The sequence below is a fragment of the Sceloporus occidentalis genome, unplaced genomic scaffold (assembly GCF_023333645.1).
Source record: "Sceloporus occidentalis isolate IW3139 unplaced genomic scaffold, rSceOcc1.0.p SCAF_4, whole genome shotgun sequence".
NCBI classification, from domain to species: domain Eukaryota; kingdom Metazoa; phylum Chordata; class Lepidosauria; order Squamata; family Phrynosomatidae; genus Sceloporus; species Sceloporus occidentalis.
In genome coordinates this window covers 62,698,634-62,842,812 of record NW_028316984.1, presented here as the reverse complement: position 1 = coordinate 62,842,812, position 144,179 = coordinate 62,698,634, and the positions used below count along the sequence as shown (strand labels likewise).

At 39.2% G+C, this 144,179-nt stretch overlaps 1 protein-coding gene across 3 annotated transcripts; it reads right to left on the bottom strand.

The window, feature by feature from the left end:
• Positions 1-44,393: 44,393 nt before the first annotated feature.
• LOC149313919 (actin-related protein 3) lies at positions 44,394-110,486 on the bottom strand. 3 transcript variants are annotated; one of them, XM_089520158.1, is made up of 13 exons: positions 110,300-110,486; positions 75,381-75,436; positions 71,961-72,006; positions 68,196-68,320; positions 66,491-66,601; positions 63,516-63,611; positions 57,760-57,867; positions 55,241-55,384; positions 52,085-52,258; positions 50,152-50,244; positions 49,184-49,309; positions 45,931-46,014; positions 44,394-45,209 (listed from the first exon to the last, which is right to left on the bottom strand). In XM_089520158.1, the coding sequence occupies exons 2-13, from the start codon at positions 75,417-75,419 to the stop codon at positions 45,114-45,116; spliced, it is 1,242 nt and encodes a 413-aa protein (XP_089376284.1). In that variant the 5' UTR covers positions 75,420-75,436; positions 110,300-110,486; the 3' UTR covers positions 44,394-45,113. The 3 variants fall into 3 exon arrangements, with proteins under 3 accessions (XP_089376284.1, XP_089376283.1, XP_089376285.1); XM_089520157.1 differs by lacking the exon at positions 71,961-72,006; XM_089520159.1 differs by lacking the exons at positions 71,961-72,006; positions 75,381-75,436; positions 110,300-110,486 and adding an exon at positions 70,564-70,784.
• Positions 110,487-144,179: the final 33,693 nt, after the last annotated feature.

The window sequence follows — 144,179 nt, the reverse complement described above, 5'->3', positions numbered from 1 at the left end:
GGAGGAACTTCCTGACAGTAAAAGCTGTTTGACAGTGGAACACACTCCCTCAGAGAGTGGTGGAGTGTCCTTCTTTGGAGGTCTTTAAACAGAGTGGATGGCCATCTGTTGGGCATGCTTTGATTGAGAGTGGATGGCCATCTGTTGGGCATGCTTTGATTGAGAGTTCCTGCATGGCATGGGTTTGGACTGCATGGCTTCTTCCAACTCTACGATTCTATGATTACTGTATCAATAAAGTGGACTGGAACTCCCGGTATCCCCCACCATAGGCTATTCTGGCTAGAGGTCTAACAACATGTGGAAGAAGTGACTTCCATTCTGCTCTAAAATATACAAATAATCCCAAAAGCCTCAATTATTGAGAATGCCATTCTTTTCCTTTCCTGCAAGATGGTACACTTTTCTATTTAAGATGTGACAAAGTTACAATCCAGAAGTAATGCAAATAAGTGGGAGCAATTAATGACCATCCTTTTCTAGTTAACTTTAAAGAATATTTTCATACATTTTAAGAGGTATTTCTACATTAAACCTAAGGGAGATTTCTTTCCCCTTTAAAAAACAACCAAAAAATAGAAAACCAGTAAGCAGTGCAATAAAGAGTGCAACCAGTTAGTCTTTTTAACAGCATGATGTGTAAAAACTATGAATTACTTTTTATAAACACAACTGGAAATTAATTACTTTTGACAAGTAACCTCTCCAGCTATCTCCTAAAATTACATTTGACAACAACAACCATCATGACTAAGGTTGAATCTACATGAAAGCTGAATCCCTGCTCCACTGTGTAGTATCCCTGCCCTGATCTGACCCCTTTAATGTCACCTGTTTTAATCCAAACTGAAATCAGTTAGGAAAGCCATACAGGACCTCCATTGGGTAGGGTTTCTACTGTGTGAACATCTTTTCTGTATCGGTTTATGTCTAGTCACACAACTACCGCACCTGTGGGTTGGTTTTGTTTGCTTTTCTTTTTAACCTCAGTGCATGTATTTATTCACATATTTGCTTAAACAGCTTTGATTTCCCTTCTTTCTCATTGCCAACCTATGTTTCTATAAAGTGAAACTCGTAGCAAAGGGGGAGATGACATACCAACCTGTGAATGAGTGCATGTAAACACCAACTTCCAAAAGAGAGAGAGAGAGAGAGAGAGAGAGAGAATCAACACTGCCTTTTCCAGATGCCAATCCAAAGAAAGTGAGGTTGGAGAAAATCAGGTGACCACCCACCAACCTGACCCCACCCCCTCATCCCCCTACCCCTGATACCACTGCGAACCCAAATTAGGGGTCAAACCACACATTTTAAAAACCTCTTTCATCTCAAAAACAGCAGTGTAAACTAGATGTTTTTTTAATTGCCTTAAAGCAGCAGTTCCAAACCTGGGGGTTGCGACCCCTTCAAGGGTTGAACAACCCTATCTCGGGGGTCGCCAGGTTGGGACTTCCCCCCTCCTCCTCCTCCTCCTCCACATGGCTGCTGCCGCCACCACTACCATTGTGTGGGGCTGGGGCTGGGGCTGCCACCTCCTCCTCCTCCCCTGCCTGCTCCTTGCAGCTGCTGCTACCGCTGCCGCCAACGCACAGGGCTGCCGCTACCTCCTCCTTCTCCTCCTCCACACAGCCTCCGCTCCCACCACCACCATCACGCCGGGCTGCCCCTGTGCCACCACCACAATTGCATACTGATTTAAAATAAATAAAGTTTTCTTACATACATTATCTTTAAAAGCACAACTCCACATAAATATATATTTTCATTACTTCCATGCATTCATCCCTATTCACATCTGACAGACAGTCTAACCTCCACCTAGCAATATTTGCATTAAAAAAAATTAAAGGTATCATATCTCATATCTGAATTGCTCCCACTGTCTGCACTGCCCTCCCATGGCAGGTTAGGCTGGCCTCCTCCCTGCTTTCTTTTCAACGGCAAACTAAGACATTTTTATTCAAGTAGGCTTTTAATATATAATTGTGCCAGGGCTGGCTTTTATATGGAGGGTGTTTTAGTTAGACTTTTTAACTTCTGTATATTTTTATGTAATTTTATACTGTTTTTAGTTTGATGATTTTAACTGTTTTACATTTTTATTGTAAAGTTTGAATATGTTTTTATCTATGAGCTGCCTTACATCCCTTTCTGGAAGAAAGGCAGTATACAAATGAAATGAAATAAAATATCTTCTGCATAATCATTAATTCTATTCCCATTATTAAAACAGAATTCCACCCTTTGTATTTTAATAAACCTCTTAATTTATCTGTTTAATCTAACACAGCTAAGTCACCCCACATATTACTTATGAACTTGATAACAATATCCTAATCTATCTTAAAGTTATTTACATTTCCATGTCTTAATAATCAGGTCAACTTATCCATTTCTGCCATGTCTAAAGACTCAATTCTATTGAGAAGAGGGAATCTTTACTTCATATCAGCACAATTAATAATCTAGTGGCAGCTATCATATAAAATATAATCCTGCCATTTTCCTTATCTAATTCATCCCTTATGACATTGAATAAGTACATTGCTGGATCCATATTTAATCTTTTAACAAGAATTTACTCTATCATTCTATGTATAAATTTCCAAAATTTCTTCACTTTCTCATAAGACCACCATAAGTGGAGGAAAGTGCCTCTCTCCCTCCCACATTTCCAGCATTTATTATCACTGGCCTTGGACATTTTGGAGACCCTATCAAGAGACAAGTACCAATGATAACACATCTTATATATATATATTATCTTATATCTTGACAAGCCATGTACTTCATCCTTTTAGACCATAGATTCTTCCGTAATGAGTGTCTCAAATTTTGTGCCCATTTTATGATAGGTTCTCATGATAATATGGGCATAGTGATATTTTAAAGCTCTCCTTTACACCTAGCCCAATACTCTCTTTTTAAAATGACTGGCTCCTTTAGGAAATTCCTCAGGAAGACGGGACTGGACAGAATATATCTATAGGTACATGTGACACCATTTCTGATCTATGGAAAGGGATGTAAGTATCTCATGCTCACATATACATGCAAAGCTGGTCAAAGCATGTTTTTAGAGTGATTTATTGGATCAGGGGATCCAACTGGTGGTTCCCTAACAGCTGCATCAAAAAGATGTTTTTCTTCAGTTTCATTTAGCTTGAGGCAGGCACAGTTGGATAGCAATGCAAATACTCAAACAAGTGGTCTGAGAATGTGTCGACTGTAATAGCCAGAAGGCTCTTGGAAAAAGTAAGGAAATATCAAGATTTTTTAAAAAAAAAAAGATGCACAAACATGAAGATTTTTTTTTCTCCCAGATTGGGTTGAATAGAAAATGCCATGCAGGGCTTCCTATATGCCACATTTCATGGTGCATAGAGGAAAAAAAAATCCAGTATTGAGTTTAGTAGGCTCAAAGCCACTGATTTCAATTGGTTTAAATGTGAATAGCTTATATTGAACTATGACCAAACTCTCCAACAACTTTAATTTCTATAATAACCCTCTAAAAGGAATTCATTGGATTGACTCGGTGGGGTTATTATTTTTTTAAAGGGTATTATCAATTATGATCAGTTCAAGAGGGTTGCAAAAGGGCATAATTTAAATATTAGCAGCCTCTGCATAAAACCTAAACCTGGCGTAGGTGGTGGAGGTCTGGACCCTTCTTTCCAATTTCTGTGTATCCATGCTAATAATAGTAGCAGCATAGCCCTTCTTACGGTAAATGGAGAGAAAAGCAGCTACAAAATAAAAGCAGGAGAGAACAAGCATCATATAATGAAATTAATTACTGAGTCTTTCAAAAGCATGGTCAAGAGGTGAGCACTTGACTTCTTAGCTCTTGCTGTAAAATTGCACAGACATCATTTAATTGGGAAGTTAAGTGATTATCAGAATTATTTTTGACTCTGGCTTGTTAATTATACACTGGCCATGATGTCCCACAGCCCAGTTACAAAGGAACTTGCCTGTCATTTCATTTTGAGATTTTCTATGTTTATAAATAGAAAAACTTCTTATTTACAGACTGTGGGGGGCAATTTTATGTACTTCTTTAATTCCAGATGCTGCTGTTTCTTGGCAAATTCCAAGCTTCTATTAAAATAAAAAGCCACTATATAAAACTTAATTTGGTTTGCTTTTACATCTGCTTCTAAGGTTGCCTCTTTATCCACAGCTTGAACTATCAAGGACTGCTCCATTGATTTAAAAAAATACACTGTGGTTTATAATCTTACTGTAGTTGAAATGACAAGTGGTCTACAGTGCAATGTTCAAGGACAGCTATTAAGCAGCTATCCATTAAAGCTGTCAAGTACTCAAAAACAGATTGAAAACTGATAGCTGCCAAACAACTTTCTAAATGAAAAGTCTAAGGTTTTTAGCAGTTAAAAGATTTCAGTCCTGTTGATTCACATGGCATTCAAATATATCAAAACTGTATTAGATGGTGAAACCATAAGGCTGGGTTATGTCATGCAGAATGTAGCAAAGGCATAACAGAACTATCCTTGAGTCAGTATTTTTTTTAAAAAAAATGGAAAGTAGATTATTATTTTCTGTTTTGTCAATGATGTTTTTAAGTTTTTAGGGTTGCCAACCCTGGAAATATGAACTGACCTTTTGATGCTATCGAGAAAGTGAAAGCCAACATCAACCAATATTTCTCCTAATCATTCCATCTTCAGTTTTTCCCCCAACTTTAACAATACAACTGTAGTTATGCTCACTACAGCAGAGAGGATAGGCTTGTGGAGTAAAGCACCTGCAAAAGAATAGACGGGTTATATTCCCTACTTCCTCTGTAGTTTTAGAGAGATTGGAAGAATCTGCAAAGCAAATTCTTTCAAATAGTGCTAGGAAACTAACGGTGAAACTCCCAGTCTCCTCTCAGATTTTTTTTTCCATCTCTGGAGTCTAGCTCCTATTCAGCACATTTCATTATGGTTGCTGCTTCTGATTTCTTGCTCATTTGCGCTTCTGATACCTCCCCCGCCTGCTTGCCAACTCCACGCCTGCACGGTTTTAAATACAATTCCCAAATACATAGCTAATAAGAATGACAGAGTTTCTGACTCCCTGTATTAGCAGACTTCTTTTCTCTCCTTAAGATTTTGTTTCCTGGGGTGACCTTTTGAGCTTCCTGGCATAAACAGTGTCCCTCCTCTCACCCCCAAATCCCCACACCTTTTAGAATACAAAATGGCTGGACAGTTTTATTTCTTCACAATGGCCTTTCCAACTTGACAACCAAAGGTCGAAGTACATATTACAGAGGAAATCCGTGACTGACTCTTCCAATAGAATTTCTTTCTTACTTACTTACTGAATAGTCCTTCTGACTGTGTGTCACTTTGTACATGGGGGTAAAAGTGTGTTAAGACTTCTTTGCACAATTTTCCTTACTTTAGTCATATCTTGGCAAGTTACCAACTCTTTTCAGGGTCTGGGATGAGCTAAGAAAGGGAATTGTGAAAATGTAACAGAAAGGAAGTGCTAAATATATTATCCAATAGTGCTGCTCTTCCAATCAGTTGGAAGACTTCTCAAAGAAAGAAAGAAAGAAAGAAAGAAAGAAAGAAAGAAAGAATCCTGTTATAATTCTAACAAGTAATATGTAGTGTAATCCTGAAAGTTTTATAGTCAGAAGATGTGAAAACATGTTACTTTTGGCCAAACTACTGTGTTGTAGGAATACATGTTGTTTTCATTATCAAAGTATCCACAGGCCAACATGCTGGTAAAAGAAAATAAAGCAAAAATGTTCAGACAATGAGAATGTCATCAAGTAATAATTTGTATCCAACAGTCTCATTTCCACCAGTTGAAATGACTGCTACATCAAAATCACCTCCTCCTCATAGCCTTCCTCAAACATACCAAATCTTCTCTGGAAGGCTTGGAGACCTTCTGAACTTGTGGAGCATGAGGGGGGGGGGGGGGAGGAAGGGAAATCTCCTGTTGTGTAAGCAGAACTCCCCTTCTCTGCGTTTAGATCAGATGTCAAATAGAGCTTCCTGTGGATGACATTTGAGTGCATAGGTATAGCAACATAGATAAATGTAGGGATGTTCCCATAAATTAGGGCTACATCTACACTGCAGAATTAATGCAGTTTGACACCATTTTAACTGCCATAGCTCCGTGCTATGGAATTATGGGACTTGTAGTTTTGTGACATATTTAGCTTTCTCTGTCAGAGGGCTCTGTTGCCACAACAAACTACCAATCTCAGGACTCCTTAACATGGAGCCATGATAGTTAAAGCACTATCAAACTGCATTAATTCTGCAGTGTGGCAGCAGCTAGAGTGTCAGGCATCCATTGTTTAAGGTTAGTTAAATATTTGAAGGGATGTCATATTGAGGAGGGAACAAGCTTGTTTTCTTCTGCTCCAGAGAACAGAACCCGGAACAATGGATGCAAGCTACAGGAAAAGAGATTCCACCTCAACATTAGGAGGAACTTCCTGACAGTAAGGGCTGTTCGACAGTGGAATGCACTTCCTCGGAAGGTGATAGAGTCTCCTTCCTTGGAGGTCTTTAAACGGAGGCTGGATGGCCATCTGTCAGGGATGCTTTGATTTGGATTTCCTGCATGGCAGGGGGTTGGACTGGATGGCCCTAGTGGTCTCTTCCAACTCTACGATTCTATGATTCTATGATTCTATATTTAATATAATTCCTAGTACGGTTGCCCCTCCTAACTTCTTCAGAGAGCCAACCTCCACTATTTTTAATGAGGCTCTGGCTACCATGCATGGGAGCACACCCCATTCAAGCCTATGGGGCTTGAATATGTGCAAGCCTCCATTTTCATGGCGGATGTCCAGAATGGATCCCCCGCAAAAACAGAGGGCCAACTGTAGTCTTCTAAGACAAAGGTTTTCTAAGGGTGCTTAAAACAATAGAATCCAGTACCAAATTATAACAATATCTATATCAAAATAAATGAGTTAAAATGAAATATGATTCCAGGGGGCAATAAGTACAATTTATTTTTCCTTTAAATGGTAGGTTCCTATGGCTGTCTTTTTGTACATTCTGTCCATAGTCATTGTTGGAACTGATGAAGCTGATAGACACAAATCTCACTTTCAGAAAGCTTTAAATCAATAGTTCCCAAACTCAGGCCCTAAGATGTCATTGAACTACAATTTTCAGAATCATTGACCATGGTGGCTGTAGGCACGGGCTATTGGAGTCCAACAACATCTGGGGCCCCGAGATTGGAAACCACTGCTCTAGTTGATCTAATGATGCCTATTCCAACAAGAAAGTGATCTGTAAATGAAACCTTTGTCATTTATAGAAAGAGATGAGGGAGAAAGGGAAGGAGAAAGGATGATTATATCATTGGAAGTACCTTAGTAAATGTCAAAAATGACTGACTTCTTCTTGTACATATTCAAAACAGTCATTCATATTCTCATCCATTTTGTTCTCCCCCCCCCCCCCCGCCCAACACACACACATAATTCCTAGCTCTATTTCTGAAAGAGACATCAGTAGTCTATAAAATTATGCTCTGTCTTTTAAATTGCTTTTCATAGCACCTGGCCATAATCCAGCACCTTGGTAATGGTACCTAAGCCAAATGAAATCAGTGAGTTTAAGCAGGCAGGACTCTGTGCTGCACAGTAGATTAGAGTTCCAGTGCAGACATGCAGTTTCAGAAGCACTAGCATTATTCATTGAAGCAATATGTCAATGGATACTTTGATATTTCTACAATTTTCTGTGACATAAATGTTTTTTTCTGTTGTTGCTTTCTCTTCATGGGAATTTTCATTTGTTAGCTATAAGCTGACAAAGCCTGTCATTTGGGCTGAGTTTTAAAAGGCATTTAGTTTTATTTAAGAAAGCAAGAAAGGAAAACATCACTGGCCAAACATTTGCAGGAACAGTTGTGCAAGGCTTTCATTCATGTGTAGAAACAAAATGCCTTGTAGGAAAGTGCCATCTGGTGGATATTTTTGAAAACTGCTAATGCTTCTCTTTGGAAAGTACACCATTTCTGTTGGTGAATTAGCATGGAAAACGCAAGGATTAGCTTTGCACCAGTTTCCTCAATTCCAGTGTTAATATTAATTCCCTTGATTACTTAGGGCCCGAACAGACAGACCAAAATAAAGCTGCTTCAGGTCACTTTGGAGGTATGCTGTTTAAATGAGACACACATCTTAAGAGGCCAGAAGCTGAGCCAAAGCCACGCTCCAGTCCTTAGCTTTGGCATGGCTTCTGGCCTCTTTGGACACATGCATCATTTAAACAGCATACCTCCAAAGTGACCTAAAGCAGCTTTATTTTGGCCAGTCTGTACAGGCTCTTACATAATGTATACAGTCCGTCCTTGCCTTACGCGGGGGATCCGTTCCGGATCCCGCCGCGTAAGGCGAATTCTGCCTATGCTCGAGCCCCATTGGAAACAATGGGGCTCGTGCGCGGCAGCGCAGCGGTGCAGTAGCGCGCGGGGCACAACAGGCGCACGCGCCCGTTCAATTGAATGGGACGCACCGCCCCTTCCGCCTTGCGCGCGCCCCGCAGCTTGAACGCGTATGCTCAAGGCCGCGTATGGCACGCCCACGTATGGCGCAGGCGCGCTGTATTTGTATTTGGATATACTGTATTGCTTCTTCCTCCCCACACAACAACAGCATTTAACTTTACAATTATAGAAAGATAAAGGAAAATCTTCAGAGTAGAAGATATGTTATATAAAGATATTTATCAATATTTTTCTCCTTTCCCTTCATCAGTGGCCAACATGTCACAGAAAGTCTCCTTTATTCTTTTTTCCTTCTAATACAGATATAGGCCCGTTACAGATGGGCCTAAAAGTGCGCGCTCCGCACGTGCTAGGGTTACAAGGGGGCATCCTTTCCGGATGCCCCCAACCCTAGGACGCGCAGAGCGCGCACAAAATGGCGGCGGCCATTCCATACGGCCGCCGCCATTACTACGTCACGACCGCGCTGCCTCTAAATGGGGCGGCACGGTTGTGATGTAGTGGGGCCACACAAGGGCGCCTAGTGCGCCCTTTCCGCGGCCCCGGAAGGACCTCCTTTTCGGAGCTCCTTCCAGCTTTGCGACGGTGGGTGCAGCCTTTAGATGGCTGCACCCAGCGACGCAGAGGAGAAAGGGGCCAAGTGGCCCCTTTCTCCTCCTCCCTTGGGGCTTGATGCCCCAAGGACACCCCTTTCTGGGCCTCGGGGAAGCGGCCTTTTGCCACTTCCCCGCGGCCTGGAAAGCGGCGGATCGGGGCCTCAGCCACTCTGGCCGCTGAGGCCCCAATCCGGTGGGGAAAGGGGCGGGTGCAGACCGCCGCTTTTCGGCGGTCTGTAACACGCCATAGTTGGACTGAAACTCCCAGAGGCTCTAGCTAATGGTGAAGACCACTAGGAGCCAACAACATCTGGAGGGCTGTATGATAGCTCCTCTCCCAGTACTTTAATATAATTAGATTTGAATTCCAAATTGCTCTTCCATAAGTGTAAGGAGGTCTTCCATTGGCAGAAGAGATTTAATCCAGTGGTGGTTCTTACTGACTAAACTAAGGAGGACATGATCTTTCTTTTATTCTCTGCACCAACACCACTAACACCCTGCAACACTACCACACACCATCCATCTATGCACAATATCTTTATATTGTGCCAACCTGTCAACCCAGCAGGACCACTGAAATGATCCACAATGGATAACAACATTTAAAAACAATATGCAACACTTTTAAAAACAAATGAACACTATGCCTTAAAAATAAACATCAATATTTCAGCAAGACTCTGAACCAAGGGAGTAGATTTTTGTGGAAAACAAGCTATTGGAGGGGAAGGAACTAACTAAAATACTCTTTCCACTTCTACAATTGGGAGCTTCCCTCCTGGGATGGCAGACCTCTTCTCACAGGATTTCAGGATCCAAACCGTTGTTCAGTTACAATTCCATCCCATCTCTGGCTAATAGTATACTGTTATTGGTTAGACATTTCATGCTGGTAAACACTGTTTTATGGTCTGTTTTATTGCCACTGACATGGCTATGTAAATATATTCCTGAGTTTTTAAAACGATCATTCTTGCTGTTGCAGCTTGTTGTTATAATAAATAATAAACGTTTTATTTGTATACCGCCCTTCCATAAGATCAGGGCGGTTTACAGCATTTAAAAATACACAAAATTCAATTAAAAACCATATCAAAAATTACATAAATCACACTACAACATAAAACGAAAAACAAAACAAAAACAACAACAAAAGCCCCCGGGTTAGCCAAACCATTGCCTGTGCGGCGGGGGGGCCTATAGGGACTTGTTCTGTGCCTTTAAGTCATTTCTGATTTATGGCAACCCAAGGGCGAACATATGGGGTTTTCTTGGCAAGATTTATTCAAAAAGAGGTTGCCTTCATCTGAAGCTGAGAGTGTGACTTACTTAAAGTCACTCAATAAATTCCTTATCCACAGATTCAACTGTGGCTGAGTGGGGATTCAAACTCTGGTCTCCAGGGTCACAATCCATGCTTAAATTACTGCACCACTCTGGCTCTCTACTACTGTAATTACTTGCTCATATTACAGTCAGCCCTCTGCATCAATAAATTCCTTATCCACAGATTCAACCCTTCATGGATTGAAAATATTTAAATATATATATAATTCCAAAAAGGAAACCCTGATTCTGCCACTTTATATACCAAACGCAATGGACCCACTGTATTTCTAAATGGTCAATAACTTGTCTGTTGTTCTGCATGATTTGGCTTTTGCTATTGGTTAAAAAAAAACTTAGCGAGCCAGCGTGATATAGTGGTTTGATAAGCTGATTTTGCAGCAAAAGCAATTTCTTTCCTTAAAAAGACAGAAAAAATGGAGCAGTAGAAACTAACAGAACCATCTATATTCAATGCAAGCTGTTTCCGAGAGTAAAAGAGGAAAAACAACACAGGTGCTAAAACTCTACCCCTGATCAATCTAAGGGGGATAGAGGGATGTAGTTAAACTTAAGGGACTATAGACAAAAACACACAGAGACAGGGATTTTCCCCCCACCAGTCTATGTGAAGAAGAGTAGATTGGATGGCTGTTGATCTCTGTAGATCTCTGTTGCAGCAGCAACATAAAGGTGAAAGTGGATGTATGGAGAGTTCAAAATGAAGGAAACCTTTTGGAGACTCTCTCTTTCCCTGTATATGTGTCTCTCTTGTGGGTTTTGCCCCTTTGCCTATATCCTGAGGGCTTTCACCTGGAGTGAAGAGGACACCTCTAGCTAGGACAAAGCATGACCTCAATGTTGTTCTATGGAGGGTTCAAAAACAAAACCATTTGCTTAAAATGATGAGTGCAAAGATTGTGCCTTGTATACAAATTACCTTTGGTCTATGCACAAAGTGGAGATGTAAAAGTGTCCGCTGGGTACTGATGATGACTCTTAGATGGTCTGGGGAGTTGAAAACAATAGAGCTGCACACATTAGACAAAGTCAATTAAGTACTGACATTTACCCTCTCTCAAATCCAGAGAAGGTTGCTCTGCTTCTCTGGAAATGGCACAATACCTTACAAAGGCTGTTGTACCAGTCTGAGCCAGTTTGCCATCCATTCAGTGGATGTAAGCAAGACAGTTAAGCATTGATTGCTTTCCTGAACACATCAATGAGACCATTTCTTCATCAGCAGGAGGGAGGGACTTTAAAATGAGACTTGATTTCTCCAAGATGGGTGGGGAGCCAAGGTCTTTTGCCCCACTCTTCCAGTATGCCTTCTTCATATTTATTGAGCATAACTTGTAACAATAGTCTTGAAGCACCCTCCTGAAATTCTACAGATAAAATAAGTCAATTGTCTCATTTATAACATTTCACAAGTGACAGAATACTTGCTGAGAACTACCAAAGCATTTGTGAAACAATGCAATTTAAAACTAAGTGGGTTTCAAAAATCCATGGTTCAAGTAACCCTAGAAGCCAAACATATGCTAAAATGCATAATATGAAATCTGTTCTATAACACTTGTAGATTTTATTTAATAGAAACAAACAAGGAAATAATTTAGCAAACAACATCACAGTTATTCATAAATAACAGTGTGTGTCCATACATTCATGAAATAATAAACACAAGGAATCCAAATACTGCATGCTGAGTAATAGGCTTTTACCTGCTGTGATTTTCAAGTATTGCAGGATGCTACAATTCACGACATGTTAATGATCAAAATGTACTAATTGTTCTGCTGATAGGCAGAAAAATATGCTACCTACTACACATCCAAGGTGTATCATCCTTCTCCTGTGCTGATTTGCAGAACTTTGCTTCAGTGGTATACACAAAAAAGGCCAGAATTTCATGCAATTACTTGCTTCACTCTAGGGCTGGTGGCTATAGTGGCTGGGGGTGGCAGGAGTTGTGGTGGGAGTTGTAGCAGATATAATAAACTTTTAAATAATAATAAACGTTTATTTATATCCTGCCTTCTTCGACTAGGACCAAGACACTATGGTGGGGCATGCTTCAGGAAGACTGCAGCTCTCTCAAAAGGGTCTAGTTACTAATGAGTATGGACATCTACCAACCTTTGTAGTGATTGCAGAGTCCTGTCTGACCTGATGATGATGATTTAGGTGACACAACAATCCTATCCACGCTTGTAAATCACATTGAACCCAAAAGTCTTTGCCTCTGAATATACAGCACTATGATGTTAGTTGTAATGCAGATCTTGTTGGTGGAAGATTAATTTTATGGCTGGTTTTATATCATTTCTCCATTCAATTTGTAATGGTATACATTTACATTGTACTTTCATTTCGTGATTTTCTTGGGGGTGGGCTATAATATAGGCCATGTTAATTTTTTAGTTAACTTATATACAGACAGAACCACTGATGGAGCTCCTTTTATACAAAAATCTTTTTATACTGTCTCCGCTCCCCCTTTTTTCCTTGTCCTTTCTCTAGCTGGAAATTTTTTAGTACAATTAGCATAGGGAGGGTGGTGAAAGATGTCTGGAGAAACACAAAATTTTAGTGTGATGTTGCAGCAGTGTGTCTTCAGTAAACAATGCAATAGAAGCTGGAGCTGGGAAAGAATGGCATTCTGATCTAACTGATCCTACTGTAGCTGTGTGTGCAAGCCTACAACATGCAGAGTAAACAGTAGAAGTATGTTGAACATCAAAACAGAAGGGGAAAGGAATAGCAAATAAATCTGTCCCACCAGCTACCATCATCATTAAAGAAGCACAGATCTGTAAATTTGGCCACAAAAATTAATATCAAGAAATGGAGGCTAATGAAAGAAAGAAAAATCATTATTGAATGCATTTGGGGGAAAGTTTTCAGGTGCTCTCTTGAGGTTTCAATGTTTTTCTTTACTTATGCAAGGCTTACCTGACTTGGGCTGCTGCCACACAGCAGTATTAATGCAGTTTGACATTGCTTTAACGTTCACGACTCTATCCTATGGGATCCTGGGATTTGTAATTGTAGCATCAGAGCTCTCTGACAGGTTAGCTATCTTGCAAAAGTACAAATCCCAGAATTACATAGCATGGAGCCATGGCAATTAAAGCAGTGTCAAACTGCATCAATTCCACAGTGTTGATGCAGCCCTAGTTGTTTTATTGCACATGTGCATATTAGTTTTGGGTATGAAATATGCTGAAACTTATTGAAGCACTCATCTTTTTTATGGTGTAGGAACCTATCCTTATTCATTCCATGTTATTTCTGCCTCTGTTGCCAAATCTTCTGTTGAACAAGTAATACCACAGAGCATGTCTACTCCATTAACTGAGGTATACCTGTCTTTATATATAAAAAAGTATATAATAAATGTACAAGACACACACTAAAACATTCATATAATTATATTAACAAGCCAAAATGAATTTAAAGTTCTGTTTCATGAAACAGACCTACAGTAAGTGCAGACGTTTTATTCCAAGCCACATTGAAGGGTAATTTCTTTAACAAAATTCTAGGCCACCACTTAAGGCCATCCAAAACTTGCAGTGCTAAAGAGAAAACTGCTTTTTCAAAAGTTCTGGCAGAGTGGCATTCCAACTATTTTGATGCCTTCATTTCAAATATTGAATTATGACTTTCTTCTTCCTACTTGTCCATAATCCCTGTGACATCATTCTGACCAGTCTTATCTATTTTAGTTCATATCTGTTCTGGTATATTTTAAATTGGGTCCGCTTATCTTTTGCAGTTACCAATTTGCCCAGGAGGGAGCAAGTTTGCAGTTCACTATAAACAGAATCTAGACTATTCTAGTGCATATAATTCAGGTGGAATCAATGGCCTGTTACAGACAGCCAAAATAAAGCTGCTTCGAGTCACAGTGGAGGTATGGTGTTTGAATGATGCATGCGTCGTAAGAGTCCAGAAGCCACACCAAAGCCACGCTCCAGTCCTTAGGGCTGGAGCATGGCTTTGGTGCGACTTCTGGACTCTTAGGATGCATGCATCATTGAAACACCATACCTCCACTGTGACTCGAAGCAGCTTTATTTTGGCTGTCTGTAACAGGCCAAAGAGACTTTACATTATAGCTATCTAAATCTGGCTCTTTTTAAGATGAGTCTTTACTTTTTGAATCAAAATGACTTAGAAAATACCTCTAAATCTAACCTGTCTTAATTTGCACTTGCTATTACAAAGGGAACCTAGAACCTATACTTTTGAAAGTTGGGTTAGGGACCTCTACCAAAAAAATATGCAACCCCTCCCTCATACTACAATTTCCATGATTCTTGAAGAAATGTTAATAATTAATCACTCTAAAACCAAAATTGTGGGTTTTGGTCTAAAGAAAAAACTTCATCGCTGGAGCCCTGAGGCAAAATCTATAGATCAGCAATCCTATTACAATTACCTGGGTTTAAGATTTCAATCTAATTTGTCATGGAAGACTCATTTTGTTGCTACTGTTAAAATCATCCCTCTCTATAAATTCTCTGTTAAAATTCTATAGACTTCAAGGAGGTCATTTAGTAGCACCTACTATTGAGGTTTATCAAAAAAAATTGTTCCTCAGTTACTATAAGGAGCAGAAATTTGGGGATACAACAGTATCTTAAATTTAGAAACTGTTCAGAACCTATTTTTAAGATCCCTGTTGGCTGTCCCTAAGCATACCCCTGTCTCTTCTGAGAGCAGAAACAGACTAAACTACTCTTCAAGCTGGTACTCAGACTGCTCTTGCCTTCTACTGGCTAAAGTTGTTATCCATGAGTGATTCCAGGCTCCCCAAAAATGTTTTTTAAAACAAATATCTGTTAAATCCCCAAGCTCCTGGGTATTTATAGTTAGATTGATATTGCAGAGCTATGAGATTAATGTGGACTCACTTCCAAATGATGCCACCCGTAGAGTAAAGCAACTGATTAAAGAGAAAATTCATCTTTGTTCCAAATGGGCCGATCTTCATTCACTCTCAAACTCTTCTTTTTCTTTTTGGTAACCACTATGCAAGACATCATTTGGGTTAGAGCATTACTTTATTAATCTTACTCTGGCCCCTACTAGAAAAGCATTTATTGCTCCAAGGTACCAATGTATGCCTTCTGCCTATTTGATGGTCAGATATAATAACCCTCCTGTCCATCTAAGATTATGTATCTGCAAAACTGGGGAAGTGGAGAATATAGAACATTACCTTCTACATTGCCCTCTGTATATATCTCCTAGACAAAGGTTTCTTGAATGTATTTTACATTCCCTTGCCGACAGATCTTGTTTTCAGCAGATTTGTGTTCTTCTGGCCAGCAATGATGTATTTATCACTTCTATGGTAAAAAAAAATTGGTTTAGCTGCTAGCAAGATTAGAATCAGTTTTCTCGATGGGAATGACTACTAGAATGTTCCTAGTTTTATGTTTCTACTATTTTATCCATTAATGACGTATTATTGTTTCTCATTGGTGGGCTTCTCTTATTAATTTTTACTATGTTGTTTTATCTGCAGTTTTTGTGCCTTGATATTTTTTGTATTTACTGATTGGATCTTTTTTATTATTTATTATTATTATTTTGTATTGTGATGGCTTTTAGCTTTTAACAATAAACTTTACTTTACCTGTTCTTGAAGAAAAAGAAGAAATTAGAGAAAGATGGAACAGAAAGGAAAATAACTACATCTATATAAATAAAAAATGTAAATGTTTGTTCAAAATCTTCAATCTCCTAAAGTTCTTCACTGATTGCTTTGAAATTTTGACATGATGTTCCATTCGAATACATGCATGTTTTTATATACATATACTTACTATTATATAGATGTCACACTTGTGACAGGTAAAAATGTGTTTTTTTAAAAACACAGCACCATCTGTTGGACATAACAGCAACACATGCAATATATTAAATATTCAATTGGCGTTTGCAATCACCATCAACAAAGCTCAGGGTCAGTCTTTAAAATTGTGAGGTTTACATCTAAACACAGATTGCTTCTCACATGAACAATTATTTGTTGCGTGTTCTAAAGTTGGCAAACTACAAACCATACAATCTTTATATCTACAAAGACAATGGAACAACAAAAATATTGTATATCCACAAGCATTGTGAAATTAAATATTTCAGAAATGTGTGTTTTCTCTTTTCTTTCTTTTCCATTTAACCAGACTGAGTCACAGCAATGCATGGCCAGGTACAGCTAGTTGTACAATGAAAGTTTAGATCATCTTACTGAGAGAGAATATTCTCACACATGTACTTATGGAAGCGAAAGAAAAGAAGAGGAAGGGGCTGTGAAGGCGGTCCCTAAGGGGCAGCCTGCAGCTACCTTCAGCTGCACCGGATCGGGGCCGTGGCAACCACATGCCGCAGCCCTGATCTAGCCTTTCTAGGGCACGATAGCCATGGTGCCAGGGCTTTAAGGCATTCTTTTGTTTCCGCGTTATATGGAGCAGCACCAGAGGAGTGCAGTGATGCCACACACCATGTGGAATGGCGTGCCACATCACACCACCTTGGGACAGAGTTGGGACATGTCTCATGTGGATGCCATGCCCCACCTCTGTGTGCACAGCCCCTAAGATAACAAATGAGAAACCAGGGAACAAAGGATGATTACATGGTGCAGGAAGAGAGTGGGTATGGAAAAACAAATGAACAGGAATTTACCATAGGTATGTGCTATACTTGAATTGCTATTGAGTAATATGCAATATTAGCACTTACTAAGTCCAGGCATACATCTCCAACACTTATTCTCCAGGGCTGGTAGGGAAGATCTGCTCCTTTCAGGTCATCCTCATCCTTCCCTGCCCAATGTGGAGATGAGCGTGGGGATATTTTGCTTCTTGTCCCAAACTGTGGGAGAGCTCGGCTTGTCCCTCCTTCTGCTTTACTCAGTCTGGCAAAACTTTGCAAGGAGGATTCAGCAACACTCACAATGTAGCAAGATTATATATACACACACACACACACACACAGAGAGAGAGAGAGACACACACACACATTTTATTGAGATTTTCTTATATACATACAGATGCCGTGTACAAATAAAGAAAAGAAAAAAATAATAATGTACAAATAGAAAAAAGAATTTACATTATTCTTATCTTCCATAGGTAGCTTTACGCTTACCACTGTATTATTAATCAAATTAAACAATTACTTATATATTTCTGTACTTCGGCGCCAGCATTTTGCTGATAGTTCCTTATTTAGGACCATCTAGCTTAATTGCCATAATTTTATTACATTTTTCCATTTGTTTTCATGTTCTTGCATAGTTCTTTCGGCTAATAACATAGTCAATCTGTCCATTACATAGTAGTCAGATACCCTTGTAATCCATTCATCTAAAGATGGTAGTGTCTTGGATCTCCAATTTCTTGCTAGGGAGATGCAAGCAGCTGTTATCATATATAAGATTATACTTATACTTGGCGTCATTTTTATTTGTATTGGATCTAATATATTAAGCAGAAATGTTTCAGGAAGGAGGGGAAATTTTATATTTAGTACCTCTTGCATCTTCTTATGTATTACAATCCAATATTTCTTTACTAGGTCACACTGCCACCATAAGTGGAAATAGGTTCCAACTTTCTCCTTACATTTCCAGCATTTATTATCATAGTGTGGTTTCATTCGAGATAATCTAGCTGGAGTTATGTACCACCTATGAAGTACTTTTAAATAATTTTCTTTTAACGTGTTTCCTTTGGTAAATTTCTGATTAGTTTTCCAAGACTGCTCCCACGTTGTTAATGAGATTGAGTGACCTATATTCCTCATCCACTTAACCATGCTTTCCTTAACAATTTCTTCTTCCATTTCAGTATCTAGAAGATATTTATACAGTTTTTTATAAATCCTTTTCACCCTCCTAATAGAATCTTATCAAAAGGTTGCCATTCCAATTCTATTCCGACCTCTTTCATATCACTATTGAATTCTTTTTTTATTTGAACGTATTGAAGCCAGCCTATTGCTTGCCCTTCTTGTGTTAATTGTTCTCTAGTTTTGATTTGAAGATCTCCTTTCACTGTAATTAGTATATCTGCATATTTGATCCAATGGGCATTATGTGGATACTCACTTTTATGGAAGGCTTCCTGTGTGGAGGCCCATTTAGATATTTTAGAATAAAAGAATTTTTTATATTGATTCCAGGTCTAACACAAAGTTTTCCTAATAAAATGCAGATTAAATTCTTTATCCACATTTGGTGGTTTATAACATAAATAGGAATGCCATCCCTGTTTCATTCCAACACCTTCCAGTGTGGTTATCTCTCTGTTTTCAAGCAGGATCCAATCTTTTATCCATGACAATGCACAGGCTTTGTAATATATTTCAAGGTTGGGAAGTCCTAGCCCTCCCTTCTGTTTTCTATCTTGCATCACTGTGTTTTTGATTCTGGGTTTTTGGCCCTGCCAGAAAAACTTTGATAGATCTTGCTTCCAACTTTTAAACTGAGATTTATTAGTTAAGATGGGTAGTGAATGAAATAAAAATAACATTTTTGGTAGGACCGACATTTGAATAGTGGCAATTCTACCTAGGAGAGAGAATTGTTTTTCATTCCATTCTACTAAATCGGATTTAATACTTTTCCATGTGGTCTCCTAATTATTTTTATACCAATCTGTATTCTTTTCTGAAATCTCTACCCCTAAATATTTAATTCTTTTCACTATCCGGATTTCTGTTTTGTTTTGTAATGCCGTTAATTCTTTTGTTGTTAGATTTTTCGTTATCATTCCACTTTTTTTATTTATTTTAACACCTGCAATATTTCCAAATTCCTCTATAATTTTTTCTAATTTTGTTATATTATTTATCGGATCCTCTAGGAACACAACAATATCGTCTGCATAAGCCCTTAAATGATAGCTTTGCTTATTGATTTTTGGTACTCTAGAGTATTTTATCTTTTAGAATTCTCTTAATTAACAGTTCTATTGACATTATAAAAAGGAGGGAAGATAGGGGGCATCCTTGTCTAGTACCTTTATTAATTTTGCACCCCTGTGTTTTTTGCCCATCTGTGTAGTTTGAGTTTTGTAAATGTTTCGGATCCTATTAAAGAATTTGCCATTAATTCCTCTTTCTTCCAAAATAGTTAACATATAGTCCCATAACATATAGTCCTTGCATCAACCCAAGTTAGGGAAAGAATTCATCTCAGCATGTAATAAGAGGAAAAAAGGCGTGGCGATCTATGTTAAAGAAGGGATTAAATCCAAAGAACTTTTTAATGACACACAAGGAAGATATATTGGTTTAGAGATTGAACATCAAACAGGTAAAACTTTAATCGTAGGAATATATGCACCAAATGAAAAGAAAGAAATCTTCTTTCATAATTTGACAAAGATCTTAACTAAATATGATTATGAACACATGATCGTGATGGGAGACTTTAATGGGGTAATCGATCCACAGATGGACAGGAAGTCGACAAAGACAATAAAGAAAACACAAGGCAAGCTGCCAAACTCCTTTTTCGAATTCAAAAACATAATGTCGTTAATGGACGCATGGAGAATGAAAAACGGGACGGCAAAAGAATACACGTTTTATTCAGCAGTGCAAAAATCATGGTCAAGAATTGATCTCTTCATGATCTCTACGTCACTAGCACCAAAAATTCAGAAAATAGAAATATTACCAAAGATCACCTCAGACCACCATCCGATTGTTGTAGAAATCCATAACACCTTTAAAGAAGGTAATTGGAGATTGGAAGAATCACTCCTAAGAGATGAAAACATATTAAAAGAAGCAAAGGAGCAATTAAAATATTATTTTGAAGAGAATATGGACAATGAAGTTAGAACACATACGGTATGGGATGCCTCTAAGGCAGTAATGCGAGGATTTTTTACCCAAAAAAGTATTCAAAAGAAGAAAAAACAAGGAAACAAATTAAATTCAATTTTGAATGAAATTAAGAAGAAAGAGAGTCAATTGAAGAAGAATCCCGATAAAAAAGATCTATTAGAAGAAATTAAAGTGATGCAGAAACAGATTTCTATAATCTTGATAGAAGAAACAGAAAAGAAACTCAGATACACAAAACAAAAGTTTTTTGAATCGGCTAATAAGCCAGGAAAATGGTTGGCTTGGAAGCTTCGGAAGAATGCTGAGAAGAAGATGATTCTGAAAATAAAGGAGGGAAATGAAATCTTAACTGATCATCAAAAAATCAAAAAAGCCTTTTTGAAATACTTTCAAAAACTATTTACACAATCTAAGGTAAACAAGACAGATATCAAAGATTTTTTAAATGATCAGAAGATAGTTCCAATCAATGAAACACAAAGAACCGAACTGAATAAAGATATTACCATTAAAGAGATAACAGAAGCAATCAAAAAAATGAAATTAGGCAAATCTCCGGGCCCGGATGGTCTTCCAGCTCTATATTATAAAAAATTGCAATCAGAAATTATCAAACCACTGTATTGCGTGATGAACTTAATCTTAAAAGAAGGAATACCAGAAACCTGGCAATCATCTTACATTACGTTAATTCCTAAAAGCGAAGAAGAAATTCAAGAAGTTAAAAATTTTAGACCAATATCGCTCTTGAACAACGATTATAAAATTTTCACAATGATACTGGCCAACAGATTAAAAAAGATCTTAATTCAATGGATAGATGAGGATCAAGTAGGTTTTTTACCAGGTAGACACTTGAAGAAAAATGTAAGAAACATTATAGATCTGGTAGAATATCTGGATAAAAAACCAAATTGTCAAGCTTCTTTTATCTTTCTGGACTATGAAAAGGCCTTTGATTGTATTAATTGGGACTTCTTGATTGAAACTCTGGAAAGACTTAATTTAGGTAAAAATTTCATAGGATGGATATCAGAAATCTATAAAAAACAAAATGCAAAAATACTGGTGAACGGAAGTAAAACAGATAATTGTCTAATACAAAAAGGAACCAGACAAGGATGTCCACTTTCCCCTCTTTTGTACATAACAGTAGCTGAAATATTAAACAACATGATTAGGTCTGAAAAAGAAATTACGGGTATAAAAGTCAAGAAGTTCGAACATAAAATCAAATCATATGCTGACGATATGGTGATAACTTTGTCTAACCCCCTAGAGTGTGTAACAAAGCTTTTGTCAACAATAAAACAATTTGGAAACTATGCAGGTCTAAAAATAAACGAAAAGAAAACCAATGTTTTAGTAATGAATATGAACAAAAAACAACAAGAAGAATTTACAAAGAAATCGGGCCTAAACATTAAAAAAATTGTGAAATACCTAGGAATAAATTTAACCACCAAAAACTCAGAACTTTTCAAAAACAATTATGAAAAACTCTGGCAAGAAATTAAGAAAGAGCTAAAGAATTGGTCAAAATTGCATCTATCATGGTTGGGTAAGATTTCTACCATAAAAATGAACATTTTACCTAAAATGATGTACTTATTTCAATCGTTACCAATAATCCAAAATGATATACCTTTTAAAACGTGGGAGAAAGATCTAACACAATTTGTATGGAACCAGAAGAAACCCAGAATCAAAATGAAAACATTGCAAGAATCAAGAGATAAAGGGGGGCTTGATATGCCAAGTTTAAAAATCTATTATTACGCATGCTGTCTGGATTGGGTGAAACAATGGGTAAGATTGGAAGAGGAAAAAAATTTGCAATTGGAAGGATTTGACTTAGTATTTGGATGGCATGCTTACATGATATATGACAAAGTTAAAGCAAATAAACAATTTAATGATCATTGTATCCGTAAAAATTTACTAAGGATTTGGTTAAAATATAAAAACAAACTAATTAGGGGAATTCCTAAATGGACATCAACGAATGAAGTGTTCTTCTCAAGGGAAAGATTAAAGCAAGAAAAATGGCTTACATATAAAGATATATTAAAGAAAGGGAAAGGAGAAGAGAAAATTAAATCATTGGAAGAAATGGTACAGGAAGGCTACGAAAATAATTGGTTCCTCTACAGACAAATAAAGGAGAGATTTAAAACAGACAGTAAATTATACGGAATTGAAAAAGAAGAATCAGAGCTTGAAAAAGTGTTAATCTCAGAAAACCAACATACCATCTCCAAACTCTATAAAATATTGTTAAATATTGAAATGGAATCGGAACCTATCAAATTATATATGATAAATTGGGCAAGAGATTTTGGAAATCCTATATTATTGGAAGAATGGGAAAAAATTGGAAAAAAAGAATTAAACACACTCTAAGTTATGGAATAAGAGAACAATACTACAAGATACAATTTAGATGGTATTTATCGCCAGAGAAGATATCAAAAATTTACAAAAATAATAAAGGGACATGTTGGAACTGTAATAAAGCTGTAGGTACCATATTTCATATGTGGTGGGAGTGTCCCCGGGTTAAGAAATTTTGGAAAAGAATACATAAAGAGTTAGAAAGAATGTTAAATATTACATTGAAAATGGAACCAAAAATATTTCTGTTAGGTATGCTGGAAGATGACCTTGAAGCAAAACATGGGAAAATCATATTTTATCTAATAATCGCCGCAAGATTTATCATTGCAAAGAAATGGAAAGGAAATGAGGAATTGACAGTTCAAGAATGGCTTTTGAAACTGTATGAGATTATGGAACTAGATAAGTTGACATGTTTATTAAAAGACAAAGATTTGGGAAAATATAGATCAGAATGGCAACCAGTAATTAATTATTTAAAAGTTGAGAAAGGAACTAATGGAGTAATTGCTTTTGAAGAATGAAATCTGTTTGTTAGTCAATAATTAATGATTTACAAATGTAAAATCAAGATAAAAGGGTGAAAGAAGATTCCAGGGTTATAGTCATGGTATGAGAATGTATAAGAAAGACAAAAGAAAGAAGATGTAACTATGGCCTGTTACAGACTGCCAAAATAAAGCTGCTTCGGGTCTCTTTGGAGGTATGCTGTTTAAATGATGCATGGGTCCCAAGAGTCCGGAGGTTGCGCCAAAGCCACACTCCAGTGCTTAGAAATGGAGTGTGGCTTTGGCACGACCTCCGGACTCTTAGGACCAATGCATCATTTAAATAGCATACCTCCAAAGAGACCCGAAGCAGCTTTATTTTGGCAGTCTGTAACAGGCCTATAATATGCAAAGATATGACATAAAGTTTAATTACGGGGAAAAGGGAAGACATAAAGGTCACTTAAGCCAGTTTATCTGGAACCGATTAATAATCGCTGTTAAGGAAAGGAAGTTTTTTCTTTTATGTATTTGTTTTTGTTGGCGATGTCATGTTCTGTCATGTTCTGGGTTGGGTTGTTGTGGTTTATACTGTATTATGTTTGTTTGTGGTGTATGTATATGTGGAATTTTAATTAAAAAAAATAGTTAACATATAGTCCCAATTGATATTATCGAATGTAGCAAGATTATTATAACGACCAGAAACATTTTCTTGTCTACTGGGGAGTAAAGTGGAATGCTCAAATATACCATTTCAAGCTGATGTACTACTTAGTGAACTCATAAGTGTTGCTCAGACATACAGAAAGGGATGGGTTACATACAGTGGACCCTTGTTATACACTGGGGTTTGGTTCCAAGATCCCCCATGGATAACAAAATCCGTGGATGCTCAGGTCCTATTAAATATAATGACATAGCAAAATGGTGTCCTTTATAAAAAATGGAAAATCAAGGTTTGATATTTGAAATTTATACTTTTTTTGAACATTTTCAAACCTTGGGTGCTTGAATCCATGTATAAAAAATCTGTGTATAAGAAGGGCCGACTGTAATTACAGCTCATCCACTCTTGACCTCCTCATCAGAAAGTTCTGCAAAGGCATTTGTAAACACCACATTCATCTGAACAAGGTTAAGGGGTCTCCAGTGAGGTGGAGCTCAACAACCTCCTTCATTTGAAAAGCTTATTATAAGCCTTCCTTGTCAACATGGGGAAGTCAGGAATGGAGGGGATCAGACTGGAGACCACATTTCTAGATTTGTGTGTATGCTTAGAAAACAATGTCTGGAAAAAAACTTACGTGCTACCCTTGATTTTTAGGCACAAGAAGCACTTGAATTATCTTTCATCATACTATAGTTTTTTGTGGGGTTTTCAGGCTATGTGGCCATGTTCTAGAAGAGTTTATTCGTGATGTTTTGCCAGCAGCTGTGGCTGGCATCTTCAGAGAATGATAATGATTTCATCATACTGTTTGACAATGGAAAACACTCCCTCAGAGTGTGGTGGAGTCTCCCTCCTTTGAGGTCTTCAAGTAGAGGATGGATGGCCATCTGTTGGGGATGCTTCGATTGAGAGTTCCTGCATGGCAAGGGGTTGGACTGGATGGCCCTTGTGGTCCCTTCCAACTCTATGGTTTTATGATTCTATATTAAATTTATTTTCTACTGACTAGCTTAAAAACCTGCTTAGGAAATTAGAGTTTGTCTAATCTACAAAGAGACTTAGGGGTGAAACAGATGGGCTAAATAAAGCAGTTTCCAGGTGCTTTGAAGGCATTTAGAAGACACATGCCTTGAAAGCAGCTGGAAACTGGATTAAAGCTGAGCTCTGGGGCTAAAAAAATTGAGCAAAAGAAGCCAGGATGTTCCAACTTAGCTCAGAAAATGCACATTTTCACTGCTGCCTATGAACGCCCCAATGTGAATCTGGGGCTGCAGCAAACCAAACAAATGAAAGTGTAACTCAAATGGATGTAATTATAATATACACAAACCAGATAGGATAATAGGGGGCAGGGCATGAAGGAGACATGCATGGGGGCCTTCAAGATTGTGGTTTGCCATTGTATCACTTGCACACCGATGCACCAATTCCCTCAACTGACAGAAGATTGCACGTGCTGATCAAAGGGACATCCATGCAATGGGATGGCATCTGGGTAGACGTGGGAGGTACTTTGAGGTTGCAGGCAATGTGTTTGTGTGACAGTGTGCATGTATGGTGAGGAGGCAATCACCCCAGTGGCACGGCTTGATACCGCGCTGTGCAGTCAGTGTGCTTTTTTTGGCCTTCTTTGAGAGCAGGCTGTGTGGGCAGTGGGGTTTTGACCCACTTTGGGGGGAAACAGGATCAAGCCACTTTTTCCTGTCTGTCTCTTGTGGGCCTCAGGCCAACAAAGGAAATTCCAGTTATTTGTCTATCCTGTGTGTCAGCCACATACTGACATTGTATTTTGTGCTTGCATCACAATCTTAATGCCTTGGCACCTGTGAAAGTTGTAGGCGTTCTTTTTGCTCACCCTAGCGCCAGCTTTGATATCTTTAATTTTCCAAACATATTTATTGGCCATAAATATATTCAGAATGTGTGTGTATGTGTGTATGACAATATCTATATATTATATTTTCAAGGTGGTAGGAAGGCATAAGCAGCTTTGTCATGCATGACTTGCCACATATTTGTCTACTTAGAAGTGTATTTTCTAATATCGCCATCTATAATTCCTTTGCACACATTTGTAAAGCCATTAACAGGATTGGAGCTGGCTACATCTACATTTGGATTTCTAGTGTGATAAGGAGTAGATGATCAAACTGTATTATGGGTAGATTTCAACTCTATATTGCATTTCTAAATTAGCTTCATAACTGGATATCTTTTTTAAAAAAATAATTGTAATCATTTATTTATATAGCACCATTGATGTATATGGCACCTTACAACAGGATAAAACATTTATAACTACTACATCAGTATAAAATACTAAAATACAATATCATTAAACAATCATATTGATTAGTGAAACAGCACTACTATAAAGTGCCATGTTATAATATTAAATTCACAGTACGGGGAAAAAACCCTGAGTCTATTAGCTCTTCATAATAACTGTGCAGTACTAATTATTATTCCGGAACATGCTGTTTTTGCCATACTGTCCCAATGCTATTTTTAAATAGCTCTTTTTTACCAATTCCTCTGACAGGTTACTCACAAGTGGAATTTTCCCTCATGTTCCTTGAATTTCTGAGAAATGAATTTCTCATTTTAGCCCTTAGAAATGTCGGTCCCCCCAGGACCAACTGAAACAAAAGCAAGGGTTCAGGCAAAGATTAACAGTAGCATCCAAAGTTCTGCTCAGTATTATGTCACAGAAGATGGCGCTTATTCCTCTCCATTTTCCAAAAGACAGCCTTTCATTTGAGAATTTAAAAAATGATCTGTGCTAACTCAAGGGTTGCCTACACAGGTGGAAAAAATTAGCAACCATGTTGTTACCTGTCCTCTAGGAACACACAATGTATACCCGGTCTCACAGTAAAAGAGCTTCTTCTGGGCATCAATATAGATTTTAAAAACTCAGTTTTTATTCTGCAGTATTAGGGGGGAAAATCAGGGTTTTTAAACATGTGTATCAGGATCAGGGTGGGCTCAGTGAGGGTGGAGTAATTGAAAGGCAGGACTAGTCAGGCAAGCCTGGTGTGTGTCACCCTTTTAAAAAATTATTATTATAATCACCACCACCACTTCCACCATCTTCAAGGCATAGCAACCAAAGGCTAGCAGAGCTCCTGAAATGAAAGTGTATTTAATATTTTATAAACTTTTTTTACATGCAGTCATTACTCCATATTTGTAGAGGTGGGAGTGCCTGGCCTCATGCACACTGCCTCCTTCATTTGGATGGGGAAGAGGAAGAGGGTAGACCAATCTACCATCAGCTCTGATACACCATGAGGAATAAACCTGTCCATCTCCTTTGCTGTGATTGCTGACAACAGAGCACTTTACCCTGGTTGCTATCCCCTCCCAACCAAGTCAAGCCATGAGATCAATAGTGAGATTGGGCTACTGCCTCACTGTTGCTTGGTTTTGGAGCAACTTCGTCCATGAGGCTCTGTCAGGGAAGGGGAGGTGGCAGTGGCAACCGAGGGGAAGTGCTCCATTGCTGGCAATTTCAGCAAACCAAACGGACAGTTTTCATCGTGTGTGTGTGTGTGAGTGAAGATTTAAACAACACAGTTTTAAAATATATCAACAGATAATCTGACAGTGGGGCAAGAGACATTTAGACTTACCTCATTTACTCATGGTCACTCATTGGGACACAAAGGGATTGGATGGAGGAAGCAACCATTATATTGCAAGCTGACAAGATTGACAGGCATCAATAAGGCTATTGGTTGATAGGTTCTGGCAAGCTGGGGGGGTGGAAAACAAGTGCATCCTTTCTGCACCTATTTGAATCTGAGCATAGTAAATGTGAGGCAGTCAGTACAACCTGAATCCATTTTATTTCGACTGATGTGACACTAATGTCATCACTGTAGACCAGGAAAATGTGAGGTGACTCATTTGTTTCACCCTTGTAGACAACCCCCACAAATCAAAAGGCAGCCTTGTGTTTTAGAACATTAGTAACTGATATGAACTGACTCGGACAACAATCCCACCAGCCCAGTGTTTCTGTTCCCATAGTGGCCATCAGATATCTATGGGAAGCCCAGAAATAGAGCATGAGTGAGATATCAGCCTTCTGCTTATGCTCTCTGGCAACCAGGCCAGGTCAGGACTGTCCCGGGTGCTGAGATTTCAAGGCCAAAAATTTCAAGGCTAGCCCAGGGGAGAGAAGGGCAGCTAGCTTAAGGAAAACAGTAGCATCTCACTTGGGCTGGCTGCTGCATTCTGCCTTGTAGTTGCTATTGCTGACTTTTTCCAATACATCTCCCTCTATGTATTGCTGCACTGTTTAATCAAGTCTACAAGGCACTTAAGTTTGGTTTAAGGACATAAGTGGATAATATGTTATTACAGCATTAAAAGATATTACATATTTTAAAAGTTTATTGACACCAATAATGGTGCTCTTTCAAAATGTGATAAAATAGTTCACTGGGTTTCCACTGTGTTCTTAAGAAATATGTCTGGCTTTTAAAATAATATCTTTTTGGTTTTCATCCTCTACTAGAGTGCATGAACTAGAGCCAGTGAGGTCTAGAATCTTGAAACAGAATTCTGGGGGACCAGCATTTGAATCTGTGCTCCGTCATGAAAACCCACCGAGTGATTTTGAGCAATTCACACACTCTCAGCCTCAGATGAAGGCAATGGCAAACCTTCTCTAAAAAATGTTTCCAGGAAAACCCTTTCTTTGATAGGCTTGCCATAAGTTGGGGTTAACTTGAAGGACGATAGTAACAACAGAGTTCATAAATTCACATCTTCAAGTAAACAATTTATAATGATCTCTTCAGTTTACATAACCCTAGATGAAGGATAATTTTAAAAATATCCCATTTTCTGATCATTATGAGCTAAATTTACAAAGAATGACTGTCCACTAGAGCAAGAGTCTGTTCTTAGACTTTTTTTCCCAGCTCCCTGTATTTTCTGCAGAGTATATCTGAGCAACAAGCATCCGGTTTTCTTAGTCTGAAAATATCAGTAGGGATTTTATTTTTGTATTAAAATGTTTTCTTACACACCCCAACACTAGTGAATGTGTTTAAAAACCTTGAAAATATTTATCTTTCAAAAGATTAACACGTGTAAAAAGAATTTTGCATCTATCTCACTGAAAATCATGATGAAATAAATAGGTCTCCAGGAAGGAAAATATATCCATTAGACTCTATAGCACCTTACCCCAACCTGGTACTCTCAAGATGCTTTTAATTATCAGCTGACACTATCTCTGGCCACTGGCTGTGATGTCTCGGACTAAGAGGGATTCTGCTATAATATCTTCCCTGCATAGTGTCGTCTGCTATAGACTACTAACCAAGATAATCAATTTAGGTCAACATTCCTTCCTTGAATATAAATTGCACTGGGAGGAAGGCCTTCATTGGTCATGGGAGGAATTCTTCTCAATACAAATAGCATTAAAGGAGCCATTTTTATTAAGATAGGGGAAGAGTGCCAGTGTGGTGTGATGTTTTGAGTGTTTGACTGCATCTCTGAAGAACAGAATTCAAATTCTTGCTCAAGCATGAGCACCTGGTGGGTTAACTTGGGTATGTCACACTCTCTCAGCCTCAAAGAGGCACTGGCAAACCACCCTAAGTTGGAAATGACTTGTAAACACAAAACAACAAAAGGGTATGAAAGTGTTAAACTCTAATAGTAAGTTGCCTGTGATTTTCTTTTAGGCCAAAACTAACAGCTATTTACATTTTTTAATAAAACAACAATGTAAAATAGCAAGCACAAAAATACCTTAATGCCATGCCTACATTTTCTTCTCTCTTTTGCTACACTCTGCACACACAGGTAGGGAAAGGCAAGGAAGGAAGGAAGGAAGGAAGGAAGGAAGGAAGGGAGGGAGTGGAGACAGAAAAAAAGAGATGGCGAAGAGAGAGGCCACATTTTAGCCATTACTTTCTGAGCAAAGATTGGGAATGAAAAGGTTGTTGTTGTGTGTCTTCAAGTCATTTCCAACTTATGGCAACCCCAAAGCAAACCTAATTTGAGTTTTGGGTTTGTTTGTTTGTTTGTTTTTTGCAAGATCTGTTCACAGGGGATTTGCTATTGCCGTCCTCTGAAACTGAGAGAGTGTGACTTGCCCAAGTGGATTCCCATAGCCAAGTGATTTGAACCTTGGTTTCAAGAGTCGTAGTCCATTGCTCAAATCACTACACCTTGTTTGCTCAGTGCTAACCTATATCCTCTACTAGTCATAACATGAGAATATTCCCTGTTCTGAACTTGCTCCTGGTACCTAATTAACCTCAGCCACCAGGCATCTACTGCCAAAGTAGAGCTTCCCTCCACCTTGGTACAGTTGTGATTTGCATTGTTTCCATCCCTCCCACTGCTAAACCCAACTCAGATTGACAGGGCAAGGCACAAATATTAAATATTATCTCCTTTTCCATTACGCTAGTGCTGCCTCCAGGCATGGAAAAAATATTATAGCAGCTTCTCATGGGGCCTTTCTTTTGGTGTCAGATATCAAAATCCCATATCCATAGGATGAAGAGGAATTCATCCCAAGGCTCTGATGTCTGTAAACAGGTATTCCTCTGCAATACTTGTATTAAGAAGCTGAGAACCATTTAATTTAAGTAGTTATAAAGTCACCTTTCCACCACAAGGGCAATGTGAAATGTAATTAAGTTCTACAACAAGATAATGCAGCTAGATAATTGCTTAAATAAATAAACAAATATTAGAAAAGCCAAAAATAAACCAAAACCAGCAAATGCTGTTAACACACAAACAGTGCCGCCTTAAGCATGTTTGCTTAGAAGCAAGTCTTTGTTGAATGTGGTTTATTCTTGGGTGTGTTTAAAATTAAAGCAGTATTTGGGAGTCCCATGGGCCTTTGCTTGTTTGCATGGTAAACACGCATAGGTTAGCGCTGCAAAATAGCTCAAAACATTAAGAGAAACAGAGGTTTGAAAGACTGTGGGTGCACCTACAACGGTAGAAATAATGTGACTTGACACCACTTTAACTGCCATGGCTCTATTTTACAGAATCCTGGAATTTGTAGTTTGGCAAGGCACCAGCACTCTTTGGCAGAGAAAGATAAAGACCTTGTAAAATTACAAATCCCAGGATACCATAGGATAGAGCTATAGCACTTAAAAGTGGTGTTAAACTGCATTATTTCTACAGTGTAGACCCCAAAGGATCATATACAGGTACAGGTATTACAGGTTTTCTATAATTCAAACTGCTAAAGTGTGGTTGTCCTCAGTAATGAAAATATTTGGTATGCAGCAGCACAACCTATAAAGCCCCATTCCCAACAACAAGGGAACAAATGGTGACACATGACACTGGGAGCGTTCCCTGTCAGTGTGCAGTGAATCTACTCTGATTTAATAATCTGAACATTAAAGAGATATAATTCAAGATGTTAAACCCAATCCCTGAAATAGATCCAGCGCCCTGGAGAGCTCTAACAGTGTTATAGCTGTGGGGGAGAGGCAAAATGGAGGAAGCATTGACCCCCAAATAAAAAATATGCCCCCAATGGAATTTTCCATGAATGTTCCAATTTCAAGCATTGCAGTGAGAGACACAGTCTCCTGCTGATATAGCTTACAGCACCTGGTATCCTTTGGCAGTCTCCCATCCAAGTACTATTCAGAGCTGACTCTGCTTAACTTCCAAGATCAGATGGGATTTGGTGCCTTTAGGGTGTTTAGGCCCCAGCAGCCGCAAAAATATTTTAACTGAAAAGGTCATTACTTAGCAAACAAACAAACAAAAACAAAAAAGCCTCTTTAATGTGGAAAAAAATTGCAGGGCTGTTCCACATATTTCTAGGTCTCTTCATCCTGAAAGAGCAATAAAACAAAACCCAAAAGAATAACCTGAAAAGCATTTGGAAGTGATGCATTGTTGCTTCTGTTAACCCAAAATGGCTCCTGGAAAAATGTACTGTTGCCTTCCAGAGCTCTGAAGGAACACAAAATGGGTATATATGGCTCTCCAGGGTCTAGAGCACACTTAGCCCTGTTTTAAGGATCTGCATTTCTAGATTATACACTATACTTTCATACATCACACAGAAACCATTGTTGGGAAGTTTAATTTTAAAAAATTACACAAGAGTTTCACACAGCAATTTAGGAATGAAACAGCCATCTTGATAGAACTGTAAAAGAAATCAGAAATGTAATTGAGAAACAAATAAAAACTGGATGCCCGGATAGTCTGTAAATGTTTCAGCCTTGCAAGTATTGAAATTTTGATTTAATTACTTTCTCAAACATCATTGGCCAAGGAATACTTAGACATTTCCTTTTGACAAGTGATTAAAAGTTTGCCCCAAAATGGTAACATGCTATCAGATGGTAATGCACCTGGCATAAAGAGTGGTATTTAACAGACTTGAGGAAATGGAGGCTGTGCAGCTTCATGACTAACAAACCTCGCCTACAAGCAGGCAACTTCAGTGAGATTGCTGGAATCTTTGCATCTCCAAGACCCCAAGCTGGAAGCATGCTTTATTTATTTTTTAAAATAATCTTGTTACTAAAATAAGAAATGCAGGCGAGATTCTCTAGGTTCTGTTTGGGAAATAAAGCCACAGCAGATATTGGAGAATATGTACAGTTAAGACACAAGCACAGAATGTGCAAAGTATTATGAACATTCTGGAGAGCACTACACTGATCAGCTGTGCTGAAGTAGAAAGGTCATTATTCTTAAATTAGAGAGAAGACAACAAAGATCACTGCTGAATCAAGACCTTTTCTAATACAGCAGTAGAAGTAAAGCATGCTGTTAATGACTAAGAGTTTAGAATTTCTTTCTTGGAAGAATTAGAAAAGCTGTATCCTTGGAAACACTGGAGGTGGCTTAAAACATCCAGAAAAGCCTGTATAGCTCCACATAAAGATTTTGCTGTACTATTTATTAAAGTGCTGTTTTACACCAAACTAGCAATTTGCCTACATGTGGGCAAATATTTAAACCCTACTCAAAAAAGCAATTAATACTTACTTCTGCTGTACAATTCAAGGTAACTTGTACTAGAGAATTTCAAAATGGAGTACCTACGTATAACTGTTACCACATAGCAATATATCAGTGTAATGCAACTGCGGTTTATACCTACAAATTAGGGCATTACTGCAATTAGGAGAACAAAGAATACTTTTTGATTACCTATTTGGGGCTTATAGGTTTCATGTCAGCATCCAGGAAAAAAAGAGCACTGCAGACTTTTATATCCACACGTGGATGTTACATACACACACACACACACCCTCAGTGTAGTATATGAATCAAAGTATTTTGTTGGTTTAGTGTGTATATTTTAATTCACACATACATGTACAGTATATTCATATTTTAACCTGAAACTGTGATGGGACAGGTGGGGAAAGAAGAAACGGTGCCTTGGGGTGGACCCTGTCAGAGGGCATGGTACAATGAACTTGTACTCCCTTCCTCCTCATCCTCCCTGAGGCAGAGGCAGCTGCTCCAGGCGCCCTCCTTGCCTTTCTCTTCTCCTCCAAGATAGAAAAAGTTTGGGAAGTAAAGGAGAAGGAGAAGGGACCAGGGCCTTCAAGTCTTGTTTCTTACGCCCTTGAGCAACTCTCATGTCACCCATGGGGGGGTCCCACCTCACAGTTTGAGAATCTTTGCTTTGTTATAATTGTAGTGTATTGTTATAGTTATTGTTATTAATTTTGGGTTTGCAGTGGATGGGTAGATGGGTTTATGGGAGATTTTATTGTATTTATATTTTAATGTTGTAAGTTGCCTTGATCCCATTGGAGAGATGGGGTATAAATATTATTATTATTATTATCATCATCATCATCATCATCTCCAGAAACATGGCTTGTATAATAGCACCTTACCTCATAGATTAGAGTCGTAATGTTATTTTAAAATATAATGGAAAATGCAGTGCTGAATTGTGGATGTTAAGTGTGACACATCTCAGGAAACTCTCTAGAACAATGGTTCTCAAATGCTGGCTTGCCAAAATCTTTTGACTTCAATTCCCAAAAGCCCTCACAAATGGCCATGCCAGCTGTGGCTTCTGGGAGGTTTTTTTTTTTTTAATTATTGTAATTTGGAAATTCATTAACCACAAACATAATAAAATTAAGCAAACAGAATAACAAATGGGAGGTAATCTCATGTAACGGTTCATCAATAAGAGGGTGAGCAATTATTAACGTTTGTCATATTTCATAGTTCAGTACTAAAGAAAGAGCAAGTCCTAAGGCCAGTTGATGAGGAGATGGGTGTGCAAAAGCGGCTCCACTGAAGTTCACACAGAATATGAAGGGAAACCATTACCGAATAAATTATTCACTGGGGATAAATTCTTTAGCTGCTTTTATATCATGCAATAATTTCTCCATGAGGAGTGAGTCCCAGATTTTCCCACACCAATCAACTACAGATGAATTACCTCCCATCCTATTTTTAACTATTATCTTAGAGACATTCACCAAGTAAAAAATGGTAACATCTTTGTGCTTTAAAGACTTACCTATTGCCAATAAACAGAGTTGTAAAAGATCCCTACAATAGTTCACTTTTTGCTTCATGATAGTTGCAATTTGAGACTGTAAGTTATGAATGGCAGGACATTCTGGCACATACAGATAGGAACTGCAACTTCACCAATATGCTGGCCCAACGTTTTTATCTATTCTAACCACAGAGGAGTGAGATACCAGTTATAGTTAAGGACATTTTCCCAAGTAAGAGCAAATCTAGATCTAAAAAGGGGGAAGACCAGATGCAAAACTAGTCACTATCTGAGATGTTAATCCTGAGATCATCCCCATATAATGTACTTGCCAATCAACTATAAATTTTCATGTCATGTCCTTTAAATGAGTTTCTGCACTTAGTGTTTCACAGTGTCAGAGAAGTGTCAGAGAATGAGGTGAATCATTCTTATATAAAAGATTTTTAGAGACATTAGAAACTTTCTCTATTACATGTCATTTTATACTTATCCCTTCAAGTTGCTTGGCCAAATCATCTTTATTTTTAGGTCTCCTTCTTGAGAATAAATCTATTATTCTGAATATAGCTTTTCCTCCCCATCCTTAATATTGATCTGCTTTAGCATGAAAATAGAAATTAGTAGGAGATAGATAGAGGACAATACGTGGTGGCCAAGAAGCCAATAGAGTTGTTTCTAAACAAGGAGAGAATGCCTCAAGAAAATTAAAATTCTGTCTAGTGTTTTATTCCCCATATGAGCCTGCCAGAGTTCCAAGATCTACAGAGGATGGCTTTCTTTTAGTCCTGCCACCATCACAGGTTTACCTGATAAGTGCACAAGAAAGAGCCTTCTCAGACTGCTCCCACACATAGCAATGAAATAAATAATACTAATATTTCTAGAAATACCACAGTACAGAAATATTATAGTAAAAACCAAGGGGAATTTCTGTACTAGAAATACAAGGGAAATCCAAAACACCAAGAAGGAGTTTTACTGAACTTCCAGAGAAATCCATTTATCTGTAGAATGCATCCAATGATTTGAACAAGCTGATTCAACTGAAAGGCAGAATAATAGAATTCAGTATCAGGAACTGCCAGACCACCTTTGACTGAAAATATGTATCAAACTATTTTAACAAAACTAGGCTTGTTACCTTAAAAATACAAAAATGTATAATATTTTGCTTTTCTGAAACTTTTGTTTGCGATCAGAGACAAACCGCCAAGATTATAGTAAATGGGGATAGAACAAAGACATTAAGAGTAAACATCAGTAAGATGTTTATATTAACATCAGAAATATTATTTATATTATTTATTATTTATATTAACCTCAGAAATATTATTCAACAATATCATAAAAGATTTAAATATTGGTGGGGTTAAAATCAAAGGGGACCAATATGTAGTAACAGCCTTTGCAGATGACATAGCGGTAACAATAGAAAAAACTCTTAAGCAATATAAATAATTTAACAGAACAGTTATGAAAATTTGAGAAAATATCTGGATTAAAGATAAACAAAGAAAAGATAAATATAATAACAAAAAATATGAGAGATGAGGAGGGAAAAGAATTTTAAAAGAGGAGTGGATTCAACATAAGCAAAAAGCAAGATATCCTGGAATAACATTAACAAATAAAAATTCGGACCTCTTCAATAATTACAAAATGAAATGGAACGAGATAAAAAGAGATTTAAACAACTGGAAAGACTTAAACTTGACATTGTTAGGAAGAATATCAATAGTTAAAATGAATGTCCTGCCCAAGTGAATCTTCTTATTTCAAATTATACCTGTAATTAGAAAAGACAGTATATTCAGAAGTTAGTAAAAGGAGTTATCTGATTATATTTGAGCAGGGGGGGGGAACAGAATAAAACAAAAGTATATGCAAGATGCTACAGACACAGAGGGTTTAGCCATGCCGAATCTAAAATTGTATTATGAATCTTGTTGCTTGGTATGGCTAAAAGACTGGGTAAATCTAAAAAAATAATAAATTGTTAAATTTAGAAGGTTCTGAACTGAGGTTTGGGTTCCATGCTTACTTATTCTGTGAGAAATAACAAATCAACAAGAACTTTAACAACCATTGTATAAAGTATTCTTTATATCAGGTCTGGAAGAAATATAGAAAAAGAATATGTTCTAAAATCCCAACTTGGGATCAACACATGAAGCCCTTTTTAGATCAGACCCAGAAAGAAAAGAAAAATAGATAACTTATAAGGATATATTAGAATTGATAAATGGCGAATTTTTAATGAAAATGCTTGAACAATTAAGACAGCAAGGATGGCAATGCAGTTGGTTTTTATAACATCAACTGAAATCTAGATTGAAAGTATATAACAAAAAACTGGGACAACACGGAAAAACAAAATTAGAAGAAAACATATGGTCGGGAAAACCAGCTTTACCATCAAGACTGTACAAGAATTTACTGGAAATATATACTGAAGAGTATTTAATAAAAGAACACATGATTAATTGGGCCCAAAATTATGGACACACATTTGAATTAAACCAGTGGGAAAAATCATGGTAAACAAGAATTAAATATTCGGCTAGTCAGGAGGTTAGAAAAAACTATTATAAAATCATTTTTAGATAGCATCTCTCACCGGACAGACTTAGCAGAATCTATAGGGCCAGGAATGGCAAATGTTGGAAATGCGAGCAGGAGAAAGACACTTTTTTTTTCATTTATGGCCAGAGGTTATTGGAAGCAAATTCAAAAAACTATAAATGAAATGCTAGTAATCAAAATAGCATTTAGGCCAGAAATATTGTTATTATGCATAATAGACAATGATACAGAAAAAATATACGATTTTTTTATATGATGACAACAGCCAGATTGGTATATGCTCGATACTAGAAACTGAATAAGGAGGTGCAAATACATGAATGGATAATAAAATTTTATGAGATGATAGAACTAGATTTATTTTCTAAAAAACTAAAGAAGGAAACAAGGGAAGACATGATTAAAGAGGGACAATGGGGTAAAATAGCAATGATAACAATCTTAAATGAAGGCTAAAGAAAAGGAAATTAATCAAGGGGAAGGCAAAAGGTTAGTTAGATAAGCATTAAACAAGAAATAAGAGAAAATAAGAGAAAATGTTAAGGAAAATGTAAGATCAGACAGACAAGATAAAGGTATTCTTCACAAGAAAGGGAAAGAAGGAAGAAAGGGGACAAGGAAAAAAATAATTAACAGTGTTAAAACTATTATAAGAAAGAAAGAAGGAAGCAGAAGGGTAGAAGAGACAGACAAAGAAGAAAGAAGCATACTTAAAGGTTGAAGAAAGAAATGCAAATAAAGGAATAAAGGGGTGAGAAGTGGTGTAGGGAGATCTTCGGAAAGAAGGCGCTTGATTAAATAATATCATGTAATAAAGATATGATTTTTTTAATTTGGTAATTTTAGTTATGAACAGAATGAGGAAATTCATGTATGCACAATGTATGTATGTTGTTGTATCTTTATTAAATAATTAAATAAAAAAGAAACCTTTGTTTGGAAGGACATAGTGGGACTGTTTGGAACACACACAATAGTCAGGGCAGTATCAATGCAATTCACCCCAAGGTGGGAAAGTAGACTAGATCAGGACTGAGTTTTTAAACACATCCGTTTTGTGACAGTGCTATAATTATGATGGACAACTTGATTTAAATCCCAAGAAATTGTGATACCAAGGTATTTAAAGTCTGTGCAGTCTAAATATAGCCCAGTTATTGTCTGCCAAAGAAAATGTTGTTTTAAGGTTGTATTGCAACATAACATACTTAACTTATTAAATATATCTGAAGGTCAACATATAAATCAAACAAATTAAGAATGGTGAAGTTGAAGGGTTTCATGGTCGGCATCCATTCTCTGAAGATGCCAGCCACAGATGCTGGTGAAATGTCAGGAATAAACTCTTTTAGAACATGGCCAGATAGCCTGAAAAACCCACCAAAAATTAAGAATTTATTTGACTTCTTATATGACTTGCAAACATGTTCAAAAGAGGAGAACATTATCTGCATGAAGTGAGGCTTTGTGCTGATGTCCATTAATTATTGGGCCCAGTATCTGAAGATTATCTCTAATTTGATTTACAGCTTCAATGGCTAGTGCAAAAAGTAATGGGGAAAGGGAATATCCTTGCTTAGTACCCCACTTCAGACCAATAGGCACAGAATCTATTTCACTGATGTGGGTAAAAGCTTTGGAGTTCTTATAAGATTACTTAAGAGTTTGAAGAAAACTATTCCCAAAATTTGTTAACATATAGAACCTTGATACCCCTATTCCACCCAGTCAAACACTTTCAACACAATGAGTTAAATTTAAGTGGCTTCTGGAAGTTAAGTATAAAACACCTGGAGGGCCAGTTTGTGAACCATTACTCTAGAAGCATAGATTGATCAGTATATGTGAAAATATTAACTCCCCCCAGCCACCAGTAGGCAAACTTTAATGCTTCTACCTCGGCTTAGAGAGGGATCAAAATATTCTCTGCATCCTTTTAGATAGTTCCACTGTGACTGAGCAGAGCTTCCTGAGCATGTCATTTTGGCAGAACTGTTGGCTGACATTTGCGCTTGCATGGTCTGAACCTATCTGATCTACCCAATACACCTATGGTAATTGTTCACAGTCTTAGGCAGGGAAGTCTTCAGTTTCACTTTGTTGCCATTGACAGCAACACATTACTGGGGCTTATCTATAAGAATTAAAAATATGTCTCTAATTATGCAACCATCCCAGGTTTAATTATGTCATGTATGTTCAAGAAAAGAGAACCAGTGTGGTGTGGTGGTTTGGATATTGGACAAGGATCCTGGAAACAGGTTTCAAATCCCCAATCAGTCATGGAAACCCACTGGGTGACCTGTGGTAAGTTTCAGCCTCGGAGAGAGGCAAATCTGTCTGAACAAATCTTGCCAAGAAAACCCCACAATATTTCACCTTACAGTCCCCATAAGGTGGAAATACCTTGAAGGCACACAACAAAAATGTTCAAGAATCATGCATGCACACATGTACACAGACAATTTTATATATATCAGTCAATGCAGCAGCAGAGTGGCTTAGATAACTGCATTAGGAAATTGGTCTGCTACATTAATCTGTCTGATGTTATACCTGACACTACACAGACCGAGGCCAAAGGAACCTCTTGTTCAAACTCTGCAGCCACATTTGCCTGTACAAGTCCAATTCGCTAATCCTCTTAGGCTAAAGATTAGAAGAAACTTAAAAACCTTTCATTGTAAAAACAGATGAATCAGACATCCATGTCATTAAAAATCTTCATTTAAGAACATAATGTGAACACATTAAGTAGAGTAAATCTGCAAATGTCCTTTGTTAAAGAAACATCCGCCATGTATCTTCATCAGTAAGTAACAACCTAACAAATGCATCTCAGACTGATAGAACAAATCAAAGTGTGGGTATTGACTTTTGAAGTGTCAAATGGCTCAATACTAGTCTACCTGAAGAAATGTCTTCTCCCATGCATTCCTGCTCTACCCAATTATATTTAGAAAATGTTTATCCAGGAGCAACACAGCTGGTGTGATGTGTAACTAGTGGAGAAAGAGACTATACAGTAGTCTGTGGAATGTTCTCCCAAGCGATACAGTGCGCCCTTGCTTTACGCGGGGATCCATTCCAGTCTCCCTGTGTAAAGCAAATACCGCCTATGCTCGAGCCCCATTTAAACGAATGGGGCTCACACACGCGGCAGCACGGCAATGCACACGCGCCACAGGCACACGCCCCATTAGTCCCTATGAGATGTGCCACCCCTTCTCCCCGCACAGCTTTCTGCATATGCTGAAAGCCGCATAACGCAGGCGCACTGTATATGCTTAGTATCCTCATCAATAACATTTAGTGGTAGGTTACCAGTTTATTTGATTTATATCCTGTTTTTTTCCCAAAGCAACATTCAGCCTCCAGGAGACATTTAGTTCTCACTTTTTATTTTTACTATTTAATTTTATTGATAGCTCTTAAAATTCTAATGCTTGGACGTTGTAGTATTTGTTTATGTTTTGGTTATGGTTTGATAGTTTTGCATTTTGTATATTTGTAAACTCACCCACAGATATCTTCCACCAATGTACAAAGCTTTAAATAAACAAAGTCAGTGCTGAGAAAGAGAAGGGCTTAGAAGAAGAGCCCAGACTTCTTACTTTTTATGATAGCCTTCCAAACTGATAGTGATTGATATCCAGTAGAAGGGGCATATTTCTGGAAGATGTAGTAGAGTCTGAATTTTTGGATTTCATTGGCTCTTCCTAAGTAGTCTGACTGCTGAACAAAGTCATCTAGTAGAAAGACTAAGATTTTTAGGGTATCATGAATGGAAATTTTGGGCATGTAATTCCAGTTGTCAGCTGCTCATATATAAAAACATGGCAAAATTATCTCTCGAAAAGTATAGTGTCAATTTTACTTGAGCTCACTCAAATCATCTGGATACTACTGAGTGCCAATATTGGAGAAATGGTAAGATATAAATAAAGAGTAGTATTAGTAGCAGAAGTTACTATCTTGTAAGAAATGTGAAATGCCCACCCTACACTGGTGTTTGTTCACAAGTCAGATGTAGTACTAATTTCTTTTAGGATTCTTTGTAGACCCATTTCACACAGAAAATGCCAATGACAGGTTTTGTCCAGTAAGGCACTGGCAAAAATCTCATATGGGTACAACAGTTGCTTCTTGTTTCATTTATGTTAATGTTAACTGTTCTCTACACTAAAAGTGACAGAACAGGATCAAAACACTGGACATCTCCAGGTATCAAGACCATGAGTTTCTCTTTAGAGCCTGACATTTAGAAACTCTGAGTTAATGTTTGCACTTAATTTTCTCTCAGCTGACAGCTTTGTGGAGGAAAGCAAAAAAAAAAAAAAAGGCTTTTATTAAAGGCTGGATTAATTTTACATTTTGATGCTTTAAACATTTTGTATTATGTGAGTAGTCTGACATTTAGCAGCTGCATGTAACATTTTATTACTTGCAGAATCACCATTCATTTTTCTCCTGCAAAGCTGATTCCACTTTTCATACTTTATGATTGATATGTAGCACACAGGACTTTTACATCATTCTTTACTAAATCTCCATTTTACACAGAAGAATCACCCAATGTCCTTTGGAAACAGGGAAATATATTCATTACACTGAGAGAAAAAGCATTCTAACAGATATACTTTTGAATGTTTAACTGCGGCTATATTCTTTTTTAAAAAATCCTCTAAAAAGAACCCTACTGGCTCCAGAATAATCCAAACTCTTTCCAGGCATTATGTTTTCATAGCATGCAAAAGAGTGGTGTGGTAGTGAATACAGTTACAGAACTCCATCAAAGCTGCCAAGATTATCCATCACATGGAACTCTGTAACCATGTCCCCTTTTATCTGGTCTTCTGTAACACACAGGCATCCCAACTTCCTCTATGTACTTTAAAATACAATGCTTGAATAAGCTCCAGTCTCTCTACAGATTATTTGAAAGTCAATGAAAACCTTGGCCTTAATTGTTGTACACTGAAGCCATGCAGGGTGAATAAGGTTAAATTATAAAGAATTGATTTTAGAGTTTCCACGTTAAATTTCTTATTTCCTGTGTATTTATTTAATTTGCATCCTGCTTTTCTTCAGTACCAGGATGCAAAGCATGCAACTGAACTTGTATTAATTCATATACCAGCCCATAATAATAATGGGTTCCTATAATAAAAGAGAGTAGCCAATGAGATGTAGTGATTTAAGCATTGGACTAGGACTCTGGAGACCAGGGTTCAATTCCCAGCCCTGTCATAAAAACCCACTGGGTGATCTTGGGCAAGTTTCACTCGCTAAGTCTCAGAGGAAGGCAATGGTTAACATCCTCTGAAAAAATCTTGCCAAGAAAACCCCAATAGGTTCACCTTAGGGTCATTATAACAACTTGAAGGCAGAAACAACCTGAAGGCACACAACAACAATAATAACAGTTAAACACACTGACTGGAATTCTGCTGGTGATATAATCCAAGAAGAGGGTGATGGCAGGGAGACCATGGCTGGTGGAGCTTTATATTCCACTAGTACAATGCAGGATTTGATCTACTTGGATTATAACTAAAATTTTACTAGTTTTGCCTTTGTACGATGTAACAGATAATCACAAACCTATTTCTTAGATACAACAGATAGATTTCTGCATGGTTCTCTCTGTATACAGCAAAAAAAAAAAAAAAAAAAAGCTTGAAGCCTGATCCTACCCAGATATATCTGAAGAAGCTCCATAGAACAATGTGAGACCTATTTGTGAGAAAATAGTCATAGGCAGTGGTTTTAATTGTATTAAATCTTTTGAATCAGGCACTCTTCATTAGTGGACAAAGGACTGTCAATCCATGAAATATAACATAGATGCCCATGCTGTTTGGCTGTACAGTTATAGAGAACTGAACCCAAGGTAAAACTCAAGTGGTTGAATTTTGCAAAAATAGAACTACAAAATCATCCTGACCATTTTAGTGGATTATCACTGTAAATTACAGGATGACATCTCCTGGAACAATACTATGACAGGCCTAATAATTGGACCTAGAAGGAAACTCACAGCAGTAAACATTACATGGCAGCAGAGTAAAATCTATGGTAGTTAACTTTATGTCAGATAATTGGTCGTTATTTATGTTTAGAATCACTCTTGACTAATTTTAAAGCAAAAACACTACGCATGTGCTTGCTATAAATTCATATTTTACACTACGTAGTTTTCTTTAAGAATCATTTAACTAAAGCACTAACTCATAGTAAGGCAGAAATCCTAGCTTAATGAACCCCATTCACACCAGCTATGCTGTTTCCTTTTCACAACTATGAAGACTAACCAGTAAGACAGATTTATGCAATGTTTGAATCTGAAATTGTTGTTCCATGTACCATAGCTAGCCAACATATATAAGCAAACACGTCTTGTTTCAAAACTTGTTTGCACTTCTGGCTTGTGTTTGGGTGCCCTTACCCATAATCATGAATTAAAATGTCACACAAAGCTATCATATGGGTGCTTTAACAGTTTTATAAGGTTTTTTAAATTTTAAAGTTGAACATGTAATATCTAACTTTTTGAAGTTGTTTGTTTTTAAAGCTTGTATTTTTAATATTTTATATTGTTTTAACTTGGACTGTTTTAAATTTTGTTAGCTGACTTGAGTCCAAGTACCGGGAGGAAGATGGGATATTAATAAATCATCATCATCATCACTCTCTTGGCTTGTTTAGCTGCGATTCACATCATGGTTTTAGGCTACAATTTCTGCTCATCATTATGCATGGCTACTATAAAATTTCAACCATGTTAAAAATTTAAGTTAAGTTAAAAGCAGTCAACTTCTTCAAAAAAATCTGCCTTGGATACACAGAGTTCTACCTTGGTTACAGGATAAACTTTTCTTCTCCTAAAGCATTAAGGTGGCAATTAGGCCGTGCAGCTATCTTTATTCTACAAGAAGCTAGTGTAAACATTTTAATCATAATATTTATGTATTTAGTCTTACCACACCACATACATACTAGATAAATAATGAACACAGATTTCACCCACTGAACCTGCAGGGTCTTGTCTGTAATATGAGATCCTCAAAATGTGATAAGTTTTTCTTAACAAAATATATAATGGAAAAGTGCACTGATTGGAAATTATGTTTCTAAAACTGTACTTGAATGGGTAACCAAAATCACACAGCCACACAGGCACCACTTACAAATTTATGTTAAAACATGTACATCCTTCTTATGTCTCAAATGTTATCAAGTACTGCCATTGCAGATTGGAAAAATCTTCACAAATGATCAAGGATCAACAAGACTGAAAGGCCCCACACAAACATGAAAAAGAATTTTTGTGCCTTTATTGGAATGGTGGAATACACCCGTTTTGATAATTGGAGTATTTGTTTTTAATTAGAAATGACACTACAGAACTGCAATACTGGTCCAACAGTCTTGTCTTTACTTTTTTTTTTCCAAAGCAAGAAATAGAATGAAAATGCACCGAGTAATCAGAAAGCACTAGCAGGCATCAGTTAATCCAAGATACTAGCTCCTTAGTTCCAAAGCACTTGCCAAGTTGCACTGTGTGTGGAACCCAAGTTTAAGATTGGTCATAATTGAAATTACTAGAGTGTCACATGATTAATCTTCATGTGGGCATAATTTTTTTTAATTTACCTCAGATTGGTCACTGGTATTTTTCTTGTCAAATATTACATTCCTTTAATTCACTGATATTTTTCTCAATGTATAAAAAAGTATGAAATATAAACAAGCTCTCGCATTGTACACATCAGAGTACAACTGAAGAATTATAGAGCTGACTATCTACACACCATCAAATCCCATCAAATCTTGGATATTCCATTAATGTACAAAATATCAGGGCACATAAAGAACAAAAACCCACTTCTTTTGTTTTGTTTACGCACAGGTTCAAATATTCAATCAAAAGAAAAAAAACACTTTGAATCATTTTGGCTTCCCACTACATCTGCATGTTGAGACACTTATTAAAATATTCCTGTTTAATTGTGTTTGGTCTTTTTTCTTCTTATTTTCAAGTCACATTTTGTTATCTTAATACCAGTCATCCAGACAAACAAGTATTGAGAAAGACCATCTCCCTGCCTCTCCAGATCTGATTCTTCCATGATTTAAGACATAACTCCAAAAACTGGGTTGTGACGACAGATGCTAGGACCAATTTCTTCATAATCTTTTTTGGTGTGGCATACTTGGTAGAACTCAGGCTGGAAAAGAAAAGAAAAAAGAAAAGGGAGGAAATGAGACACTGGAATATTTTTGTTTCTTTAGTTTGATAAACCTGTAACATAGTGGAGAAATAGGCAATTAGCTGATTTAAGTAATTCAGTCTTGGCTTTGTGCTTGTGCTATTATTACATAAGAGACGACAGTTTTGCTCATAAAAATGATAAATATTTGAAATATTTTATACAACAGATGAGCAGTAGGTGAAAAAGTTATTTTTCTATGTGTTTAGACTCCTAGATTATGTTCAGAGGTTGCACTCCCCACCTATGGAAAGTCTCACAACAAGCAGGAAAATATGAAGGGCACTTTCTAACCTAGCATTAAGGATGGCTTCAAGTTGTGTCTTACTCATGATAGAAATGTGATTTCAGCACTCTGCATACCTCCAACTGACTGATGGAACCTACAGTGCATATGGAGAGGGAGGGCAGGAAGATAAATGTGGCTGCACATTCTCAACACAATATTGCATTTTTCTCTCTAATTAGGACTGCCTAAGTCCTAATTCTGGCTCCTATAAAAGGCTGGGCTGCAATCTTATGGCCTTGTTGCAGGGAGTAATCCCTAATGATCTCAAAAAAAAAAAAAAAACTTGTGAGAAGATGCATTATGAGTGAAAGGTGAAAAAATAATAATAATAGTTTGTGTTTGTTTTTAAAAGCGCTCTATTCATATTTCCTCTTTTTTTCATCAACTTACTGTGGAAGCCAACATGGATCCTCCAAACCAGACAGCATATCTTTGCATATGGTGTGTTATAACTTGTACATCAATAGGCTTAGGCTACAATGGAAAACAAAATCAGTGAAAAGTTATTAGTTCTGCCCATTACAGAAATATTATTTAAGATAGTATGTGTGGACATCATATTACTATTAATATATTACACCTTATTACAGATTACTAATATATAATATGTATGCATTAATTATGTAAATCCATGATTTAAGCCCTACAATGTCTCAAGAATTAAGCAAAAAAAAACTGCTTAAAAATACAAAATATGCCAAAAATGTCTTAATACAGACACTCGTAAATTGTTTCCAATAAAGATCAGGTTTAGTCACTTTAAACTATCACACCAAAATGTGTGCCTTTAAAAAAGAAAGATAGAACAACAGGAAGATGTGCTTAGTCACAATGAAAAAAAGTACTATTACCATGAATAAAGAGGAACAAGATTTGTTACTGAAATCAAAAACTAAGTATCAATTTTTATTCCTACTTTCATAAATGCTAAATGTTGAGTAAATTCACTGGAGAAAATCATTTATATATGCACTTTCAGCACAGCAAAACACATGTTTTGTACAGAAAAGGTCCCATATTTCTACCAGGATCTTCATCTGTGTCTAAACAGTATCAAGTAGCAAGTAATGAGAGTGACCTTTACCTGAAACCTGAAACATTGTGGCCAGGGAAAGTAGGTGATACTGAGGTGGATACATGAAATAGTCTGACTTGATAAAAAGCAACTTCCTATATTCATACTTTTAAATACTTCTGTTTGTTAATACAAGAGTTAATAGTCCCTTCTCACAAAAAAACACAGTAAGTCCAAAGTAAAAGATACAGAAGTAACCTAACAATAATTAATCTCTACATTACTGACTCCATCTTTTTAATGCTGTAATAAAATTCCTCAGACTCCCTAGATTTTTCATAGCACTCTCTATTTTTAACATTCGCTGTGACTCAGAGCACAGCACAGCACAGCATACAGTAGTTGAAGTAACAGCAAAAGGCTGTGCCCAACTAATGCCAGTAGTCACTCACAGAAAAATGAAATCTGTGATAATAAAAATAACATTTCAAACAAGAAAAGTTTCCAGGATTTTACAAGCAGGCCAGAAATAAATCCTTACTGCCTCACAAAACATCTTAGTTAGCAAATTATCCTTGTTATCCATTTATTGTAACAAATCTAAAAAATCATCTGTGATCAGTTTTAATAATGTTGCTTAAAAATAAGAATTGCAAACACATTTGAGAGAATAAGTCACTCCTCATACATTTATCAAATAACTTCTGCACAATACTTAATTCTAAATGAAAATAAAAGGTATGAAGCTATTTGCTTTGAGTGTCAATGTTGCCAGAATTGGCCGTCAATGAAACTGGATGACTTTACCTCAGAAAGTAGAAGAGCAGCAGTAAGCAGAAAGATCCCCCACTCTTTACACAACTCAGTGGGCTGCCTGTTACCACAAATGACTATGGCGCAAAAACAGAGCGCCAAAAAGAGGTGCCGGGGAGGTGCCTCTCCTAGCTCCGCAGTAGCGCTGCAGCAACCAAATTGTGCAATGCTGCTGCGCAGCAAGAAAGGAGCGTGCAGAAGCAGCTCCCTTTTGTGGCGTACTTGCACCACACCAAAGCACCAGTGACGGCGCAATGATGTGCCAGCAGCGCAGCCCCGTTTGGATGCTGTGCTGCTCACATGTCCTCACTGCAAGCACCATCTAAATGGTTCCGCACAGCTGCGGCGTGCCCATGACGTGCTAGGGTTGCGGGGCGTGTGCACGACCCGCCCCCAAGCAACCCTAGCACGTCATGGGCGCACCGCAAAGGGCCTGTCTGTACAGGGCCTATGTTTGCTCTGTGGTGTCAATATCTGCCCATCATGAAATGGCTGATCAGCCCCTTGTCTTGTTCTCAGTAATGCACATCTTGATGGTGACCACATTAAGTATATTCCTGCTGTGGCAAATGGGCAGTGTCACTCTCTTGGGGGAGGGGTGTAGCTGGCCCCCAATCTCATTCTATGGAAGGGCCCCTGAACAGCAAGACAATGGAGTACTCTTGAATGTTTTCCTGTTGCTATGTTATGTACCATGGCCAGATAGTATCTTGTACACTCTTAAGCCTTATTCTGAGATGCCTTCACTATGGGCAAAGTACTATGGAAGAAGTGCTCATGGAGAGCAGTGACAGTGGAAGTCTTCATCGGACTTCACCTGAAGTACAGTGCACCCGCGTCATGTGCGGACGCACCATACGCGGCTTTTAGCATATGCTGAAAGCCATGAGAGAGCCCACGGAAGCATGCAGGGTGGCGCGTCCCATTAAGAGTAATGGGGCGCATACCCATGCACCATCGCCACGTCGCCACCCCATGCACGAGCTCCATTATTTTAAATGGGGCTCGAGCATACAGTTTTTTTTTTTACGTGGGGGGGGGGTCTGGAATGGATCCCCCACATAAAAAAAGGGCACACTGTACTTCATTCACTATCAGGACCTTTCAGAATGAGAACTAGTCATGGATGAGATAGTCTATTTGCGGTTACTGTTTGCATAAACAGAAAAAACAAAAAGAGAAGGAAGAAGACAGGGCCATTGTCCTTGCATTGTTCCTGTTATGTTCCTTTGTTGAAGGAAAAAGAAGAGTGAATGAGGAAGCCGTTCAAGTTACTTAGAAAAGGTAGTTATTATATAATTTAAGCCTCTTCTCACTCGGGTCTACATAGCTTTCTCAACAGGTGAAAAGTAGCACTGTTCTAAACTACAGAAGTTAAGGACAGCTTGTCAGTTCACATAGCTTGTTGAGACTAAGAAAACATAAGACCAAAGTGTCTGTTAAAAATGAAATGGAAAGAACAGCTGAAAGATAAAAAGGAGTACAGAGTACTGTGGACCAGATGGACAATTACCAGCACCAATGGTTTCTAAGCAGCAAGTCCCTATTACTCAAATATATCTTGCCTCTACATTACCAGGAAAGGATACTTCTGCCTCAACCCTGCTGTTGATTTCAAGAATCCAAAGAGGAGAAGGAATACTCTCTATACTATATAAAAGAAACTTTCACCAGAATGGAAAAGAAAAGTAGATTCATGCTTTCTATGAGTCAATAAATACTAAACTTCATCAATGGATTCCACTGCAAACAGCTCTATAAACCAAGGCACATGGCCCATTCACACAAGTAAAACGTATTTTAAGAGAAACAAACCTTCAGTCTTCCACCACTCAGTTCCTCACTGAGCTTCAGTCTAGCATCAACAGTCCTTTTGAGGTCTCGTTGCAAACGACGACCAAAGTCCCTGAACATTGTCGAGCCTCCAGAAAGAACAATATTCTGAAATGAGTTGCACAATGTTAAATGATTTAAACATGGAAGATCAGATTACCAGTTTCTGAAGGAGAACTGAAGACAACTGAAATAAAGTGACAAAGAGGTCGGGGAAAAGCAATTTCATTGTTTGTGTCCACTTCAAAGGGTCTAAATAGTGTATTTCAAAAATTAGGGATGCTTGGGCATGCTAGCAGCTACAATTTTTGATTCATAGCTACTAGCATGCCCAAGCATCCCTAATTTTTAAAATATACTCTTTGGACCGTTTGAAGTGGACATGAACGATCAAAACGCTTTTTAAGAATTTAAGAAGCTCAAGAAAGAAAATCTAGCCCACAAATTAATAACATTTAGTATTTCCACCAACACGTAAAATTATTTAATGAGTTTATTCTGAGCGAAAGCAATGTACAAAAAACCCCAAAGTTTAAAACTGTGCTACAGAATAAGATGGAGCAGAGGTGCCTTTGCACCAACAGGGAGGAAAGAGTTCCACATCAAGGTGACATATCCACTTCCACAGCCTCCAGTAGACCTGCAGAAAGGCCTAGAGATATAAATTTATGTCCACTTATCTTCCTTCCCTCAGAATAGGCTCATATAGAACATTTCAGAAATAGGCTTGGTCTGTTTCCCTCTCTCCTGTGAAAACTCCAGATCAGGACCAGTATTTATAGCAGGCTTGCACTGTATTTTTTCCTTCTCAAGAAGGATTTTTAAAAGGAAATTTTTAAAACTTTATTTCTCCATTCTATGAAATATATCAGTGTCTGTACAGACAAGCAAACCTACCTTAAAACTACTCTATAGAGCAGTTTATACACAACTTCTCTAAGAGTACTAACCTTATATAGTGGACGTCTAACATCAATGGGACAGTTCTGAATAACTTCGTCTACTACTTCTGAGATAGGCTGTGTGAAATCTGGATTAGCAAACTAAAAACAAAAGTGATTGTCAGTACAAAACAGATGGAATTCATCTAATTTTCCTATAAGATGTTTAAACATGCAGAGACCCTCATCTAATTGTAGCATCCACATTTATTTTAATCTATAGGGGCAAGTGTAAATTATTCCCAAATTCTAAAAAACAACAAACAAACAAACAAACAAAATTCAAAATCTATGAGGTTTAACTGGTACAAGAAATGTATCTAAGAACTGCATGAGAAATACCACACAAAAAGGAATGCTAATTCAACTTAATACAAATGTGAACTCTAAAATCATTTTAACTGAAAATTAGTATTTATTCTGAAGATTCATCTTTTCACCCTTATCTCTTCCTCATAACCCCCTGTGGTCTTTCACACAGAGAAATTTGGTTTACAATCTTAAATTGTGTTGAGGTGTCAACTGTCTGTTTATGATCTTCTGTAAAGCATAATTACTATCAGAACTGTAAAACTTTTCATCACATATTTTGGGAGAGTATACACATATACTACCTTCCCCTTTATTGTATTCCCATCCTTTTTCCATTGAACTTGTTTTTTACCTTTCGCTACAAATGGTAGGTGAATAGTAATCTTGGAATACTGCCAGCTCCCTGCACCCCACAGCCCAGGTTATCAGCTTGATAATGGTAAATGGGGTACCACTGGCTGGATTTAACAAAGAACAGCCAACGATTAAAAGCAGCCCAAGAGCCACAGATTGTGCTCTTCTGATATGTAGCATGGATAGTATGCTAGAATAAAATATAAAACAATAAAAATATCCTTAATAAAAAAATTGAAAGGGTAAAAATCAAGCTAGAGCCAGCATGGTGTAGTGGTTTTATCACTAAAGTATAAGTCTGGTGACCAGAATTCAAGTCCCTGCTCAGCCATGGAAACTCACTGGGTAACCTGGGACAAACTGCAGTCTCTCTGCCTCAAAGGAAGAAAAAGGAAAAGACAAAGCAGTTCTGAACAAATCTTGCCAAGAATAGCCCATGATAGGGTCACTGTAAATTGGAAATGACCTGAAGGCACACAACAGCAACAACAAAAACCAAGCACATCCATTCAAATGGCATCTGCCAGTGGAGCACATTCCCACTCCCTTCTGAATGGGTTATACTTCCAAACTGACTTCAGAGGCTTGGGGAATAGATGACAGGGCATGTGGCCGGAATACAAGAAGTATTTTGTACAAGCAGACGCCTCCTCACAGAACACTCAGTATAGCCGTAGAAAACAGGGATTGAGGAGGATCCAAACCATCTAAATTACTTCCCTTTCCCACTCTGCCTGCTGCTAGCATTATTGTCCTGAACAATTCAGAAACCACCCACACATTTCAGATGCTGAGAACTGAATCAAGCAGTTCAGTTCAGTATGGGAAAAAATGGGAGAGAGAAACATTTCCTTCCCATAGCTCACAACAAAAACCAAGTAGGTAATACCTAATTTGAAACGTTAAACTAGAAACCTTTACAGAAAGCATGCTATGCAGATTTTCTCACTGTTCTCCTTTCAGTATTATTTGGGCAGGGGGATGCCTTAAGAATCAGCAATCCTATCAAATTTTGCCCACATCTGCCAAGAGAGGAAGAAAATAAGAAGGACTAATAATTCTTTTTAATTATAATTTTATAATTTTTAATTATAAAGATGCTGACACTCAATTCCAGCATCAAAGTTTAAAATCAAAATCACAAGCTCATGCATCTTACACTCTGAAAGATTTTGTTTTACATCATACTAAATGGGGAGTAAGCCGACCCAACACAGTGAGAAACTATGCACAGAATTAAGCTTCCAGTTTCTCTGTATAATCTGCAACAATTTACCTCAGGATGAAAGAAGATCTCTGGTCCCAAGAATCTCTCATACCCAACATCTATAGTAAATTCTTTCTTTGAGATTGCATTGATTCCAGTATATTGTTTAATCCACTTGGTACCATCTGCATCATACTTGTTAAATTCTTTTACTAAATCAGGGCACACATAACTAAAGCGTTCCTGTAAATTAAGCATAGCCAACAGTTACAAAAGACACTCAAAATTTCTTAAAATTTTATATTTCATTGTAAATGCAACAGGAATCAAAACTTCTTTGAAAGTAAGAGTTCAAGAAAGGTAGAAATGAAAATGCCTCAATAATGTTGAGCTTGGACAAGCTATGTTTATATAATTAGCCGTTGGTGCTAGCAGAGACTCATTTTTATGCACCACCAGAGAAAAATTCTAGTGTCCTGAAATGTTTCAGGATTTTTTTTCAACCAGAGATGTGGAAACCACATGCTCAAACTTACTGTTGCCATAGTAACACTGTACAATCATATACTTCAAGGATTTAAAATCTGTCAATAATAACAGGTTTGCTCTTGGAAAAAATGCACAAAGAACCTCAAGAAAAGTAATTATGCCTTTTCATTATGCAGAATCAAGAAAGAGCCTTTTTAGCAGTACAGTGTTTTTCCCTAAAGAGAAAAGAAATTGGGAGATATCTAGCAATTTGTTAACATGAAGTAAACACTGCAATATTATTTTATATATTTATTTCCCCTGTCTTTCCATAAAACATGCCCAAGGTGTCTGATAATAAATTTCACAACTAAAAATAATACAAATCTATCTAAAAATCAAATGAGAACAATATAAAAATAGGAACCAGATAAAGTATTACTAAATTAAAAGTCAGGTTATTGCACAGCACAGCAGAGACAGCAAATCAGCTCTAAAGCCCAAACTTCAGTTTAATTTTGGTTTTGCATTCCAATGGAAGGCTATCAATGGTTTTGCATTCCAATGGAAGGCTATCTCTTGGTAGTAGCTGTCCAGATTTGGGCTGAAGAGTTTGCTAATGTCTCTATTCAGTTCTGGTGCAATAGCATGGTGGTAGTTCAGGGGTCAATCAGATGTCCTTAATGTCGGACAGGTTTATGGCTTTGGTTAGGGATTTTGTTTTGCAGTGCTTAAAGTTCAATGTGCTGTTTACAGCCCTTCATGTTGCTGGCATGAATAATGAGATAGCTGATGCTCTTTCCCACCAACAGCTTCAGGGACCGCTTCAGAAAGCTGGCCCCGGAGGTAGATGTTTGACCAGTTGAAATGCTTGTGGACCTGTGAATCTTGGAAGGGTGAGGTTATCCATGCCATAGCTCTCTCATTAGCCCTAGTACTCAGAATAGGTATAAACAAAGTTTGAGAGGTTTAGGTCAGCAGTGCGACTTGCACCAGCATAGTCTATTCCAGTTGATTATGTTCTCTGCTTCTGTGTTCATTTGAGAGGGGAGGAGTCTTGCTCTACAATCCATAATAAACTGTCAGCTGTAGGTTTTGCAGCTAAGGCTCAAGACAGGATGGGTGGTTTCAGGGTACGAAAGGCTTTGGAAGGATGGACAAGGGAGTGCTGCAAAGTGGGAGACAAGAGAGTGCCTTTATCACCAGAGATTCTTAAGAGCCAGTGGCCACTTTTTGTTCTAGTTCTTATGAGGTGGCACTGTTTCATGAGGCCACTTTAACAGGACTCTTCAAGTTAGTAGACTGGCTGTAGCTTCCAAAAGAAATAGGTCCACCCATTCTCTGCCTTTTAGCACTTTCACCTTGACAAGCTGATGAGCTACCATCAGGATTCAGGCCTCCAAAACTGATGAGAGAGATAAGGAACAGGAAGTGGTACTGGGACGCTGTTTGGACCCATCATTATGCCCTGTGTGCATACTGCAAGCATACATCCAAGTCCAGGGGGGGATACTCTTTTGCGATGTTGATCCCACTCACCTCCTCACAAAAAAGCCACTCTGATAGCCTTTAGGGCTGAAGGGTGGGGTATAAATACCATAAATAAATAAATAAATAAATAAATAAATAAATAAATAAATACATTAAAAAAAATCAGTTTTGGTCAATTACTTCCAAGGCCTTGCATAGTTTGGGTTTGAAAGATGTCGCTTTTGGCACACTCCTTTCGTACAGTGGCAAGCTTCAACCACCACTGTAATGGGCATGTGCCCACAAGGTATTCAACACATTGGGTGGAGGAGGTCAGCTGTGTTCCAGAGATATGCACATTCCTTACAGGTATGAAAGTGCTTCATCTAATGTGTTTTTTCTTTAGTTTCCATATATTTTTCACTGAGACACTGGCACCTGATCTGCGGCCATAGCACGATCCCAGAAAAGTCATTTTGAGCAACAGCTTGGTTTGGGCAAGACTTGCCTCAGTTGACTTGCATGGTAAGCTGGAGTGGTTTGCTCTCACTGTTTCATGGGGAGCATAGCCTCCCTCTGATGTGGTGCTCATCCACCTTGGTGGAATCAATTTAGGACTGCTGTAGGGCAAAATACTGCTTTGTCAGGGTTTGCTTAATTTTCAAGTTACCATGGACACATGGCCTGGGATGTCTGTTATTTGGTTGGCTATTCTTCCCCACCAAGTTGGATAGGGTTAGGGAGACTAGATGGCTTGACCTTTCCCACAGACAATGCACTGGGTAGAGGTTTGGGGCATATTCTCTTTCATCTGGACATTATTTTCCAACAGACTGAGCTCTACAGACCTAATGGGATCCAATTATCAGATGAAGGCAAGAACAGGACTAAGCAGACACTTGTTCCTTGTCTGTGGTAGAAAGCAGGCACTCCATTGGGCACAGGACCAGGGGTGTTGTGAAGGACCAGGGGTGTTGTGAAAGAGTCTTGGGGCTGATAAGGGGGTTATTCTTTCTTATAAAATCATGGGGCTTGGGAGGAAGCCCTCCATATTTGACTTTCCAAGAATGACAGTCCAAGATAGTCACCCATGTCTTTGGATAGGAAGGTGTCATAGGTGGACATTTGGGCTTGCCTTAGCCACATCAGGTTTCGATTAAAATGCTCTTGTTTAACCCAATTTATACACATTTTGAGCTGAAGGCAAAAAAAATAAATTAAAAAAGATATCTAGTAATATATTTATTTACATTATTAATAAAATATCCATTTACTTTTTAAAATTACCTTCACTGCTTTAGCAGTTTCCAATGATTGTTCAGGAGGGATTCCTACTTCTCGCTCTCTTAGCAACTGCTGAATAAAGTAAGTTATATCTCGTCCTGCAATTGGAATATGTTTGATACAGCTGCCGATCACATAACCTTCAGCCTGACAGTAAAAGAAATACCTTCAATGAACTTCATCTCAAAGGTTAACTTAAATCTTCAGCCAGTACAACATATCCTTAAAAACTGATGCATTGTGATTTAGAGGATATCTGAACACTAAATTAGTACAGATCACATAAAGGTCCCATGTTACCTTCCCACTACTCCATGCCTTCCAGACAATTTACTCATATGGGACTATGTCTAAGTTTTCAACAAATGATGAATCATGTTACCATTAAGCTCAACAATAAAACAGCCAATTTCCCCCAATTCCCCCATTGGACTGAATACTGAGGCTTTAAAATCAATCTTATAAAGATAGCTCTGCACCAGTATTACCAATATAGAAGCCAAACTGAACAGTGTTCTAGAGGGAGATGCAAAAGATACTCCAAAAGACACACTCATAAAATACTTCACAATGATATACTGTATAGTGCATCTTTTCATCCTAAAACCTTGTTATTTACTGTAGTTAAACTAGGCCAGGGAACATGTGGAAATTTTCATTTTTCAAGTACTAATATAGTTAATAAATTTCAAAGTACATGCAAATTTTTATAGCCAATGGGGGGGGGGGGGTAAGTAAACAAGTAGCATTTTCCATATTATATTTTCAACAAGACACATTGTAGAGATATAGTGACAATAACACTGAAGGAATACACTATTTAAACCTCACATTAGATATTTTTCTAGAGAGCTAAAATAGATGTACTATATGATGACAGAATGCAGTTCATTCAATACAGTACACTTATAAAAACTTGAAAAGTATTTCCATAAACAAATCTGTAAGAAATGGGTAACATTAACCTGAACAGTTATGGTGCCATTCAACAGTTATGGTATTATGCTCATGCTGTTTATAAGAAAATACTGTCTGAATAATATTACTGTAAGAATAATTCATTACACTTCCTGTGTACCTTGAAGAAAATGCTACAAAGCCTCATTGATATCAATTCTTCTGAAAAACCAGACAAAGGTTTCAAGAAGAGAGAAACAAATAAGGTTCCTATGTAAAACTGTGAATCAACACAATAATCAAGTATCAACAAATGAAATATTAAGCTGGTTATATTAACCTTTTGCAAGCTTTCTAATGTCTCTAATAATCATTCTTTACTATTTTATAATCATTTTGTTTTGCAGCTACTAATAGACCACTAAAGTTTGAAAGGCATGGTCAAATCTGACTGGCAAGGGAAAGAGGTAACTGGGGCTCCACCTGGCCAACAAACAGTAACCAGATGAACTGTTTAATCCACTGCTATTTTAGCAGAAATTATGGAGATGGTAGCACCACATATTAATATGTAGAGGAAAAGGTGCAGTCTTTTGCCTATCAGTTTCCAACATAGATCGGGTACAAAACTGACCAAAATGATAAGTAGGAGAAAGAAAATGGAAAGCAAGGGATTTTTTAAAAAATAGTTGGAAATCTCCATCAATGGAGGCAAAAAATTCCTCTCTCCCCTCTTTCATAATGTCACTATGGAAGCAGTAACAGCAGCACTGCTTCTAGTAGGGCAGAATTCAGTTTGTCTTCCTTGAGGCTGACAGAACCAAAGCCCACAAATTTAAGGGTTAGCAGTTTCTTTATCACAAGATTTTTGAAAAGCATAAAGTAGAGGAGGGTAGGATCCAGAATAGAGGGGGCAACACTAACACATTTTCAACTCATCTGAGCTCTGAAATGCAACAACATGCCATTGGAGTCACCATTTTCAGTAATGAGAGGTGACCTGATCACTTCTGGTTCCGTTTGAGGAGGGATATGCTATTTCAAGGCAAGCCTCCCTCCCAAAAGCTCAAGCATTACAGTGGGCCCTTGGTATCCACTGGGGTTTGACTCCAGGCTCCTCCACAGAGACCAAAATCTGTGGATGTTCAAGTCTCATGATATCCAAATGGCATAGTAAAATGGTGTCCCTGATATAAAATGGCTAAATCAATACTGGCTTTTGAATATTTTTAACAAATATTTTCAATCCATAGATGGTTGAGTCTGGCAATGCAAAATCCATGGATATGGAGGGCTGACTGTATTTAGATTGTATTACTCAGATATCTGAGTACTGTAATACAAGTTTTCTTCATTGAAAAATCTTTTAAAGTCACAATTGGGGGGGACTGCTGGGGGCTTTAGGACAGCTGATTTAAGGTCCAAAGGGCCACATAATCCTCTCTCCTGCTGTAAGGATAGTATTACAGAGGTCCTAAAATTCTACTCCTTATGCATACATCATACATGTTATCTACTATACAGTTCAATGGGAAAAACAGTGAAAATATCCACCAACAAGATTATCTTTCCCATTACTGAACAGTATCATTTAACAAACTAAGCACATCTGAATGTTTACTTACCACAGGAATGACATGAGTGACACCATCTCCACTGTCTATAACTGTCCCAGTCAGTGTTCGCTCTCCTACTTGTCTGGATGTCCAGGATGCAGCTAAGGCAAGGACGGCCTTACCAAAGAAACAATTCCAATGTTAGTCTTTACATACACTCTAAAATCCTATTTATTGAGTAACACTGTCATATAAAACAAAACTATGTGAAAACAAAACAGTCACAGTACACTATACAATGTAAATAGAGGAATAAAAAATTAAAACCAAAACCATAAAGATCAGGTATAGTTCACTGTTCATTTTTCCAATACTGAAAGCAGCACTCTATATACTGAAAAAAAAAAAGGGGGGGGGGAATATGTTGTGTTTTGAACTCTAGCACTAGGATCATTTCCATAAACAATACACTGATAGATACAGGCACTGCCCAACCAACGTGACACCAGATTTAAGCTGCCTGAAAACCTAGTGCTTTTCTTTCCACTACCACTGTGATAAAGGAACCAGCACAGAATATTTTTTGTCATGCATGTGAGAAGGGTTCCCCAAAACAGTGATCCCCTGCTTCTGGGATTGGCACTGGGAAACACTAATTCTCTGTATAGTTCACCACATTAGTGTGGTCCTCTAATTGTTTTACCTTTCTATTGTGAGACTCAAAGATACCAGGCGAAGGACCACTAATATTTGTGAGACGCCAACAAATGAAACCACTTTTAACCAATTATTGTTCAGAAATATCCAACTGTCACTGCAAATTTAGAATGATGGAATCATAATCAATAGAAGAAAGAACTGTAATTTTAAAAAACCCAATACATTTAGGAAAACATAATACTGAGGAATTAACATACTAATGGAGGCTCAACCCAGAAAGATTTGGTTGCAATTCTGACAGCATCCACCTATTTTAAGAATATAGCTCTGTTTACTGGAAGCAGGCAGACAAGAGAAGCTTTTACTGTAAATCCCACCTGCACACTGGCACAGCAATATCACTATAGTGAGTGAATTATTATCAACCTTTCCCCTAAGTGCACCTTATTACATGGGTAATTATAGATCAGACTGAGACAGGTTAACTATGTTCTCTGTAGCAATTTTATTTTAACTTTGGTAGCCAAGTATTTTGCTTTTAAGTTTATTAAACTCTAAATGGGGCATTGTATAGGTTGTTTAAAGATAAGGCCTGGATAAAGTCCTATTCTAATAAAAAATTCAAAGATGCAACCATGTAGTACATGATCTGTTTCATTGTTAGCCTGAATTTTAAAGTAGATGACTGAAATTCATTAAATCTATACAAGTATTTTTCTGATCTGCAAAGCCAACATAAATTGGAACTTCAGCATTTAACATTTGGTTCCAAAATGTGATGACTAGCAATTTTAATGTAATCCTGGATTTCACTAATACGGTTTGCCACTTCTTAAAGCACTTACCATATATACTCGTGTATAAGTCTACCTCATGTATAAGTCGGGAGTGGTTTTGGAGGCCAAAATCATGGATTTTGGTATGACCCGTAGATAATTCGAGGGTCAATCACTGGAGCATGTTACAAAAGATCTAAAGGGGGAAACAAAGCACCACTTCCCTCCCAATATCTCCCTCTCTGGACCTCTCCCAAGGGTCATAGTCTCAGCATAGAAAAGTGGAAACAAACCTTGGCACCAGACACACACTTGCAAAAGTGAGGACAGACACCACTCTTTCTCTCTGCCTTTCATCCCAGGACTCCCAAGGCTCATGGCTTGCAAAAGGGAAGACAGACCTCCCCCCCTCTCTCTCTGCTCTTTATGCCCACGATACCCAAGTCTCATGGCTTGCAAAAGGGAGGACAGACCCCCATCCTCTCTCTGCTCTTCACCCCCAGGACTCCCAAGGCTCATGGCTTGCAAAAGGGAGGACAGACCCCACTATCTCTTTCTTCTCTTCACCCCAAGATTCCCAAGGCTCATAGCTTGCAAAATGGGGTACAGACATTTCTCTCTCTCTGCCCTTCACCCCTAGGGTTTCCAGGCTCATGGCCTGCAAAGTTGGATATAAGCCTGGGCATACTCTCTATGTGTTCGTGTCCTGTGCCTCAGCTGTTGCCTGTTAGCTCTGGCTGCATAGGCAGGCTGAGGGATAAGACACACATACACAGGGAGAGGAGAGCGCGCCGGGGATTCAAACGGGGAATTGTTACAAGGCTACAGAGGAAGGTGGGCATTTCTTCTTTCAGGAAATTTATAAGCATTAACTTATTGCCCCGTATATTAGTCTGCCCATGATTTTGGAGTCCATTTTGGGGCATAAATTTCTCAACTTATAGTCAAATATATACGGGTATTTGCAATGTAACAACTATGGTTGTAGCCAGATATAACAGCAACAGTATAAAGCCCAAGCAATGATGTGGGTTTTCTGAACAGGAAAATTGTACCAATATCCTAAATAGAATATATGATTTAATATGTTTATTTGAATTTTATTTACTAAAGAACAATTAATGAAGTCCCAGCATCCCCTAAGTATTTGAACTAAATATCTGACAGGAGGGGGGATTTAATGCTGTTACAATATTTTATTCAAACATATTCATTTCGTTATGTGGGAATTATTTTATTAGAATACATTTGATCATTCATTCATTTTCCTGGTATATGGACTTCCCAGAATTTAACTCTCTTCCTTTAAGGTTACTGGAGACAGCTCATTTCATTGTCATACTCACAGAATCATTCAGACTAAGGCAAATCTGATTCAGAACCACTTGAACTACTTTCTGTTTACCCAAAGGATTCTCAGACTTCTCAATACCTCAACATTTCTGTTAAGCATTTTTGTTAATGAATTTTATGAGACTTTCTTTTATGAAAATGAAATGTTTATATGGAAACATTAATTATTAGGAAAATTTCCGAATAAGATCTTGTTATCACTGAAAGTGGCACAGATAATTTCTTACAAAGCAGGATAAGTAGGAGCTGATTTAAAACACAGTTGAACATGGCCCTACTTCTCAAGTCAAAATAACCTTTTAGAAGTGTTTTTTCTCTATAATGCAAAGAATTCCTGCCAATATCTCCTGAGGCTTGGTTCTAGGACACTCCAAGAATATCCATATATGCTCAAGTCCCATTAAATACAATGGCATAGCAAAGTGGGGTCTCTTACATAAAATGGAAAATCAAGATTTGCTATTTGGAATTTTTAAAAAAATATTTTCAAGCTGTGGATATTTGAATCCATGGTTAAAAAGTCTGTGGATAAGGAGGGCTGACTGTATGTTTTAGGAGGGCTATTCAGGTTCAAGCAAGCTTTAAAGAGATTTGGTGACAAACAAAGGTCTCATTCCCACTACAGAATAATAATAATAATAAAAACTTTATTTATATACCGCTTTTCCAACAAGATCAAAGCGGTTTACAGATTCAGTCAAAATATATATGTATCACATCATACCACAATATAATTGCAATTACAGGTACAAATTCCAATAAAAGATGTTAAAAACAGCATATAAAACAGTCATAAACTCTATCTGTCATAATTAAACATCTTGAGATAAACTTCTATTAGGGAATAATTTCTTTATAAAGAGTCAGGAGGGTATACTAGCCAGAAGAAATGAGTTTTCAACGCCTTCTTAAAGGCATCCAAGGTAGAACTAAGTCGAATCTCTTCCGGGAGTTTATTCCAATACATAGGAGCTGTCACTGTGAATGCTCTTTGGTGAGTTGCTGCTAGTCTCACCCTGGGGTACTCGAGTAAGAACTTCCCTGTTGTTCTGAGGGTGCGGGGCAGATTGTGTGGGGAGAGGCGTTCCTCAAGTAACTCGAGGCCCAATCCATGTAGGGCTTTATAGGTAATAACCAACACTTTGTATTGAACCTGGAAGCTAATTGGCAACCAGTGGAGAGATCTTAACACCGGTGTTATGTGGTCCGACCATGAAGTTCCAGCAACCAATCTGGCTGCAGCATTATGAACTAGCTGAAGCATCCGAACCTGGTACAAAGGTAGCCCCATGTAGAGCGCATTACAGAAATCTAACCGAGAGGTTACCAGCACGTGTACTACTAGAATAAATTGGTTTCCAAATTGGTGGTTGAAATAGCCCTTGTTTGCACTTGTGCCAAATCATGGGACTAGTTCGATAAGGGGCCCGGTGCTAGACCTATATAAACTGCTTCTTCTGGATCTGCTAAATCCCCCCCCCCCCCCGGTATTTTGCAATAAATCAATGCAGTGCAAGTTTGAATGGGATGTGGATCAGAATTGGTTCCTTGTGATGCAATGATCTGCCTACCTCTTGAACCTCCCCCTCCCTGAGCGAAGCACCATTTTTGGGCTGCCACTCTACTTCTCCTCTTTACCATTCTTCTCCCCTTCTTTATAACCATTCCTCTGTTGTTGTTTTTACTTTTGGGACTTTTGGGGAACTTTTCCCCATCTTGTAGTACTTTGAGTTTACCTGCCCTTTCCTTTGCCGGCCGATGTTTTTGGTTGTGTGTTTTGTTTTTTACGACAACGGATGCGAAAGAGCACGTCACCAAATGTGAGTGGAAATGTTGATGCAATTGCCATGGTTAACAGGTGGGAAAGAAACTACAAAAGAGGGTCCTTTTGAATCGATTCATTGGTAAATGTGAATGAGAAGTGGGTTAATTTGCAACAGGAAAATTCGATTGGCTCAAATGTAGTGTGAATGATGCTCCACTGTTGAACCGAATCATCGATCTGGATTGCAAACTGAATTAATTGTAAGTGGGAATGGGGCCAAAATGAATCTTACATACTGGCATCTCATATGGCTTCAAGAAGGAACTAAGCATCCATAGCAACTGTAGTAATTCCATATGTTCATTTGAGTGAAATGCTATATGAAACGCTCTAACTTGTTTTCTGGAAAACAGCCTAAACGTTGCACATTAAGAAGTTTAATTACAGGCATACCTCAATTAACAAAGCCTTGAACAAAGAAGCTCCTTTTTACATGTACTCATCCCCCCCTTCCTTCTTACCCTCTGTCTAACTGGAAGGTTTTGTTTTGTTTTGAAGCAGTATTGGCATTTGTAAGATGGTGAGGGACGACCCGAGAAACACAAACTTTCAGTGTCAGACTTCAGCAGTGTGCCTTCAGTAAACAATGGAAGAACACTTGAGCTGGAAAAGAATGGAGTTCTGCCCTACTGTGAGTGTGTGTGCCTTTTTATAACAGGTAAGGTTCCTCCAGAATCCCTTACTAAGCATGTATGAATAGAAAACCAGAGAGAAATGAAGACCAGATAAGTCTGCCTCACGAGCTGTATCAAGCACATTAGAGCACAGATCTGTACATTTGGCTGCCAAAATGGAAATTGTTAAAAAAATGGGGGCTGGTGAAAAGAAAGGTAATATTTACATGCATTTTGGAAGCAGCCTTCAAGTGTTCACTTTTCTAGAAGATTCATAGAATCAGAGAGCTGGAAGAGAGCACTAGGATCATCCAGTCGAAAACCCATGCATAAGCTAATAAAAAAAATGTTTTTGTGAGCTTACGCATGATGTACCACGCTTGGCTGTTTCATTCCATATGTACATATTAGTTTAAAATGTTTGCTGAAACATGTTGAATCGCTCTTCTTTTTTGCGGTGTAGAAACTATGCTTATTCTTTTCATGTTATTTCTGGTACCATTTTCTGTTAAAAGTAATGCCAAGGAATACTTTGATAACTGAGATATACTTATATTTGAGACATGCATGCCAACTATACACTAAATTGTATCTCACCTGAACAGCAATGTAAAGCCCAGGAACATTGAAGGACTCAAACATGATTTCAGCAGTATATTCCCTGTTTTCTGGAGTATTTAGAGGAGGTTCAGTCTGGAAAAGAAAAGGATATGAGCAATGCAAAAATTATACTAGTGCTTACAGAACATAACAACCAAATATTCTTTTAATATGAACTTACTGGTAGACTTTTTTAACATGAACATGTACAGTACTTACTTCCACAGAATTTTAGTGGTAATTGTACAATTTTCTGAGATGTTGTACCTCCACATGCTTTACCTTTATCATCTAAATATAATGTATCTAACAATGTAGTAAGAAGCATTATTTTTAAAAATTCTGTAAACTCTCTTTAGCGATGTGGTGGCTCAGTAGTTAAGATGGTGACTCTGACAACTGCAAGTTTAGCAGGTTGGCAGTTCAAGGCCACGTGAGGCAATGAGCTCCCATCACTAGTCTCAGCTTCAGCAGTTTGAAAGCATGTAAAAGTGCAAGTAAATAAATAAGTACCACTTCAGTGGGAAGGTAGCAGCATTGTGTGCAGTCATACTGGCCACATGATCACAGTCGTCTTTGACTATGCTGGCTCTTTGGATTAGTAACTGAGATGAGCACTGCCCCCTACAGTCAGACATAACTTGACAACCTTATCAAAGTGGAAACCTTTACCTTTACCAATAAACCCTCTTTATAACACAAATGGCCTGAATACAATTCAGTAACATATTGTATTTTATAACTTATGACTTCATGTTTCTTCTTCCATAAAAGGACAGTGTCATTTGGTACTTCAGTGCACAGCTGTTCCATCATTCTTTGCCACTGTCCCCCAAACATCAATGAGCTAAAGAATGTCATACAAAAATTAAATTTTGCTTTTTAATAGGTAGAAAAGAACACCAGTGTCTGAGGGGGTGGGTAAATCCAAAGAAAATACACATTGTCAACTATTTGGCTATCCTATTTGTAATCATACTGGCAGCATAGCCCTTACTATGCCTGGTAAGACAGTTACCCAGACCACCAGGTCCATTGCGATCAAGTAGAAGCCCCAGATGGTATTTCTCGCACAAGAGTGTCACGAAGCCTCCTGCTTCCTAAAATTTTATTTCCTAAATAATTTCCTAAAATCTTATGATTGTAAGGACATTTGTAAGATGACAGTTAACGGGAAAGGGCAGGAATTTTACCAAGTAGCAGGTGACTGGTATTACCTGGCATGGGTTTTCTCTACCTTATAGTAAGCAGGCTTCCTCACTTTGTCGTTCTTTGCTGTGCATACTGTCCATTATTGCTTTTGTAGGGGTGGTTTCTTTTAATTTTTAGTCATGCCCCAGTAGAACCCTGGAGCCATGGTCAAATTCATTTAAAATGGAGCATGTCTGGAGCACACTACTCCTAAATGGGGGGGGAGGGAGTTGCACAAGGTATCCTGCCTCACAAATGAATGTCAGGCAGGCCTACATGACTGATGCATGCCCCAGCAGGCCCAGGACACACACCAAATTTCCCCCAGCCCTTGGACTAAGAGCCACTAGATGACTATGCAACAAGTGGGCTAACTAATTCTGGGACTTTGCTCTATATCACATGAGGTCATATGAGCTCTGCACAGCAAAGGGATGGGGCAGGGCTTGTCTTATTCATAACTGGACAACTGCACAATTATTTCACCCCACCCCTTTGTCCCTTAGTTGGTTTCTCTCTGTGTATGCGTGAGTGTGCGTGTGCTTTCAAATGAATTTCGCAGGATTTTTTAAGCAAGGAGTACTCAGTGGAGGTTTTTCCAGTTCCTTCCTCTGAAATATAGGCTATATCACCTGGTATTCCTTGGCAGTATCCCATCTAAGTACTAACCAGATCTGACCCTGCTAGCTTCCAAGAGCAGAGAAGATCTGGTGACATTAGGGTATTTAGCCCCCTCTTAGGCACTGCATACATAATAGCAACAGCAATAGCAAGTACTTTTCTATACCACTTATCAGAACACTTAAGCACTCCCTAAGTGGTTTACAATGTGTAACCTAATTGCCCCCAACAAGCTGGGTACTCAATTTAGCAACCTCGAAAGGATGCCAGGCTGAATCGATCCCGAGTCCCTGGCTGGTATTGAACTTACAATCTTGCAGCTGTGAGTGAGTGGCTGCAGCACTGGCATTTAACCACTGCCCCACCAGGGCTACTACATACTGTCTGCATATATGATCACGTATTGTCTTTGACTCTTAAAATCCAGGTAAGCAAATTAATTACCAAATTAAAATCAAGGTGACTCAAATCAATCAAACCACAATTTTAAAAAGTAGATGGAACTAAATGCCAGTGACTAAGAACTGTATCTTAGCAACAATTGTTTTAATAGTCCCAATTCTATTCAAGGAGCAACAGACATGCCTATGCTGTACCACTGGAGAGATACTTATCTAGAATGCAGTTGCCAGGACACCAGTATTGAACTTAGATAGCTTTTGCTAGTTGGGAAAGAGAAACAGAAGCAAAGATATCCTGAACTTAGAAGCTCTGGGGTTTGAAACAGAAAAGGAATGCTACTTTAACCAGTAACTCCTGCCCAGTTTGTCTTTGTGAGTCAAACCTTCTCACTGAAAGCTTGCATGGCACCTTATCATCTTTTTTTTAAAGCACAACATAGGGCTTTGCTGCTTTGGTTGTTTTTTTTTTTTTTTAATTTTAGCTTCTAATTTTCTCCCTTCTGTCTTCCCTAAAAGGAAAGTCTCATACCCCAATTGTATTTTCTAGTAGCTTTCTAATACTTGTATCAAATGTTTTGCACTCTTTATTTTGATGTATGTTTGTGCCGTTTAGCCCAGATATTTGTTGAGGGGTAACCAAGTAAAAACCAACAATAGCTGGTGCAGCAATAAGTTGTAAATAAGAAGCTTAATACAACTTTGTATATGGACAGGGTAATATTCTACATCTCCAGAACTTCAAAAATAGGTTGTACTCACCAATAGAAAATAATGATCTTCAGGTTCTGCCCTTAAATACTTAAAGATAACTTGTTCCATAAACCTCTCCATCAAGTCCCAGTCTTCAACTATACCATGACGGATGGGCCACTGTTAAAAATGTCCACACAAAGTTTTAAAATTATGTTAGAACTATGTACATACAATTGTATATTAACCTGAAGATTACTGTTCTGCCTACAAAAGCAAATATTGCAAAAGGGAGGGTTTTCATTAAATTTTTTATTCTTTTTATTCTTTTTTCTTTTCTTCTTTAATATCACCCCTATAAAATGTAGTGACAAAACTAACTGTCATTACAGTGGACATACACTAATTTACAAGCTATGGAGAATTTGCATGGTAATACAGAGGGGGAAAAATGTATTACACGGTAATACATAGAGGGGGAAAAATTAAGCTGGGGAGATGCTTGGGTCAAGTACCATACTGACCCAGGTATTTCAGCTCAATTTTTTGACCTCAACTTCTTGACTTATACACAAGTATATATGGTAACTATTCAGTTCTCTAATATCAATTTATTTCCACACTAGGGTTAATCAACAAAAGCCTTCACAGCTGGAGACTCTGTAACATACACATTCATGAATTGGGAAGGCCCTTCTTCAGAGAGCAGGGAGATGGTGCCTTGAGGGGTTCAAGCCTCCTGTACTGTGACATCCTATAATTCCTCAATGCCATTCCTGGGACTGTCTGACTAAGTGCCAACTTCTGCAGTTTTCAGTCCCATAGAAATATTTATTTCCCCAAATTTTTAAACATCAGAAATATTGTGGCTTATCTGTTCATTTGTGTCTCTGTATGTATATGCCTTCAAAATGCCCATTGACTTATGATGACCCCATGGATTTCACAGAGTTTTCTTAAGCAAGGAATCCTCAGGGGTGGTTTTGCCAGTTCCTTCCTCTGAAATATAGCTAACAGCACATAATGAATAATTCTTTGCATTGTTTTAACCCACTTGCTAATTTTATGTCACACTGTTTACACTGCTTTAGCTGTTCCATGTTCTTTATTTAAAAATATTGTTGCAGTTTATACTGTTGTACCTAGAAACCAGTATGATACAGCAAATTAAAGCAAGTTACAATAGCTGGTGCAAGGCAGTGATTGCAATGCTGTCTTTAGATGAGGAACACATGTTCAAATCCATGCTCATTTCTGAAAGGAAGCCTAGACTCTCACAGACCTCCTGCCATGCCAGCATTTTGCTTTGAGGCCTCTGCTGGACAGAAATGTAACCACACAGTAAACTTTCCAATTCCTTTACTCTGTTTTCTGATTCTATATGGATGTTTCGTGACTGAACTAGTAGCATGCTGTTTTATGCACTAACCCCAAGTCTGATGAAGCTACTGCTCTACAAGACAAACTGCAAAGATTGAACAACAAATCTATATGAAACATGGCTTATTTCTCAGAAGTATCAGATTTAGATTATTATTATTATTATTATTATTATTTCTCCCCAACGACAGAGGTGGGGTACAACATAGACTAAAATACATAAATCCATCCACTTAAGCTAAAACACATAAATACAGGACACATTAAAATCACTCAACATAAAATTTAAAATATATCAATTTAAAATTTGTCATTTAAAACTGACCGGGCAAGTATGCCAGAAGAGATAGGTCTTTAATACTGTTTTGAATTTGGACAGCATTCAGACAAATACCTTTGTTGCATATGTTGGTTTTTCTATTGCTTCATCCCCAATAAAGAAATCTAGGTCATCCACACCTTTCATAACCCTTCTCTGTGCTTGATCGACAACTTTGGCCGATTCCTTAATAGCGATACCTTAAATAAAGAGGAAACGTGCAATCAAAGTATAGAAAGAATTGTGTTACAACATTTCAAAGACATAAAGAATTGACAACAATGAAAAAGTTACATTTCAATGCATTTTAAATTTCTGACTTACAGGAGCTAAAGAACTCTCTGATATTGTAGTACTAAGAAAAAACGGAATGCTGCAAACATAGTCTCATCAAAGTTGTTTAACTCACCCCCTATGTAGTAAATTATTGGAATGTTACTTTATCTCTACACCTTCCCTCTTTAGACTCTTATCTTTAGTTTCACTGGCCTTCTTTTCTACCATAAACCTTTATCACCCAATATATTCTTTCACAAATCTCTCCTTTAAATTCTAAGTTTATTTTGTTGTCTAAACAGAAATCCTATAAATGAAAAAATGAAGTATTAGATTACAATACTTAGGATTATTAATGTAATTTCAACTCGTTTTTACTCAAGATACCTCTGTTGAGTCTAGAAGGAAACCTTTGCTATTAAGGAATGGGAGAAGAAAACAATTCAAATAAGCTTTCACTTAAGAACATTGCTCTTTGCCAAATAAAGATACAGTACAGTCGGCTCTTCTTATACAGATTTTTTAATACATGGATTCAAGCATCCACGGTTTGAAAATGTTAAAAAAAAAGTATAAATTTCAAATATCAAACCTTGATTTTCCAATTTTTATAAAGGACACCATTTTGCTATGTCATTATATTTAATGGGACTTGAGCATCCACATATTATGTTATCCATGGGGAATCTTGGAACCAAACCCCAGTGTATAACAAGGGTCCACTGCACAATAGCATTTATCAAAACAAATACAGTGTTCCCTTCCTTTACGTGGGGGATCCGTTCTGGACCCCCCCCCCGCCTATGGGGAATTCCCGCATGCTCGAGCCCCATTTAAATGAATGGGGCTCGTGCACACGGTGGCGAATGCGCACAATGGGCACACGCGCCATTACCTCTTATGGGGCACATCGCTCCTTTTCGCAGTGCAGCTTTCAGCATATGCTGATAGCCACGTATGACACGGCCGCACTGTAAAGTGGACAGTGTGCAGATGTTGAACAAGGGGGGAAGTCACTGTTTAATGATGAAATTCATTCCGTATTCTCGGCAGGTTCTTTCCCAGATTTTAACATGATTCTACAAAACTATTGTGGAAATATGCAATTGTAAGCACCATGCCAGCCGAAACGGAATTCCACAATCAAACTGACAACTGACATCTCTCAAGGGCACTCCTACTAAATTGTAGTGGGCACTGGCATACTCTTCCAACTGAGTATTCAGATGATTGCAGATTGCTGGAATATTGCCTGATAGGCCTGATGTGCCCAAAATACCACTGAGTGGGTTCCACCTAATGGCAGTCATCCACTTCAGAAGAAAGGGTTTTCACTTTTTCTTCTTCCCACACATATCTATCAGAGAGTCCCCAAATTCTCCAGATTTTGGGGTATACAAGAAACTGCAGGCGAAGGCAAGAGCTGTACATTCATTTGATTCAAAAGTACAAATGAGTTCATTGATCAAGTACATCACAAATCTAATATGACTAGTCGTTCTTTACTTGAGTACACAAAAAGTTATGATATTTAATGCATTTTTTATGCCTAAGATATGTAACTGCCACTAAATCAGACATTGGGCAACTCTGAAATATGAAAGAGGAAAAAAAAAACACTGTTAGAAAAGCAGTACATTCTAACAGTATGAACTACACATTACATTTGGGTAGGAAAAAGGACCAGGTTGCCATGGTATTTAAAGATGGGAATTGTTCCTGCAATATAAAGTGGCTGACTTGGAATTGTGCTACACATAAATAAAAACCTTTGACAACAAATAAGGTGGTGTTCCTACTCCATTAGATATGACATTCACAATGATTAAGCCACTAATTTATACATTTAGAAGTAAGGTATCGAAAAAGACACTCACAGCTTAAAATAACTTTTTAAAAAGCATTACATGTAATGCAAGATGCATTCACAACTGTAAGAATGCTCAGGAATTGGAGTTAAATTAATAAATGGCAAGTTGAGCCATGTCAAGCAGGCATAATTGAGGGGAAAAAGTAAACAGAAATATAATTAATAGTTTTTTCTGTGCTTCAAGGGAAAAAAGACAAGGAAAAGCATAGGTAGTCTTTTGGTCACATCTGAGGGTTTTTTCCTCCTATTTTCCCACTTTTTATTTAAAAGCCTAATTTGTGCAGTAAAAATACACACCCATATGTGAGACTATAATAAGTGATGTCTGGAACAAAATGTGCCGTAACAGGAATGGTATTGTTCCACCTGTTTCTCAAAGCGTGGTCCAAGTACCACCAGGGCTTCTCTAGCCACTTTCAGACGGACTTCAGTGCTGCAATCTGACTGGCAGCATTTTCCTTCACCACCTTGCACCACAGGCATATTGAAGCTTTTTAAATGGGCTGATATCTGCATCACTGAGAGTTGGGGAGATGGGAACCAGCTCCCACTTGAACATGCAAAGTTGGAAAACAGAATAGAAAAGAGAGGAAACAGATGACAGATGGAGTAAGCAGTCAAGCACATGTGAAGGGGAAGGGGGGGTGAAAGTAAGGAGAGTGGGATGGTCAAGAGTTAATTGTTAACTATATTACACATTTAAAAAAATATATTTTGTGAATTATTTTGAGCAGGCTAAAAAAAACAGCATAAAATAATTTATATGAATAAAATAGAAGGCTGGACAAATTGCACAGAAAGAGAAGACTCCTACGAGGTTTCTGGCAGTAGCAGCATCCTCTGACTCAGAAGCAGGGGTGGAATTGGTATTCAACAATTTTCCGAATGTGTTGAAATTTGGTGTTTCCAACCACTTGGGAAAAACTGATAGAAAGAAAAACTTCACTGGGAAAAGTGCTGTAACTTAAGGGAGCTTTCTTTCCTGCTCCCAGCACCGCAAAACAGTGCAACTTTGTTGACTTTGTGCAGTCTTAAAAACTGCACAGCTAGAATACAGCACAACTCTCCAAGGCAAATTTGCATGTCTACACTAATTAAAATTGTACATTTTAAATAAGTATCTGAATGGTTCAACACTGAAAAGGTGAGAATGGAGAACATTTCTTGAATGCTAAGCCTTAAAGCTGGACATTGTAACTGTGAAAACTACAACTATTTCCCCCTCTAAATTGCTTAATCCCTGCCAAGACTGCGCCTCTGCTGCCCTTTCTGGGCTGTTTTTTTCAAACAGCTTGCTCCCTGAACTCTCTGGGCTCAACTGTAAACCTTCCTTTGCGCTTTCTCCCTTAGTTTTATTAAATGCTCCAAGTCTTTGTTATTTTCTGCTTGTACTGTATTCCTTCCTCCAGTTTTCATGTCTCCTTCCTCCAAGTCTAATTCTGCTTTACCTATGATGAATTGAGTATACAAGTTAAACAAATAGGGTGGTAGAATGCAGCCTTGCCACCACCCTGTCAACTGAAACCATTCAATTTCTCCACATTCTGCCCTATCATCAGGACAATCAAATATTGTTGCACACACATTTCTTTAAGAGTGGTCCACAGTTTTTCATGATCTATACTATATAATCAAAGACCATTATCCAACATATGTTAGTAATATGACCCCTAATGCCTCTTCCTTTTCTGTACCTTTGTTGTTCTCGTGCTTTGGGATGTGATCTCCAGAGGAGGCGTGCTAGTTGTTCCAAGGGGGCACAAGAATATTTTCAGGTCCATTCAGGAAAAAGAGTAGGAAAGAGATAAAGGAATAGTAGCACTCGTTCAGAGTGCACACATACACATGTAATTACAAACATACCAAAAGAGAAAAGTGTTTGGCAGGAGGAGGCACTGCTGCCAGGACATACCCGAAAGAGCTGATGAGTGGCAAGGGGGATTCACAGGGAAGAACAAACATGAGAGAGAAGAGAGAGGGAAGCAACAACAACCAGTGTTGAATGGAATGATTATTCTTCTGCTGGCAGCGCTAGCTCATGCAACTTGGAAGTTTGGGGAGCAATATCACCACCAATAAACAGCAAGCGCAACCCAAGCAATGTGGAGGCAAGAACAGCTACATGGAGTCTTGCATTATCTCCAAGGTGCTGCTTCTCCTCATATTCTCCATCCTTCTGGGTGTGAGTCTGGCTGCTCTTTGGACAGAGTGTGTAGCCACTCCACTTCTTGCAGCTTGCTTGGGGCTGCTATGCTTTTTCAAAGCTCTCATGGGAGAGAGATTTGGAGAGCAGGCAATCAGCTAGACTTTTGGGAGTGTGTGTGTGGGGGGGGGGGGGGAATAGCAGCATGCATACAAACATTTTTGTAAATTGCAAATTTGAATGTATACATATACAGCGAGAGGCTGATGCAGACTCCATCCAATATGCACATATATGCAAAGGGGATCACAGGAGTAAAAAGTTTTGAGAATCACTGCTATACCCCGCTTGAACATCTGGTATTCCTCACTCCATGTATGGTAAAAGTCTTTGTTCTAGAATTTTGAGTACCACTGTGCTTGAATGGGAAATTAATGCAGTAGTCCTGAGGTTACTACAATTCCTGGTGTCCCCTTTCTTGGTGATTGGAATGCACATGTTCAATTTGTGGGCCATTCTTTTATCTTCTATATTTGTTGACATATTTTAGTTAGAAATAGAGTAGATTCTGTCTCACGACTGAAGCAGCTCTAATGGTATGCTATCTGCTCCTAGTGATTTATTTCTCCCAAATGCTCTGAGTGCAACTTCCACTTTACTTTCTAAAATTGGAAGTTTGTCTTGAAATGACTCTTCCTCAAATGAATCCGTCACTCTTTCATCTCTTCTATATAGTTCTTCCATATACTGTTTCCACTGTCTTTTTATTTCTACTTGGTCATGTAATGTGTTCCCCTGGTAGAATAGATTACAATATAAAATATCAGTAACTATCAGCTGATCATGCCATATCAACTGTCCTCATTTTATGATTGGATCTGCTTCTGCAGTACCATTCTGTGACTGATGGGCCTCAGTAATTTTCAGCTCTCTCAAGATGACCCTGGAGACAAAATGCAAGAGAACCCTACTTGAAGAGGTTCAAGCAGGAAAATTCAATTATTTTCATTTCCAGTGGACTCTCTAACATTGCATGGTTTCTAGAAGCTATTTAAAGTGCTCAGTCCTTACAAATATCTGTGGGGAAAATATGTTTTCCTTCTTAGGTTTTTGTACTTCTGCAACCTTGGGATTCACTTGAATGTGCTGCTCCCACTCTCTTGTTTCTCAGCAGTCTTACAAAACATTATATTGGTAGATTTGAATAATCAGTAATTTGTTTAATGAAGATTAATTACAGGTGATTCTCTTCTAGGCAAAAAAATACAACTAGCTGCAGTTCAAATAACTATTTGTAAATTTGTCCTCACAGAAGGAACAGCAATAAATGGTTCCATTTGATTAACTTATTACACATCTTGAAACAGTAAATTTGTACAATTTGTCTTTTTCTGAAGAGAAAAAAAGAACATCAGAAAATCTACTGTCCTCCCAAGAATGGCCTACATTTCACAGAAATGTAGGAGGAAAATGGATTCACTTGGCCGTCTTGGAAATGCACGACAGATGGGGAGGAGGTAGGATTCTGGAAGCTACTCCTGTCAAGTCTCTGTGCAAGTGCAAGAATACATTTGTGTGAGGCACAGGGACTATGAAGAATAAAGATGCAAGACATATAAGGCACGAGAAGTCAGCAGTCCAATGCCAACTGGTTTCCTATATCCAGAGCAGACAAGCACAGGCATGTGCTGGCTAACTCCTGAATCAGTAACTCAGGGCAAGCACTCACAATAAATACATAAAAAAGCATTGCAACTTGGATCCTGCCAACTCTTAATGTTCTTTCCATTAAGCTTCTTTTAATCTTGCTGTATTTGCTCCAGTTATTTGCTAGTCAGTGAAATTAAACTTCCTAACAGGACACGATTGCATGAATCAGTCACCTAACACTGTTACTGAAAAGGTTGAAAACCAACACATCTCCAAGGTCTAATTAACTCTGGTCTACATTCTAATCAGAACAATGTTACTTAAAAAAACAGACTTTAATAAAAAGCAATAATAATAATCCAATGGAATCCCTAAAACCTTTTTCAAGAACCATTTGTAAACTAGTCAGAAATTAATTCATATTTCAAACTTTTTCACAAAATTTGATGTCTGTCCCCTACTATATTAACATACTACAGGTTGAGTCTCCCTTATTCGAAAAGCTTAAAACCAAAAGTGTTTTGGATTTCAGTGGTGGTGGTGGCTTTTGTTGTTGTTGTTGTTGTTGTTATTATTATTATTATTATTATGGAGTACCTGTATTTACATATACATAGGTACATAATGAGATATCTTGGAGATATAAACACAACATTCATTTATTCTGTATACACCTTATACACATAGCTGAAAATTTTATACAATTTTAATAGTTTTGTGCATGAAACTATGGTCCCATACAGACAAGGCAATATAAAGCTGCTTCAGGTCACTTTGGAGGTATGCTCTTTAAATGATGCATGTATCTTAAGAGTCCGGAAGCCACGCCAAAGCCACGCTCCAGTCCTAAGGACTGGAGCACAGCTTTGGTGCAGCTTCAAGACTCTTAGGACACATGCATAATTTAATCAGCATACCTCCAAAGTGACCCAAAACAGCTTTATTTTGGCCTGTCTGTATGGGGCCCAAAGTTTGTGTACAGTGAATCATCAGAAAGCAAAGGTGTCACTATCTCAGCCACACATGAAAAAAGAGTATTTTAGATTTCAGAATTCCAGATAAGGGAGACTAAACCTGTACTGTAAATCTAATACTTTTTATTATCTAAACTTCTAAAAATGAAAAAGTTACATGTTTTCCCAATGAATTTGAATAGCTTTCTATTGCCCATAAAACACATCACACAGAAGACTGTTTAATTTCAGTGAAATGTTGAAGGGTACATTTTTAGAACCATGAACTTAAATTAGGTGATGGTGCAGAGCTACTATATATGTCTTTAAAAACAACTGCCATTTGCTCATAAGTAAATAAAACTTACATGAGGGAATGATGAACTGTGGCTCTGTATTTCCAGCATACCCCAATTTAGTATACCTGCAAAGACAGACAAAATCAATACAGACATCAAAATCAGTACAGAAAAGAGATTCCACTGAAACATCAGGAAGTCCACCATGATGATAAGACCTCACAGTAAGAGCTATTCAATAGTGGAATACACTGCCTCAGGAGTGTGGTGTTCCTTCTTTGGAAGTTTTTAGAGGCTAGATGGTCACCTGTCGGGAGTGCTTTGATTGTGTATTCCTGCGAGTCAAGGGTTTGGATGACCTTGTGATTACTTCTAACTCTTACAATTTTGTGATTCTGTATTACATTAATAGTGACCAGTCAAAAAGCAGTATGTACATATCAATGTCACAAGAATAAACACAACTATTTATCCCAAAGATATATTTCTTCTGTGTCCAGAGCCTGGAAATAACCAGTTAAAATTAATTCATTGTGTGATAATTTAATTAAACCTCCCTCCAATGAGGTTCAGCAAGTTGGTCTGTTGGTTAACGGGACTCACTATCAGAATTGGAAAAACAGGTTAAACCCTTCCTCCCCTCAAGAAAAGTTCAGTTACTAAATCTGTTTGGTTAATAACACTCTCTACTTTTGTGTTGCAATAAATATTCACTATCCTTCATATTCATTGCAGGGAGGCATCTCAAGAGGAACAGGATGGTTGGAGCACTAGAGTTGTTAGAAATCAAGGTGGCAGGGACTGAACTTGGGAGCCTGCCCCTGTATGTTTAACACAGCAATAGCAATCAATTTCATTTATATACCACTTCATACTGAACTAAATAGTCTTTAAGCATAATTGCCCCCAACAAGCTGGGTACTGATTTTAGCGACCTTGGAAGAATGCAAGCCTGAGTCGAGCTTGAGCCCTGGCTGGTATTGAACTCGCAACCTTATGATTTTGAGTGAGTGGCTGCAGTACCGCCATTTAACCACTGCGCCACCAGGGCTGATAATCTTTGCACACCGTGTTTTTTTAATGCTTAGTGATTATTGAAGGAGTTACTGAACAGCCGAAATCTGTTCTGCATGTGGTCAGAAACACTCAGAAGATAGCAATGAAATAGTTGTTTTTGAAATGTGAATGAACTACAGTGGTGCCTCGGGTTACGAAATTAATTCGTTCCGCTGTCAATTTCGTAACCCGAAAGGCTTTCGCAAGCCGAATCCCCATAGGCGCTAATGGGGAAAAGCCGCGATTTGGTGTAAAATCGCGCAGAAAAGCACCAAAAGTTTTTTCGTAACCCGAAAAAACTTTCTTAACCCGAAACAGTTTTTTTTAATTAATTTTTTTCGTATCCTGAAAATTTCGTAACGTGGGTAATTCGTATCCCGAGGTACCACTGTATATATAAAAAGATGCGGGAGGGTGACATTGAAAACAAAAGAGATGCAAATAACTGAAAAAGGTTAATTGAAGATTTTGTTAGCTCCAGACCTGTAGGGTAGTCTTCCTCAACTGACCATTTCCAGAGAGACTGTACTACAAATGCCATCAGATTGTATGATTTGTAGTTTAGTACATCTGAAGAATATCAGGTTGGGGAAAGAAATTACCCAAACAGCACTTTTGAAGAAATTAGTACAGAATGTGCACTAGGGGGCAAATGTGACAACAGAACACATCATTCTCTTTAAATCTCAATTTCTTTTTTTAAAAAAAGAGAAATGAGGTTAATTAATTAATGACAGCATATTAAATAAATTTTCTTTCCTAAATTAATTTCCCAATATCTAGCTATTAATATTAATAAAATTATTTTAAACCTATACTTCAGGACTCCATCAGAATCAATGGTATCTGTTACATTTTTTTAATTGTACAGTATAAATAACAGCCCAGTTTCAGGACTTACTGATAAACCAAAACGTGCATCTTTCAAGACATGGAGCCACCAGAATTCTGTACATACCCTGCATAGTGCTTTTTTCCCTTGGTCACATTATGAAACAATCATGTAAGTGCAGGATTAACCTTCTCTCTTTTTTTAAAAAAAGAAATTGAGATTGAAAGAGAATGATGTGTTCTGTTGTCACAGTTGTCCCCTAATGCACATTCTGTACTGATTTCTTCAAAAGTGCTGTTGGGTAATGCATATATAAATAATGATGGATTTATTTTTTAAAAAATTTCAGCTGACTACCTCAATGAAAAGACAGTTTTCCATTTAAGCCCTGCTTTGCTATTGAATAAGGCTATCAGCCATAGAAGTTGGGAAGCAAAACTCATCCAGATTTGTACAGTTTTTTCTTATCTCCATCTCACTTTTTTAAAGAGCAACCCTACTGCAAAAAGATATTTATGGAATAGCTTTTCTTTTAAGTACAAATACCACAATTCAAATCACTGAAAAGAAGTTAAGGGTTTCAACACTATAAGAGTATATTTTAATTCATGATATTATGAAAAGGCATTGCTGAGAAACTTCTTTAAGACATTTATGCTTTGACCATTACTTTTAATATACCACCCATTTCTAGAATTTATTGAGATTCAGATAGTATGTGCTATAAATCAACAAGTCTTGAATACATGAGTAAGAGCTATTTTGGGCCATACGTAATTAACTTTACTCTCATGATTTATAGACATTAAGTGGTCACACTTACTGCAGGACAATGCCAAGAGTTTTATTAGCTATACACATATTCAGCCATTCATATTCTCTGTATCAAATCTCAATTCCTTCTCTTAATCTCTCCTTTCTTTTGTAATTGCTCTCCCATTTACTGTTCTTCCTTTTCACATTTGCCATACTTTCTAATTAAATGTAGAAGCTTTAAAAGAAATTTTAAAGTTCCTTTCTGCATTGTATTTTGCAGAGTCCAATTTGCTCACACCATCTGGAAATCAATAAAATGTACTTTACGTCTGAATACATTGTCTCATTCCCACTCCCCGGTATCCTGTAGTTTGGTCTGGAGTAAGCCGCAAAGGGACTGTTTAAATTTTAGTACAGTACTTAGTTTAGTCCCTAGTCATTCAAATCACACTGACAGGAAACTAGGACAGAGCCACAGAGCAGAGCTCTGTCCCACTTCCTTTCAAAAAAGCCTCCCGAACTGCTAGGTATTATGCTACGTTAAAAAACTATTGCATTCTCTCCCCACGGGCCTTTTTGTGCCGCTACTACACCGACGTGCATGCTTCCACTGAGCATTACAACAGTAGCACTGCAACAACTCAGTAGGGAGAAGTGGGCAGCACTAACAATAGAGAAAGCAGCACTGGATTAAATACTGCTTCTGCTACTTGAAAGAATACACAAGAGCTGCTCAGATGTAGATGCAGTGGGCTCTCGGTATCCATTGAGGATTGGTTCCAGGACACACAAACCCACGGCTATCATGGCACAGTAAAATGGTGTTCCTTATATAAAATGGCAAAATCTAGGTTTGCTTTTTAGAATTGACTTTTTAAAAATATTTTCAGGCCGCGGATGCTTGAATCCATGGATGCAGGGGGCCAACTGTATAATTTAAATTATAAATAAAACTATCGGGGGGGGGGGGGGAGAGACTTGGCTTTTTAAAATGTATAACATGACATGAGGCCATTTTGACACAAAGCAAAATGTTAATACTTTACATAACCCGCTGCCCAGAAATTTTCAAGTCTTCTGCCCGGGTAGGAGGAAGCAGAGAACTGTTTCAGAAGAATGGTGATACTCAACCAGTGGAGTGTGCCCCACTCAGGAAGTGTATCTGGTTGCATTCTTCATATGAAACTTATTGAATCATCCTATCATGAACAGTACAGGACATTATTTTATTATCAACAAAAGTACAGTCAGCCCTTTGATCCCCCAAAAGGGAAGAGGCAGGATATAAATAAATATTTTATTTTATTTTTTATTTATCATGGATTTTTTATCCACAGATTCAAGCCTCCACTGTTTGAAAATATTTTAATATATATAAATTTCAAAAACCAAATCTTGATTTTGCCATTTTATATAATGGACACCATTTTTACTACGTCAGTGTATTTAATGGGATTTGAGCATCCACGGATTTTGTTATCTACGGGGGATCCTGGAACCAAACCTCAGCGGATAACAAGGGTCCACTGTATAGCATCTAGATAGGGGGATGTAAGAGTATCACTCTATTCTGTTTTGGCCCAGAACTATCCAGTTATGGGCACCACAATTTAAAAAAGGATGCTGACAAGCTGGAGCGTGTCCAGAGCAGGGAGACCAAAATGGTGAAAGGTCTGGAAACCATGCTCTATGAAAACAGATATAGGAGATTATCGCACTACACTCTTATATCACTGCTATTCCACTTTAATTGCTCTGGCTGCCTCCTGTTGCATTCTGGGATTTGCAGTTTATGGAGAAACATTAAAAATATTCAGACAGAGGCCTCACTGAACTACAAACCCCAGAATGCAATAGGAAACAGCCACAGTTAAAGTGGAATGGCAACGCTATTAAAATTGTAGTATAGTACAACTATCTCCTCAGGGAGCTGGGTATGTTTAGCCTGGAGAAGAGAGGGTTAAGAAGTTGATATGATATCTACATTTAAATATTTGAAAGGATGTCATACTAAAGATGGAGCAAGTTTGTTTTCTGAAGCCTCAGAGAATAAGACCCAGAGCAACAGATTGAAACTACAGGAAACGAGATTTCACAGCAACATTAGGAAGAGTTTTCTGACAGTAAGAGCTGTTCAACAGTGGAGCAAGCTGCTTCGGATGTGGTGGACTCTCCTTCTTTGGAGATTTTTAAACAGAGGCTGGATGGCTATCTGTTGGGGGTGCTTTAAATGATGTGTTCCTGCATGGCAAATTGGGGCTGGACTGGATGGCCCTTGTAGTCTCTTCCAACTCTATGATTCTATCTTTTCTTTATCTTTCTTCATTACTGAATTAATCTGTAATGTAGAGTTTTGTTTTTATTTTTTTTTTGGATATTGTTATTATACACTCCTTTGAAGTTTTCCCCACAAAATCTTAAGTGTGAGGAAGGCAACCCTCAAACACCTCTCCTGATCAACATTATGATTATTTCGAATACAATTTTGGGGAGGCAGAAGCGCTTGTGATTTCTATGTCTCAAAAAGAACCATGTGTTTAAAAGGTTGAGAAATATTGTACAAGGACTTACTGTACACAGTGTCCAGATATATGAGAAGTAACCCACTATATCATAAATGTATCAACAGGAAGCATATATTTACACTAGACCCATTCAATGAATTCCTGGTAAATGAGCAATATGAACAAAAAATGTGTAGGTACTGTATAAGCTCCACTCCTTACTGACCCTCACCATTTAGTAAGTATGGCCTAAAACAAAGGTGCCTTACAGACGGGCCTAAGCGGCGCCGTCATTGCGCCAGGAATACTCGCGAGGGGCGGCACTTCTGGATGCACCTTGCCCCTCACGCGTATTCCATACTGCAAGATGGCGGCACCCTATACAGACGGGCGCCGCCATCTTGACGTAACGGACGCACAGCGTCCGGACATCTAAACCCGGAAGAGCCGTCACGAGTGCGCGCTTTGGCACTTGCGGCGGCTCTTCCGGGTTGCCGGAAGGAGTACAATTTCTGCACTCCTTTTTTGCAGCGCGGAGGAGTCGCACGGTTTGGCTGCTGCGGCTCCTCCGCGCTGCAACCTTTTGGGCGGTCTGTAACAGGCCATAGACATTTTTATTTGTTTCTTAGGGCCCGAACAGACAGGCCAAAATAAAGCTGCTATGGGTCAAAATAAAGATAGACTCGGGGGGAGGGAGAATTATGGGCCTAAACACTCAGAAAGCACCCAATCCCAAATGATTTTAGAAGCTACACAGGTTGAGACCTGGTTAGTACTTGGAAGTGGGACCATCAAAAAATACCAAGTGCTGTCCATTATATTTCAGAGGAAGGCTATGGCAAAACATCTCCAATTACTCCTTGCCTAACAGAACCCCTATCAAATCATGGAACACATAAAATTGTGAACTTCATAAAATGGACAGTCAGCCTCCTTTAATATTTGCCACATCTTATAGAATGCTCAGGCTGCCATTCACTGCCTTTTTCAAGAAAATGGTCACACACACAATTATATTTTAAGCACCATAAATCAGCTTCTAATTAACTGACAATCTACAATTACATATGGCTGAATTTCATATGGCCCAACAACCTTTCTCCATAGCATTCAGGAAGTAGTCTATGCAAAACTTACATGAGGGAAAGTCTGCTTTCCCCAGACCTATTTTTTTCTGCTATTTCATACTCCCAGTCTATATTTCCAAAGGGCCTGTAGATTTGGGTAAAGACAGTCTGGATACCTTTTAAAGCAGAATACCTGAGCTTTACTCAATGCAACTATACCATAAACATGAGACATTTATTCTAAATCTTCAAATTAATGTAACTGGTTTATGTGAACACTACGTTATGTCCTCTTCCGTTGTTATCATAATACTTTAATACTACTATCTCTATCCGCAAATCACTTCCACATATATAGGGAGAGGGGAACTAATTAATTAGAGAATATAATTCCTGGGCAACTGAATGCTATCAAGAAGTACACAAAGAGAAGGGAAGCTCAGTTCATTGTCCTCACTTTACAATAACTTTGGTGCAAATGACTCAGTCTACATGATCAGTGAACAACTACATATACTGGATTTAAGCATACTGTCTGAAATCGCCCCCTGCCGCCCCTTTTGTCTCTTTTCTTACCTTCTGACAGATGATAAAATGCAGTTTTAAAAAAATCTGTTTTCCAAGATTGAGACAAACCTGCTTATCAGGAAACATGCAGGAACCAAATAACCTCAGTATACTGTAGTCACTACAACGTCTATGTCTAACATTAATTTGATTCAGTAAATAAATCCTCCTTCAAGATAGAAAAAACCTAATACACAATGCCATGAACAGTTAGGGATGCAACAGGAAAAACACAGAATTTTTTATCAATTTGTACATCTGCATTTTTGTCATCCAAGCAACCTTCTAGTTCAGTGATGGTAAACCTTTTAGAGGCCGAGTGCCCAAACTGCAACCCAAAACCCACTTATTTACTGCAAAGTGTCATGTCCCCCTGGCTTTCTAGTAACAAACTCTGGCAAACTCTGTGCTGGGGCGACAGCACATGTGCCCACAGAGAGGGCTCTGAGTGCCACCTCTGGACAAGAGTGCACAGTACTTGATCTTTGTTACACTCAAACATTCACCCAACCTCTTCATCATGTCCCTAGCTGTTACCACTGGCTTGTCAAAGCAGGGCATAGAACTCTCCTTGGAGATCTTAGCCAGCTGTCACCACAAGCCGAAAAACCATGCCTGGGTTTCTGACTCTTCCAGTATATTATTAGCCCATTACGGTGTCTTAGCAAAGGACATTCTTAAGATTGATTTAACTCTCCCAGATAGTGGTGGTCACATGCTGTAGGTCGGGGTGGGCAATTGCAGGAGGCTGAAGAACCACACTACACCACCATGGAAACAAGAAGGTATTTAAGCATCACTTTTTAGAACTTTTTCAACCAATCCTGTCTCTACTCCCTCTAATGGTCATGGAAAGGGGCACTTTTGCCATGTTCTGGGATCTTTTAGGAATGTTTTAAATCAATGTCTAGCTTACTTCCTGTTTGAAAAAAGGCCCCTTCATTCACCTTCAAAAACACAACTGATTATCCTCCACACAATAGGGTGGGAGATTTTGTTTAAAAAAAATCAAAATATTTACCATACAAAATTGGGGAGGTTGCCTTTGGGAGCCTCAAAAGCAACCTTTGAGGTGGCATGTACCCTGTGGGCCACACTTTCCCCACTCCTGCTGTTGAAAGCAAGAGTAATAGCTCTCTGGGCCAGTTCTTTGCTCAGTGTTGTGGCAACTACGTAACTGATGCTAGTTCTATGTTTTGAGACCATAACCAGTAACAGAGATTTGAGAACACTCCAACAATGAAAGCAGATTAGTAATCAATAAACAATCAGTATTTTATTTACTTCGATGATGCATGATTTTACAGTGCGTGGGTATAATAGTCAGGGATGTCTGCTTAGATTAAACCTGTGTATTTAGCATGCAGTCCTGGGTAGATGTTACTAAGGTTCATGCAGGCCCCTCAAAAATGTTCTTGCTGTATAAAGCAGGAGCACTAAGCATGGGCATTTGGGTGTGGACATAACTATAGAGAAGGAATAAAGTGGGTATGGAAAGAAGATTATTACTATAGGGAAAAGGATATAAGGAATTCCATGAGAAAAGCAAGCACATATCCTGAGAAACTTTTAAAACTAATCTTGCCTTACATTTCTATGACTTGGCAAAATATCTGGACCAGGCAAAGACAGACATCTGTCAGGATTCTGGATTGAGGCATAATGACAAACTACAGTTAAAAGCAAGACAGGATTCATAAACTAGCTTCACAAATGAAAATATGTGGAAATAAAGACCAAAACCTGGTTCTGCATATATAAAATTCTCAGTAAGCTTGTATGGGAGAAAATGGTGTTTCATACAAATCATGTAAGGCTGTATAGGTCACAACAAGCACTTTGAACTGTGTCTAGAAACAAATTAGTAGAGAGTGTAACCGTTTTAACAGAATAAGATCTGCTTCCCATTATAAGTCCTAATCAACAGTCTGTCTGCAACAATGGATCTGTTTCCAGTAATAAAATTGGAACAACTAGACATTCATCTTGTTTATCTAACACTCCATGGGATGTTAAGAAAAGGAGATATACCACGATCCCAAGAGATACCAGGAACACCAAGATTTGCTTTAATAGAAGTTAGATAAATGGTATACCTAGATTTTAAAATAATTTGTGATTTAGTATCTTACTTTGACCTGGTTTAAGATAATGTTGTTTTTTACCTTGCATACCAACTGTTACAGGACAACTTATAATTGGATCAATAAATACCGTATCTATTTGACTACAAGTCAACTTCAGGTATAAGTCAAGGACAGGTTTTTGGGCTAAATTTACAAATTCTGAAATGACCAGTCGATAAGTTGAAGATAAAACTTAGGGGCAAAGGATTTAAAGGATGATGTAAAGGAAAACAATGCAAAAGAACTTACAAAATTCCAGCAGGCATAATTGTTTTGCTAACACTAAATGGTGGCTGGATGCGAGAATAGAAGGAGGCCAGTGCTTCCAGGACAGATTACGCTCTTGCTTTTCACCAGGGGATGGTTCCTCTTTAAATGGTAGTTAAAATACAGTACTTACGTGGATAAGTCGACTTAGGTTTTTTTGGGTCAATTTGTTGACTAAAATGTCTAGACTTATACATGTGTATATTCAGTAAATAGAAACAGATTAATTCCACAAAAAACAAAAATCTTATTAGAATTAGTCTACTGAAGTGAAAAACAGCTACAGTAAAAAGGAACTGTATTGAGAAAACAAATAGGAGAAAGAGTGGGGGAGAGCAGTAATGGACAGGAAATAAGAGAGTTCAGGTGAAAAAAAACAGGTTTATATGTGAGTTAAAAGAAGTGGGGACAGATGAAGTGAATTAAGTACAAACTATCACTAGATTCAGGGTGTGTGCGTGCAGAGATGAACAGCATGACACATCACCATCCTAGAACACAGGAGAAAAGGAAGACACCTAGTCTGGAAACCAGAAAAAAAAACTGCACTGTTTACAGTTATAATACAGTGAGAAAGAAAGCAAATGTATCAGCAATGTGCAAGGACACAAGATTGTAATTTGGAAAGGTATACCACATATAGAATATGAGTTAGCAGGGAGGACAGCTGGTAAGGAGTCCTGGAGCAAGGTAGAGAGAGTGACATAACTATTAGTTTATTCTTCAGGTCAATCACATGCTCCCTTTAGCCCAGAAATAACCTGGAAGACAGGCTAAGAGGTAGGTAGGGAAAGTTTGTTTTTGTTTTTGAAGAGTAATGAACACTCTCCTCTATTTTCATATGCTTGTTCTATAGCGATTAGGAACATCAGAGGCTGATAGAAGTTGGGCAATTCATTCTCAAAAGCAGGCTCTGTTTACTACAAACCCTGCAGACAGTAAGTTTTAGGCAATTTCTATGATACATTACAAAGAATATAATTAACCTGCCAGGTTCTGGCTCCTTCATCTCATGCAAGCTGCTTGAAACATTTTTTATCACTGGGTCCTCTAAAAAAAACTGGCATTAAGGTCCTACTAAAACAGCTAACCTCCACAGCAGTTTTAGAATATATACCATTCCAAACAATGTATGTTTCCAGGGCACAGAAGCTTACGAACAACAAATTAGGAAGACCTTAATGACACTTGCTATTTTGGCACTGGCTTGATTCATCATACTTTGTTATCTAAATAATAAATTCTGAACAGAACAAAGCTGTTTTTTGATTCCAAACTAGTTCATGAAAATGCTACCTTTATGAACTGCTAGGAAAGGCTGAGTATAAATAAAGGCATGTTTTTCATTTATCCTACAACACTGAAAATTCATAAGGGAATCACAATGCATATCTGTAGTGATACAAATGCCAATTAACTAATCAGGGCTTATATCTGAGGAAATAAATACAGGATCAGGCTTTCATATATGAGGATCAAGTTACCGTATATACTCGACTATAAGTCAACCTCATGTACAAGTTGAGGGCAGGTTTTGGGGTCAAAATTATGGATTTTGATATGACCCCTGGATAAGTCGAGGATAAAACATAGGGCCATGTAACAAAGGATGTAAAGGATGACACAAACGAAAATGATGCCAAAGAACTTAGAAAATTCTGGCAGACATAACTGTTTGGGCTTATCCTAAATGCTGGATGGATGAAAGAATTAGAGCAGATCCATGCTTCTTTTTGGTGCTCCCAGGATGGACTAAGCTCTTGCCTTTTATTCAGAGAAAGAGGATAGCTCCACATATATATATATATATATACACACACACACACACACACACACACACACACACGAGTTAAAGTACAGTACTTACATTGATCTGTGTATAAGTCGACCTAGGTTTTTTGGATAAATTTTTTGACTAAAATCTTTAGACTTATACATGAGTATATACAGTAATAATGAAGAAACATAAGGGAATATGCACTAGCACTAGAAAAAGCAAGGTCAAGAAAACACATCACAGAAGACCAGTCAAGACATAAAAGACTACTATTAGTAACTTATGCAGGGAGTGATCTGCTGCATACAAATGCATCCTGAAGTTTGGAAGGAAAATGCTAAGATGTCTAAAAGTCTAAGTTCAAATTGTACAATTCAGCATTTCTAAAAATATTCACAGCTACTTTAGCAAAAATGAAGAAGAATGAGTCATGAGAATAAATAAAAGTATTGGCAGACACTCACACCATTCAGCACAGAGCCTGAGTTTCAACTCTACTATTGTATTCCCATTCAAAGAGCTAAACCTTCTCTTTAAAATAGCAGTCTCACAACTGTAGCAATAAAGAAGAAATCACTGAGTCATAATGAAAATCGAGGTAGCGAACAAGGAAAAAATAACAGGAAAAATATCAGTATTTACTTTAAATGTGGATCCAAAAATATTTTAGACAAGTTTTAAAAATCCAAAACTCTAGTAATCATACCTATTACAGATTTTTACTCAGTATCTATTTGGGCAAACCATGTTTTGTGATGTAACAGTTAAAATACACATCATATAAGCAAGATGGAAGTCATTCATGAATCAGAAACAGACACTCCCTAATTTCAACTTTTTAAATTTTAATCCATGCTTTCTTCTTAGGTTTGAGAAAGTATTCAAAGATTTAATGGTTTAAAAGAATAGGAAGAAGCTATGGAATGAATGTGGTGAAATAATATTTAGGAAGGAAGTTTAAGAAGGAATGAAGGTTGTTGTGTTGTTTTTCTTTTTTCTTTTCTTTTCTTTTCTTTTTTTGTTTGGTTGTCATTGTTGTTACTAATGAGATGGAAGGATTGGAAGACTGAGGAGGATAGATACCAGAAGATTTAATACATTGTAGAAGGCAAGAGAAAGTAACTGAAAGTATGTGTATGTCGTAGGTAGAAAGAGAGAAGGAGTAGAGATAGAAGGAAGGTATAGGAGAAGGATGAGGGAGTAATGAGAGAGAAACTAGAAGGAAATAAGTGGGTTAGAGATTTTTGGATAGAAAGGAACAGAATAGAGTTATATTAACGGAGGGGGGAGAGAGAGAAATGGAGTATAGCAAATATATGTTTTAGATATATGTTAACTAAAGATTGTTTATGTTAATTTACTTTCTTTTTTCATATTTTCTATGAATGTCTTAATTATACATAAGTGTACAGTCCTCCCTCCATTCTCATGGTCTTCAGACTCACATCCCTCGCTTATGCATGAGGGTCGAATGGAGGATGAATGGGGTGCACGCCTGCGGTGCGCATCGCCACACACCCCCCGCGCCTATATTCAAGCCAATGGTGCTTATATTTATATTTGTTATATTTGTTAATAAAAAGGAGAGGCAACTGCATATAGATGTTGATGTATCTATATGTCTTTTTATGTTTAATAAAATATTTTTTAAAAATAAAATAATAGAAAGCTTGAAATTTTTTTAGCTGTCATCAGTAGAACTGAAGCAGAAGAAAGTAGAAGAAACTAACACTTATAAGTTGCAGGGAAAAATCATTTGTTAATCTATAAAAATAAACATGAAATGGAAGAGTATCAAGGGACCGAGGACAAAACTTAGTTCACTCAATCCACTAATTATTTTCAAAATAAAAATTACTTTTATATTACTTATTTTGGGTTGATATTTATAACAAGTTGATGGGTCTCTGTATTGTACGTCTTACGTTAGTGTAATACAGTAATGATCGTACAGCTGCTATTTACACAGCACTACACAACTAGCTGTTAAAGAGCCTAGCAAATCAGTCACCTGATTCATTTTAATAATAATAATAATAATAATAATAATAATTTATATTTCCCGCATCTCCCTGCAGACTGAGGAGGGATTACAGCAATAAAACAATTCCATATAAAATACAATCGTTAAAACAATGACATTACTATTAATTCACTAAAATAACAGATCATCAACTAACATTCACACAAACATTCATACATTTTGTAGCGTAACTCAAGTTTCCATTGACAAGTTAGGATAATCAAAGTGAATGGAGGCAGCAAGAGAAGGCAAACACAGAAATCATACTTAGTATCTATGGAGATTTCTCTCCCACCCCATGACAGTCCTTAGGGCACCAAAAATCTGCTCTAGACTTTTGGCTGCAGGAAGGTTATTGTGGGTTTTGCCATTTCTGAAGCAGCATGGAAATCTAACAAAAGTACACCACTGGATCCTGATCAGTAGATGAGATGAAGTGACACGACTTTCTTATATCTAAAAGTATCAGGCTTCCCTGATGATGCTGTCATACTGTTAAATTTTGTAAGATTAAATTTTCTAACATGTAACCAACTACACTCCAATAACCAGAATAATCTGCAAGAGGGATTTTTTTTGCAATTTTTGCCTTTAAGCAGAAGCCAACACTGAGAAGCTAACTTTGAGACCACTTTAACTGCCCTGGCTTAATGCTACGGAGTTCTGGGAATTGCAGTTTTGTGAGACGTCTAGCCTCTGTCAGGCAGCTCTGGTTCTAAAATAAACTACAATTTCCAGGATTCCCTAGCACTGAGCCAGGGCAGTTAGAGCAATCTCAAACTGGATTATTTCTTCAGTGTGTTTTGGACCTTACATGGAATGGTATACTGGCTATCCCTTCTTTATATAGAAAGACAGGCAAAGTACACTACAACCCCCTTTACTCCCTAGAATTTTAAGGGCTTTCTGTTATTGTTTCCTGCCAAAATTTGACAACAAACTTTTAAATGCACTGTAAGCAATGGGGAAAGAAACTAGATACTAGGATGGTAGCATCTCATTGACTGCAGTACCAATATAACTGTAGAAATTGAATGGTTAATTATCATAGTCGAAAGCATATTCATTAATCTCAATTTAAGTAAGACTCATCCCAATATAAATTTAAATAATAGTTGTTCAAATATTTTTGTGCAGGATTATATTTGTTAATAAAAAGGGAGGAATTTCCTGGCCCTCCAGAGCCACTATTGGGATACAAAGGAGCCTACACTAGGATGGAGAACGGGCCTTCTCCTGGTCCCACAGAAACCCTACCTAGGCCAATACAAAGAATGGTAATGCAGTCTTAAACTAACAGAATGACAATCATCAGACATAGATGCAAAATGCTGAGTGAAACAACTTGGCGGGGGGGGGGAGGACTGCAATACTAGCTCTATAATTCCAAGCCATAGAAGACATTAGGATTGTACCTAGTTTAAGATACAGGACAAGTTTAATAATAATAATAATAATAATAACAAAACTTCTTGATAATAAAGAGAAGCTTGACAACTGAACTACATTAATTACCCAGAGGGATAGTGGCTTCCCTTTTGTCCCGGAAGCTGGACAATGTGTGACTGGAAGTGGCTCCAACTTTGGATTTTCTGTAGTGAGCAAATGATTGAACTACCAGTAGATAGCCTATGAAAGTTCCTTCCAATGCAATGATTTTAGGAAAGATCAATTCTAGACCAAATTCTCACAATCAGGTTGAAGGGAATTAGAACCTAGATAGGCATTAACAGCTTGATATGTGGTGTCTCCAGGCCCCCCTCCCCTGGAAATATGGTACAGCTTGTTATTGTTAGTTTCAGCACTGGCAGCAGCAAAGAATAGCGATCTCAGTAGCAGTTCACCAAGGATGAGAAAGACTTTCACCTCCCCTTGTTCACTGCAATCCTTAGATCTCAGTGGACAATGAAGAGTTTTGAATTTGTACATTGAAAAAAAGTCTGAAGTGCACTAAGTAACTCACTATAATAGCTAACTGAATTACAGCGTATATATCTTCTGACCGCAAACCTTCAAAATACATCTACTAACAGAACATATGCTGAGAAGGTCTGAGTAAGAGGCTTGTTTCAGATCATTTGGTAGCAATTCTGCTACCAATGATTCAATTTCCACTGGTGCAGTCAAACTAGCATGGTATACTCCAGTTGATATGGCTCTTAACAGGATTTATTCTATTCAAATTGATTTAAATCATCATTCCAATCAAGCAAATCATGATTTCAAACTGTTTTTCTGAAGAACTCAGTACACTAAACAATTATTCTGAACTGTTTAGAGATTAATTTTCAGTGATTCAAAAATGAGGTCCTTTGCATGTATTTTATACAGGAAAAGCCACATGTCTGATCTTCTATAAAGAGGCATCATTTAATGTCAAGAGAATTGCAGTATATGCATCATGCTGCAAAAAAAAAAAAAAAAAAAATTAAAAAAATGCCACTAAGAGTGGGGTAGATAACCTGAATGATAATGTGGCATTGTTGCAAGCAAGGAATGGATAAAGATAGGTGAAGACATGGTTCAGACCTCAATCTCATTTTATATTTTTCTTGGAAAACAACGTTATCTCAATATCTGATAAATATGAAAATGCCACTAGATGTAAATGAAAATTGCTTCCTAAATCAGAATAAAAGGTAATAGTTGTAGAAGTTGTCATTACGAAAAACTGTATGATTTGGAAATAATCCAGTCTGACACCACTTTAACTACCATGGCTAAGTGCTATGGAATTTTGGGAAATGTAGTTTGGCACCAGAGCTCTCTGACAGAAGTGGCAAAATATCTCAAAAGACTACAGCACTAGGCAATGGTAGTTCAAGATATGTCAAACTGGAGTATTTCTGCAGTGTGGATGCAGCCAATAAAGTTTATGGTACCAATGCCCTAATGCTTCCCTTTTATTAAATTTTCTGTCCTACAGATGTGTGTCACACTCAGTATCACTTTAACCAGTCACTCACAGCCTAAACTATGTCACCACGAGATTGTTATGAAGATAAAATGATGGATATGCAACTGCTCTGATTTCCTTAAAAGAATGCTAGGATAAACCTACAAATAATAGAAATGCACAATTAATAGTTCATTGGTATTTGGCTGTACTTTGGCTTTACTCTACATGGCCTGGGTCCAGTCTACTTGAAAGAACGCCTACTCCCATATAATCCTTCCTGTACACTCCGTTCCTCCAGGAAAAATCTTTTACAACCAAAAAAGACCAGATTGGCGGTGACCTCCCGGAAGTCTTTTTCTGCTACGACTCCTAAAGCTTGGAATGACCTGCTGGAAGAGATTAGCCAATCATCCTCATTGGAGGCTTTTTAAAAAGCGACAAAAACCTTTCTCTTCCGGCAGGCATTCCCTGAGTGATAACCTCCCAGAACCGACTCTATCCGTCCTTCCTACTATATCTCCTCGTCATTCGCGGATTGTAGAATAATCTTATAGTGTTGTATTGTTGTATATTTCAATCATGTTTTATGTTGATTTTATAGTTTGGGAGGGAGGGTTGGGTCAGGGTTTTTCTGGGTTTTATTGTTTTTATATTGTGTATCATAAACTCTGTTGTTACCCGCCTCGATCCCCAAATGGAAGAGACGGGATATAAATAAATATTTTATTATTATTATTATTATTATTATTATTATTATTATTCATAATAATTTAAATATATTTAAGTCTTCAGTATTGTCTCCTAGACCAATATTAATTTAATTTCTATGTTGGCTCTCTCCCAGGAAGGGACCCAAGGCATCTTACAAGATAAAAACATCTCAAAAATTTCACATTAAGGTTTAAAAAAAATTAAAATAATCTAATACAGATTTTAACAAAAACAATTAAAATAAACAATATAGCCTTTTATTTTGGACATACTACAGGATATGGATAAAGTTTGCTGCAGCTAATACACACATGTTGATTGAGTTATCAAATAGTACCTCAATGTTAGTCATAAGCGGTAGCTTTATACAAATTGAGAGGTTAGAAAGACAAGCTGAGAATAACACTGCATAAGATGACCAACAGACTATTCAATAACATCTTACAGATATTAACTATGAACTAAAAGAGGAGCAATTTTCCAAATTAATTATGCCTTGGTCTAAACATTTCACTTTACAATTGCAGAAAAGCAGTCTACACAAACTGGCTTTCACTTCTGCATTTCACACTGAATGAATTTTTCATGTAAGCTTTAAATAAATGGAAATTTATATTCTAAAACAACAAGACACAGAAAAACAATTCTATTTATACATGGGAAAACAGCTCTATTTATTTGCACAGACTACAAAGTTAACTTCAAAATAATTATGGAAGAAGGTATTTCAAAAGAAGAGACAGAATGACCCTGTAATTTTAATCAGCATTCTTTGTTACACTAGGTTACCACCTCTACTTCCTCAGACCCTTGCTACTTATTAATGAAAATAGGACTAAGGTGTTTCTGAATTCTGTAGAGCTTTATCATTACATTTCTGAATTACCTTCTCCTTTCTTCTTAAGTTCATATGATTTGTCATTTTACCACAATGCCAACCTGCAGTATTTCTGTCATTATACCATTATTGACAGGACTTCAGAATTCTTCAAATAACAAGTGGTTATTATTCTTGCTGCTGTCAAGTTGTTACCAAAAAAAACTAAAGAGTACAAGTACAGAATGATTTAATAATTACCAGAGAGAAATACAATTGTTGTCTTATGACTATGTTACCCCCATTTCTGCATAAAGTGAAAGAGTGGGGCTGTTTACACAGGCCAAAAATTGTGCTCATTTTGTTTCCAGTTGTTTTCACAGTGAAGGTGCTGCTTTCAGGCATTAGTACTAATTTTTAAAAACCTCACTTTTTACTCAGCAGTTTTAGGAAAAAAAACAGATTTTTAATATGTGTGTCAGGATCAGAATGAGCTAACTGGAGGGCAAGGCTAGCCTGGCAAGCTTGGTGTGTGGTGCCATTAAAAAAAAATCAGGACATAGGAACCAAAGGCTAGCAGGGCTTCTGAAATGAAGGCATTTCTTTTTACATGCAGTAATCCTTCTGTATGTGCAGAGATTGGAGTGCCTGGCCACATATTCACTCCTTCACTCTCTCAAGTGGGAAGAAGAGGGACAGGGTAGTATTAGTTCTGATACACCATGGGGAATAAACCTGTCCATCTCCTTTGCTGTGACTGCTGGCAATGGAGCACTTTACCCTGGTTGCTATTCTCTCCCCAACCAAGCCCAGACATGAATCAACAGTGAAGAGTTAAACTGAGCTACTGCCCTCACTGCTGCTTGATTTCGGAGCGACTTCATCAATGGGGCTCTGTCAGGGAAGGGGCAGCGGTGGCAGCAACCAAGGGGAAGTGCTCCATTGCTGGCAATCTCAGGAAACCAAATGGACAGTTCCCATCCAGTGTGTGTGTGTGTGTGTGTGTGTGAGAGAGAGAGTGTGAGTGACGAAACATTCAAAACACTTTAAAAAAAATAAATCAACAGGTAATCAGACAGCGGGAAAGGAGGCATTTGGACTTACCTCAATTACTCATGATCATTCACTGAGACATGAAGGAGGGAAGAGGATTGGATGGGGAGGCAACCATTATAATGGAAGCTGGCAAGATGGACAGGTAAACAAGTTGATAAGTTTTAGCAAGCTAGGAAGCAAAGCAAGCACATTCTTTTTGTACCGATTTGAATTTGAGCACAGGTAATGTGAGGCTGTCAGTACAACCTGAGTCCATTTTATTTCAAGTAGGTGTGACACTAATGAGGTCATTGTGGTCCAGGAAAATGTGAAGTAAAGATTAATAATTTTCTGTTTGTTTGTGCAGAAAACCCCAGAGAGGAAGAACAAGTGAGTTTTATGTCCTCTTTTGGGATGATGTGACTCTCTCACATAGTGTGATGTGCAGACTCCAGATGCACCTCACTCATCTCCCATAAGGAAGATTCATAGTTCAAGCTTTTGTTGTAATGTTTTCATACACAAAATAGGAGATACATGAGTTAACGTATATACTTGTGTATAAGTCGACCTCATGTGTAAGTTGAGGGCAGGTTTTGGGGGCAAAATCATGGATTGTGATATATGACCCAGGGATAAGTCAAGGGTCAGACTCAGGTGCATGTAACAAAGGACCTAAAAGAAGGGGGGAAACGTCACTTCACTCCCTCCTTCTCCCTCTCTGGACCTCTCCCAAGGGTCACATTCTGGGCATGCAAAATGTGGACACAAACCTCCAATTTCCCTCCCTTCCCCACAACCTTCCCCAAGGCTGGGGGCTTGCAAAAAACAGGGACACAGATCTCCAATTTCCCTCTCTTCCCCACAATTTCCCCCAAGGCTGCTGGCTTGCAAAAAGGGGGACACAGACCAGCACCGGAGGAGCGCCATGACGCCACATGCCTTGTGTTAGGGAGGCCTGGGGGGCGGAGTTGGGCTGTGTCGTGAGGACGCTATGCCCCGACTCAGCCTCCATGCTGGCCTTAATGGCCAATGTGTACAGAGCCTTAGAGGCATGCCATTTGAATTCAAAGAAAGCAAGATATTAAAGCTGTACCACTGATACAGAATTGCTGTTTCTTTTTTAACATGTTTGTCCATCAAAGTTTAAAAAGTAGTGATTCAATCATTTAAGCAACAGATTTTTAGCTTCTATAGAGATACAGAAAATTACTTCTTTTTTTTAAAGTATAGTCTAAGGAGTTACAACCAGATTTACTCATACTTGGAGGAAACTTGCTGATCTCAGCATGATTTATATTAGTCATGCCTAGTTCAAACTGCACCAACATCTGCAGTTCTAACCTAGACATGGCCGTCTGGATCAACCCAATTTACTTCCATACTACAAACAATCAAATGATGCAATATTTATTGTATTGTCATTTTTAAAAAGTACAAGATTATTTTACTGCTGTAATTTAGGTTATTGAAAATTTTATAGTAAACTATGTAGGGGAGATTAAAAAACAGGCATAGATGTAACAAAATAAAATTTTGTTCCATTTACACAAATTCAGTTCATCTTTATAAATGACAAAGCTAAAGAATTGGTCCACATGCTTCCATCAAGCCCTGCTACCCAAAATACTTCTGTTATTGAAGGTCTGGCATAGGGTAGAATATTTAGGCATTAACAAAAAACATGTAAGGGAGAAGAGTTCAGTGTTGGGGGCAACTAACTTTTACTATAGAACAGAATAATATTCAGCACTGGCACAAATTTCAACTCAGTTATACATGCCATATTTAAAACCCATCTAATAACAATTCTTAGGTACGCAAAATGACTTAGGTCAGGATATTGTTCATTTTAAAGACACAAATGAAGTGGCATTTTCTCTAACTTAAAATTAAGGTTGTTAATGAGTTTCAGGGAACATAAACAAAATAAGTTTACAATGAGATACCAGTGTTGATCTGTTTCATCAGAAAAAGGAAAGCAAGGAGAAGGAACCCAGCAACACCATTAAGACTGGTTTATCTTAGCAGGAGCTGTTCTGGATTTCAACATGCTTCTTTGGAAGCCAGTATATCACTGCATATATAGTAGTGGATTTAAAACTATAACAGCTCATACCAAAGTACGGTAAGTCAAATTTGTTTACCACTTTAATATATTACACAGTATAGTGGGGCCTTGTTATCCACTGGGGTTTGATTCCAAGACCCTCTGTGGATGCCAAAATCCATGGTTGCACAAGTCCCATTAAATATGATGGCATAGTACAGGGGTAGGCAACCTTTTTGAGCCGGGGGCCAGGTTGCTGTCCCTCAGGCGTCTGGGGGGGCCAAAGCCGGGGGTGGAGCTTCAACCCTCTGGGGCGGGGCCACATGCTGGGGGTGGAGCTTCCACCCTCCGGGGCGGGGCCACGTGCCGGGGGTGGAGCTTCCACCCTCCGGGGCAGGGCCGTGTGTCGGGGGTGGAGCTTCCACCCTCCAGGGGCGGGGCCGCATGCTGGGGGCAGAGCTTCCACCCTCCGGGGGCCAGGCCTCCCCATCTTTGCTGGCCCCTGACAGGGCCCCAGGCCCCATCAGAGACCGGCAAAAAAGCTGGGGGGGCCGCCAGCGCTGGAGGGCCCCCTGGAGGGCCCCAGCGCCGGCACCAGGCCTCCCAGAGGCCCCCTGCCGCCCTCGGAGCCCTCCTGGAGGGCCCCGGCGACAGCACCGGGCCTCCCAGAGGCCCCCTGCCGCCCTCGGAGCCCTCCTGGAGGGCCCCGGAGACGGCAAAGGGCCCCCCAGAGGCCCCCTTCTGCCCTCAGAGCCCTCCTGGAGGGCCCCGGAGACGGCAAAGGGCCCCCCAGAGGCCCCCTGCCGCCCACGGAGCCCTCCTGGAGGGCCCCGGAGACGGCAGCGGGCCTCCCAGAGGCCCCCTGCCGCCCTTGGAGCCTTCCTGGAGGGCCCTAGAGATGGCAGCGGGCCTCCTAGAGGCCCGCCGCCGCTGCCGCCGCGGCCGCCCGTCGCGACTTTTCACCGCTCTGGGCGCCGCCATTTTGGGCGAAAAAATGGCGGCGCCCATAGCCCCAGAGGCTGCTATGGGCACCGCCATTTTGCCGCCCAAAATGGCGGCGCCCAGAGCGGCAAAAAGCTGTGACGGGCGGCTGCTGCGGTAGCGGCAGCAGCGGCAACAGCAGCCAGGGGCCGGTTGCCAGGCCTCCGCGGGCCGCATCCGGCCCACGGGCCGGAGGTTGCCGACCCCTGGCATAGTAAAATGGTGTCCCTTACATAAAAGGGCAAAATCAAGGTTTGCTTTTTGGAATTTATGTTTTTTTTTAAATATTTGCAAGCTGCACATGTTTAGTCTGTGGCTAAACAACCTGTGGATACCAAGGGCTAATGGTATATGGAGTCCTGAGTACAGTGTGCCTGTGTCATACGTGGGCGAGCTATACTCAGCTTTTAGCTTATGCTGAAAGCCGCGCAACATACAGGAAATGGTGTGCACACCCATGGCATGCACACTACCGTGTGCACAAACCCCATTATTTTCAATGGGGCTCGAGCATACACGGAACTTGACTTACTTATGCAGGGGGTGGGGTCCGGAATGGATCCCCTATGTAAGGCAAGAGCACACTATATATGAAAACAAAACCTAAGCAGTTCTTGGATAACTGACAACTAAGGTATATGATTTCAAACTTGTATATGAAGTCAGTATCTTGGGCTATTATTATTATTATTATTATTATTATTAAACTTTGTTTCTAAAGCACTGTAATTATACACAGCGCTGTACAAAGTCGGTAAAATTAAAGAGAATATAAAAGCCTGCCCAAGGCGTACATTCTAAAATAATAACAATTAAAAGAGGAATAGATAAAATTACCATATAGAAAAAAAAAAACAAATTAAAAACATCAAATATCGAACAAGTCACATCACATCAAATATTGTCAGACAGCCAGATGACAATCACAAATTCCCTGAGAACGCTTCCCTAAACAATATGGTTTTCAGCTCAGCCTTAAAGCTGGTTAGGGAAGTGATGAGCCGTGCATGCAGAGGAAGAAGGTTCCAGGAATGAGGGGCAGCAAGAGAGAAGAAACGGATACGGGATGGGGCAGAGGAGATCCTGGGTTGAGAGAGGAGACTTTGGCTACCAGAGCGGAGAGTGCGAGTAGGGATGTAAGGAGAGAGAAGATCGGTTAGATAAAGAGGGGCCAGCCCATGCAGGGCTTTAAAAGTGAGTAGCAAAAGTTTGTACCTGATGCAGAAAGGAAAAGGGAACCAGTGAAGGGAGGACAACAGAGGGGAGACATGATCATAATGGCGAGCAAGTGAAATAATGTGTGCAGCTGAATGCTGAACAGAAATTAATGGGTGGAGATGAGAGAGGGGAAGCCCTGCCAAGAGGAGGTTACAGTAGTCTAGTCGTGAGACCAGTGTCTTTGCGGTAGAAGCTGAGAGATATGGATGGATTTTGGCGCTATTGTAGAGAAAAAAATCTGCAGACTTTGGCTGTAGTCTGGATCTGAGGGATAAATGACAAAGAGGAGTCAAAGATGAAACCAAAACTGCGGGCTTCCTGGACCGGCTGGATAGAGACGTTATTGACAGAAATAGAAAAGGAGTAGTGAAGGGTGGGGCTTAGGAGGGAAAACAAGAAGCTCGGTCTTGGACATATTGAGCTTCAGACGCCAATGGTGCATCCAGTGGGAGACAGCTGTTTAACAGGATGACACTTGCTGCTCTAGCTCTGGTGAAAGATTACAACATGTGGTCTGCTATGCACATAATGAATTCTTGTCCTTACTTAGTTTTTTGTGGGTTTTTTGGGCTATGAGGCTGTGTTCCAGAATAGTTTATTCCTGATGTTTTTCCAGCAGCAGTGGCTGGCATCTTCAGAGGATGTTGGATTGGAAGAGAGTGGGGTACATATAAAGTTGATTGAGAGGAGGTGATTTGCATGTTAATCTGTGTATTGTTCTGTTGTTGAATGGCATTTACTTCCTTTTTGCTGTGACAACGTATGGTATGGTATTTGTGTCTCTGCAGCATAGGAGGAAGGTTAGTGAGCAGAGTAGATGTGCTCTCCTGATCTGGAGTTTTTCCAGTCTCCGGGTGTCTTGAACCAGTTTCTCCCTACAGAGATGTCCAGTGTGTCCTTACTTTCCTTTTACCCACTCCACCTACACCTGTAATTTCCAAAATATGGCAGGAGCCCTAATTCTGCAGAGCAGATGTGAGGGATGGGAAAGTCTGTCTGGCTGACAGATAGGCACAACCAGATCTTACCCAGTATGTTTTCTCTCAGGTCTGTTATATCATCTCTTGGAAATATGTAAATCTTCCTGTGTACAGATCATGTTGTATCTTATCATATTCACAAGGTGAATATTTAATCTCTTCCTGTGGTAAATTTAAATATTAGGCCTAACAAAACACACTGCTCATCACAGTGAACAAAAGACAAGCTTGTTTTCACAGAGGCATGAAAAAACTGCTTTTAGGAATATTTAATTCAATACCCATAATCTCTGCTATACATTTCTTTATTTATATATAATCTATATGTTAATGCTGTGAAGCCGCTCTGAGTCCCAGTCCTGGGAAAAGAGCAGGATACTAAATTAAATAATAAATAAATAAATATGTTGTTGCCTCTCTTCCTTAACTGGGATCCAGAACCCATAACAAGACAATTAAAATGTGCAGTGGTCCCTCCACATTCACTGGGGCTAGGGGTGAAGGACCCCTATGAATGTGGAAAAACCACAAATAAGAAAACACTATTCTTTTTACCTAAAATAACACCTCTCTAGTAATCTCCAGGTCCTCCAGTGCAACTCTATGGTCAACATCTGCCAGAGGTTGATCACAGAATCATGCTGGAGGACCTACAAATGTCTAGAGAAGTGGGTTCTCTAGGAACATATAGGTTCTCCATCACAATTCTATGGTCAATTTTTGGCAGAATTACACTGGAGGACCTAGAGATTCCTAAAGAGATTCTCTTGAATTGCTCCCTACTGATTACCGCAAGATATCCCATTTCTTCCTTCTCTGGTTTTAATTAACTGTTTTAATGATTTAACTTTATATTGTATTGTTATGTTACAATTATTATGTTATATGTGTAAGGGAGGGAGAGAATAGTGGGATTTATTGATACTGTACAAGTTTTATTGTAGTTGTAAGCTGTCTCGATACTACAGCAGAGGTGGGATAGAAATAAAATTGTATTATTATTATTATTTATATTAATCAAAACCATAAATAATCAAATCTGCAAATGTGGAGGGCCAACTGTACACATAAAAACAAAAACAAAAGTAAATCATAATGTTAAACAATAATTAGGCAAATGAAATTAAAAGTCAACTGAATTGAAAATCATTTAAAACTATTTTAAAAGTGTATGATTAAATTCAGCATCTCCCATTAAAAGTCCCTTCCTCAGCAAAAACTTAAATTGGGCTTAGCCTGCCATCCAAAAGATAGCATGGAGAGGGCAGCTTAACATCCCTTTAAATGTACACGTGTCCCTCCATATTCACTAGGGTTAGGGGCACAAGACCCCTGTGGATATGGAAAAATCGCAAATAGCAAAAACACTGTTTTTACCTGAGAGAACACCTCTCTAGGAATCTCTAGGTCCTCCAGGGCAATTCTGTGGTCAATGTCCAGCACTGGAGGAGCTACAAATACCAAGTAAAGTATTCTCTCTAGGAATCTCTGGGTCTTTCAGTGCAACTTTTAGTTAAACTTGACCATAGAGTTGCACTGGAGGACTTAGATATTCCTAGAGAGAATATATTAATCAAGTCCGTGAATAATCAAAGCCGCAAATATAATAATAATAATAATTTGTTTTATTTATATACCGCTATTCCAAAGATCATAGCGGTGAACAGCAAGTAAGCTAATTAGCAAGTAAGCTAATTTGCCCCCAACAGTCTGGGTACTCATTTTAGCGACCTCGGAAGGATGCAAGCCTGAGTCGAGCTTGGGCCCTTTTGCTGGTCTTGAACTCGCAACCTTGTGGTTTCGAGTGAATGGCTGCAGTACAGGCATTTAACCACTGCGCCACCAGGGCTCCATATGGAGGGATGACTGTACTTACACAGCCTGAGAACAGCTATGGAGGAAGCCCTCTCTTGTCTACTATGTAACAATAAAGGCCACATTTCTTTCCAGTTCCATGCATGTGAGTAGCAATGTGATCAGTGGAACATGTGCCATACAGGACCACGTTATTTTAATGTGATTTATACAGGGTTTTGATATACTGAAGAATAAGATTACGTGAAAAACCAGCAAAATAAAACAAATTGGTGCTCAGGACACCCAATTCTATCTCTTCTTTCCATGTAATTGTAAGAAAGCTGACTCAGTAGTAAAACAGTGTTTGTTCTCAGTAACAGACTGAGGATAAGAGTAAACAAACAGTCCTGACAAGGCAAAAGTGATCCTGGTCTGTCCAAAGGCAGACCAGGAAATAGGAACTGAGTCTGTATTGAATGGGACTACACTTCCACTGAAATCTCAGGTTTGTAGCCTGGATGTATTATCTGGATTCAGCCCTGAGTCTGGATGCCCAGGTTTGAGCAATAGCCATGAATGCATCTGCACTGTTAAATCTAGTGTGCCAGCACTGCCTTGTTCCTGGAAATGTTAAATACTGCTGTAGGAATATATGTCTTCATTACCTTCCAGTTGGGATACTAAAAGTATACTTCAGTTAACAAAGTGGATGTGTTTCTAGGCATTACCTCTTTCATGGAAAAGTTGGAACCAGAGGCAGAAATGACATGGGAAGAATGGAGACAGGTTCCTATACCATAGAAAACAGCAGTTTAATGTGGTTTAGCAATTTTTTTCACCCAAAACTAACAATATGCATACTTTTTCTTTGTCTGTTTTGCTGTTCATGCATGTTCGCCAAGGCATTCTCAGAGCAGCTGTTATTTACCTGGTCCATGGTAGCCAGGCACATAGGTCTACAGTAGAATTGTTTAACCAGAATGCCATTTTCTCCCAGCTCAAGTTTTATTGCATTGTTTACTGCAGAAATGCTAATCCAAACCAATACCATGTCTGATTCTCCAACTCTTCTTCACCATCCTCCTAATGCTAATGCTGCTAAAATACTCAGTCCGAAGATGAGGAAGAAAGGGGGTGGGACTGAGTGGGCATAAAAAGACTTTGTAAAAAGGAGCTTTTTTCTCAGAGGCTTTGTTAACTAAAGTATGCCTCTATAACACACTCAACATGGGGCTGCCCTTGCAAACGGTTCAGAAATTTCTCCAGGTCCAAAATGCATCAGTCAGAATGCTGATTGGGGCTAATTTCACAGAATACACAACGTCCTTGTCAAAATGGTGTAATTGGTGCTCAGGGCACCCAGTTCTATGTCTTTGTTTCTGGATCCAACTCAAAGTACTGGTTATGATTTATAAAATCCTATACAGCTGAGGTTTATCTCCCTATACCTTGCTTTGATTAATTTTGTTTTAAGCCACTTAGGGTCCCAGGAAGAATGAATATGAATTAAATAAATAAATGAACTTTGAAAATTATCTGCAAAACCAAGTCATAGACTCTAAAACATCACACACTAATTAACAAATGTTCTCAGAACTAGTTAATGGCTAAGAGATACATAATTTCTTTCTTTTTCTTTTTTTAAAATAGTAAATATGGGAGATGTAATTCTGAAAACAGCATCAATGGCTTAAATGTGATACTGCCTACGAAGCTGAGAACTCCTCTGTGTGTGTGTGTAATTGCACCAATGCGATTGCTTGCATGTCAGTGTTGCATAGTAAATTCATGATGTGTTTATTTTAAGCAAAGAGAGGCAGCACATTTTATCTACATATTGAATAAGGATCAGACTAGAAGTTAAGTAGAACAGGTATTCTGTGGGATTAGCCTGTTCCCCCTTCAAAAATACGATTTCCCCTATGTTAGGAATCAGACTCACAAATTATACATGTATATACCACCAGTTGAATAACAAGTTAAATGCAACATAAATTGCGAAAATCATATGGTATACCTAAATACCCTAAAGGCACCAGATCCCATCTGACTTGGGAGCTAAGTAGTGTCAACTCTGGTTAGTACCTGGATGGACTACAGAGTGCCATAGCATGTATCTCAGAGAGGGGAAATGGCCTTGGAGTATTCTTCGCCTATGACAAATCTATGAAATTAATGGCATAGCCTTCAGTTGACAAGTGACTTGAAGACACATACTCTCACTCATGAGAAAAAGATTTTTCACAACTTGTACCTTTTCTAAAAACATGTCATCTAGTCTCATCCAAGTTACAATAGTCATCACATCTAACTGTCTTTTGCAGTAAGGCAGAAATATAAATTATGTTTTGTACTACTCTACACATATACCACTAGATATTTTAGTCAAAAAATTGACCCCAAAAACCTGATTCGACTTATCCACAAGTCAATGTAAATACTGTACCTGATCTCTTTTTTTAAAAAAAGGAACCATCCCCTGGTGAAAGGCAAGCACTAAGCTCCCTCTATTTTCATCCATCCAGTCTTTAGGGTGAGCACAGTCATGCCTGCTGGAATTTTGTAAGTTCCTAGACACTGTTTTCCTTTGCTCCATCCTTTACATTCTTTGTTACATGTCCTTAAGTTTTACCATCAACTTATCCACAGGTCATATCAAAATCCACAATTTTGGCCCCAAAACCTGCCCTTGACTTATACATGTGGTCAACTTATAGTCAAGTATATACAGTAAATATAGATTGTCCTGGTGTTCCAACTAACCAATCTTAACTGCAGGTGGTGCTAAGCCAATATATCTGAAAGCTCAAACCACAAGTAGTGCAAATCTTAATTTGGTTAATGTCTCAACAGAACCATTCTGATTCATATTCCAACACATAAAACAATCTTGCAGAATTCTAACTTATCATTGTACCACATTCTAAGATTTCAATTCTATAAGAACCTGCACACACATTTAGCTTTCAAAACCCAAATAATATTTATGGTAAACAGTACCACTTAGTACTCTAATATTTGCTACAGAGGAAAGTGGATGTATGTTCTCAACAGTCAGGAGCATCTTAGGGACATGAACCAGACACAGCAGCTCCATGTCTAAATGGACATCTACATTTCTCCTTTTCACTTTTAAATGTTTACTGCAGCAATTAGTGTAAGTACGTTGTTGTATGAAGAGTAATTCAATGCTGGAATGAGATAGGAGTAATGAGAAACTAAATCTTTACAGCTAGAACCAAATTTTCTAGGCTATGTGTGCAAAAAAGAAAGAAATGTATAGTAGTTTTCAATCACACCAGCATTGTACATCTTACTCATAAAACAACTATATGGCCTCTCTTTACATTACAACAGTCCTCATCTACAAAAGAGACAATTGCAGAGGAGAGTAGCATGGATATAATTCACATCAGATGACCTGAATGCATGTGGAAACTGGACCTGTACAAATGCACACAAGGCCCTGAATTTACAATCCCCTGCCATGCAGGAACACACAATCAAAGCACACCCAAGAGAGATCCACCCAGCCTCTGTTTAAAAACCTCCAAAGAAAAAGACCCCACTATTCTCCCTGGAAGTGTATTCCACTGTTAAACAGTTCTTACTGTCAGGAAGTTCTTCCTAATGTTCAGGTAGAATCTCACAAAAAAAAGGAGACACACAAGTCTACAGCAGCTATAGGACCATAGCATTAATTTCCCATGCAAACAAAATTATGCAGCAATTATATATGGAGAGAGAAATCCAAGAGATGCAAGTGAGGTTCAGGAAAGGAAGAGGCACTAAGGACCACATCGCAATGGATACAATGGATAATGGAGCAAACCAAAGAATTCCAGGAGAAAATCAGCTTGTACTTTATAGACTGTAGCAAATTCTTTTACTGCATAGATCACGAAAAGCTAAGGAATGCTCTTAAAGAAATGGGTGTGCCACTGTATCTGATAGTCCTGATGAGAAATCAGCAAGTACAAGAGGCTACTTTTAGAAAGAATATGGAGAAAAAGAATGGTTTCTAATTGCCAAAAGAATCAGGCAAGGCTGCATCTTATCATCCTATGTGTTCAACTTGTATGCAGAAAATATCATACAAATAACAGGTTTAGACACAGAAGAAGGTGCATGAAAATAGGAGGAAGGAACATCAACTGTCTAAGATATGCAGATGACACCATACTACTAGTGCAAAATGTCACAGATTTAGAACAATTATTAAGGAAGTTAAAGAAGAAAGTGCAAAAATAGGCTTACTGCTGAACATAAAGAAAACAAAAAAGACCACAAAGGATTTACATAAATTCAACCTAAATAACAAGGGAATTGAAATAAGCAAAGGCGGGTTACAGACCGCCTATTTGGGGCGGGCTGTACCCGCCCCTTTCCCCGGGGTATCGGGGCCTCAGCATCCAGAACGGCAGCCGCTGAGGCCCCGATCCGCCACTTTCCAGGCTGCGGGGAAGCGGCAAAACGCCGCTTCCCCGCAGCCTGAAATGGGGTGTCCTTGGGGCTTCAAGCGGGGAGGAGAAGAAAGTGGCCGCTTGGCCCCTTTCTCCCTTGCTTCACTGCGCCCAGCGAAGCAAAGCGGCGCCGCAAACCAGGAAGGAGCTCCGGAACGGCCGCCGTCATTTTTTACGCGCAGAGCGCGTATTAGGATTAGGGAGGTGCGGAAGCTCCGCACGTACTTTCATGGCGGTGTGTAACCCGCCAAAGATTTCCAATACCCTGGATCAAACATTGATCAGAATGGTAGAGTGGGGTAAAGAACTATGAATGGGAAGGGCAGCTGTGAAAGAACTAAACAAGTTCCTAAATTTTAAAGATATATAACTGAACTGAACACTAAAGTTAGAATCATACAAGCCACTGTATTCCCCATCACAATGTACATGTATGAGAGCTGGACATTGAAGCATGCAGACAGAAAATTCAACTCATTTGAGATGTGTTCCTGGAGATCAGTGCTAAGGATACCATGGACGGCTAAAAAGACAAACAAGTGAGTCCTAGAACATATCAAGCATAAACTCCCCACTGGAAGCCAAGATGATGAAATTGAGGCTGTTGTACTAGCCACATCATGAGATTAGATCTGTGAATATGCTCACAAGACCCTGGAGAAAATAATTCGGTGTTGTAAAAGGAGTAAGACTCATGTAGACAATAATGCTAGGAAAAGCACAAGGCAGTAGAAAGAGAGGAAGACTGCATGCCAGATGGTTAGACTCAATCAGGGGAGGTCATTGGGCCTGAACATGCAAGACCTGAGAAGAAAGGTTGAGAACAGGGGGTTTTGGAGATGTCTCATTCATAGGGTTGCTATTTGTCAAAGGCAATTAACAACAATGATCTTTGAACACATTCTACCTTGCACACCGCGGCCTGAATCACACCTTTCCACAGTGCAAAAAGGAGCAACAAAAAGCTGCTCCCTTCTGCGCCATAGAAAGGGCGACGTAGCTGCCGGCGCCGCAGCATTTCAGCGCTCCTTTGGGGTTGCGTCATGTAGACCATGTGGCGTGGTGCGCGGCATCACGCCGGCCTGGGAATGGAGTCGGGGCATGCGTCATATGGATGCCATGCCCCAACTCTGCCCACAGGCTGGCCTTGATGTCTGTACAGCCCCTTAGTGGCTGCATCACATTGCTGACTCACGTACAGCCTGTGATCCACTAAGACTCCTAGATCCTTTTCATATGTACTGCCATCAAACTAGGTGTCAACCATCCTGTATCTATGCATTTAATATTTTTCTACCTAAATTTAGTATCTTACATTTCTCTTTGTAGAAATTCATTTTGTTAGTTTTGGCCCACTTCTCTAATCCTGAATTTTGAATTCTGACCATGTCCTCTGGGGTAGCAACAAACCCTTGTAATTTGATGTCATCTGCAAATCTAATAAGCATGCTCTCTATTCCATCGTCCAAGTCATTCAAAAAGCTGTTGAACAGCACTGGGCTCAGGGAAGAGCCCTGTGGCACCCTGCCAGCCACTTCTCTCCAGGATAAAGAAAAGCCATTGATGAGAACCCTTTGGGTTTGGTCATTTAACCAATTATATATCCACCCAAGATTAGCATCATTTAGTCCAAATTTTATTACCTTGTTTGCAAGAATATCATGTGGAACCTTGTCAAAGGCATGACTGAAAGCAAGGCATGCTATATCCACCACATTCCCTTCATCTACCAAGCTTATAACTATCCAAAAAAGGGATCATAAACCAACTGGGTGGTGCTGGAAAAAAATCACTTTCTGTTTCAGGAAACAGTCTGTGCATACCCCGGGTGAGACTGAGGGACCCTAAAAATGCTCCTCCCCTTTCTCCAGGTGTGCCCATCCATGTACTAACCAGGCTTCATCAGCCAGGAGAAAGGACTATGTACTAAAGCATGCAATTCCAACAGAACTGCAATCAGAACTCACATCCTCCAATTTTCATTGGAATCCACATGCTTAAAAATTTGTCACTTTAAAGAACTATTAAAATATTGCTAACCAACTGTGTAATTATACCTACTGTTTAAAAGAAGCTGCAATCTGTAGTCAAAGAGGCAATTAGGTGTACACTGACACACCTCTTTGCAGAATTTGGAATTAAGTACTGTATGATATTGAATCATTATAAGTTCACCAAAGAATGGCAGGTTCCAGATAAGTACAACATCACAGAAACTTGTGAAGCTTTATTACAGCTTTAGTTTTAAATTTTGTCAAATAGCTGTCCTTTATTTATTTAAATTGACCCCTGTGAGTTCTTTCTTGTCTTTTCCCAACTATATGTGCCTTTTCAGATTGAAAAGTAAGCTCACCATTTACAGGGTGATACAACAATAAACATATACAGACTGTAACTTCTTACTTCCCAAATAAATAAGGAAAATGGAATTAACAATCTGATAAACAATTGATTATATGGGATGCAAAGATTATAATTAGATTATAATTTCACTCCTAAATACTTCAAGTAAAATCTATATATTGAAATACTGCCGAGTTCTTTTTCAAAGTCGTTTGCATAGACATGAAGACAAGGGCCATCAGAAAAAGAACTTCCCTCACACCAGCTTCTTAAGGCACCAACGTGAAGGATACAAAATTATCATTCCAGGAAGTCTTGGCTTCCTACAGTTATATCTCCATTCTCCAAATGCTTTGTTAACTGTCTGCTGGAAAGTCCAGCAGAAACAATCTCTGAACTATTTCAGAAAACTCTTTTTTATAAGCATACATTAGATATTAAGCATTGCTATCTTTTCTTCTTACCACCAACTGTCAATTGTAAAATAAGAAAAGCAGTTTCTAAAAAGGATTTGGTTCAGGTTTGACACTGAAAACTGCCTTATAAGGTATAAAAGCCTGAAAGGAGGAAGAGCCTTTGACAAAACTAAGGAAGTTCCTTTGCGCTTGCTCACTAGAGAGAGCGTCCTCTTTTTTTTCACCCACACAGAGAGAAGTAAGGCTGAAGAAATGACACATATGGAAAAAGCATGACATTGCTTAATAAAGCTACCGCTCTAAAACATCTATCTTCACACTACAGACAAGGGGGGAGGGAGGGGGGATCCTTTCAAATTATCTGAAACCCAGCTTCTATTTGAACAAAAAATATATTTTTAATGAATAGACTGAGCTTGATTCTGTGCCTGAGCTGTATGAAAGTCCATGCTTTCCTTTTGAAATGAAGGAGGAAGCACTGCTGCTTCCCAAAAGAACTGAACAGTGAAATTTCTAGGTCATTGCAATGAATGGAAATATATATATCTACAGATAGAGACATAGATATCTATCTCCGAAGGATAGGAGAAGGAAGGAAATTGTAATCTTGGGGTGCAAACACCCATTTTCAGAGGCCACCCTCTTTCCTCAGCGGAAGATGTTTGGTGTCCTTCATGTGAACAACAAACAGGCACAGTAGCCATGGCACCCTCAGGGAGGGGAAGACCATGCAAGCCCCCTTCCAGAACGGAAAAGGGGACCGAAGGAGAGAGGCCAAGGCCTCTGAGGCACGCAGGAGTAAGGGCCAACCCCACATACTTAAATCTAGAAGCTGCTGTTTAGGGCGTGACGCCCTTCTCCTCCCACAAAGCCACATTTTTGAAGGTGGATGCCTTAAAGACAGAACAAACAAGGAGTGGGCAAATGCACCCGTCAAAAAGACAACTGGGAGATATGTCCTCTTCACCCCGCACAACCAAAAGCCCCCCCCCCCCCCCCACACACACACACACACACAGGTCACAACTGGAAGGGTGCAACAAAGGTAACAGTCAATGGAGAGGGGTGGGGAAAGTGGGATGCCCATGAGATGAGCAGAAAGTCAAAGGAAACACTGGCGAAAAGCAGGAATAGCAAAACCCACACTTTGTATTTGTGTGTGTGGCTTCGAGTCCTCTGTCAACTTGTGATGACCCCATGGATTTTGTAGGGTTTTCCTAGGCAAAGGATATTACTCAGAGGTGGTTTCACCAATTCACCTTTCATTTAATTTGTGTTGTAACATTGGGAAAAGCAGGCAATGGCCTCCCTTCCTCCACACACACACATGTAATACTGAACAAGGATCAAACTAGAAATTAAACCACAAATCCTGTTTGGTTTTAAATATCTGTGTGTGTGTGTGTGGCTCCAAATCCCCTGTCGACTTAGGGCCTTCCCATGAATTTCATAGGGCTTTCCTAGGCAAGGCATGCTACTGAGTGACGATCCCACCAAGTCACCCTTTATTTGATTTGTGTTATAACACTGGATAAAGCAGGCAAGGGCCTCCCTTCCTCCTCCACACACACACACACACACACACACACCACTGGGGAACACTGAATAAGGACCCAACCAGAAATTAGACTGCAGGTCCTATTGGATTTTAGATATGTATGTGCATGCATCTATGTGTGTACATATGTATGTGTGTGCATCTATGTGTGAATATATGTGTGTGTGTGCATGCATGTGTGTGTATATATGTGTGTGTGTGTATGTGTGTGTGTATATATGCATGTGTGTACATATGTGTGTGTATGCATGTATGTGGGCAGATATATGTGTGTATGTGCGTGTGTATCCATGTATTCATGTATGTGTATGTCTATGTGTGGGTGTGCGCATGTATGTGTGTGTGTGTATCTGTGTCCATGTGTGTGAACGTGTATAGGTGTGTGTGTATGTATATATATACACACACACACGCTCTATCATCTATGAGAGTGTGTGATAGAGACAGAGGGAGGTTCTCCATGGCCCCTGTCTACTCAGGGCCCCCATCATCGTGGGCTTCGCAGGGTCTCCTTGGGAAGCAAGGGATGCCCAGGGGAGGCCTTTCATTTCCTCGGCCGTGATGATGGTGGGTGAAGCAGGCCTCCCTCCCTCCCTCAGACCCAGGAGCGAGGAGGCAGCCCCCCGGGAAGAAAGGAGCCGCCGCCCCAGCCGGTCCCTGCCTCCCTCCCTCCCTCCCTTTCCTGGAAGCGACCTGTCAGCAGCGAAAGGCGTCCCCCTCTCGGCCCCCCTTTTGCCCCTCTCACCCGGTGCCACAGTCGACCACGCAGGCCGGGAGCCGCCCTGCCATCCTTCCCGGGTCTCGGCGCTGGCGCTGGGGAAAAGGCTGCGGAGCAGGAGCAGGAGCAGGAGCAGGGAGCAGCCCGCCGGACTCCGCTCTCTGGCTCTCCTTCCTCTCCGGCTGGGAGCGGAGCCACCCACTTCCGCAAAGGAGCAGCCCGGCACTCCCTCCCTCCCTGCCTCCTTCCCTCCCTCCTTCGCAGCCCAAAATGGCGGCTCCCTCCCTCTCCCTCTCCCTCTCCCAAGCTCTGCCTTCAGCAACGGGAAAGGAAAAAAGGGGGGAGGGCGGGCGCGTCAAACAGGAGCGTTGGGTGACGTCCGCCGCCCAGGAAGCGGTGAAGAGAAATGAAACCAAGCAAAGCGGAGTGGGCGGGCTCTCTTTTAGGCTTGTTCTCTTCCTCCTGCTGCTGCTCTCTCTGCCTGTCTGCCCACAACTTCCGCTTCCCTCCTAGTTCAACAGAGGAGAGAGAGAGAGAGAGTTTGACTGTTGGACTAGGGCTCTGGAGAGCCACTTATTTAGTGTGTGAGTGACCTTGGTCACACTCTCTCAGCCTCAGAGGATGGCACTCTGCGAAGGCAAACCTCCCTCTGAAGGAACTGGACAAGAAAAGAGAAAAAAAAAAGCCCATGAGAGGGTCTCCATAAGTTTTAAAACAAAAATGACAGCTAGACTAAAGGATAAGAAAAACGTCAACTTTCCCCAGTAGTTAATACATGTGTGCCAATTAAAAATGTATTTGTTTCCATAAGACTCCATAAGTTAACAAAAATGACTTAAAGGCAAACAACACACACCGTTCTTGAGAAACAGAGAGAGACAGTGTGATGTAGTAGATTGAGCGTTAGGCCATGACTCTGGAAGACCAGGGTTCAAATCCTGCCTCAGCAATGGAAGCACACTAGGTGACCTTCATCAAGTCACACTCTCTCAGCCTCACAGGCCATTGGCAAACACCCCTCTGGGGGGGGGGGACTTAACAACAAACCCCATGATAAGATCGTCATGAGTTGAAACGGCTTGAAGGCACACTACACACAACAGCAAAGTTCTTCAAATACCCCCAAAAGGCACCAGAATCCTTTCTGGTTGTGGAGGCTAAGCAGGGTTAGCTCTGGTTATTCCTTGGATGGGAGACCGCCAGGGAGTACCAGGCGCTGTAGAGTATATTTCAGAAGAAGGAACTGGCAAAATGGCCTCAGAAGATGGCTTGCCTAAGAAACCCTTTGAAAGCCTGAGAGAAAGGCAGCACAGAAATTAATAATAATAATAATAATAACCTGTGAAATGCATAGGGCTGCCATAAGTCAAGAGGCAACTTGAAGACACACACAGGACACAGACACACAGGCAGAGAGTTTTTCAGAACAAGTGATTGGAGAGCAATGTGGAAGACTATGGGGGTCCATTAACCCTCCACAAAAGAAATAACTTTTATGCCCCCAAATCAGGCTGGCCAGGGATCCTCCTTTTCCAGGACATGTCCTACATTCCCATCTTCTGTCCAGAAGGAATGTCAAAATGCCCTCCATTTTGAACATGACTTTGGCCCAAAACACACTGCAGAAATAATCCAGTTTCAGACCACTTTAACTTCCCTGGCTCGGTACTAGCGAATCCTGAGAAATGTAGTTTATTGTGGCACCAGAGCTCTCTGACAGAGAAGGTTAAATGTCTTGCAGAAATACAGTTCCCAGAATTCCCTAGCATTGAACCATGGCAGTTAAAGCGGTCTCAAACTGCAATGTGTTTTGGATCTAAGAAGCATGAATTCATGTTTATATTAAAGTTGTTTATCTTTTATTTTGTAACATCCCGCATGTTTCTTGAATGCCCGCCATTTTGCGGTGCTTTGTCTTCCTTTGCAGTTAAAACGTCCAGTCACCCTGCTCTGAATGTTTCCCAAATCCCTGTTAGAAACATGTTTGTAGGCCTTCCTGGGCCACTAGCTACAGGGCATTTTTGAGCATCCAGGGGCAATGTTTAAAATGTTATTTTATTTTATGTGCAAAATTGTGTTTTGACCCCTGGAGTTCCAATGGGGCTTCAGACATGTTGGAAATGCCCAGAGATCTTTTTTGGGCATTTCAGAGCAAAACAAAAAGCTGACCCCTTAGGGCCCACAAAAAATGACTCTGGGGGATGCATGCAACTCACCCCTGTTTTAAAGCTTTGATCCTATCACAGAGAGGGTAGTCTTAAGACTTTCTGTTTAGAATAGCATTCTTGATTTCCAAAGCAAATAAAGGGTCCTGTGGTTCTTGAAATACTGGGTTGATTACATGTTGCAATTAGGCCTCCAAGTGCCAGGCTGTTTGTATTGCCAGTGACAGCTAGGAGAGTGGCTACTGTTAATGTGATTGTCACTGAGTACTTTGTGCATCCGTTCCTGTGACCTCCTTCCCAGGTATAGTTTGTTTATTTAAAATAGGTGATAATGCTTAGAGTTGCCAGAATGAAAATTTGAGACATTTCCTGTACATTTAAAGGTTCAGTAGAGGAGGAAATTTCAGCTTCTGTTGCTTGTCATACAAACAGGTAACAGACTACACCTGCTGAAATTCTATTTTCTGCACAAATGTTAAAGATACATGAGCCCTGTCTAGTTTCCCTTCTCTAGAAATCCTAATGCCATCTGCCTACAGTTTATGTCCTCTCTCTGTCAGGTGGCAGAATGGGTATATATATATATATATATATATATATAGGTCTATCAAAATGTTTTTAAGAACAAGCATGGCAAAGCTTGCATATGTATTCATATATACGGATAACCTTGAGGCCCAAATTTATCGGATACCCTCAAATGGTTATCTATGGCTGTATCCACACTTTAGAAATAATATTTAAATAATATTAAATAATAAACAAATAAATAAATAAATAGAAATAATCCAGTTTGACTTTGACTGCCATGGCTCAGTGCTAGGGAATTCTGGGAATTGTAGTTTTGTGAGACATTTAGCCTTCTCTGCCTGAGAGCTCTGGTGCCACAACAAACCACAAATCCCAGAATTCCATAGCATTGAGCTAATAAAGTTGTTATTTCCACAGTGCAGATGCAGACCATGTCAGCATTAAGACGTAACAATAAGTCTGAACTGTGTCAAGATTTGTTCAGTCTCATTTTGATCTGATCTTCAGGACAGTAAAAAGGAATGAAGACCTTACTCCAAAGGCAGCAGGAAAAGGGTGGGCAATGTTCTTCCAATGGGAAATGTAGAAAGAGTGTCCCATAAATGTTTGGCGATGGAAGGGATGGCATCCTTAAGTGACAGTCTAGTGCAGCTTCAACATGTCTGTTCTTAAAATACATTTTGATAGAACAATATACTGTATGTCTCTTATTCCCATTCTGTGAATTTTTAAAAAAGCCTTTTAATATGTAAACATAAAAAACACTTTGTTACATCAAGTATCAAAAGTTATTATAATACAGATGAGGTTGAAATTATGTGGCCTTTCAGATGTTGGACTGCAGTTCCTAGCAGTCAATGGTGAGGAAAGTTGGAAGGTGCAATCCAACAATATCAGAGACGGCATAATTCCCACCTGTGATAGAGAAAGTGCATCCACTGATATTTTGTTGTTTCAATTTAGCATACACTTGCTACTAAAATTTCACAACAAAGGAAATGTTCTAACTGCTTCCTACGCATGCGTGCATCTTCACAAAATGCAATACAGGTATATTTTCCTAATCTCCAGCCACTAAATAATTGAAAATGGTTGGCCAACAAAGGAAGCCTTTTGGATGATTTCCATAAACTGCATTAGCGTAAGTGCTCCTTGAGGTTCAGATGGGGAGCGATGTTTGTCTATTGGTAATATTACTGAGAACTGGTGCCCTTACGGACAGAAAATAATCTATATGAAGTTATATTTCTCCTTTCTTCACTTCATCTCAAATCATAGGCCCTGATAATCAATTATGCGAAATAAACAGGTTTGTAAAAAATTACAGATTGTACACTTCCACTGTCCCCCTCAACTACCCATTCTGTAAAATTTATATATGTATAGTTGATTTATATGCATGTGTGTAGTTGGAGTCACAGCTCCTCATCCAGTGCAACTAGATAGAAGTCTGATAAATATCTTACCCCAGCTTCAGTCCTTCTCCACCCTGTGCTATTCACCCAAACCTCAAGAACATACAGTATTAGAGATGGAGGGGTTAGTTGGCAGCTGTAGGAAGGAAGGAGTAGCAGTGGCATATTGAAAAACCTTCAAGTGCAGCACTTCATCACCATATGTACTCCCCATAGTGATGAGAGAGCAGATGAGCTGGACTTTCCCCCTTCCCTACTGTCATTCCCTTCTCCTTTTGACCATCCATTAAGAACCCAAGCCCTTCCTCCATTCCATCTGCCTCAGTCCAGGCCTTGGAGGTAGAGAAGAACTGCTGGACCTGATCCCCTTCCCCACCACCTCTCCCTTCTCCTTTTGTGTCGTGTCTTTTTAGATTGTAAGCCTGAGGGCAGGGAACCGTCTAAGTAAAAGATTGTATGTACAGCGCTGTGTAAATTTACACCGCTTTATAAATAAAGGTTAATAATAATAATAATGAACCCATTGAGGATCCAAAAATGCATACATCTGTGTTAAGTCTATATCAACAAGGCAGTTATACCAATTTCATCTGCACCAGAAATGCAGTCAGCCCTCCACATTTGTGGCTTTAACTTTCGTGGTTTTCATTACTTGCAGATTTGATTAATATGTTCTCTCTAAGAATCCCTAGGTCCTCCAGAGAGAGATTCTGCTGAAAATTGACCATAAAGTTGCACTGGATGATCTAGAGATTACTAGGGAAAACACTTCTCTAGGCATTTGTAGCTCCTCCAGCATGATTCTGTGGTCAGTGTTTGGCAGATGTAGACTACAGAGTTGTGCTGGAAGACCTAGAGATTCCTAGAGGGACAGTATCTCAGGTAAAAAAGTAGTGGTTTTTATTTGCGTTTTTTCCCACTTTCACAGGGGTCCTATGCCCCTAACCCCAGCGAATGTGGAGGGACCACTGTAGGTTTTTTATAATGCTAATGTCCTTTAATTTCTGTTGAAGGTCAAGCCACCTCAAAATATTTTGCATTAGAGCAGACACATTACATTACAATATGTTGGTGCTGGGTGGGGGAAATCCATCCTTCTCACCTCCCCACAATTGTAAGGTATGCTGCTAACCTCAGAGGAAAGAGGGGAGCCTTACTTAGAAGGGAGACAGATGAAGTCCTCAACTCTTATGTTCCAACCTGTGAGCTGTGGTTTCACTACACACTTAAGGGCCATTCAGGTTTTTTTTTTAACACAACTATGTGAATAACCTCACTGACGCATTCCGGTTTTGTTGTTCACACTATGTTTTTTTTTTTATCAGAACCACATCTGTGCCCATCTCTGTGAGTTCTGTTGCTCACACATGTCATCACTGCAAATAAAGATGGATTCAACAATGCAGATGTATTCAAATTCAAGGCATGCAGAGTTTTATCCTGATTTAACCTGTGTCTATTTGCATTGGTTAGTCACACAACCAACAATGTGAATCTATTAGGAACACTCGGAAAAAAACCCACAAAATCAATTATCTCGGGTTAAGTGGTTCTTTTGGCAGCTCCCCCCCCCCCCCCCCCATTAAATTGGATGCATTCAAAATGCATCTGAACAACCAGATTCTACCAGGATTATTTTCACCATCTGAATAACTCCTTAGGGATTTTGTTTTTAACTGCACTTGAGTTGACCTCGACTCGTGGTGACACTATGGATGAGACATCTCCAAGACTCCCTGTCCTCTACTGCTCTGCAGATTCGTCCCTGTAACTTCCCTCATTGAGTCTGGCCATCTGGTGTGTGGTCTTCCTCTCTTTCTTCTGCCATCAGCCTTTCCAAACATTATTGTCTTTTCTAGTGGGAGATTAAGGAAGTCCTGTTGCATGAGTAAAACTCTGTTCACGCTCCTTTAGAAGTATTTCACGCATCATAATCCAGGTACCCCATTAGTTCTAAATCAAATGTTCCAGCCCATTTAATTCCAATAAAAAAAGTGGAATATTTTGCTTACTTTCCCTTGTTAACTGCAACAGTTTCCATCTTTTTTTTTATACATTACAATATTTTATTCATTATTGTTAATTATCTCCTTTGTGTTCTCCACATCTTTTTTTCATGAGAACTATTGTCATTTCATTTATATTTTATTTGCATTCCCATCATGATTGTTTCAATTTACAGACAATACTACAAGGGGGATCTATATTTATATTTATTATTTACAAATAGTGATTTAACATATACCAAATTACTACAAATGATAAATTAAATAAGACACTTTTTTAAAAAAAAAAATGACTATCAAGGCAAGTAGAGCTTCAAACTTTTCAAGTCTCATCGTTCCATTTACTTATATTTATCTCAATCAAATGTTCAGTACCACTACCATACTTTCCAACTGTCCTGATTGGGCAGGACAGACCTGATTAATCCTCTCTAATCACACTTTTTTCAGTTGCTTTTAAAATGTCTCATTTTCTCTCTCCTCCTCCCACTTTCCCTGTTTATCTTTGGCCGACTTCAATTGGTGCAAATTGAGTTCAAAGTGCAAAAATAGTTTTGACTTAATTAATTCAGCCTAGGGGAGAGAATAAGTACTGACTCCTTCCCTGTTGTTGTTATTAATCGCCTTTGAGTCAATCCGAACTACTGGCAATCCTGTAGATGAGACAAGATTCCCTGTCCTCCACTGCTCTGCTTAGTTCCTGCAAATTAATGCACTTGATCTACTTAATAGACTCCATCTATCTAGCACAGGGGTCGGCAACCCCCGGCCCACAGGCCAGATTCGGCCCAGTGAGGCGGGCCGCCAACCCTCCTCCTCCTCCTCCTGGGCAGTGCTGCCCTCCTCCCCCTCCCCAGCGCTGCCCTCCTCCTCCTGGGCAGCGCTGCCTTCCTCTTCCCCCCAGCGCTGCTGCCACCGCCGCCGCCACCCGCAGCGGGGCTTTGCCGCCCGCGCACAGGGCTAGGAGGGAGGAGCTCGTCAAAGGAGACGGGCTCCTCTTTCCTTGCGCACACGCGCAGGCCCCACTTCCACACCCGCGCGCAGGGCTTCCCAAGGAGCCTTTGCGCGGAGGAGGAGGAGGAGGAGGAGGACGATAAGGAGGAGGATAAGGAGGTGGAAAGGTGAGTCATTTCAGGTCTGCCTTGGGTTTTTTAATTAATTTTTAAAAATATAAAATACTTATTTTTGTTTTTTTATTTCATTAATTTTCATTATTGCGTTTTTATTTTACTTCATTGTTTTTCATTATTGCTTTTTATTTTATTTCATTATTTTTATTATTGCTTTTTATTTTATTTCATTATTTTTATTATTGCTTTTTATTTTATTACATTAATTTTATTATTAAATATATACACCCCTGCCTTGTTTTTTTTATTTTTTTCCATTATTTTTTATTATTAAATATATGCAAGTGCATTTTCTGTGTATTTATGGTGCTTTGAATGCTAACAATCTGCCTTTCTTGGACAATTATAGTGATGATGATGATAGTGATAGCAGCAAGCCTCTGAGGCACAGTCAATGTAAACTGCTGTGATTTTTACAAACTCATGTGCAGTGAAGAAAAACCACAGTCCCTTGACCAAGTACACATTTCTGAGAATTACAGTTGAACCCGAGGGCAAATCACTTCTTGTGAGACCACCTTGACATGTTCAATATGCATAGCCATGTGAACCTTTCTGTCATCTGTCTAGGAATAATGCCCAAATGTCCTCCATTTTGATCATGCCTAAGAAACATGCATTTATATTAACATTTTTTAAAAATCATCACATTTTTTCGCATGTCCTCCATTTTTAAAAAATGTGTCCTCCATTTGAAAATGTTGTCCTATATTATTTAATTATTTATTTTTTGGCTTCGCCCCCACCCCTGTTGTCTGGGGCACAGCAACCCGGCCCCCGGCTCAAAAAGGTTGCCTATCCCTGATCTAGCATGTAGACTTCTTCTCTTTCTACTTCCCTCAACCTTTCCTAGCATTACTGTTTTTTCCAATGAGTCGTGCTTTCTCATTTTGTGTCCAAAATACGTCAGCCTAAGTTTTGTCATCTTGACTTCCAGGGAGATTTCTGGCTTGCCATTACTGTATTATTACTGTCCTAGTATTTGTATTGAACAGTATTTTTTGATGCTAAGGGAAAGAGTTATTATTATGTAATGTTTTGGGAGTATATGGAACTATGGTCTCCTGCTGCTATTGTATTATTATTGCCCTAGTGTTTGTATTGAACTATATTTTTTGCTGCTAGAGGAAAGTTGATATTTGTTAGTTAGACTAACTATGTTAGGGTATATTTTAATTTATTATGTTGATACTGTGGATTTTGTTCTTTGTATTTTTCTGTATATATATTTATATATATTTTCCTTGCTTTAGATATTAGGCTTATGTTTTGTATTCAAGCATATGTTTACTGTATGATTATTTTTTGTATCTAATGTTCTTGTTGTAATCTGCTTTGATTCCGTGGGGAAAAGATGGAGTAGAAATAATAATAATAATAATAATAATTATTATTATTATTGATCTGCTCTAGGACCATTTGTTTGTCTTTTGGGCTGTACACAGGGTCTTCGGCACTCCTCTCTAGTACCACATCTCTAATGAATTTATTTCCTTCCTGTCTTCTTTCTTGAATATAATGGTAATAGGAAATACAATTACTTGTATGATTCTAACATTTGTGCTCAGTTATATATCTTTTCTAGTTCTCGCACAGCCACTCTTCCCATTCTTAATCGTCTTCTGTTTTCCTTGACTGCAGTCCCCATTTCTATCAATGTTTGATCCCAAGTATGAGAACTTTTTTTACTATTCATGTTTCCTCATTGTCTACTCTAGGCTGAATTTGTGTAAGTTTTCTATGGTCATTATTTTTGTTTTCTAGGGCTCATTCACACACAAATCTGTGTGACAATACAATACTAAATCAAAGTTCCCACAACATATACCATGATCAGATCTCTCAATGGAATTTTAACCCTATTGCCGTTCACACTGCCATCCAAACAATTTAAAACGCCTCCATTTTGAAAGCGTTTGATCATTCTTGGTTTTTGTTTTTTAATGTCAATCAGGTGTTGCCCATCTTCATCACTCCACTTCCTTGTTCACTATTGGTGATGTACTTGTGCTTCTGTTGTCACGGGTAGTTCGAATCCAAACACAAAAAAGTGTACAAATGTATAAATAAGCCTTCCGATGCTAAGCTGAGGGAAAAGGAAGCAGTGGTGGAAATACAGACCGGATTTATGTAGCCAGTGTCTTCACTGGCAAGACCAGGAGGGATGTGTATGTTCCACCCCTCTGCACGTAATCCCTCCCTTCCTCTTTTGGAAGAATCGGTTTAGAATGGCCCAAATCGAATCAACAGTGTGTTCTCATTTGCGGTGATCACATCCTTTCAAAAGATGCAGAGAAAACCCCAGTACTGAATATACCAGGGTAAGTGGGGTTTGAGGCAGCTCCCCCCCTTTCAGATTGCACTGAGTGCACTTGATGCAAGTATGAACACCACAGAAATAACCCCATTTCCACACTGGGTTATTTCGTAGTGTTAATGAGACCTTTATCTTCTACAGTAAGCTTGCATTTGCACTTTCTGACTCAAGCAAAAGCAAACAACAATAGCCTAACATTTGCATTCTTGACCATTCTTTGATGTTGCTTAGTCACATGTGTCCTGGTTTTCACCTATGAAATGTTGGAGGATATACAATATAAAGGTGTTGTATGTGGTGTTCTAAACACTGTCTGGCTGAGATCATCTAGCCTGAAGAAATCAAACCCACCTTATAGAGAACCATGCCTCACATGATTAAGAGGAATCAGAGTCAAGCCATTGGCCTCACCTTTCAGCATATCTGTTCCCAACCCTAATCCCTCTTACATGTGGATGTCTGAAAAAGAGCAGCCCATGGGGGTGTGAAACTTTCTGCTTGTAGTCTTCCCTTCCGCGAACATTGATGTTCAAGATACAGATATCAAGACTAAGTCCCCTCAACTATACAGAGCCATTTCAAGGACCTGGGAGATAGGCTAAGGGGCAAAATCCCCAGGGCTCAGATCTGGAGACTGGCAAAACCAGCAATACATTACAAAATAAATGTTGGTATCTCATCAGACATATCCACATTTTCTATAAGCACCCACCACTATTTAGTAATATGTTTCTCACATGGCAAAGGGCAACACATACTTTGAGACCAAAAACAAAACAAAACCCAGGTCCTCATTTGAGGGAAAATTTGAGAGATGGGGGTTGATCATGCATCTTGCCCTGTAACTAGTAACAGCTCTCAATGGTCCTGGATCTTCTATATATTAAAACCCAAAGGAGGATTCATATATACTGTGATATCCAGCCAGGACTGTTTGAATCTCCCTCTACATTTTCTTTCATATTAGTTCAGGCCATAGTATGTTTTAGTGTAGGAAATGTTCATTGTATTAGTTGTGGGAGGAGCTGTAGGATCCCCTTGCATTTTTCCAGGTTTAGTTTGTCCCTTCCCAGCAAGCTCTGTTTTAGCTAGAGGCTTTTAGTTTAGGCAGTCTTTGCTGTGAGCTTGCAGAGAGCTGTCTTTTGGTGGCAAACAGCCCCAGACAGCCGGAAAGGGCATCTCTTACACGTTAGCCATTTTAGTTACCAGGAACAAGTTAGCCAAATTAGTTACCTACATCAAACAAGTCAAAGAAATCAGGAGCTGAAAGACCCTGCACCAGCTCCATTGAGTGAGGAGATCAAACCAAGATCAAACCCAAAGAGATGACACCCTGAAGATTGCTGAAAGTCAAACTGTAAAGTATCTTTTATTTCAAGTTATCTAGAGCTGGAGAGGACAAAACTCTTTATTTTTGTTCTTTAAATTAAACTTCCCCCTTTTTGAACTTTACACTCAGCATCGGAGCCTTTTTGGGTAGAAGAGTTTGATCTCACCAGGGTATCGGCGTTGCACACCCAAATTTGCCACCATCTTTAGCTGGGTGCGTCTTCACATATACAGTCCTCCATTCTCGTGGTCTTCGGACTCGTGTCCCATGCTTATGCACGAGGGATGAACAGAGGGAGACTGAATGGGGCACGCGCCTGCTTTTATATTCAAGCCAATGGGGCTTGAATATATGCGAAACTCCATTTTCACAAGGGGGTCTGGAATGGATTCCCCCGTGAAAAAGGAGGGGAGACTGTTCTGTTTGAGCAAAGGAGATGACAGTGTTATGACCTGGTCTAGCTTTTTGCCTTGCAAAAGATTTTCCCTAGTCTGTTGTCACTAGTTCTTGTTTTGTAGCTTGGTTTGGTCCACTAGAGGATGTGGTGTGGAAAACCTGGCTGCACGTATCAGCTACTGTCCTCCCATCCATTGAATACCTTTCCACCAGTATGTTTCCACAGAGTAAAGTCTTCAGGACATCTATATCACTGCTATATGTTTAATGTCTTTGGTACTGATGATGTGGCTGCCACTAGTGCACAATGTTAAGGTCAGACAACTTATTTATTTATTTGATTTCTATCCTGCTTTTCTAATGTCTGTTATAATAAATAATAAATAAAAGTTTTATTTTTATACCGCCCTTCTTCAAATCAGGGCGGTGCACAGCAAGATTATACAATACAATAAACACCAGAGCAAGTACAATATACAAAAGACCATATCACAGTAAAAACCTAGACATATTAAAAACATTACAACCTCATGCCAGTCTACAATGCTGGCAGAGGGAGGGGGTGAGTAAACATTCTGGGGGGAAGTATTCAGGGGTAGGCCTGCTCGAATAAATAGGTTTTCAACCCCTTCTTAAATTGGAATAGGGAGGTGGCAGCGCGGAGCTCTGTGGGCAGCGAGTTCCAGAGGCTGGGGGCCGAGATCGTAAAGGCCCTCCTGGAAGTGGAAACTAACCTGGCTTCCGGAACTCTTAAAAGTTGCTGCCCAGATGATCTGAGAGTGCGGGGCGGATTATATGGGGAGAGGCGGTCCATCAGATACCCTGGGCCCAAGCCATTTAGGGCTTTATAGGTAACGACCAACACCTTGTATTGCGCCCAGAAGCAGATAGGCAGCCAGTGCAGCTCTTTAAGCACTGGTGTTATGTGACTGGCTCTAGATGTATTAGTGACCAGTCGGGCTGCCATATTCTGAACTAATTGCAGCTTCCGGGTATGGTACAAGGGTTGCCCCATGTAGAGCGCATTGCAGAAGTCCAAGCGAGAGGTTACCAGAGCATGTACAACAGTTTCAAGGTCCCTCCGGCCCAGGTAGGGACGCAGCTGGCGTATCTGCCGAAGCTGATAACAGGTGCTCCTGACTGTCGCATCCACTTGAGATGTAAGGTGGAGCGACGAGTCAAGGAGCACACCCAGGCTGCGTACAGAGTCCTTCACAGGGAGCGTGACCCCGTTCAGGACGGGAGGAATTACCACCATCCCTGGACCAGGAGAACCTATCACCAGTACTTCCGTTTTCTCTGGATTCAGGCTGAGTCTGTTTTCCCTCATCCAGCCCATTACCGACTCCAAACAGGCCACGAGAGGAGAGATGCCATCCCCAGTCGCTGCATCTGTCGGAGACATAGAGAAGACTATTTGGGTGTCATCAGCATACTGATAACCCCGCGCCCCATGTCTCCGGATGATCTCTCCCAGCGGTTTCATGTAAATGTTAAAAAGCATGGGAGACAGAATGGCTCCTTGAGGGACCCCTGATGTTAGGGGTCTCCTGTCGGAGCACACGTCTCCCAGCTGCACCATCTGGAACCTCCCAGAGAGGTAGGACCGGAACCACTGGAGCACAGTGCCCCCGATGCCCACCTCCACCAGACGCTCCAGAACGATACCATGGTCTATGGTATCGAAAGCCGCTGAAATGTCCAAGAGCACCAACAGGGACACGCTACCCCTGTCAATGCCCAGACGGAGATCATCGACCAGGGTGACCATGGCAGTCTCAACCCCGTAACCCGCCCGAAAGCCGGTTTGAAATGGGTCTAGATAATCCGTTTCATCCAGGATCGATTGAAGCTGGAGAGCAACCGCTGTCTCGATCACCTTCCCCAAAAATGGCAATAGCGAGACTGGCCGTTAATTGTTATGCAACAGGGGGTCAAGGGAGGGCTTTTTTAACAAAGGTTTTACTATGGCCAATTTCAAATTAGATGGAAATTGCCCATCCCTCAAAGATGTATTAATAATCCGGTGTAACAATGAGGTCACAACCGGCCCCCCCTGTGCCGCTAGCCATGAGGGACAGGGATCGAGAGAGCATGTTGTCTTCCTAACACTCCGAAGGATCCTGTCCACATCCTCGGTACTAACAGGCTCGAACTGATCCAGTATAACTGAGTCCACGGAAGCTCTGGATACCTCTGCTCTAGGTTCTGCTCTAATGCTGGCTTCAAGACCTTCGCTTATCCGAGAGGTTTTATCCGCGAAGAAGTTGTTAAATTGGTCACAGCAGGCCTTAGAAGGTTCAAGGATCTGGTTCAGGGCAGGAGGAAGCTGGGTTAGCTCCCTGACTACCCTGAACAACTCTGTTGGACGCGACTCCACAGACGCGATACGAGCACCATAGAACGAGTTCTTAGCTGCCCGTATCGCCTCTCCGTAGTCCTCCAAGAGGCGGTCTAGGAGAGTCTTGTCGGATAAGCGTAGGTGTTTCCGCCAGCGCAGTGTTCCTATGTTGTTTTCTATTTGAATATAGAAAATAGCCATATACACAGATGCCTTCAACTAACAGCTTTTTATTAGCACAGCCACATCTGATTTTAATTAAACAAAACTTCTTCCGTGTGTAAGTCATCCTAGTCTGCTACTAGAACGATACAGGCTCAGAATTGTCTACTTCTACAAGGAGGTGTTCCTGCTAGTTAACCAACAGATTATAGACAAATAGAAGAAGAATTTAATTTTTAAAAGATAATTTAGATAAAGACATTTCAGTGAGAACATTGAGGAATGCAAGTAAAGCCAGCATAAGAGGCTATTTTATACAACAGAATGCAGAACTGAAAAGAAGACAAAAAAAGTCAATTGATGTGGAATGAAATAAGAAAGAAAGAAATTAGGAGTAAGTAAGCAGTCGAAGTATACAATATTTTGAAAGAAGAGGAAATAAAAGTGTGTAACATATATAACCATTGGTGAGAAGGTTGAAAGTCAAAGTCTCACTCTCTTTCATTTCTTCATTTCTATTTGCTCTTGTGTTTTTTTTCTGTAATGTGTTGTTATGTATTTTCTTTTTTATCTATTGTAGTTTTATTATACCAGAAACTCTTTGTAATAAAAGTACTTTTAAAAACATTGAAAACTAGCATAGCATAAAGACAGTCTAGGTTTGCCTCTTAGAGAGCGTATGATATCATATTCACCAATTTTTTTTGTCACTGAGAAGATAAACCTGTTTCTGGATTGTACCATTTTAGGTTGTTTTTGTTGTCCACCCTGAAGTCAGTCTCAGCCTATGACAACCCTGGATAAGAGACATCTCCAAGACTCCCTGCCCTCCACTGCTCTGCTCAGTTCCTGCAAATTCATATCCGTGACCTCTTTTATAGAATCCATCCATCTAGCATACAGACCAAATCATCTCAATAAGACTCCATGGTAAACCTATTAATATTACCATAATTCAAGTATACACACCCACCACAAAAACAAACAAGGAACAAATTGAGAGGTTTTATGAAGGAGTCCAGGAAAAAATTGACAACACACCAACAGAGGATGTTAAGCTGATTATAGGTGTCTGGAGTGCCAAAGCTGGAAGCAAAGAGGAATCAAAAACAGTAGACAGGTTTGGATTAGGCAAAAGAAATTAAGCAGGTGAGTGTCAGATTTATGTGAACCCAACAATCTATTCATTGCAAACATCTTTTTCATACAACCAAAGAGGAGGCTATACACATGGAGATCACCAGATGGACAACACAAAAACCAAATAGATTATATAATTGGAAGCAAAACATGGAGAAGCTCCATTTTGGTGGATGCCATACTCTCCAACTATTCCAGTTTGACAGGGCCAGTCCCAATTAACTCTTTCTTGTCCCACTCTTTCAGCTGCTTTTAAAATGTCCCATTTTTTCCCTTCTAGTTTCCCTGTTCATTCTCAGCTAATTTCAGCTGCTGCAAATTGAGTTCAAAGTGCAACAGTTGTGTGCACTCAATTAACTCAGTGGGCAGAGAAGAGAAGAGAAGAGGGGTCAGAATCATGCCCTTCCCAGTCGGCTCAGTCAGACTGAAGCTGCAGCCTCTCCTAGCCCTAGCCCAAAATTATTGATTCCTCATCAATAATTTTCCCCATCTTGACAGCACTCTTGATATCGCAGACTTCATCTGTTAAAAGTTGAACAGTATGCAAGATTCTGCTCCTGCTTGCCCATCCCACTCCTATTCATTTTCCTTCCATTTTCCCCCAGCTAGATGTGTTGAGGAGTACAACCACACTCCACTCAAGGATGTTTTGGGTATACATCTGGATCATAGAATCACCCTGCCCATGTTGTTAATTTTTGTGCTTACTGTATTTTCCATCCTTCAATGTTACGTCTGTTGAGGACGGTCTGAGGTTTAACCTTCCTCAGTAGCTTGAATATAAATAGATTTCTATTAAAACTCACACTTCAGAGGAAATGATAGTTGCTCAACAGATCACATGGTAGCTGAACGATTCAAGCTGCCAATTTTGTCTCTGAACAAAGGGAGAAGGGATTCTACCTTCTCTCTCATTTGTACCCCTTGATAAAGGGAAGAGAGTCTAAATTATGTCTCTGTCCTGAAAGCAGAGGGAACTTCTTTAAATGAGTAGTGAGTCCAAAGTGCATAAGGCCTTGTAGAACTAGTTTCATGATTCCTTGGAGTCTGGCCAGTGTGTGTAACAATTTACTGAAGGTGTGTACCTACCTCACATGTACAAGGCACACATGATATAGCCTCTGATATGTGTGAGATAACTTTGAACAAAAGAACCCCCCCCCCCACACACACAAATATTTAGGAAGAAAAAAATGAGTGTGTACCATAAGTAGATACAGTACTTTGTTGCGTAATATCCTGTAGGCAATTTCAGAGATACCACAGATGCAACAGTGACAGGTTGTTTTTTTAAATAAAAAAATCAAGAACAGTGTGTTCTTAATGTGTATTTGACAGTGGAACACACTCCATCAGAGTGTGGTGGAGTCTCATTCCTTGTAAGTCTTTAAACAGAGGCTAGATGGCCATCTGTCGGGGATGCTTTGATTGAGATTTCCTGCATGGCATGGGGTTGGACTGGATGGCCCTTGTGGTCTCTTCCAACTCTACGATTCTATGATTCTATGAGTGGTGCAAAGTAGATGTTGTCTACGGCCCAGCCCTTTACTCTCCTGGAACCCTGATATCTTGCTCACCACTTTTACTAGACAGCTTTATTTGTCTAGGGAGCCACAATTAATATTTTCCCTTGTACTGCAATAAGAAAGAATATCTTGAGTACACTGAACAGAACCACCTTGCAATAATAACCTGTAGTCAATAGGACCAAAACAATGGTTAGATAAAATATAAGTTAATAAACATTCCCAGTAGTCACCAGCATACTGTGCTCCCGCAAGATCAACAGAAACTAGCGTTCCCGTGGTTGGTCTGGAACATGTAATCCCAAAAAGCCTGTAGTGACTTCTCTCTGCATGTCTGCTGCTGGGGTGTGTGTGTGTGTGGATGCTGTTCAACAACTGTTGGGATGACAATCTGCTTCAAACACCTTCTCTCCATCCTAAATGCCATTCAGAAGACTAAGTGCATGTGTAGACCCATAACCATGAGGGAAGACTGCCACATGAATGCCCAGTCACTCAAACATCTCTCTGACTTTCATTCCTAGACCACAGAAAGACCAGCCATTGCTTTCACCAGGTTGGACTTGCCCAATGTGCTTACTTATTTTCTGGCAGAGGATATGGAGCTTTGTTAAGAGTGTGTTTAAAAGTACTGCACTTCACCTCCTTTCCATTTAACTATGCTGGCATCCAACATTATACTCAGGCCATGCAATTCAAATGTTTTGGTTTTAGGCCTGAAGAAACATTACTAAGTAGAAAGGGTTGTATTTCCAAGGCAATATATGCGTAGAATAGCCCTGTAGAATCAATATTGGCAACATCTGGTTTTCCTATGAGTGGAGGGAATGCAAACTCGTGAAATGCAGAAAAGCTACTAAGAGGTACTGTGTATGACACCTGAAAGGAAATTTTAGAGTACAAAGGAAAAGAGGTTAAACATTCTGTAATATTTTATACAGGATTTCTCAACCAGGATTCCCTGGAACCGTAGGGTTGTATGAGAGAATGGGAGCTGGGGGGGTGGATATAATAATTTTATGCACAGATTCCCTGGGAACTGAAAATGATTTCAAGATTTCCTCTGGGATAAAAATGATTGAGAAAAACTGTTTTATATTTTCTGGTAAGAGTTATATGTTGCTAATACATAACCAAGATCTTATCTCTATCTACTATAGACCAGGGAAAAAACTTCCCCCTGCTTCACAATTTCCTCCAAGTTTTTGCTCAGATTGAGTCTTCCTTATCTGAAATGCTTGGGGCCAGAAGTCTTTGGGAGGTTTTTTTTGGGGGGGGGAGGGGAGGGGAGGGGTAGATTCTGAAATATGTGCAAATACACAATGTGTATATATAGGACGTCTTGATAATGACAGGTGGATTAAATGCAAAAGTAGTAAACTGAGCAGAATCAAAGACTGTAGGAAAATTGGGCCCGGTACAGACTTCCAAAAAGGAGCAGTCTGGTTCCAATTTTAGGGCTCAGGACTGCAGAGCGAACGCATGGTCCTGAGCTCTACTGTGTGATGCTGGCACCATCATGGTGGCCTCCCGTCTACACAGGGGCTGCCATGATGATGCAAGAGTGGCACAACATCTGCATATTGCAGTGTCACGCTTGCGTCATTGACGCATGACAGTGCGCCAATGGCGCACTCATGGTGTCTGCCGTGTGTGCCAAAAAGAACCCACTTTTAGCGGGCTCTTTTTGGTTTGGAGGGAGACCGCACATTTTGGCTGCTGCGGCCTCCCTTGGGAGCAAAAACGGGTGCCTCTAGCCCACCCTTTCGGGGCAGTCTATCGAACCCCTTGTTCACTTCAATGTGCCACAGGATATTTTGTTATTTTTACTGCAACATTTTAAGATGGGTACCACTAGGGAAATGTGTATATAGGACTGTAGCTATAGAAATCAGTCTGGAATATCTATATTGCCAGTGCTCTGTGTGTGTGTGTGTGTGTTTTAAAAGAATGTTTTAAACTAGTACACTGAAGAAAGATTATAAAACATAGTAAATTATTAATGGAAAGGTAAATAGAAGCTTCCTCTGTTGACAAGTATGACATTCACCCCAATGCATTTTATTCCAACTACATATAACTTAAATTCATAAGATCTGACTTTTCTACTGCCACCCTGCGATTGCTTGTAGCAAATGCACCGTTGTTGCTGAGTGATGTTCTGCTGGCTCACATTTCTCACAAGCAAGGGACTTTCCTTTTTATTGCTCATATTAGCACAAAATCAAGGAGGCACTGTTTATCCGCACTGGGAGCACAAATCTGCTAGAAATGTGGTTTATGATTTAGTTATGAGCAGAAAACCAGGATCTTTCACTGTGGTTTTCCACACTCACAAATCTGCTGAAAAATAGCATTTTATCTAGGACATCAATTTAAATGGGGGGGAAAGGAAGAGAAGGGATTATTAAGAAATTGTGAAGTTTTGTAGCATTCAGTCATGCGAAGTCCCACCTACATCTCATGCCCTCCAACATTTGAAAGATTAAAATTTGGACGCCTGTGGCCAAACAACATCAGTTTGGCTAAGATGGCAAAATAATAATAATAATAATAATAATAATAACAACAACAACAATAATAATAAAGAATATACAAGCTAGGAGAGGCTGCAGCAATTTGACTTTGCCTGACAGTACTAGAAAGGGCAAGATTCTGGCCTCTCCTTCCTCTTCCCTCTGTTTCCTTAACCACTACAAACTACTGTAGCACCTTGAACTCAGTTTGCAGCAACTGAAGTAAACTGAAGAGAAAGGAGGAAAGTGGAAGGAAGAGAAAGAAACTGGAGCCTGTTACAGACAGCCAAAATAAAGCTGCTTCGAGTCACAGTGGAGGTATGGTGTTTCAATGATGCATGCATCCTAAGAATCCAGAAGTCGCACCAAAGCCACGCTCCAGACTGGAGCATGGCTTTGGTGTGGCTTCTGGACTCTTAGGACGCATGCATCATTGAAACACCATACCTCCATTGTGACTCGAAGCAGCTTTATTTTGGCTGTCTGTAACAGGCCTGAGACATTTTAAAATAAGCAGACAAAGTGGGATGAAAGAAGATTAATCAAGACTGTACTTGCCACATCAGGGCAGTTGGAGAGTATATGGGTGATTAATATTGTAACAAGAAGAATATACTACAAAATAGTTTACAATTAGTAGTATATTGGCTTGCAAAATATGCAACAAACATCAGAATGAAAGGATTATGACAGTCATATTAAAATTTAATTATGTTGCATTCTCCCACCTTTTTTTTTTAATTCTACAAATTTCTTAAAAATAGGAAATTGGAAAATGACCTGCAATATATAAGGAAACAACAGAAGAGTTCTGCTTTCAGACTCTGGTGTTAGATGATGAAATAACCTTAATAATTATAATCACCATGGTTGACATCTGGACTAAGAGGTTGCCACAATTATTTAAAGATTAGGTTAAAACACCTTGTTACGTTGAGTTCTTATGGATGTTGACTCTACCCTATTTGGGGTCAACCAGACTTGTCTCCCAAGTGCCTGTGCCTGGCATTCCAGCCTGACTTGACCATACTATTATCTGAACACAGGGCCTTGACTATGACAGAAAATAAAAAGATTATTTACATGTTGCCCAAAATCAAGGGGGTAGGGTTGGTGTTAGGGTTAGTGTTAGAAAGAATATCTCAGGGGTCGTTCCCATCACCAAAAGCATTGAATCCTGATTTGATCTATATGCCCTTAGTTCCCACGGGAAATTGATTCTGATCCTCATTGGATCGATTCCAGTGAAGATAATCCACAGCAAACGCAAAAAACCCGGGTTAATTTGATAGCAGCTTTTTAGAGGTTCTTTTCCAAAAAATTGATTCTGATTCGTGTCCAAACAGTGGGAACTCCAGACCGAAATCAATTCTTTTATAGGGGAGGGACAAATGGCAGAGGGGTGTGTGTTTACCATCCAAACCCAGAGATTTTTTTTAAAAAAAAAATAATCCAAAAATCAATAGATTGGCAAAGCAGCTGCATGCAAAGGCAAGCAGCTGCTAAACCATTCTAGTGCTTTTGCAATTACTTTTATTTTATTTATTTTTTTAAAAAATGTGTGTTTCCCTACTATGATAAAGTAAAGTGCTATTGTTAATGGTTTGTTAAAGCATTTCTTTAACCAGAACAGATTACAAATCAGTTTTAAAAAAGAAAGCCCTGGCCCTATGCCTGCAATCTATAAAAAGGGAGGACACAAAAGGAAGAAAGGATAGGTAAGAAAATGGAAAACAAGAAAGGAACTTTTTCTTAATATTATGTTACAAGCAAAATGGCTGAATAATGCCTTAGTGAAGTGAATATTGAAAAGCAGGTTGAAAAGCCAAAAACAATTTACAATCAAATGGCTGAATAATGCCTTAGTCATATGCTTTTGAAAAACCTCATCAGCAGGAAGTGGTTCTTTAAAAAAAAAGCACTAATAACAAATTCAGTTTAAAAAATCTCGACATCTGGGTTTTTTTGGTTTTGTTTTTTTAAAAATATCACATCTTAATACCACTCTTCCTTCAAGTTGCTCAAGACAACATCCCCAGTTTTCTCCCTACACTTTTTATCATCACAGCAACTCTAGGAGATTAATTAGCCTGAGATATATAAAATGTCTCAGGTAACCAAATGAGGCAGTACCCATGAGCTGAACTTGTCCTGTTCATCTCTCACACCACCACAATGTCTCAGTTGTTAATTAATACAGGAAATAATTAGAGCTTGGCCTTTAAAATGAGACATCTCTATCTGCCACTAGAAGGAAAATGGCTTTGGGTGAAAAAACAATTGATAAAAGTTCAATTGATGTTTGGTGGTTGTTGCTAGCTATTTAAACTCTTACACAGTTCATGATAAAAGATAAGGATGTTCTTCCTTTATCAAGTGCTGGCATTTTAACTGCAGCCCTTTGATCTGTGGCAGGAAACCCACAAATACCCTTTCTAAGAATATTCTCTGTGTCTGTATTGATTTTAAAAAGTGAACACTGCTATTTCTGGGTTTTGGATTTCTCAAGAAAGGTTTGGCAGTGATTTCTTCTCCCTCATAACAGAGCAAAAAGTATAGCCCCCCCCCAAAAAAAGTGGAAGGGAATGGGGGGACCCCACCAACAGTGTTAGCTGCTCCTTAAAAAGATGGGGGAATTTGATTAGCTTAAGGAGGCTAGTGAGAGGCTGGGTAACTTAAGGATTGTTTCCACCTGTGTATACCAGTACTAACTGAAGCAGACGCCACCTCTGAATTAAGGTTTTTATTCAGAAATATGTGAGAGTGCGATCAAACTTATGCTAGCAATTCAGACCAACACAGGATTCAGAGCTAATCAAAATGGAAGTGTGGAAATTGGATAGCGGAGTTTTAGGGGTGCGGAGTGGTGATAATTTTCTATACTGGAGCAGTGACCACAGAAAGTGGGATGTGACTCAGACTGGGGTCTGATGGCAACACATTTAATACACAAAGCACAGACTATAGGGCAACTGTGGTCCAACACACACTGTAAAAATAATCCAATTTGATACCATTTTAACTACCCTGTTAAAGTGCTCAGGAACCCTGGGAATTGTAGTTTGTGGTGGCACTACAACTCTCTGACAGAGAAGGCTAAATGCCTCACAAAACTACAGTTCCCAGAATTTTCTAGCATTGAGCCAAGGCAGTTAAAGCGGTTTTGAACTGGATGATTTCTGCAGCATGTTTTCGACCTGTGTGTGCAAGGAAGCTATGTTTGTGACTGATATTTATATCTCGAAGATCCTAGCCTCAAGCAATGTGCTACCTTGAAATGTAACAAAAACCTGAAGGTCTTCTCAGGAATTGACAGTGGGATTTTGGACCAGTTGATGGCTTTAACTTCAGAGTTGCAAATACAGTGATTGGATAGGGAAATTGGCTAGGTGCATGGCAACGGGTAAATAGGAAGCATTGGCTTACTGCCTTTGGTGCAATGAGACTTCCTTTGTCTCTTGGTGCAAGAGGATATGCAGAGAGCCTGGGTGGAGGAAGGAGTGCTCAGTACATCCCATTTAGTTTTTGTCTCAATATTATCTGGGTCCTTTCACATGTCTTTGGTCTCTGTGACCTTTCAATGGGAAATTAACCTGGTGTTCCAAAGCTCATCATCCTTTCTTAAGAACATGCTTGGCTCCAGATATGAAAATATGGGAACCTTAAATATAATGCAACGTATGCAGGGTGTACTAACAAAAAAGTTCTAGTCCTATTTTCAAAAAGATCCTCTCCCAGGTTTAAAAACTTATAATAATTGGGACATGGGTTTTATTTGGGTTAAAACTGGAAGCACTCCTCATGTTTCAATAATCAGAGGTGTAGCTAAGGGAAGGGGAACTGAGGGTATAGCAGGGACGTAGCCAAGGGGGGGGGGGTTCTTGGGGTCCGGACCCTCCCTTCCATTAGAAAAATGAATGGTGCGTGCTGCTGCGCAGCCGCACCCAAGCTCCAATGTAATGGTGGCACTTAGTCTGGACCCCGCCCTTCCAAAAATCCTGGCTACGTCCCTGGGTATAGCTTCCTACGTAAGAATTCTGCTCCCCAATGAACTTGTCCTTCAGTTCCTAAATTTTTAGCACAGAAGTAACTTAAAACTTCAATTGAAACTTTTCAAATGTAATTTTGGCATCCAAGAAAAGGGACCAGTAAAGTTACCAAAGGAATGTGAACATAGCAAATATATCCTTGATGTAAATTATTTTGTTGTTTGTTGTGTGCCTTCACTTCCAACTTATGGTTACCCAAAGGCAAACCTATTGTGGGTTTTCTTAGCAAGATTTTTTCAGAGGTGGTTTTACATTGCTTTCCCTGAGGCTGAGAGCATGTGACTTGCTCAAAGTCACCCAGAAAGTTTCATGGCCAAGCTGAGAATCAAACTTTATAGTCCAACACTCAAACCATTACACCACATTGGCTTATCTACTATTAAAATACTTATACTCCACTTATATCATGAGATCTCAGGGCTGCTTACAAATGGCATTAAAACAGATTAAGCAGGTTAAAAACAATAAGATAATTTAGGCTAAAACATGTTAAACAATGTGATGAGTTTTTAAAAGATTTTAAAAATAAGACAGTTTTAAATCCTATGTATAAAAGTATTTGAGTTGAATTAATGAAGGCCAAAGACTTAGGTGAACAGCCAGGTTTTAACTTGAAACCTAAATGACATAAGTGGTGGCACCAGGTGGGCCTCCGGGGGGGGGGCATTCCAAAGTTGGGGTGCAACAGCTGAGACAGCCCTCTCCCTTGTCCCAACACTGGGTATTGACCTCACCATTGGGACACGGGGATGCACCTGTTCCTTCACAGGGAGTTCTGCAACACCCAGATTAGGCTGTTTATCCCATTCCCATACCCCAGAACCTTCAATCCACAGATCTTCCATTTTACCAGGATTCAGTTTTAGTTTATTGGCCCTCATCCAGCCTGTTACAGAACCCAGACACCAGTCCAGCACCTCCACAGCCCAACCCTGACTCCATTGACAAGGAGAAACATAAGAGCTAAGTGTCAGCGTACTGATGACAGCCCTCTTCAAACCTCTTTTTGACCTCCCCCAGCAGGTTCATGTAGATACTGAACAGCATATAGGATAAGATGTAACCCTATGGCACCCCACATCTTAATTGCCATGGGCTTAATAGCAAACCCCTCCCCCCACTACTACTCTCTGGAACTGACCGTCCAGGTAATGCTTCCTACTCCATACCACAGAGTTAGTCCAGTAGGATACCATGATCAATGGCATCAAAGTCACTGAGAGATCCAGGAGTTTATCAGCCAAGAAGGGCAAGGGTTGAGTGCACATGTGGTAGGCAAAACTGCTTCAAGTGTCCTATCCACATCATCAGGCTCAATAACTGAAACTGTTTCTCTAAAAACTGACCAGATGGTATATCAGAACCCTTCCTAGATTCTGTAAAAGTATAGTATCAAGGTGCAAGCAAATTTTTCCTTACAGTAGCTAGCATTTTTTTTTACAACAGGTAGTTTTGGGCTTCATACCCTAACTATTTAGAATAGTCCTACTGGGTGGGAGGTTTAGGATGCAATTCTAGAGGTGTCATATGATTTTGGGGCTTGCCTCTGTGCTGCATAGTAGGTACAATGAAGAGTCTGATTTACAGTCACATTCACTCCAAGACCTACATCACCTGCACTGTAGCCGTATCCAGCCAGCTTCATTGCCTGCAGATCTTCTCTAAACCAAAGTAAATTATGGGCTCTGCAATACTGGACTGTGTGCTTAGAAACAATTGATTTTCAGTGTCTTACTCTCTGCAATCCTAGAAAATTGGACTGAAGACAAATTTTATGTGGGAGGACAACAATCTTATTGGGAGGACAATGCCCTCCTTTCCCCCCTGTAGCTGCATTCTTGACAATTATATTTATATGTTTTCATTTTCATAGGCTTTTACATAGGTACCTCAGAATTCAACAAAACATATTTCTGAAAAGACATGTAAAAGACTGCATTTAGTTTCCAAAATAAGTGGTATGAATATACATGAATATACATTTTGCTACTTATGAAATATACCTTGGCAATATTTATTTCTAACCTTACTAGATATAAAAATACCCAAATGTTCCTGAAATAATAAATTTGCCAGACAAAAATGTTTATCAATAAAAATGATTCACGTTATATTTTTTAAAAATTTGTTCAAATAATTCATGTGAAATCAGTGTAAATGCAGCACAAGTAAGTAGACATTTCAGTATGAATATCTGTTTTGCCTCAAGAAAAATCTTCCTCTTGTTAAGTAGGTCGTCGCTACCTAGAGAAATAGTATTAAAAAATACTTCCATAGTTGCATATTCTGGCTCCATATAGGAATACTTTAATCAGTCTAACCTGTGGAAACTAAATATATCCTTAAGTGAAACAGAACAATTCTGTCATAAAGTGTGAATTGTCCTGAGTGTTACTGGCTGAAAAAATTAACTTACAGTACATGTATTTTCTTAAGAAACATCCTCTTTTACCACTAATTGCCTTTTATTAAGGCTCAGTTTTGTTATATGGCTGGAGAATTGAAGATGTGAATAAAGACACAAGAACTGACTTTGGTGAGTACTTAGAATAGAAAGTATGTTTAGAAATTATGATACTATCTGCCAAAGCACAAAGCAGTAGACATTATGGTATGATCTGCAAAAGACTCCTCATAAATGCATGCTTATCAGTTCATAAGTAATTTTGCTTTTATGAACTCTTGCAACATCATGACCATTCATTCATACAGTCCGCCTTCCATATCCACACATTCTAAATTCACAGATTCAACAATTCATGTCTTAAAAATATTCCCAAAAGGAAAAAATTCAAAAAGCAAATCTGATTTTGCATTTTAGTATAAGGGACACCATTTTGTGCCATTCTCTACAATGGGACTTAAATACCTATGGGTTTTAATATCAACATGGGTCCCAAAACCAAATTCCAGCATATACCAAAGGCCTACTGTACAATCATTATCAGTTTTCTTTTACTCATTTGTGTGGCTCCCTCTAAAATTGTCAATTTTTGAGACTGATCATCATAATAGTGCTTTATAAGAACAAAGTTCTCTTCAAGTAATTTTATGCTCATGACTACTATTCTGAAACTTCAACTGGACCTGGGGCAAAAGAAGGAAGACAGAGTGAGCAGCATCAGCTGGAATAGTAGTGAACTACTTCAGTTCTGCAGAGTTGTCTGGGAACTTCTGGTGCCTCTCTCTGGGCCAGTAAGTGACTTTCTTGGAGGGTGATGAAGTTGGAGAACTACTGTATGCCCAAATGGCATATAAATAGAGAATGGAGAATAGATAACTGCTTGCTCAAGAAAAGTATTGGATAACAAGTAAAGTTTGAAAATGTACTACTGCTCTCATAGGAGTTTATCAGACAAGGGGAATTGGAAGTATAATCTGATGGCAATCTGAAGGCAGTAATGGGGTTTAACGTTATTGTGTGATAACCCACTACACACAAATTCAGGCAATGGGAAGTCAGTCCAAACACAATCATGTGGTTTCACGTTATTGCGTGATAGACTGCCACACACAAATTCTGGCAATGGTATGCTATTTTTGGGGAAAGGGAAGCCACTTTGAATGCAATGCACATTCACGTAATTGCACTAAACTAACAACTTTAAGTGAATGCGTTCTGGCCCCACTTCCTTTTATTCGAATTTAAGAGAAATTCCTCCTGTTTGGTAAACTCCATAATTAAAAATAGCACAAATGCACTGCCATATGCACTGCCAAAAATTGTACAAATGCACTGGCCTCTACATTTTATTTTTCAAGTTATAGGAAGGGAGCAATTTAAAATATATTTTAGTACAGATCTGAATACCATGTAGGATTGTGTGGTGCAAAGCACAGATCAACAGGAGCTTAAACAATACCCTACAGTATGGTCCTGTGATATTCCTATTTCCTTTTTCATAAACACTCTTTCAAAACCTTGAGATTTATTATCGTATTGGTCCATTTCCTCCAGATTCCTTAAGAACCACATCTTCAATGCCTCATCCTGCAGAGGATTGGCAGTGTAACATAACTATTTCTACTGTTTGCATTTACCTCAAAGAGAGATTAGTTTCAGACAAATGTCAGCCAGCCAGCATTCCTGCTGCTTGCAGCTGGGTGACTAAGAAACACTCCAAGATCAACATCTGGAAAATCACACAGAAACAAATGCTGGTTTCTCTGTCTGATTTGGAATTTCCAAATTGTGCCTGCCAGTCTGATCACTCCTAAGTCTTTTTCCTTACCAGAAAAGCATGGTTACTTATTTATTTTATTTATTTCATTTATATCCCACCTTCCTTCCAGAGTGGGACCCAAGGCAGCTTTCAAAGAGAATCAGTTAAAAGGACTCCAGCAATAAAAATTTTAAAAACACATTAAACAATATAAAATAATTGTGAAGTCACAAAAATATTTTTTAAAATAAAAGAAAACACAGATCAATAAAACCCATGATTACCCATTAAAAACCTGCTGAAATAGAAATGTCTTTGCCTGCTGGTGAAATGGGAGCAGGGAGGGGGCCAGCCGTGAAAGGGATTTTCAGGGGTGGGAGCAGCTACCAAGAAGGCTCTCTCTTTCATGTCTTCATCAAGTGACCCTGTGATGGTGGAGGGACTGAGAGAAAGCTTATTTTATTGTTTGCATATATATTTAATTTCAAATCTTATTAACATTTAGGCTAGGCATTAAACAGGAGCACAGACCCTCCATGTCAGAAAGGAATAAGGACAGAGCTGGTGTTACAGATGCCAGATCGTAGACCTGTAATACATAAGGGCTGTATCTGCACTACAGAAATAATCCAGTTTGTTTGACTCCATTTTAACTGCTATGGTTCAATGCTATGGAATTCTTGGAACTTGTGCCACCAGAGCTATCTGACAGGGAAGGCTAAATGTCTCATATTTGGCGCCAAGGATGATGATGATGAGGAGGAGGTGGGTGGCCATTTCCACAATGTGTATTTTCCCCATGTGTGTTTCTTGTGTATTTTTGTGCTTTTAATGCCAACAAGTCTGCCTTGTTTTGACAATGATAGTGATGATGATGATGGTGGTGATATTGATATCAGTCAGCTTCTGTGGCAAATCCACTTCTTGTTAAACCACCTTGACATGTTAAATATGCATAGCCATGTTAACCCATGTTAAGAGTTAAACCCAAAGGGTTTGATTATGGAATAAGCCTCTGAAATATGCAAGAGGCCATGTTAAATAAAGCTATGTTAAATGTCCAAATGTGCTGTTGTGTGTGTTTTGGAATGGGAGGGGGGGGGGTTGGCCAGAAAGGGAAGAACATTTCTGCCATCTGTCAAGGAATAATGCCAAAATGTCCTCCATTTTGAGCATGCCTAAGAAACATGCATTTATATTAATGCTTTTTTAAATTATTAATTTTTTAGTTGTTCATGTATCCTCCATTCTAAAAATATGTCCTACATTTGGGGGTGGGTAAATTTTGTCCTACATTTTTTACATTTGTCCCGGTTTGGAGGTTGACAGTTATGGCAACCCTAGGAGGGTTGGATATCCACTGTCAAGAGTTTGGAAAAGAAACAAATACCGAATAAGATCAGGTGACTATGAGTCAGATTTTAGTATGCTGACTTTTCTGTTTGTTATTCACCCTTGGATTTTCACATGTGCAAGTGTTCAGTTGCTCAATTAAGTCTTTTAAATAGAACAAAAATATCTGTCAATGTGGTCAAACTCTACTTTTAAAAAACTGCATCATCAAATTCATGCAATTTGTTTTCAGTCAATTGATGCTATGTTGCTTTTAAACTTTTGACCTTTGTCAACAGACAACATTTAAGCCAGTATTTTCAGAAAATACTCTAGATCAGATTAACTGGAATCAATGGTACTATATTACATAAAGCAGCTTTAATATCTCCTTCAAAAGCATTCAGAGGTCTTTGAGGCTATTTCTAAGTAACATCAATAATGAATACAAGTTGCAGCCTTGTATACTTACAAACAAGAGCTTATTCAGAATGAAAGCTGCAGTCCTATAGAACTTTACAGTGCAATTCCCTGTTCATGTTGTTTTGGATGAAAGGCTAATTGAGCAGAGAACGTGCTTAAAACACAAAGGCCTTCATGTGTCGACTTATGGTGACACCCATGAAATTCACAAGGTCAGGTGGTTTTGCAGGTTCCTTTCTCTGAAATATAGGCCTGTTACAGACAGCCAAAATAAAGCTGCTTCGAGTCACAATGGAGGCATGGTGTTTCAATGATGCATGCGTCCTAAGAGTCCAGAAGCCGCACCAAAGCCATGCTCCAGTCCTAAATCCTAGTCTTCTACCACTACTATTTATATTGACATTTTGGGGCCCAAAATGGCTTACAAAACTTAAAACAGTTGCAGTTAAAAATTCATGTTGTATACAATTTAAAATACAGATATACTTCAGTTAACAAAATAGTTGTGTTCCTGGGCGGTATTTCTTTAACAGAAACTTTCATACTAGAGGTAGAAATAATATGGAAATGGGGATAGGTTCCTACTCTACAAAAAAAAGAATTGCAGTTAAATAAATTTCAGCGACTTATTTTAAAATCCAAAATTAACAATATGCACATGTGAAAACAAACAACCAGGTGGAATAAACCTTGCATAAGTGAACAAAAATATTTCCACCCTTCTATAAACCACATGAAAGCTTCTTCCAATATACATCCTGGGGCAATTTTTTTCTTTCAGTTGTTTCTATCTTTCCATGTTGGTAACAAAACTTACAGATACTGTATATGCTCTCTCTCCAGGGTGATTAGATGCCATAACTGCAAAGGAGAAGGCACTGCAAAATGCAGGACATTCCAGAAAAATATAGGACATTGCAAAATAAAAGCTGATAACATTAATATAAATGTAAATTCATGCTTCTTAGGGTTGTAGCAGGTGCTTAGGAAACAGCGGCTCGATCTTGCTTTTTCCAAGAGTGGGCTGAAACCCTGCTACCTGTATGGCCCACTCCCAAGGTAGGCTGAATACGCATGGCCCAACTGCAGGGCATCAAGCCACACTGTTGAATAATTTTTTTTGTTGTTGCCTCCCCACCATCCATGTGCATCATCACACAAACACACCATTTGCAACCTCCAAGTACCTACCACATCTGCCCAGATGCCATCCCATTGTGTGACCGCCCCTTTGGTGCATCAGTGTGCGAGTGATACAATGGTGAAGCACAATCATGAAGGCCCCCTACATGCAATCTTCACCCCCCTTCACCCCATGCCCCCCTGGAGGACTATCTTCTGTATGCTGTAATTACATCCATTGGAATTGTCACACTTTCATTTCTTTGCTTTGCCCCCCAGCCCCGCACTTGTGTTGGGGTGTTTATATGCAGCAGTGAAGATGCACATTTTTCGTCTTCAGACATACTATCCCAGCTCCTTTTTGCTCTGGTTTTTAGCCCCAGAGCACGACTTCAGGCTGGTTTTGAGCCGCTTTTGAGGCGTGCGTCATCTAAACGCCCCACTTTCAAGGTAGCTGGAAACCATTTTATTTTGCCTGTCTGTTTCACCCCTTAGTCATGCTCAAAATTGAGAACATTTTGAAATTCCTCCTTAACAGAAAGTTGAAATGTAGGACAGGTCATGGAAAAGGAGGACATTCAGTCACCCTGTCTCTCTTTTTTCTTTCATAAACATCCTGCAGGGAGCCGGTAAGTCAGGAATATTTGTTCTCTCTTTTTGCATTTCATGCATGCTCAGTAAGGTTTTCTGGAGGGAGTTGCTGTACCCTGCCTTCTGTAGGCATTCACATAGGCCTTTAGGGGCCCTGGGGCAGAATGTAGGGCTCGATAGAGCAGAGTGTTTGCATGCTCCCCAGTCCTACCATGCACCGCAGGTGCCATCTTGGTGCACCGCCGTTTGGGACCCCCTTTGGCTGGGGGCCCTGGGGCAGTGCCCCGATTGTCCCAGCCTAGCTACGGGCCTACAGGCACACACAGCTACAGTGGAATATTGTGTCCAGTTCTGGGCACCACAATTCAAGAAGGATGTTGACAAGTTGGAGTGTGTCCATGGCGGGGGGGGGGGGGGGCACCAAAATGGTGAAGGGCCTGAAAACCATGCCTTATGAGGAAAGACTTAGGGAGCTGGGTATGTTTAATCTGGAAAAGAGATGGTTAAAGGGTGATATGATAGCCCTGTTTAAATATTTGAAGGGGTGTCACATTGAAGATGGAGCCAGCTTGTTTTCTGCTGCTCCAGGGAATAGGACACAGAGCAATAGATGCAAGTTACAGGAAAAGAGAACTTCCTGACAGTAACAGCTGCTTGACAGTGGAACACATTCCCTTGGAGTATGGTCAAATCTCCTCCTTTGGAGGTTTTTAAATAGAGGCTGGATGTCCATCTGTCAGGGGTGCTTTGATTGTGGATTCCTGCATGGCAGAGGGTTAGACTGGATGGCCGTGGAGGTCTCCTCCAACTCTATGATTCTAGTGCCTTCTCATGATGTAGCCAAAGTATGATAGTCTCAGTTTCATGATCTTGGCTTCTTTTCTTAAGGGCACCATAAAACAACAGGAAACTTCACAGAGTGAGTTCTTCAGAGCACATGGCTAGACAGTGTATCAGCTTTCCAAGAGATCACCACCACACTTACTGGTTCCCATTGATATATATATCAATTTTATGCCCCCATCAGCATCCCCAAGCCCTGCTGGGGACATGTTTGCAGGCTGTCCTGGGACCCTAGAGGTCTCTGGGTCACTTTAAGTCAAGAGGTGACTTGAAGACACATGCACACACACATAGGGTTGCCATAACCCGGCGGCCCCCGTGGCAATCACGGTTTCGGGGGGCCCCTCCCGGTCCCGGTCCGGTTTGGGCCCCCACCCGTGCCTTGTTCCCGGTTTGGGGGCCCGCTCCGGCCATTGCCGCTGCCGCTAATGCGGCTGTTGCGGCGCCAACCCACCTCCTCCTCTGGCTCCGCCTTCCTCCTCCTCCTCAGCGGGCCGGCGGCAGAAGCGCCACCGCCACCGTTCCCCCACTGGGAGGGCTTGTGTGCCTTGGCGCGCGCCGCCCAAGCCTCAGCAGGGGCCAGTGGCAGCACGCGCGCCTGCCCATTCCCTCCGCACGCGCCTGCCCGCCCCACTTCTTTCCGCGCGCGCACGCCTACCCGCCACACTTCCCTCCGCTCGCGTGCGTGCACCTGCCTGCCACATTTCCCTCCGCGCGCGCGCGCACACCTGCCCGCCACACTTCCCTCCGTGCACATGCGCGCGCCTGCCCCACTTCCAGGAGGAGGAGGGGGGAGAGGAGGAGGAGGAAGGAGCCGGAGGAAGGGTGCCTGAAGGCCAGGACACAATTGGGCCAGAGGAGGAGGAGGAGGAGGAATGCTGAGTCAGTGGCCATTAGATCTGCCTTGGTATTTTGGTTTTTTTTTAATTATTTTTAAAAATATAAAATACTTATTTTATTTATTTATTTTTTAATTTTTATTATTGCTTTTTATTTTTTATTTTATTAATTTTTATCATTGCTTGTTTTTGTTTTATTTTATTAATTTTTATTATTGCTTGTTTTTGTTTTATTTTATTAATTTTTATTATTGCTTGTTTTTGTTTTATTTCATTAATTTTTATCATTGCTTGTTTTTGTTTTATTTTATTAATTTTTATCATTGCTTGTTTTTGTTTTATTTTATTAATTTTTATTATTGCTTGTTTTTGTTTTATTTCATTAATTTTTATTATTGCTTGTTTTTGTTTTATTTCATTAATTTTTATTATTGCTTGTTTTTGTTTTATTTCATTAATTTTATTATTGCTTTTGTTTTATTTTATTAATTTTTATTATTGCTTGTTTTTGTTTTATTTTATTAATTTTTATTATTGCTTGTTTTTGTTTTATTTTATTAATTTTTATTATTGCTTGTTTTTGTTTTATTTTATTAATTTTTTTATTGCTTGTTTTTTATATTATTAATTTTATTATTGCTTGTTTTTTATTTTATTACATTAATTTATATTATCAAATATATAACCCCTGCCTTGTTTTTTATTTATTTTTTCATTATTTTTTATTATTAAATATATGCAAGTGCATTTTTTGTGTATTTATGGTGCTTTGAATGCTAACAAATGCCTTTCCTGGACAATTATAGTAGTGGTGATGATGATGATGATGATGATGATGATATTGATATCAACAAGCCTCTGAGGCACGGCCTATGTAACTTGCTGTGATTTTTACAAACTCATGCGCAGTGAAGAAAAACCACAGTCCCTTGCCCAAGTACACACTTCTGAGAAGTACAGTTGAACCCGAGGGCAAGTCCATTTCTGCCATCTGTCTAGGAATAATGCCAAAATGTCCTCCATTTTGATCATGCCTAAAAACATGCATTTATATTAACATTTAAAAAAAAAACTGATTTTTTGCGTGTCCTCCATTTTTATAAAAATGTGTCCTACATTTGAAAATGTTGCCCTACATTTGTCCTACATTTGTCCCGGTTTGGAGGTCCTCACTTATGGCAACCCTACACACACAGGATAGATTTGGGATAAGTGCTGTTGGTCTGCTTTTTAATCACTTATATTGATATGGGAGCCAGCATGGTGCAGCAGTTTAAGCATCGGACTAAAAGTCTGGACGATCGGGTTCGTCAGCCATGGAAACCCATCGAGTAACGCTCTCTAAGCCTCCGAAAGATAGAAATGACTTGAAGCACACAACAATTTAGAAATATTTGCCGTTGCACTGCACCTTCTTATGGTGATCCTACCACAGGATTTTCTTGGCAGGATTTGTTGTGAGGGAGTTTGCTCTTGCCTTCCCCTGAGGCTGAGACAGTGTGACTTGCCCAAGGTTCATATATATATATATATATATATGGATTTCTCATTGTCATCAGAAAAAAGTAGG

Coding starts and splice junctions, on each gene's coding strand:
- LOC149313919 (XM_089520157.1), bottom strand. CDS start 110,343: ATGGCAGGGCGGCTCCCGGCCTGCGTGGTCGACTGTGGCACCGG. Junction 57,868..63,515: donor GGCTTTACATTGCTGTTCAG/GTGAGATACAAT, acceptor TTCTTTGGTAAG/GCCGTCCTTGCCTTAGCTGC. Junction 46,015..49,183: donor TGAGTGGTGGAAGACTGAAG/GTTTGTTTCTCT, acceptor TTTCCATTGTAG/CCTAAGCCTATTGATGTACA.